A 144,179-nucleotide genomic window follows, 5' to 3' on the forward strand; every position below is an offset into this window, starting at 1 on the left:
TCAGTGGTGGGGAATGTGGGAACAAGATGAGTATAGGAGAGCTGTACTTGACCATGGGATCCTATCTACTCAGACCCCTGACATTTGGCTAATCATATGCCTTACAGAGTTAATGAGCATAATTTAACAACCCGTCCTATTTAATGAATAAATGTCCTAGAAGAATTACTGAGAATAAAATTAAGGAAAGAAGTTCCCCAATTCCTTAAATATAACTTATGAAGCTTATGGGATAAGGCTGTTATATTGAACAGTAAAGGAAGTCTATAGCTTTAATGTGAGTTTTTCACATAATTTTACCATATCCCCAAGAGATGATATAATTGGTGAGTATGAGTGAAAAAATCTTGAGAAATAATGGACTAAAAGGTTACATGATGAAGATGGTTTTCCACAAAAGCAGATGAATTTTTTTCTGAAAAAAGGCAAAATAGGGCAATTTCCCATAGCAAGAAATTAGGGGAAAATAGGCTGCTGAAAGGCAAATCATAATAATCCATTATTCATGTAAATTTATATAGTTTAAGCAGAATATTGGTGAAAAAGTTATTAGATACTTGGGCAATCATCAACATTTATTTTGACAGCTTCAGCACCTATGTTGTTTCTATTCTTGATCACTTTTAAGTTTACTTTAGGGGAAATGATGGTTTAAAAGAATTTTCTATTGCCCCTTTTGAATTGTGGACAGGAGTTGGTAGGAGTGGCAGGATAAGGGAGGCAGAAGGGGCAGCATCTTTGTGTTACTGTAAAGCTTCCAATGTTACAAGGAGGATTATATTTTTGATTATATTCATCTATTTTCTAGACTGACAGTTATTTATATCTGCAATTAGGAATTCAAAAATCCTCTAAAATGACTGACTTTATTTTTCTGATAAAAAATTGAGGGAGGATTCTGCAGGTTGCAGCTTTAATTAAATAGTCCTATCCTTGTATTTGAAGGTCCCAGGAATACTCACTGAAACTGCTAGATAATCTGAAGGTGATTCTAATACCATATGCTCACATATGTAGTCCTTATAATTTGTCTAGAGTCCCTACAGTGTGCTCCTGAATCTGCATGATGAAATGGGTCATAAAAGTGGATCCTATTTCCCCATAAGAGCAATGTCATAATTGGGGCAGGAGCTATCACCAAGGACTCAGAAGTAAATAGATTATAGATGTGAACAAAATGTGCAATGAAGGCAAAATTATAGCTATATACTAACTTAAATAGTTAAATATATTCCATGTTCTTAGAAAAATGAGTATTCTTATATTGTGCACTTTTCTTATCGAAGTATTATAATAAAATTTATTTAACATAGAAAATGAAATACTACTGAAGCATATGACTTAAATTTTAAGCCTTTATCATTTTTAAATACTCCGTAGATCATTGAAAATTAGCCAAAAGGCTCTGGTCCAACTGATTCATTTTATAGGCAAGAAAAATGAGAGCCCAGAGAAGGTAAATTGTCAGGACTGGACTGTAAGACTACTAACTCTTAGGACAAGACCTCTCCACCTCACCTGGCAGCCAAACAGCTAGTGGTGTGTTTACTGGTCTTCATAACACAGAAAAGAACTGTTGGGAAATTACTTCAATAACTCAGGTCATCTTTAAAAACTATATGAGAAAGCTTGAAAATATACCATTAAAAAAAATCAGTTTCTCCATGGTAAACAGATTAAAATCATGGCTATGTTTCAAAAACTGTCTGTAATTCTTCATTCTTTCCACTAGACAGTAAACTTCTGTATGGAAAAACTGCCCAATGAATTAAGCAAAAGCAGAGAAAACTGAGCTATAGATCTAAATTAAAACAAAGATAGTGAATGTAACAAAATGGATAATTCTTAAGGATTTTATCTTTTATTATTTTTAAGGGTTTTCTTGTTGGGGGGGTGGTAATTAGATTTACTTATTTATTTAATGGAGGTGCTGGGAATTGAACCCAGGACCTTGTGCATGCTAGGCATGCACTCTACTCCTGAGCTATATCCTCCATCCCAATAACTCTTCAAAACACAATATTAAGTAAAAAAAAAAAAAAAAAAAAAAGCAAATTGTAGAAGGCTATATACAGTATGGTGCTATTTTTATGAAAGGTTAAAACATTCATTTATATATATTTCATTTAGGAATATATATATATATACACACACACACACATACACACACATACATACATATATGTTGTCAAAATATAAAAACATACATGGGATGATAAACACCAAATTCACGGTTGTGGTTACTTATAGGGAAGGATGATGGGGAGTAGGGTTGGGAGACATGGTACAAGGGATTTCATTTGTATCTGAAATGTTTTAATTGTTTAAAAAAAAACTCTAGGTAAAGAGATCAGGCAAATAAAGGGAAGTGTTGAAATTTGATTTGGCTGAGTAATGGATACCTGGAAGTTCATTATATGATTCTTTACAGTTTTCTATATTTGGGAAACATCTCATTATTAAAAGAAAAAGAAAAAAATGATGGGCTCAAGTTTCAGCAAGAGGGGATTGCATATTTGCACAAATACATTAGACATTTAGGAATATTTAAATAAAGTTTTATCTGAGTCTTAGATGAAGACTATTACAAATTTAGCCCCATTCAAGACTTATGTAATTCAGTATAAACTGGCATTCCATGGGGTCTAGCCACTGCAAAGTCTGATTCAAAAAAAACAAAAGTCCAATCCCAGAAGCCTTGGGAGATAATGAAGCTTCTGGGGTAGAAGCGGCTGCTGCCATTTAGCTCCCACATTCTAGAAATATTTTTGGTTTTGACAGGAGAGATAGTACAACTGATGTATATGCTAGTCAGAAAAGGGCTTTGACCCTGACCGGGCTTGTAGAGTTTTGTGTGGATTTATCTTCTTCTGGTAGGACCATAGATGAGATTCACCCTTTCTCCCTGACTGGCAATCAGATTCTCTACTTCTCTCTCTTTATACACAGAACTCTGAATTCCATGATACTAATTCCCAAACCTCGGATCCAAGATCCCACCTCACTTCTTCCACATCCATTTGACTTTATTTTAAAAGTATGTATTCTCTAAATCATGGATGTATTTTTTCCTGATAAGACATGAACTTGACGTTTAAATTCTACTTCCTCAGGGTTCTGTCCTCTGCTCTGAGTTCTGTTTTTAGTTACTCTATTTATAGTTTAGAATCAAAAACAGGTTCTTTCTCTAATTTCACTGTTGTTTGAATTCAAACGTTTTTCATCTGATTCCACCATTCGTTAGTTTCCACAAGGACATAAGCAAATTAGTTATACAGCTAATCTATTAAAAAACAGTGATTACTGGCTCAAGTATTTAATTGTATTTACATCTACGAGCCCCTCAACCTTTGAACCATGTATGTTAGATTTCTGGAACTTCTTTCCTCGGATGGAGTGATTCAGGACTAAAGTAGAATTTTTAAAACAATGACTGTCATTCAGAAATTATACACTCAACCTAGCAAATGAAAAGGGATAGCAAAAATGAAAAAGATAAAAATAGGAAGAGGAGATTGCAAAAGGAACTAAGAACACAGAAGAAAGTGATAGGTTTGGGGTAGAAAAATAGACTAAAAGAAAGCAGGATGAAGAAAAAGTTGATCATAAATGCACAAAATACAAATGTAATGGCATCTAGAAATATACATTCAGTCAAATTTACACTGTGATCAGTCTCAAGATGTAGATCTGTGGCCCCAGGGAGACTTAGCCGTAGAGATTAACTATCCAGAGGACAATTCTACATCTTTACGGGTTATTTTTGTCTTTTTCTTCTGTTCACCAGCCCTTACCAAAACACAAAGGCATCTCTTAGAGGTAGGCATTACCAGCAATGCAGCTTTCTACTTTCCAAAAGGAGAACATATAATATTCCCGTCTAGTGGTAATTTCTTGTTTTCCCTCAAGTTATTTTATTATAAGACTCTGAACATGATTCCTATCAAAATAGACAAGATATCACAAATAAAGAATTTTGGGTTCTAATTAAAAAATTGGAATAGGAAATGATGAGATGTTAAGGAAAAAAAATACAGCTTTCCCCTCCTCTCCATGGCAAGTCAAATGCCCAGTTATCAAAAAACACAAGAAAATATTGCATACATGAGCAGAACTGTTGCTAAATAAAATGTCCAGAATGTAAATGCTGCATCAGTTCCCAATTAAGCATTCTGTAAATAAAGCCTTGCTCTTCATCTCCTGTTTTCATTGGAAACTTCCATCATCAGAGATAGTGAATGGAGTGAAATGGTGGGGCCACCCAGTGGCCAATGTGGTTAACTGCAGCGATAGTGCATTTCATGCTGCGTTTCATCTGTTTCCTGTTTTACAAATGAGTATATTTCCTCTCGAAAATATAAAACTAAGTACGTCTCAGAAGAAATTTAACAGTTAATAGTAAAGATGAAATTCATAACTTGAATATTACTCCTAAATTAGGCCTTTGTTTAAAAGTTGAAGAATCTGTGAGCAAGCAACTTTTAAAAATAGAAAAGTATCATCCAGTCCTGCCCGAATTAGTTTTTTTCATTATAGTTTTTAAAAACATCGAAGTAGGTTTCTTTTTTTCAGTACCAACTTTGATTTCAGAAGAGATTCTTTATAGAGATTAAAACTTAAAACATGAAATTACCTTAAAACTTGAAAATGTCTGCCTCCAGCCTAATTGTCAATAAAGAAAATACATTAATATTTCAAAATATGAGGGCTTATGAAGGTAACTGGTTGTCCTTGTAAAATGCATATTTTATTTAAAAAATTAAAAAGGTCAAACTGAGAATAATGTCAAAAAGTCTTTCTGCTGATTCAAAGGATAAGTGAGGTTTTTTTAAAAATTAAAAATAACCTTTTTTTCTAATCAAAATAGTAAAACAAATTCATTTAGAAAAATTAGAAAATATAGATAAGCGAAAAGAAATAAAACCTTTACCACAATTCCACTATTAATATTTTGGTTTATATATGTCCAGAGATTGTTCTTTATATATGGATTATGTAATGTTTAAGTAAAAAGGGATTTTACTGAACATAGGTTTTACAATCTGCTTTTCACCTTGTGTCATAAACAACTACTATCTCAGTATATATTTATCTATATATCATTTTTAAAAAGCTGTATATTATTCCAATGTATGGCTATGTTATGCATTATTTAACCAAATCCTTACTAACAGATTATTAGTTCTCATTTTTTACTATTACATACAATTATCTAGAATCATTCCTTTTTAAATTTGAGAACTATCTAAAGTGAATAATCCAGTAGATATTTTTTACAACAGTTTTACAATTGTGAAATATAGCATAACATACAGAAAAGTATATTCAACTTACATATATACTTTAACAGTTATAAACAATAGTGTATCCACCACCATCCAAGTCCAGAAACAGAACATTACTGGCCCCCAGAATACATCCCTATTGCTTCCCAGTTACAGTCCTCTTTAAAGATTTTGACATGCATTATCAAATTGTCCACCCCTTCTTTACCACCCTGGCCCCAGATGTCCATCTGAGAGAAGGATCATGAAGTAACTGCAGTCTGTTGGTTCATGGACTCAATAATAAGATATCAAATTGCACTAAAATTGTACCTTTGATTTCTAGACAGTACTTGAAAATATAATTCAGTTCTGAATTTCACTTGACAGTGATTAATATTTCACTCAGTAGTAGGCATTCTGGCCTACACTGACCTGTAAGGGAAGCCCCACTTGCTCAAGTAGGAGTCCAACACAAGTGAGACACCATTTAGATCTCATTAGTACAGGAATGGGCTGTTTTCTCATTTTTTTGCCCTTTTCTTTGGGTTGATCATCTCAGCGTCAGACTGACCCAGCACTGGCCTTTTATGTGGGTTTAAGAGTTAAGGGGCCCAAGAGCCAAAGGCAGTACAGCTTATGCTTATTGATATGGGACTTAGATCTACAAACTATCTGTATGAATACACAACTGACCCTTGAACAAGGTGGCGGCTAGGGGTGCCACCCCTCACACGAGTGGAAAATCCAGGTATCACTTTATCGCTGGTCCTCAGCATCTGTAGTCCCTCATCCTTAGATTCAACCAACCAGGGATCAGGAATTGTTTATCACTGTAGGGCACATTTACTGAAAAAAATCATGTAGTGAGTGCACCTGTGTAGTCCAAACCCATGTTGTTCAGGGATCAACTGTATATAGATAATGATGTATGTGTATGTGTGTATATTTATGTCATACACTTAGAACTCATTTCTATTCATCAGCCTGTATATATCAATTAAAAAGAAAGTTAGTTTTTTTTTTCTATAGAAAAAGAATCATCTGATTGGCTTGACAGTAAGGACTGGCTTTGGTAATTAAAGTAAATAACAGATATGTGCCATGAAGTAAGTGAGTGAAATCTGTAGCTCTGAGATTTTCATGAAAACATATTTTAAGCATATGATAATGGCAAAGGTGAACTGAAATTAATAAATTTAAAATTTCCCTTTCTAAGTCTAGTGAATTAAACATGTTGTTTCCAAGTTAAAAAAAAACAGGTATAATTAATAATCATTTGGTATCTTGGTATAGGCTTGGGAACCCTGGACATTAAGAAAGTGAATGACACTAACAACTGGGCAGCTAAAAGTGATTTAAAAATTCTATTTGAAAATGCCACTATTTGTAAAATGACAGGAATAATATCCTTTTGTAACTATTTAAACAGGATGAAAAACTTTAGATGTCAACTTAAAAATGCAGGAGGGGGTTCACAGTTTAAAAACATTATTTTGGAAGTATAAGGACAAACATTTTTGAAGACCACTAGTTTAGTCCTAAGATCAACCTGGAGCCAAGTGAAGAAGAAGTTTCTATGTGATTTGACCTTCCAGATCAGAAGGGGATACCTTCCTTCTTCCTTCTCCTCCTCCTCCCTCTTCCCTCTGTTCTCTTCCTCCTCCCTTTTCTCTCCTTTCCTCCTTCTCCATCATCATCATCATCATCATCATCATCATCATCATCATCATCATCATCATCCAACTCTCACTCTATACCAGGCACTGAACTAAGCAGTTTGCATGTTGTTAACTCTTTTAATCCTCACAGCACCCCGTGAGGCAGAAATTACTATCCTCATTTTATAGTCCAGGTACTAAGGCTCCCAGGCAATACATGATAGAGCCACATTTGAGCACAGGTTTACCTGACTCCACAGCCTCAACTCTTGACCACCTCTCTCTACTTTGACAATTAGCGAGGTCTAGACAAAGTCTTATGATGATAAAGAGCATGCATTGGCTAGCCTTGACTTCTGCATGTGTTTCCTCTGGGAATCTAGCTGAGTGGAAGGGATTCAAGTTCAAGATCTGGGGTCCCAATCATCTCTTATATCCTTGTCCCTAAAGACATTACTAGCAATCTAAAGGGGGGCAAAGTGAATTCCTAGTAGAAGGGGAGTATTTGAATATGCACAGATGTCCCCCTTCCTCTGCAAATTCTACCTTTCTTAGTCCAGTATAATTGTCCTCGATTAAAAACTAATCAACTCCAGGGAAGGCAATAATTTGAATCCAAGGGCTTAATTTGATTTTTTTGATCCTTTTCAACTCCTGTTAACTGAAAGTAGGTTTTGATAAGAAATAGATTAGAGAGAACATTAGGTCACTGGATTGTGGTGGTAGGCCTGGGGGAAAGGAGGAAAAGGATGTAGAAAAGGGGAGATAAGACAGCAAGAAAGTAAAACTTCTTACTTTACAATCTTAAATAGGGTCAAGTCTACATTTACATTTATAAATGTGAAGAAGTTTACAAACAATATAGGAAATGCATATAATGGATATGCTGTTTTTGTCTGCCAGCAGCCCCTCTAAGCCCCTCATCTCTTTCCAAGTCTGTGGTTTTAATAGGGTTGTCAATCATGGTGGCTTGCCCTCCAACCCCCTTACCCGTCAGGGTCAGCCAAGATGGGCAATCAGAGTACTGTGTCTTCATGGACAAAATGATTGATCCAGGGTAGGCATCAGAGCCAAGCGAAGGTAATCAGAATCCTTCACTGAGATCTGATGCATGGAAGCCATAAGTCTTAAAGATGAGGGTTTGAGCTCTCCAGTGGCCATTTTTCCTACTATGGAGAAAGTCCACCGAAGAATGATACCAATGGTATCAGTGGGAAATAAATGAAGAATGGGAAAGAGAACCTTGAACCCAGCCATATCTTTTTTTTGCGAGGGGGAGTAATTAGGTTTGTTATTTATTTTTTTGAGGTACTGGGGATTGAACCTGGGACCTCATGCATGCAAAGCATGCGTTCTACCACTTGAGCTATACCCTCCCCACCAGCCATGCCTTTTTGATAGCTTATTATCATTTTCAACAAAATGAACTAAAATATATTTTCAGCATATTTTAAAATGGATGACCACACCTATTACATTAACAGCTGGACTAAAAGCAAGTTAAAATAAATAATGCCAAATTCTTATATATATATTTACATTTATTTTCAATTGATTTAAAAATATAATGGCCAGTATATACCAAGAGTTCATTCACAGACATAGAAAAGAAACTTACGGTTACCAAAAGGGTAAGGTTGGGGGAAGGGTCAAATTAGGAATTTGGGATTAACATATATGAAATAGATAACCAACAAGGGTCAACTGTATAGCACAGGGAACTATATTCAATATCTTATAATAACCTATAATGGAAAAGAATCTGGAAAAGAATAGATTCATATACATATATGTATAACTGAATCATTTTGCTGTACATCTGAAACTAACACAACACTGTAAATCAACTACACTTAAATTAAAAAAAAACAGGTTCTATTAAAAAAAAAAGAGTTCATATCCTTTGACTTAGTAATCATTCTCCTGGGGATATATTTCAAGCATAAGGGCTAAGAATCCAAAGATATTTATAGAAGCATTACTTTTAAAAAGAAAAACTGTGAATTTGCTTATCTAACACCTGAGAAATGATTAAAGAAAAATTATGGCTTGTTGATATAGTATTTTATTTTGAAACTTCAGCACTGATAAATATGACTATGTAGAAATAAAAATAATCAAATAGAAATAAAAAGAATTTACAAAAACTTTTAAGTGAAAAAAGGAATTTCTAAAACTGCATGTGCATACTATCATTACAATTTTATAAACCTACACATATATGAATTTCATTATAAATGTGCATACATATATAATGAAAATCAGAAGACATTCTAAAAAATAATGACAGTTGCTAACTTAGGATGGTGAGGTTATACAAATTAGACTAGAATTTCTAATAAAGTTAAAAATAAGTATTAAATAATAGATCATAGCTGATAAAAAAATCCTGAGAAATAGCAATAAAAATTGTTGATAATTAAAATAAAAAAATTATTGATAATAAGTCAAAATAAGACCATACATCCAAAATGCAGGTTTCTAAAGGAATTTTGAAAAAAAAAAAACAAAAAACCTGGAGAATCAATACAATAATGATGGGGAGCAAAGAAGACCATCTATCATGTGAATCTGAGAAAAAGTACCAATTTAGGTCTAGCTTTCTTTTCCTTAAGATTATTTACTGTCAGAGGCACCTTGACATCCTCATAAATGCAGGTGGCTTACAGGAGAGTGCCTCAAATATTTCCTTTCCTCAAGTGTTACTAAGATGCAATTTGGGGTGAGAGTGAATAAAAATGGTTATGTTAACAAAGAATGACTTTCATAGACACAAAATAAAAAGCTACAAGTATATAATAATTACAGGAGATTCTAGTCATATGTGCAATTAAAAATTCTGAGTTTGGCATAGGAGTTAGCAGGGAAATGCCTATACTATGGCCAATCATTAAATGACAGAGGAAAGTATGTAAGAGATAAGAATCAGGTACAATGCTGAAATTCCTGTGGTTGTTTTTCTGGGTAGATAACAGGCAAGTTTAAAGTTAATCGGTGATGCTGCTTTTAGCTCCCTGAGATTCCTAGCAGATGTCTGAAGAGTGACCTGCCCCCATCACTTCTGAACTTTGTCCCTGTGATGATTCTGTGATCCTTTTGCTGACTTCATGGTATATCTCAACTTGGCCCAGATTCAATCCTGTAGTTCTCCCAGACACTCTACTGCCTACTACTGCAAACATGAAAGAAAGCATAGATGGTTACACAAAAATCTGACAGGTAAGAAACCTAGAAGTGATGTTAAATAGAAACAAATAGGAAATACCATAAAGTTTATGGGCTTTTTTTTTTAATCAACAGCTTTATCAATTATTAACTGAGTGATCTTGGACAAATTGTTTAACTTCTCTCATTTCCCTTCTCTGTAAAATGAGTATTATTGTTTAGTCAATAACATTCACTGTTGTCATGAAAAAGGGATTGTGTTGGGCAATAGTGATTAACAATTTTGTTTAAGGCACAATGTCTTAAACAAAAGGGAGCTCACAGACTCATCAAGAGGTTATTATCACATAGTAAATGCAATAGATTTCACATGGAAGCATAGAGAAAACATCTAGGGATGAGGAAGGGTAAGTCTGAAAGTCAGAGTTCAGGTTTATCTTGAAGGGATTCAAAGAGATCACAGTAGAAAAGCACATTAAAAAAAAAAAGCAAAAACAAAAAAAAAAAAAGGAAAGGAAAAGCACCTAGCACGCTCCACATTCATAACAGGCATGCTGCTAGTGTTAAATTGCTATGTCTTCATTCCAGACTGATCTTAGTTACAAATTCTCGCAACAGAACTAAGTATTTTGCACTGGGCAACATCAAAGTTGTGAGACATAAATTCCTTCAGGGAGATAAAACCCTGCATTCTTTAAGAGTAAGTGTCACAAAGACTATACTCAAGAATCTGTCCTGTTACTCTCTCAAGCCTGGAATTAAACTTTTTTTTTTTTAAATGGAGGTACAAGAGAATTGAACCTAGGACCCTGTGTACGCTAAGCATGCACTCTGCCACTAAGCTATACTACCCCCGAACAAATTTTCTTAGTCAAAGTTAGCTTGCCATTTCAAAGGCTCAACCTAGTTTACAAACCCTAGGGCAGCATGAGGAGTAATATACAAAGAAGAAACTAAGAAGGGAAAAATGTGAAGAGATTTTTCTCAAGAACTTTGGCCTTTTCTCTTGACCAGTTATGAAACTATTTAACCACTGTTACGCATGCTTTAGGAAATATTTTTCAAGATAAAAAGTACAAAATCTTTGGGGTGCAAAATGCTTAGAATGGATGAAATGAGTTTCTAGTGTACAGTATTTGAAATAATTGACTTAGCTATCATTCTCTTTCCTTACCCATGTCAGTTAAATCAATGATCCTGCTGATACCAGATCCGACCTCAGAATCTTAACACAATTAATTAAGAAGCCACTACCAACATAAAGAAATTGCTGTAATTACCAGAAGTGAAATGGGAGGGCTGGTGGAGAGTGTGATGAAAAAGAATGAGGTTGTCCTAAAGAATGGCACTGTGAAAAACAGGCCTTAATAGGGGGAGGTAGGCAAGCATGCCTGGTAGTGTGGGGCCCATCTTATCTCCGGTGGCCTAGCTGGGCCTCCCCCTAGTGGCTCAGTCTCAACTGGGTTTGAGGAAAGGTAGTGGATGGGGTTGTAATGAACATAATTCAGGGGAAACATGAGGAAAAGTTGGAAAAGGCTGAAGAAAGGAAGAATCAAATTACCATTTGCTTTTTGCATATTGTCCCTGGTCCACTTCGAAACAGCAGATCCCATACTTTTTTTTCACTTTTCTGCTTTTGGCTGAGACATAAACTGGCTGGGCGGGAGGGCGTGGGGCACTTCTCTTACTCTATTTTGTCTTTTTTTTTTTAATTGAGTATAGTCGATTTACAATGTTGTGTTAGTTTCTGGTGTACAGCATAGTGATTCAATTATACATGTATATATTCTTTTTCATTATAGGCTATTATAAGATATTGAATACAGTTCTTTGTGCTATACAGTAGGACCTTGTTGTTTATCTGTTTTATATATAGACCTACAAATTCTGAACTCTCAATTTATCCCTTTCCATCCTCTCTCCCCCTTGGTAACCATAAGTTTGTTTTCTATATCTGTGAGTCTGTTTCTGTTTTGTAGATAAGTTCATTTGTGTCATTTTTTTAAGATTCCACATATAAGTGATAGTATATGGTATTTTTCTTCCTCTTTCTTGCTTATTTAGTATAAGAATTTCCATGTTCATCCATGTTGCTGCAGATGGCATTATTTCATTCTTTTTTATGGCTGTGCAGTATTTTACACACACACACACACACACACACACAAATATACACATATACCACAACTTCTTTATCCAGTCATCTGTCAGTGGACATTTTTGTTGTTTCCACGTCTTAGCTATTTTATACAGTGCTACTGTGAACTCTGGGGTGCATGTATTTTTTTGAATTAAGTTTCCTCTGGATATATGCCCAGGAGTAGGATTGCTGGATCATATGTTAAGTCTATTGTTCGTTTTTTAGGGAATCTCCATACTGTTTTCCATAATATTGGCTGCACCAAACTACGTTCCCACCAACAGTGTACAAGGGTTCCCTTTTCTCCACACCCTCTCCAGCATTTATCGTTTGTGGACTTTTTAATGATGGCCATTCTGACTGGTGTGAGGTGATACCTCATTGTAGTTTTGATTTGCAATTCTCTGATAATTAGCAATATTGAGCATTTTTTCATGTGTCTCTTGGCCATTTGTATGTCTTCACTGGAGAAATGTTTGTTTAGATCCTTTGCCCATTTTTGGATTGGATTGTTTGTTTTTCTGTTGTTGAGTTATATGAGCTACTTGTATATTCTGGCTCTTGTCAGTCACATTGTTTGTAAATATTTTCTCCCATTCTGTAGGTTGTCCTTTTGTTTTGTTTATAGTTTCCTTTGCTGTGCAAAAGCTTGTAAGTTTATTTAGGTTCCATTTATTTATTTTTGTTTTTATTTCTATTGCCTTGGTAGACTGACCTAGAACATTGTTATGGTTTATATCAGAGAATGATCTTTCTATAGTATAGGAGGTTTATGGTGTCTTGCCTTATGTTTAAGTCTTTAAGCCACTTTGAGTTTATTTTTGTATATGGTGTGAGGGAGTATTCTAATTTCACTGATTTACATGCAACTGTCCAGCTTTCCCACCACCACTTGCCAAAGAGACTGTCTTCTCTCCTTTGTATAGTCTTGCCTCCTTTGTCAAAAATTAATTGACTATAGGTGTGTGGGTTTATTTTCTGGGCTCTCTAATCTGTTCCATTGATTCATATGGCTGCTATTGTGCCAATATGATGCTGTTTTGATTACTGTAGCTCTGTCGTATTGTCTGAAGTTGGAGAGGGCTATTTCTCCAGCTTCATTTTCTTCAGTATTGCTTTGGCAATTCTGGACCTTTTGTGATTTCATATATATTTTAGGATTATTTGTTCTAGTTCTGTGAAAAATGTCCTGTGTAATTTGATAGGGATTGCCTTAAATCTGTAGATTGCTTTGAGTAGTTCTTCCGATTCAAGAGCAGAGGATTTTTCCATTTCCTTAAATCACCTTTGATTTCCTTAATCAGTGTTTTATAGTTCTCTGTGTATAAGTCTTTCACCTCCTTGGTCAGATTTATTCCTAAGTATTTTATTTTAATCTGATGCAATTTTAAAAGGTTTTTTTTTTTGTAACTCTCCTGTTCTGATATTCCATTGTTAGTGTAAAGAAATGCCACAGATTTCTGTATGTTAATCTTGTATCCTGCTACCTTGCTGAATTCGTTTATCAGGTCTAGTAGTTTTTGTGTGGAGTCTTTTGTCTTCTAGTCACTTGTGGGCTTGTTTTATTTTTTTCCTACTAAGTTGTAAACTCCTTAAAGGCAAGTACATCTTACTATTCTTTGTATCCTCTACGATAGTGAGCAGCAGACATATTATTATTGTAAATTTTGAACAATAAATATTTTTGCAGTTGAGCTAGTAATTGACATGCCTCTTTGCATATAGTGATGTCTGATTCAAAGCATATACTGCATCCTTATAAAACAGATTCCCATCCATTCAAGGTGCTGTCTCTCAACTGGCACTATAATTAGGGAGTTCATCTCAGTGGCAGCGTCCCCTTGAACTATACCTGGTCCACAAATGAGAGCAACACTGAGGGGTGCTCCCCTCACTAACATATTTCTCAATGCCTTAGTGAAGTGAGTGTCTTCTGGGCCTTCTCATGGAATGTTGGAGGGGACGGGTGGGCATGAAGGTAACCTATGATACAGTTTAACATACCCACCTCCCTAGGCTCTTGAATTTCTTTATATACATGATGTAGAGAGCTCTGGTATCTCAGCTTTTATTAAATGCAGGCCATGGTTGAGTCCAGGTTTCAGTCAACCAATCAATAAATTTTGAGAGCCTCATGAACTAACATATTAACCTGGAATCTCTAGTAAGTGCACTTGTATCAATCGATTTGGTTCAATCTAGTGTTATATATTTCACTCTCTGCAGTCTAGCGCTCTTGGAATATACTCCCTATTTCTGCTGATATAGATTAGTAAAGTCTTGCAATTATTTTGGTGTGTAAACCGTTTCTTCCTGGGTCATTGTGTTTATCTGTCCCGTTGGAGCATGCTGAGATTTAACCCTAGTTAGAGGCCTAGGGACAATAGGTGTTGGCTATGGTGTGTCTTGAAGAGAATAAACATTTCTTTTTAAGGCATCTATCCCAGATGAGGTTAACAGTTTTTAAGCAAAGGAAGGGTAGTCTCCAGAGGGCAAACTATTTTCTTTAACAGAGGATGCTTAAGAGTGACTTGTAGTTTCAAGATGGTCAGCTCTGTCTGTGTTCAAGCAGATGGCCTCATTCCAATTTTCAGGATCCCATTCTTTCCCATTCAATGCCTTAACTGTCATGTGAAAATTTTAATGGGACTGTGTATACAACTATTGTTATAATTCAGCAATCCTTAAAATAAAATTTTGTGCATGATTTTCGACAATATTACCCTTGTGTCCTTAAGAACTAGAAGATTCTTTTATAGTTATTATGGAAGCTTTCTGGTCTTAGACTGTAACATGAGCTGAGAGTTGAAAGACACGAGCCTGTCATTTTCCTTCTGTAAGTATTAAAGTATACTCAGAAGACTCTGTCGCATTACCATTGTCCTTACAGACATTTTAACTGCCAGTATGGTCAAGTGCAGCAACCAGTTGGGTAATCCCTTGCTTCAGTTGACATGTCATCACAGTCAACCACAGTTTGATTACTTATAATGCCTTCATCTCATTTCTCAATGGGAAGGAGCTCAGCCAAAGGGAGTGACAAAGCAATTTTCAAATTCTTTGTGTGTTTATCTCCTGGAAGCCCTACTGATACCAATTCTGTATCAGTCAAGGTCCAGTGAAGAGATGGAAATCAAGCAATATCTTGAACATGCAAGGTTAAACATACAGAATTACTACTTAACAAGGAATAGGAATGATAAGGAGATAGCTAGTAGGGAAACTAAGAGAATTCTAAGAAATACAGGAAAATTATATACAGGGATCATCTATGCCCTTAGGGCTGAGACATACCCTCCTTGAAGGAAGTCTGGTCACTGTTGCTTATTTGATGTCAGAGAAGTTCCCTGAGGGTGCAAAGCGGCCTAAGGGGTGTGTAGGAAGCTGTTCATGAACAGTGTTGTACTGGTGGTACTCCACGTGAAGCCATATGAGGGGGTTCCAAGGAAAGGTGCTCGTAAGTGTTGCCTGCAAAGTTGCCTGAGAGGGTTCTTGGAGGAGTTTTCATGGGAATTGCTACACACTGCTGGCCACCCAGCACTGATGGAACTGGGAACTACAGAAGCCACATGAGCTGTAAGAGCCTGCCTAAAGAAGCACACTACACTACACAGGAGAGAAGTCTCTTCTTTCTTTGCCTTTTACTTTTACTTTTGTTTAATATCATGACAGCTGGAAAAGGAGAAATATTTACATGATTATTTTTTCTATCATCACAAAGCAGACAATGAACAGTGTTTTTGGACTCTTGAGGCAGTAACTTGATAATTGGTTCAATAACCCATTTCCTCCAACTGGAAAAACCTTATGATGAAGACTGGATTTTATCGAAAGGCATTACAAATGGCCCTTTCAGGAAGCTGATAAAAACCCTGGACTCTCCCTCTAGATAAATGCACATGTGTACGTATGTACACCGTCCTATAGATAATTCAGGGTATATCTGTGGACCCAGATTAAGAACCCCTGGGTTAAGCCAGTGACTAATCTCCATGTTCAATTTAGTGATCATTCTTAACTTTATTTGAATGGAGAGTTAACAAATTTAGTATTCCCAAACTCAGCTAAACTATATTTGCTTTTAGCAAAAAATAAATATTTATTAACATTTGAGAAACATAGCTAATAGAATTAGATAGTTCTAATTTTGGAGGGAGGAAACTGGTGAGAGATCTCAGGGAAGAGAGAGGCTAAATAACAGAGAAGACCAAGCAGCTGTGAAACAACTGTAAGATTATTCCTGGGATCTGGACTCGGAGAGTTGCATATAGAAGGAACGGGGTCTCTACTACGACCTGCTATGCTCTGATAAGGTACATCATCATAACTGGACTCCAATATGACAGGAGGCCCTTACCTCCAGGTATTCACACTTGTACACACTCTCCTCCCACAGTGATTCAGGGCTGGTCTTTGTGATCAGATAGAGCATCGGACATGACAGTGTATGATTTCAGAAACTAGCTCATGAAAGGCATTGCTGTTTCAGCCTTGGTCTCTTGGATCCCTCATTTTGGAGGAATCCAGCTGTCCAGCTTTGAGGACACTCAAAAGCAGTCCTGTGGAGAGACCCACATGAGGAGGAACTGAGACTTCACACCCACAACCAGTCCAAATTGCCAGCCTTATAAGTGAGCTACCCATGGAAACATTTCCTCCAGTCCCCATCAAGCCTTCAGATAACTGAATGTCAGCTGAAATCTTGACTGCAATTTCATGAGAGAACAAAATCAGAACCACCAATGAAGATGCTCCCAAAATTCTGATCCACAGTCTGGGGGGTAATTTGTTTTGCAGCACAAGATAACTTAATACATGCATTTAGGTCAAAATTCTCCAAAGGGTGAAAAATACAGGGGACGTGTCCCTTCCTCCATTCCTCTGATCACCTAAAGGAGGTCAGTGAGATGCTATTTGCTACAATTTTCTCCAAGCATTATCATAAATAAGTCAATGGATAGAATCATCAGAGAAATTACAGACTTCTGTCTTAGCCAAATGGTCACTCTAAGAACTGACTAGACATATAGTTTCTGAAAAGCAGGGAATCCAACTGCTAAACCAGCTTATGAAGCTTATGAAGATTTATATTAATACAGAAATTAACAGAAATACAGATGTGGCCTTAGGAAGACTATTCTAGGGAAATCACGTATCTAAATGCTCAGTATGGTTACCATAATTGATGAGGGATATGTAAACTAGTGTGTCCAAAGGTGAGTCTGTATTTTGAGTGATCTTGAAACTACTTTTAAGGATGGTTGAAGGATCTGGGGCTGTTTAGTCTAGAGAAGTAGAGAGGAATTAATGGTTAACTATTTGAAGGGCTGGCATGTGGAGTAAGAGTAAACATATTTTGGATTAATCAGGATAAAAGTGGCCTAAAGACAAATTATAGCAATGCAGATTTTAATTTACTTGTAATAATAATAGGTCATGCTGTAGTGAGAACTATGGTGCCTCCTCTCTCCCTAGAAGGGTTTAAGCCAAAGTTGGCTGACTGCCCTTCAGAGACAGAATGAATGATTCTGGAAATACTTGGAAAGCTGACCTAGACGACCTCTAAGATGTTCCTGAAAGCCTTTTCATCCTGAATGTGCCTTGTTATGAATGAATATCTTTAAATAAGAAAGTTCAGTGTAGTGGAAAGAATGTGCATTACAGAGAAATCAGAATTTGATTTGGAAGCCACTAGCGGTGTGACTTTGGGCAAGATACTTAGTCTTTCTGAGTTTCATTGTCCTTATTATCTCTCAGGGCTGTTCTAAGAATTCATTAGATGGTACATCACTTAAATCACCCATTTGGCATCTAATGCATGTGTGATTTTCTTCCTTCCATTTTCCACAAAATGGTTTATAATCAAACATCTGGGACCAATTAAGATTTTGAAAGTCCAGTGTTGAAATGAGCTAATTTTCCTAAGCTTCAAGTGCAGGATTTCACTTGTTCTTAAAAAATAATCTTGATTGAGATTTGATTAGATGCCTTGTGACGCAGCATCTTAAAAAAAAAGACAAGTTTAATGTAAGCAGAAATAGAAGGAATCAGAAGCCAGATGGCCAATATCATCTCTGAAATTTGCAACTGCAAGATCATCGCTTGACTAAAGTCTTTCCTCCCAAGAGAGTTATCACAAAACAAAAACAAAAAACCAAAACACTGAAAACTATATTATTCAAAACAATAAAGTGTTTTACATTCCTGGAAGGCATCTGAAATTTTAGTAAGGAAAGTTCAGTAATAAGCACTCAAGTATTTTCTTTAGAATTTTAGAAGAAACTGGAATCTTTCAGAATGAGTCAATATAAGCTTTTCTAGCTGTCCTCCTTCCCAAATGAAAGAACAGGAAATGAATAAACATCCCACAACTACTGGAAGTCAATTTTTATTATTTACAAATAATTTCCTCTAAATGTTTTACTTTGTTACCAAAGAAAACTACTCCATGGGCAGAAATCACACTGAATTACTGAACTAGCTACTAAGATTATGTGTACTGAATAGTCAATACTGTTACAGTAGATTTGGTCTTAAGAATCACAAATCCTTCATTATCCATCAGCATCCTACTCTTAAGCATTCTCATGAGGGCTGTCTTTAACTAGCAAATGGTAACAGATATGTAGTTGTTCTCTCAGTTTTCTTATCTGCAACATGTACAAGGATTTAAATAGGCAGCTCAATGCTCATAGCAGCTTCTAAGTAAGTGCTATCTTGCATTCCCTCCATGCTATTTTTCCTACCCCCAATTCCAAGTTAAGCACTACCAATATTTTGGGGAACCACCCTGCCACACATTGCTCTATACACACATACACATAATTTAACAAAAATAGGATCACATTTACATACTGTTTCTATTGTGGCCAAGTTCAACAGCATCAAAATCATTTCTAGGTACTTAATTCAGGTGGCTATAAAGCAAAAAAAAAAAAAAAAAGAAAAGAAAAGAAAAGAAAAATCATGTCAGATGCTATATCATCTTTATACTCATACATTTCAATCTCTTGAATATTTGTTACATTTTAAAATGTTTTTGGCCATGTTAGTGAACCTTTGATGAATTCTAAATAGTACCTATCACAGTGAAATGCATATGTTGTCTTAACAATTGTTAACGTATACCTCATTAATAATGTACATTTCAGAGTGCCAAGTAAGATGACCACATTTCGCTAAAGGATTCCTGGAAGTCTGAGTCACAAGCATAAGTGACAAAAGCTGCAGGGTTGGCTGGTGGTGGTTGCGGTGGCTGGGGAGACTTTCCTGCTTAAACAGGAAGTGGACATTAAAGAATTCTTAGAGCAGACAGCTTAGGTCTTATACGGTGGCATGATTATGCTATAAAGGATCCAGCCCCTTTCAACTGTTCTGCTCTGCCATCCCTGTAACATAGGCCTTTGTTCTCCTGTTTGTTGCTTCAGGACTGAGGTGTGGTTGCTGCACCTCTGGCATCACATTCCTTCAGGAAGAAAGACAGGTGGAGGACAAGGATGAGCTCTGATCTGCAGAGCATGTCCATCTGAAGCTTTCCTAGAAGCACCATAAAAACTTCAACTTTCGTCTTACAGGCTAGAACTGGGTCAAAAGGCTGCCGCTACATGTAAGGGAATCTGATAAAAGTATTTGCGGCTGGAATTACGGTTCCATTAGGATGACTAGACACTAGGTAGAAAATGACCAAGGTCTGCTACAGAAACCTAAGTCATAGCAAGCTGTACTTACTCCATGACAAGAAATAAAGGGACTTTACTCTTATTTCAGAAAAGCACTGAGATGGTATGGCTAAGATATGACAAGTGCCCTACCACAAAGAGATGGAGGAAGGGTGGAAGGGATCTGGCTGCATTAGGTGTTGAGAGGAAGACTTTCCCTTTTGTCACTAACCTTTACTAACCCTTCTGAAGCTGAAAAAGGAAGAGACCACTTGTCAAAAGCCCTCTACATTATCTGCTTCCATTCACCTATAAGTGGAAGCCTGGAACTGCGAAAATGCACATCTAACAGACTCTTCACTTACTGCACTGATTCTAAAACCCGTGCAGAAAATGGACAGTAAGTCAGCTTTGGGCGGTAGACAGAACCTTTGCGTTCCCATATCTAAGACATAAAACAGAAAAATAATACGGCCATCCCTCTTCATCTCCCACTGTACTGAACACTCAGTAGGTGCTTAATAAACACTCGTCAACTTTTGAGAATACGAAGAGGAAAGAGATGGAAATTAACACTTGAGAGACCGCCGTACACCAGAACTGGACCAGATGGCTTACCTACAGAGCTCATTTACTCATCAGCCCGCAGTTAGGTAGGCATTACCGCCCCCATTTAGAGAAGTACACTGAGGCTCAGGAAGGTTAGCCAGGGCCACACGGAAAGCAGAGGTAGACTTCAGGTTTAACCGAAAGCCTTCTCTTTAAGCAGTGTGCCCCACGGTCTTTCCTCCGCCAGAGCTCCTGATACCGTGCTTTGCAGTCGACACAAATTCTGAGCAGAAGTTTGATTCAGCATCAGGAAGAACACTAACTTCAGCAGGCACAACTCTTAGGATGGAGCAACACTTCGCGAGTCTTCAGGGTGTGGTCAAAGCAGGACACGCTAGCGCCAGCTGCGCTAGTGGTGAGGCCTGGGTGCCGCTGGGGAGGCGGGGCCGAGCGAACGGTCAGGCCTGGCGGGCTCGGACGCACCAGTGTGGCTTCGGGGCGACCCGGAACTCGGCCCGGGGTGTCTTACGCCAGGCTGGGCGCGGCGGGCGGCGGCCGCGGCGGGACCGGGCGGGCCGCACTCCGAGGCCGGCCGCGCGTGACGCACTTCCGCCCTGCGTTTTCCGGCTTAAAGGGGACTTGGACCATCTTCACAACAACAACAAAACCAGCGCGCTCGCGGCCGGCGCCTCGACTCTAGTCCCCGCCCTCCGCCACCTGCCGCCGCCTCTGCCGCGCCCGGCCGTGCGCCGCGCTGCCCTGCCCTGCCCCAGGGGTCAGGCGGAGAGCGGACCGCGCCCTTCGGCCAACTTCTCTCGCTGCCACCGCGGCGCCTCGCGAGACCCGGGGCCGGGTCGTGGCCGCCGCTGAGCAGCAGGAAGGGAGCGGCCGCCGCGGAGGACGCCTGGCCGGACTGTGTGATCGGCGGCCCTACCCGGGCGCGAAGGGCGGCGGTGGCGGGCCTCGCGGCCATCTCTCAGGTAGCCCTACCTGTCGCGGCTGGCCTCCCTGATCGGTCCGTCCCTTTCTCCAGCCCGCGTGGCGGAGCCGTCGCGTAGGGCCCTTGTTGCGTTTCAGCTTGGGGGTCGCGACGGGAGAGGGGGCAGTGACTCGGACTGTCGCACCCTCACCCCTCCCTCCCTTTTCACCGCTTTCTCTCTCTCCTCTCGCCTCCCTCTGCAGTCCGGAGCCCGGCGGAGCCCGGACCTGGCGGGGAAAACTGCATCCACGGCCGTGCCCCCAGACCCCGGCGCCGCGTCCGCCACTGTCCATCATCCTTGGTACCGGCAATGGCCTTTGTATCGCCCGATGCGCTTGTGACTGACTTGAACACGGAATATTAAGAACCCAGTCGCTTCCGTCCCCATCTCAGCCGCGCCGCCAATAACCACCTCGGCTCATTTGGGCTTAACTGCTGGTCCTCTTGACTCTGTTCGACTTTGGGGGCACCATGGACCAAAGTGGGATGGAGATTCCTGTGACCCTCATCATTAAAGCACCGAATCAGAAATACAGTGACCAGACTATTAGCTGCTTCTTGAACTGGACCGTGGGGAAACTAAAAACGCATCTGTCTAACGTGTACCCTAGCAAACCAGTAAGTGTCTGAAAGCTGGGCGCAGCTGCTCTGGCCAGCAGCTTTTCGTGCCATGTACTCCCTTACTTTCTGCTCACCCCCTCCCCTCTTCAATCAAATAGGTCTCTTTTTGACTGCGAAGTATTTTGATTGCAAAGTATTTTTCCTTCCGAGGTTATGTGTCTCTTGAGTGTCTGAACCATCATTAATATCTTCCTGATGAGCTTCAGTTAATTAGTGAAAGTATGTACAGAAGTATCAGGGGACATAGGAATTGGCAGGCGTACAATAGGACCATTTTCCTTGGACTCAAAGTCATCAACCGAAAATGAGAATGACAGATGCATCTTAAAAAAAAAAAAAGTCTTTAGAGAAGCACTGCAACCCATATTAAGGCTTTCATTGCTTGTTAGTCTAAAATTCTTTTTTACTTTCAACACCCGGCCCAGAAATTTGCTCACTATTAAAGAGCTAGTTTTTTCTTGGAAATAAATGTGACCCCTATAAAAGTTGTACTTTCCACACTAATAAGTATTTTAAGAAGCAAAACTTCACGTTTCAAATTCACTTTCTTCTGCTCCTCCCTCTTTTCATTTTTCTCCTGTAGAGGACACAGAAATTTTCTAAACTTAGAAGAGAACAGTCCTTTGATACCCACTCCCCCCGCCCCCCATTTGGTGCATCTTTTATTCCTTTCATATAGCCATTTGTAAATCAGTGTGGCAGTGTTTTCCATTCTGAATCATATCTGGAGATTGCGAAGATAATAAATAAAATACAGACAGACAGTAGCTCCATTTGTCCCCAAAGTTAGATTTGAAAGTTATCAACATAGTTGATAATTAAGAAGTCTTGGAGTAATTTAGAAAAGTATATTGCAATGTAGAGTGTATGAAAGTGAGGCTTTCACATTCTTGTGTAAAAATTTCATTCCTGAATAAGTAGTTTCAGTGATTACTAAGCTTTTTTTTTTTTTAAATTAATGAAGAGGCTCAGATTTTTAGGGTGGGAAACATTTTTGGCATCAGGCAAATTTAAGCCAGCAGCAAGGATGTGTTGGAAAGCAACTATGCTTTATAGGTTTTAGTTAATACTTGTTTTACGCACATAAGTGAGGAAGGCACTTGATCTATATTAAGATATTAATAAGTTAGAAGTGTTTCAATGTTACAATATTAAGTTTAGTTAGGTGTTTAGGCTTCTAGAATAACTATAGAAATAGGGTGGTTATTGCAAAAACAGGAGGTTTAGAAAAACAATTGTTTGTGGGCATTAGCTGTGTTTGTCAGTACTTATTATACAAATATTTTTAGTAGGAGAAATAAAAACCCTGAAGTTTTTAAGTACTTGGAACAAAACAGTTGGAACTCTCATTTATTCAAATCTTTTCTTGAAGTTAATATTTACACAGCGGTAGTAACTTGTTTTTAAAAATTTCTGCTTTACAAAAGGTTTCCTATTGCATGTGATTTGTTGTATGTTTTTGAAGTGGAAAATAGCTTTTCAGGATAGTCAGCATTGAAACTCATAGATTTCCATAATACTGTTTGTAACAGAGCCATAACTAAGTACATTATTCCTAAGTATACCACTCTTAAATACATTTATTATTGAGTATATATCTAAATATATATGCTTAAGTATATACTTATGTGAGGATCTTTATATTATACAATTAAACCAAAAGGAATTTGGTTTACACTATGATAGAACAAGAGTTACCATTTTTATGAAACTTTCTTTTTAAAAAAAATACCTAAGAGAGGAGTGTGAAATTCATTTGTTTTACCTGCACCTGGGAGAAACCTGTTTTTGACAGGAGTTCTGCCCTCCTAGCACTAATCTCCAGTGGAGGGCTGGCTATCAGTGCGGACCACTGGAGATTAGTTAGCTGCTGGAGGACAGATCAGTTGCAAACTTCTCCATACCCCGCCCTCCTAACCCATCTGCTTCTAGTACACCCGAGGCACTTTTGGAAGCTATAACCAAATAATAAGCAGCCTGTTAATTACATAACCTTGTGGCAAACCTGACTTTTTTTCTCCTGAGCAAATTTACTCCCAAGTGAATTGTAATAGTTGAGATTTATTTCTGTTAATGAGACTGTGGGTAATGTATTCATTTTCACAGAACTTTGCTGAAAACTTTGTAAGGTTATTAGATTCAACAGACTTACATTCTAACTTATTTATCACATAGAATTAATTTGAAGTATTCCAGTTGCTGAACAGACCAGTTGTTTAATGATATTCTGAAGCCATAGGTAGTTCTCAGCATAGGAATTGGTGTCCTTAAAGTTTACTTTGTAAGGGTGTTATTTGGAATAGAGAAGTTTTACATTATAAGCAATATTATAGTATTGGTTTAATATAAACAAAGTTTAGATTCTTATGACCACCTACAATGACTACTTAACATTGATTCAGTTTTTAAGTGTTTCAAGTGCTGTTTGGTGTTTAACAGAGATAATTTCTTATGCCTGATTCCTTATGCATCTGCCTGGTGAAGGTGGGTGGACATGGAAGCAGAGAAGGGTTAGTGCCTTGTAGAAGCAGGTGACCCCCAATAGGAAGCAGAAAAGTTGGTAGCTCTGGTCATCACTGCTCTAATTGGGTCTGTTGGGCCAGGGGAGGTAGAGGGCCTTCATCCCCGTGGGCACTGGCTTCTAGGAAGATAAATGAGAGCTGCTAGAGGGAGAAGAATGGAGATTTGAAGTTGTACTTTTAGGATCTCTACAAGGATAGGTCCCTACATGCTTTAACAAAATTCTGGTTAAACTCTGCAATAGTGTGTAAAATCTTAAGATTTTTCGTTTTATGGTCGGATATTGACTTTATTTAATCACAGGTAATCTCCATCCACATGGATATTTTCAATTCAACTTCCCCTCCCTCAGTTACCCCACAACAAACATATCCATCTTTCCAAAACACATTTTCTTGGGCTTCATTTATATGTTTAATTAGGATTTTATTGACCTGACATTTTTGAAGGTCTATGTGTATACTAAGCAAAAAGGTGATGATAAGAGTCCTTTGCTCTTATGAAGCTCAAGTCTAGTGGGGCATACAGACATGTAAGTAAATAACTACAATATTATGTGGCTAATGTTATACAAGAGGGATGTACTGAGTGCTGCAGGAGCACAAGAAGGGAGCTGTCCTTTGGAGTTGGGGGTAAGGGAATGTGTACCTGTTTTAAGAAAAGATTCACAGGGGCTTTTTTTTTTTTAAATACAGTTTCAAGTAGATGGTAGTTTCTTTTCTTCTTTTTAACTGTTCTTTCAGAGCTAATGTTGCACTGATGATTCTAAATGCTTTATATTGTTACAATGCTTAGTACTTTACATATAGTACTATGTAAAAAAGAGTACAGATCTATAATGGGCCACAGAGGGGAAGGTGTTTTCCAGTTAGGAAACAAGGCAGTTGCCGTATTTATGCAGAAGTTTACAAAGTCATTATTAAAAACCTCAGATGTGAAATTGAGCTCTGGTGGACTTCTGTTTAACTTTGAATGGTATTGATAATTGGCTTAGTACTTGGTTTAAGAACTGGGAAGTGCACCAGTTCATGTTGATAGTGTATACAGGTAACTGAATCATATTCTAATATGACATTTGTCATCACTTCATGACTTTAGGATTTCAGTTCCTAAAATTGGCCTGTAGTGTGAAATAATCATTCTCAAATTTAGATAATTGTTACTACTGGGTGAAGATACCTGTCAAGAAGGCCATTTGAGTAGTTTCAGACTTTGAGATAGTTTAACTTATTTACTAGATGTGTAAATATTCAAAATGGTGAACTTAAAATGTTATCCAGTAGAATGGACTATCCTACAGAAAACTTAAAAATAAAAAATAAAATAAAAAATAAGAATGTCTAAATCCAGATAGGCACCTTTTTCGTTATCTTATTTCTTACTATTTGTTCTCATAAACAGTAACTAACATGGACCTGACTCACCTTGAATTCAGTTTTGAAGGCAAACCTTTCTGGGACTTAGATGCCTTTGCTCCCCTTTTTCCAGTCTTGAGGTCAAAATGCCTGTCGAACATGTCCCTCATTTCTGGGTAGATTTCCTCTGTCTTGGCGCGTTTTCAAATTGTGCCTTTGCTCTGAGGTTCTGTTAAAATTAAAGAAACAAGAATAGAATCAGTTGTATAGATTCTATACTGAGAATATAACATTCCATAGTCAAATTGCCTGCAGTTCAGTTGGAAGTCTTACCTTCATTGTCAGTGGAAGTAGCTTGTATAAAAATAATTTGAGGTTTATGTCTGTCTCATTTTTGTAATTACCTATTACCTTATATAGGCAAGTCATTTAAAAAAATAATAAAATATTGGCGATATTCCCCAGGTTGTACAATATATTCTTGTAGCTTATTTTATACCTAATAGTTTGTACCTCTTAATCTCCTACCTCTATATTGCCCCTCCCCTTCTTCCCTCTCCCCACTGGTTACCACTAGGTTGTTCTCTGTATCTGTGAGTCTACTTCTTTTTTGTTACATTCACTAGTTTGTTGTATTTTTTAGATTACACATATAAGTGATATCGCACAGTATTTGTCTTTCTCTGCCTTACTTATTTTACTTAGTATAATTAGGCAGGTCATTTTAAAAACTTGCTTTCTTAACCACCTCATAATGTTGATTTAAAGGGGCTATAATACACACACATAAATAATTTTTGTTTTATAAGACTTTTGTCTTACAAAATTTTAGTACATACGTTTAAGAAGGTTTCATGTCACCTAGCAAAATATTCAGATTTTTAAAATTTTAGAGCTCCTTTTAAAACATTAAATTGAGTTCAAAGGTTGATAGAAAGTTGAAAGTCTTGAATAAGTGCTGACTAAAATTTGTTTTATTTAACTCCTTTGTGGCCTGTTTATAGTGTCTTTTTTCGGAAAATAACAGTACTATGAAGGTAATGTTTTGTTTAATCACGCATCATGCTTTTTAAAAAATTTTTTTAAATGTTTAGTTTTTTTTTCAATAGTAGGCTTTATTTTTCAGAGCAGTTTCAGGTTCACAGCAGAATTGAGCAGAAAATTCAGAGAGTTTGCACATAGCCCTCCCCACCCACACATATAGTCTCCTACCCTCAACATCCATCATGCTTTTTAAAATAGGGTTTTTCTAGAACTTTTAAGTTTAAGTTTCTGTCCTTTATGTAATAAATATTGATTTGATGGTCTCACATGCTTTTATTTAACTATCGTATTTGGTGCTCTGATTTTAAATTGCCATTTACTAAGTGGTTGCTGTATATACTAGGCATTTTACTAAGCACTTTATATATTTATCACATTTGTTCCTCATAGACAGCTTATGCTGCAGGTTTTATTATTAACTCTATTTTCTAGATGAGGAGTCTGAGGATTGGTGATTTTTTTGCCCAAGATCAAAGAACTCTTAATAGAATTGGAATTTGAACCCAGGTTGGTCTTAACCATGTGATGGTTATATATAAGATGAAGAAAGGCATTTAGGGACTTGGCCGTCTCAGTTATATACTTGCAAATTGAAAAGAAGTAAGTGAACTGTAAAAAGAAGATGTTTATGTTAGATGGTCATCTAAAGGCTACAGATGAATGAGTAGCATAGTCTTACTACTGTTCTAATGCATATCAGCTTAGCATGTGGTTATTTTTGTTTTGATAAATTATAGGGAAGGCATAGGAACATTTAAGACTTTAAATACATTGCATTCCCCTTTCTTTTCACAAGCCTGCTTATTTGCATGAACCATAGCAGTTATGTATTTTGGCATCTCTGTTGTGTGTATACCTGATTTGTGAATGGCTATGAGTAGAAATCTAAGTAGGGAATGTCCCTTTGCAGTTCTAGAGAAAATTATTCTTCAAGCTCTGTAAGCTGATTTTGTTTACTGTTGTTGCAAGACGGTAAGAGGTAGAGGTAGTTTGGGTAAGCTATGCTTCCATTTACAGTGTTTCTGAATTTCCTGGGGCTTTAGATTGGGTGAGTTTAGTGGGAGTGGGAGGGAAATTTGTTCCAGTACAAATTCACAGAATTCATTTCCCACAGAAACGATATTTTGTGCACCTTCTGGGAGCCAGCTCTTTAAAGCTGTTTGACACTTGTGACTGAACTATATGTAAGTATTGAAATATTAATAGTTACTACTTTCAAAGAAATTGGGCTGTAGTTCTTTGAACTAACATGTAAGTTTGATGATTGCTTTTACTGAGCTATTTGATTATGTTGCAGTTGGATATACTAAGGACATGATTTTTTAAGCCATATGTAATTATGAGACCCATTTAGTCTTTTTACATACAAAATTTAATCTTTTGATTTTCTAGAAATATAAAAGTGTTGGCTTTTTAAACTCATCTGTTCGACTCTTGTGAATATTTTAAGTGCATTAGGGATCCATAGTATTTTATCAGTTTTTGATATCTAGTTAAACATTAAAAAATCAGACATTTTAGGTAATAATATATGTAAACTTTTTAGAAAAAAAATATCGTTCCCCAGTTTAGGATTTGTTTTTCATATTATACTAGCAGGGGAGCTTTCTGCATCTTGGTTTTTAGCAATCTCTGCTAAGTGGGTAGCAGAGTTTTGGGGCCAGCTGGTTAAGCAGCTGTTTACTGGGAGTGGTATAGCTCTGTCTCTGGAATACTGAGAGTGCCAACAGGATGTTTCTTATTTGGTAATTTAGCTGCCTCTGCTCTGCCATGTGTCACCAGGCTTCCTCTAGGGTGGATCAGTGGATGCAGTGCAAGTAGTATACCTAATAGGATTTGCTGACTATTGGATGTAGGGTGTGAGCAACAGGAAGAATGGTGGTAGTGTCAACAGAGATGGTCAAGTATATTTATGTATTAATCTGTGTAGCCAATATCTTAACAGAAATTTTTAACTGACAATTTAATTAGTACTTTATTTTAGATATACAATCCTGAGTCTTCTGAATTCTTATATTTAAAGGGTGCCACATAATTTTTTTTTTGAGAGAAAAATGAACTTTTATTGTGTCAAGCCACTGAGATCTTGGGGTTTGTTATAGCTGCTAGCAATACTTACTCTAACTAATACAGAAATGGATTTTTAATCAAATTAATAGATACTGTAATTAGAAGGTCTCAATAAGTAAAATTGCATTACTTTTACAAGTTTAACTGAATTTGAATTGAAATTTCAAAATCTGTTCTTTTCCTAATACTGTAGCTTATAATCCAAACTAATTGAAAATTAAGTCAGTTGGTTATTGTGTTGTTTGTTATCATGTCTAACTACTGGTTTCCCAGATATTTAAATTAAATTTATTGATATATAAATTGAAGAGGCAATTTTTTTAGTGGCATAGAAAAATTTTCAAATCTTCTTGCTTAACATATGTACATGAGAACTTCTTTTTCTCTGTTTTCAACCACAGTAAAATTAAAGAATTCTTTTTTCTTTTACTTCTGATTATCTGAAGGCATTTGAATATTCAATTTAAAGCAGCAATTTTTTTTATTGAGACATTCACATACTACAGAATTATTCAAACACTAATAAAATTTGCCATTTAATGTGTGTAACTCAGTAGTTTTTAATAGTTCACAGAGTTGTGCAATCATCAGCACTGTAATTCCAGAACATTTTCATGACCCCAAAAAGAAACCCCATACTCACTAGCAGTCACTCCATTTTCTGTTCCCCCAATCCTTGGTAACTACCAGTCTACTTTCTGTCTCTATGGATTTGCCTATTCTAGAAATTCCACGTAAATGGAACTGTAGTATATATGGCCTTTTGTGCCTGGCTCCTTTCACTTAGCATGTTTATAAGGTTCATTCATGTTATAACATATATCAGTTCTCCACTACTTTTTATGGCTAAGTAATATTCCATTGTATGTATATATCATATTTTGCTTATCTATTCATTAATTGATAGGCATTTGAGTTGTTTCAGCTTTTTGGCTATTATGAATAATGCTGCTATGAACAGTCCCTTACAGGTTTTTGTGTGGACATGTCAGGTCTCTTTGGTACATACTTAGGAATGGAATTGGGTATACACTGAGTCATAGGGTAACTTTCTGAGGGACTGGCAAACTTTTCCAGAGGCTGTTCCATTTTACACTCCCACCAGCAATGTCTGAAGGTTCTACTTTCTTCACATCTCTATCCACACTTGTTTTTGCTTCATGTATTTTCATGGGGTACCATGTAATTTTGTTATATTCTGGTTTTTGGAAATTAATGTTCCCTTGCTGTAGAAAGATAAAAGTTTATTTTAAATTGATTATTAATTTTGAGAAAAGTTAATACTAATTCTAATACATGATTCCTCCTTCATAGTAGTCTGCTAATATCAGTACCATTTGCAGAGATGAACCAGATGAATTTAGTACTAGCAAGTGCTTTAAATTAGTATTTTGATTCATAGACTAAATATTTCATTTCCATTCTTAATGATTACATGTAAAAACTGATATAACAAACTCCACATAAGTTCTGTCTTCCAAATCTGTGTAAACCCTTTTGGACTCATAGCACTTCATTTAACAAACTGGCATTTAGCATGTGCTCTGCAGGACACAGTGCTAGGCTCTGGGAATAAAGGGATGAGCTAAACGGACATGGACCCTCCTTTGTTTTTGGCACTCATATTCCACTTAGGGAAATAAACATGTGCACATAATTACAGATTGTGATTTGTGTTATGAAAGAAACAGGTTATGTGAAACGGAATACTCTACTAAATTTGTGAATCAGGTAAGACCTCTTTGAGGGGGTCATTTTAAAGCTAAGACCTAAAAGATGATTAAGAGCCAGCCCTGCAAGAGCTGGGAGAGAATGTTGCAGGTAGGGTGTCTGAATTGGGGAAGAGTTTGGCATATTCGGGGATCTAAGTGGATGCCAGTTTGGCTAGTGAATGAGAAAGAAATATGATCAGAGGAGGTTGGAAAGAGAGACAGAAACCAGATCCGCTGGGACCATCTGGTTATGGTAAAGAATTAGAATTAAATACAGAGTCGTAGGAATCCATTAGAGAGTGACAGAATTGATTCACATTTTTAAAAGATCACTCTATTTTCTGACTGTAGAACAGAGTGTAAAGACCAGTTAAGAAGCTGTTGCAGAAGTTCAGGCAAGACATGATGGTTTAGGTTAAGGTAATGGCAATGGAAATGGAAAGAAATGGACTGATCTAAGAGAGACTTTTGGAGATAGGGTCCAGAGGATTTGCTGATGGTTAGAAATGTTAGACAAGGTGAGAGGAAGGAAAACTGATGATAATGTCCAGATTTTTGACTTAAACAACTGGTGCCAAGTTGTTATGGATTAGGGAACAAGTAAAAGGAAAGATTTGGGGAATTGGGAATTGAGAACCATTGTAGATGTTCTGACTTTGAGTTGCCTATTGAGATACCTGAAGATAATCAAATGTCTAAATGTTGGGTATATGGGTCTGGGCCTGAAAAGGAGAGAGAGGCCTTGGATAGAGAAGCAAATTTGCAACTCACCTGAAGAACTTTAATTTTTAGAATTGGATGGAAAATTTAGCAAAGGACCCTGGAGGGACAATGACCAGTGATATGAAAGAAATGTATACATGCCTCTTAATGGGTTTTCTAAACCTTGATTGCTCTTTTACAGGTACAAATAGTGAAAGCTGTGGTCTTGTCTTCTTGCAAATGTCAGACTTTTAGCTGAGTGCTGTTGGTCATGCTGTTTCCTCATCCTGCTGAGGGACTTGCTTAGCTTTCGCCCAGCCTTTCTGTTCAGTGGGTATAGGCTTTAAAAAAGTAGGACGTGGGGATAAGGGGTTACCAGTCTCTGGGCTTCAACTAATGCTAGTTTAGTCAGCTGTATTTTGGGTTAAATAGATTATGTGCCATTAGGTTTAAAAGTTTAATGATTATTTATGTTTCTCAAACTGGGTCTCATAGTTTAGGACTAGGAATTCTCAAAATCTTTAATTTTGGTTTGTATTTTGATATACAAATTATCATTATAGACAATCTGGATGATTACTTTATAGCTGACTCTCATGAGATTTCAGTACCTGTGTTTTTAACTAAGTGATCATCTTAAGTGTGTTTAATTTGTGTGGCGAAGTTTTTCAAGCATGGGTTTCCAGAGTTTGTGAAGTTTCTGACAGTGATCCATATTATTTCTGTGAAAAAATTGCTTTAAACCTATCTAGTAAATAATTATGACAGTAAACTATCTAAATTGGATTGCCATTGTACTTATTTTATATATACAGATATAAAATATATATACAGATATATATATATCTGTATATATATGTTGATAGTCCAGAATACTGAGTATTCTAGCATATTTTTGTCTTATCTTGTTTAGAAGTGATACTTGTGATAAAGTACATGATTAATTCCATTACTGTTACAGTTTAATACTATGATGGAGATTACCCATGCAGAAAGAAGATCATTATAGATTTCTTACATTTTGAAGCAGAGGTTGGTAAATACCTCTTTCACCCTGCCACTCAATACATCCTTTCATTAAAAATCTGAAGGAAAGTAACTTATGTTTTGGACATAGGCTCCTTTTTACCAATATCAAAATATTTTTTTCTCTGTGTAGAGAAGTAAAATTAATTAAAAGCTTCCCTTTTGTTATTTATAAATGTCATTTTAAACTCATTCTTGAAGGTGGTTCAAATATGGATTAGGGCTTGCTTTTTTAGTCATTAAAAGTGATAGTTATTGCAGGTTTAACCAACCCAGGGTCCTAATCACATTCTTATGCATAATGAACATACACAGCCTGCTCTTAGTCATACAAATTTTCAGTACTTTCATGTAATTTCTCATTAGATCCTCATGAAACTGCGTGATGTCAGAGGAGTAGGTATAGAAATTAATATCAGATGCTCATTGAATGTTTACTATACGTTCTGCTCTGTTCTTAGAGGTTAGTTAGTGGGCTCGTGTACAAGTTTCTTTCTTTCTTTCTTTCTTTCTTTCTTTCTTTCTTTCTTTCTTTCTTTCTTTCTTTCTTTCTTTTTAACATTTTTTATTGATTTATAATCATTTTACAATGTTGTGTCAAATTTCAGTGTAGAGCACAATTTTTCAGTTATACATGAACATATATATAATTCATTGTCACATCTTTTTCTCTGTGAGCTACCATAAGATCTTGTATATATTTCCCTGTGCTATACAGTATATTGTGTACAAGTTTCTTAACATTTCTTCACCTACCTCTGTCATATTCTTCTGTAAGTCCAACTTCTCCACACAAGATTCTACCATTAGCTAATCAAGGACATTGTTCTTGAAATTCTCTGCTTTTCTCTCCTGCATTCTCAGTTTTTTCCTTTCTACTAGATTATTCCTGTTGGCACACAAACATGTTATTTCTCTCTTCTTAAAAAAACAAAAACAAAAAACAGTAAAACAAGCAAGACCTTCTTTTGAGTCTACTCTTCTAGCTATTGCTGTATTTCTTTCCTTGTCTTTATAAATTGTGGATATTCACTATCTCAAGCTGTACTCCTCTCCTTTTCTCTTGAATCCGTTCCAGTTAAGTTTCTGCCCTACTGCTTCACCAAGATTGCTTTTATCAAGATCACCAGGGATTTCCATATTACAGGATATGGTAGGAAAATGCAGAAATAAATAGTATGAATGAAGGACACTACGAGTAATAACAAAAGCCTGGAAACATTCAAATATCCATGTTATAAATTTTAATATTTCTGTGTTAATAATTGTTGGAGCCAGCTTTTTGGGGATCCTTAAAAGATGGTACCTGAGAGTTCATTTTATTCTCTTCACTTTGTGTATGTTTGAAAAGTAAAAAAAAAAAAAAAAAGAGAGAAAAGACTGATGTTTTCATACAGAATGATATGACATAGAAGAATATGTTACAATTTTGGACTGGTGAAAAAATGATAGTTTATGATGGCTGTAGTATTTACCAAGGAAACTTCTTTGGGTTCCAGCTGAAGTAGTAAATGCATTATGGAAACTTATAAAGCAATACATAATTCATTTTGTCCAGGGGTTAAAGTAATCATCATCTACTTAGCATTTAACTTATGTTATATAATTTACTATTTGTGCCCCACTCAGTACTTATCTGTATTGATAGACGTTTCAAAACTTGTGATATGTATCTTTTTAAAAAACTCCTGTGTTGTATTTGGTTGTTTATATATAGGAATTTGTATATGCACATTTTGGGACTGGTACACTCAAAAATTCTTCCAGGAGAAGCTAGATTATGCCTAAAAGCTAAGTATCTTGGAAGGACAATTATTCCTTTCCCTTGATCTTTGATATCTAAGGATCCCTGAACCACAGATCTTACTCAGTATGACAGTTTCTATCATGATTATTTTTAATCTAAGACACTTTTTTAGTAGTGATGTTGCATATATAGCCTGTTTGAAAATTGTTAAAGTTATTACTTGGATTTTACAACTTAATAATTGTTGCTATAATTAATATTTAATTGTTCTAATAGAATTCAAGGAACATTTGCCTGTTTCTCAGTTAAATGAAATAGGAGGTCTTATGGGGACTTGACATAAATGCTTTAATTTTAAATACTTTAATGCTAGTAGTGTGAGTACTTAGCAGGTTTGTTAAAGGAACAAAATATGGAGATGGCAACTGAATCTCCATGCACTTCAGTTGATTCTTAGTCTTGTGTTCTTAAAAAGTGTATGAATGTGAGAATGGCAAGAATAATAAAAACTAGAATAGTTACCTAAAGCTGTAACTAAATCCAAATGGCTCTTGGATTACAATCAATACATTGTCTTGCATGATGTTAATAAAGAAGAAAATAAATATTATATATACTTTTAGATTAAAAATACTGACAAAACAATGCAAAAAAAAAAACCTCCACCAGTAACCTTGAAATTTTATCCCACTGTTGACTGTTAATAGAAAGCCAGCCACCTTCTCATTTATAATCTTGAAAGTTTTTAATGGCAGTTACACATACATTGCATTAAGGCTGAAAAGACAAACTTCCAATTCACCTTTTCTTCCCTGTTTTAAAAATAATTTGATAATTATCTGTATTTTATTGTATCTACAATATATATGCTACCATTTGCTGAACTCTTAGTGTCTTAAGTGGAATTTGGAAAAACAGAATTCTTAAATTGTCAATTTTCTGCTTATCTCTGACTAAAGGGAGTTTTGCTTTATCCATATTTAGGCATCTTATTCCCAATCTTCAATTTGTATAATTAGAAAAAGTTGAATTCTTTTCTTTGTCCCATTTCTTAGTTGACGAAGGATCAGAGATTGGTGTATTCGGGCAGACTGCTTCCCGATCATCTGCAGCTGAAAGACATTCTCAGAAAAGTAAGCTTTTCTACCACTATTTGATACCAAATACTTGGAATACGAGAGGAGCTATGGTCTGAAGTTTTACCGATATCCAACCAGTTTAGTTTTTAGATACTTAAAATCAGCCTTTTTGGGTAGCGTAATAGGTGATCCTGATTAGGTTATAGTTTTGTATATCCATCTGATAGCTAAATCTGAAATAGGATTATATATTTGTGTTCAAGGATTTGTTGTGTAAGAAAGTATTACTGACTTATTAGTAGTGCAGAAGTACGGTGTTCAAGTGGTGGTGAAGGATTTTCACTGGTAACAGTCTCCTCTGTTAAATCCCCTTTTGACCAAACAGCATGACATTTTAATACAAGTTACTTGGGTTAGGAGTTTAATTTCAGGACAGGAAATAGAAAGAAGCCCAATTGGTCCATCAGTTAGCAAACCTTGCATACTAGTACTCAGAGTTAAAATATATTTCAGTTTAGTTTTTTGACAGCTTGAATGCTAGTTATTTTAATGGCAGCTTTTAGCTGATATTTATTTGTGGAATTTATACTTTTAGAACTTTTCTGCATTTGAGATTCTTTTTGCTTGTGAATGTAGCAGAACTGAATATATGTCTTATGTTTTGCTTTAGATCTTTTACTTAATTCTTAATGCTTTCTGGATATCCCTAATCTGATTTAGAAGATCTGTATCTTCTCTTATATGTTTATGATCACTGTGGGAAACTTGAAAAAAATCTTACACTGATATATTATTTCTGTTTAGATAGTTGACATTTTACCTTTGCCAGTGTGACTTCTTGCTGTCATTTTCATTTTAATCCTATGGTTTCAAATTGCCAAAGTGGTTTAATAACATCTCTCTCTTTCTCTCTCTCTCAGAAGTAGTGGGATTTGCACCAGATTTCCACCCCCTCCCTGTTTCTTTTCTTAATTGACTTTATTTTTTAGAGTAGTTTCAGGTTCATAGCAAAATTAAGCAGAAAGTGTAAAGAGAAACCTCTTGCCTCTACATGTGAACAACTATCCCCACTAACAACATTCCACATCAGAGTGTTGTTGTAGTTACAACTGATGCCTACATTGACATCATTATTACCCCAAACTCATAGTTTACATTGGAGTTCACTCTTGGTGTTATGTATTCTGTGGGTTTTAACAAATGTATAATGACATGTATCCACCATTGGAGTATCATACAGAGTATTTCACTACCCCCAAAACCCTCTGTGCTCCACCTGTTCATTTTTTCTGTTTTTATGCTTAAAAACCTTTCTGCTATATGCTCTTTGAAATACAGATTTATTATTTTAACCCAAGGATAGCTAGAGTCTGCATATACATACCTTTAAAAAGGCTTTTGTTGTTAGAAATGGTTTCCAACCAGAAGACTTAAAATAAGAGTGCTTCAGTCAAAGGACTGTTGTGCCCCTTGTGAAACATTCTGAACAGTATGTTTACATTTTGAACAGATCTTTGAACTGTATAACTCCTTACTTTTTCTTAGTTAAAAGCTGCCATTAGCTGTTAACTTACAAAATATTTTACAGAAATATTTCCCAAAGGTGAATATATACTATGAGCTAGTTGTGGTTAATGTGACCTTTGAAACTAGGTTTGTAAAGATAAACATCTTACACTTGGATGCTTTTTAATGTTCTGTGTTCCAAAGTCAAGGGGACATTGTAAATCAGGCCTGCTTTCTACCTACCTTGCTAGTCATGCCTCATGTCGTGCTATCTCTGGGTATGCCTTTCCCTGGCATCCTAATTTGTTCTTCTTAATTTTATACAAAAGGCTGTTTTATGTATTTCTCTAATTGTGCTCTAATGTGCTAGTCTGTTCTTTCAACAATATCATGAGCCTCTTTAGGGGAGGGGCTTACTCCTACCTTTTCTTGGATTCACAATCCTAGGTTTATGATAGATGATGAATTCTTAGTTTCTAGGAGCTTTGTTTCTCTTTCTCACAACGGGGCATCTTTCTTCCTGCCCCCTTTTCTTGATCATTTTCTGATTTTTTTTCTTTTCTGTATTTTTTAAAAGTTGTTGAGCTATCTTTTGTTCTTCTCTGCCCCTCTTTATTCTCTTTCCTTTCTCCATTTTATTTACTTGCATTATGCCTGGCTATAAATATACTCATGAAATTGCTAAGCCAAAATTCCAATTCTAGTCATTACTAGAATATTTTCCTTCAGTTATAGATTTATAGACGCACATTTGGAATATTTACAGAATATAGTTCAAATAGATACTTTATGTCTGTGTGTGTTAGAGATAAAACCAGTTTAAGCTTCAGTGTGACTATTGCAGTTCTTATATTAATGTGCTAGTGTTTTTTTATTGAAATAATAGATTTCATTGACCCAACTTTACAGCACTGTTTGCTTTAAGACTGCTTGGTATACAGAATAATCATTTTTTTATATAGCAATTCCTGAGTATTGAGACCATTTTCTAAGCATGGAGAAAATTACTGAATTCAAAAGTTCCCCAATTTACTTGCAAATGACAACATTATTATAAAATGGCTATGCTAGAAAGGAACTTAAGTTCTGAGTTAAGTATTTCTGCTTAGCTACTGACTTTTTTGAGCTGTGTTTTTTCCAGTATTACCCTTTAAATGTAATCTTCTTTAATTTTAGCAAGATGAGTATCATATGGTTCATCTAGTATGTACTTCTCGGACTCCTCCCAGTTCTCCAAAATCCAGCACCAGTAGAGAAAGTCATGAAGCATTGGCATCCAGCAGCAATTCTGTGAGTTGTTTTGGGAGGAGTAAATGTTGAAGTTTTCTGATTATCCTTTTTGCCTCTAAAAACTAAGTGGAAAATAGAACAATTAGAGATTGTGGATTGTGAGACTGTGTTTTGAACAGCTCAAGTTAAGCATTTAAACTTCAGTTTTAAAGATCCAGTACCCAGTGTTATCCCTTGAAGCCTGTTCCCCAGGAGATATAATTTACTGTGTGGTAGGTCGGTATTAGATCCAGTCTTCAGGGATTTAATTACTGAAATACCCAGAAAACAGAATTATGATATGGTTATATAATATAAGCCTGAGGGCCGAAACTTCGGAAGTATTTAGGGTATTTGATGTAGTACATTTAGTCAATGTAGATTACATTATTTAAACTTTGCTAAATCGTCTTGAAGGAAATTGCTTGTTCAAGAATTTTATCTTTTAAAATGACTGGATTTGAGGATACATTCCAACTGCAGGAGGAAAAAGTACTTAATCTGCTCAGTTCTTTCAGACTTGAGTATTCATTTCTCCCTCCTTATTTTTCCTCCTGCCTAAAACTGTTTTGGAAATTTAAAAAAATAGTTGAACTCTTCAACTTAGACATTTTCTACAAGTTTTAAAGACACTGTCCTAGATTCTTTTATATTAAATTATTTTTGGTTTCTCATAAAAGTTTTATCTGACACTTTTGGAGGTGAGAGAAAAGGATTGAATGAGAGGAAGCTTGCTTAAAACTTCTTGGGCAGGGAACGTTTGTACTGCTAAGTGTACTTTCCTTCTTGTCAAGAATCTAGCCAAACCTTTAAGGAGGGGGATGAGTGGCAGGGGTGATAATTAGTTGAAAGATCTTTCAGTAGACAGATACTAGTTGACTGCTTCTTTAAGAAACTAGATCCTCTAGTTGCTATATTTAATGAGTATGGTCTCAGTGGTAAGTATTTTCTCATAACAGCCATGGGACTTTAGCTTACATTAAACTGAAATATGTTTTGTCAATAAACGTGAGAGTCTTTCTGTGTTTCCTACCTTGCTTCAAGAAGGGCTAAAACACTGGCATTGGTATAGAGTTCCATATATAGTTGTTGGACACAGTTGTGTTGCTCCAATTATTGTTGACAAAGAATCTTCTCACTTTTCTAGGTTCATCAGCCATGATTTCATGTCATTAGTTACATATTCAGTTTTTCCGAGGTGTGTAATAAAAATCTAAAAAGTATCAAAGAAAATTAAGTTGAATTCCTCTTAATTTTTCATGGCTGAGAAATTTCAATGGGATTTGAAAATGTCTTAAAAATCTTTTCATGAAAGAATTATCTAATAAAGTCAGAAATAATTAGTTCTAGAGAAATTAGGCTGTCCTGCTAAATGAGTAGGCTTCTATTCTATTGCTTTTTAAATGAACACCATATTTTGATGATCTATTTAATAAGAAATGTCAAAAAAGAGGCCTTTCCCGGTTTATGTGCCTAAGCAGCAGACTCCCGGGTAAGATAATGGTATCTATTTGGTGTAGAATAATATCTTAAAGCTTTCATTAGTTTTCCAAAAGACCAGTGTCCTTGGACCTTTTCACATGGGAAGACTAAGGAAGATAGACATACAAAAAGACATGCTGTCAATAGGAAGGCAGTACAGGTAAATGCAACTTTAACAAACTTGAAAGAATGTTAACATTATATCATACCTAGCTTTTTAAAGTGGGTAGTTTATATAAAACGTAACTGTGTTTTACATTTACAGAAAACTCTTGACAGACTATTTTCAAACAGCAACAAATTGGGGTTATATTATTTGAGGTTATTGAATCTCTGACTGACATCATGGGAGCATGAGAATTTTTAAATCCTATTTGGTATCTTGTTCATTTTGTAAAAAAACTATTCAGTGGGTTTTTTTAAATTTATAAACTAATAGAATTTTAGAACTGAAAGGAATCTTGAAAATCTAGTTCAATCTCATTTTTAGTAGGAAAGCTGAGACTTAATGGTTAAGTGAATTTTAAGGTTATGTTTCTTGTTAATGTCAGAGTTAACACCAATTTCTAGCATGTTCTTCAGTATTTTAAAGCAATATGTTACTAATAGCATATTATATGGTAGCTGGCATGTAGTAACTTTTTAAGTGACAGTAATTAGTACCATTTATTGAATACTTCCTATGTGTTAAGCATCATGAAAAGAGCTTTGCATGCATTAATTTAATTTTCACAATTTTGTATTCTTTTTTTGGTATATAATAACTACTCAGCCTTTTCTAGTTGAGACATGGACTGTTACGTAAGTAAGGGATTTTGATTTTCTAAACTCTTTAGTCTCATCAGAATTAAAATATCTATCTATTATGCTGGGCACAGAATTCAAATCAGTACATTTGTAAAATTCACTCTTTGCAGAGGGATTTCATAAATACATTTTTCGCAATGTATCTATAATCTAGTGATTGTAATGAATTAAGTCTCCTTGAAAAAATAATTACATTTTTGTTTGTAGAATTCAGATCAGTCAGGATCATCCACTCCATCAGCCAGTCAAGAAACCTTGTCTTTAGCTACCAGTTCTTCCTCAGAAGGATTGAGGCAACGTGCCCTTCCACAAGCACAAACCGACCCAGCACAGAGTCAGCAGTTCCCATATGTAATGCAAGGGTGAGTGAAACCGCGGTAGCTGTGGGCCTTTTCAAAATCTGTGACTCCAGACTTCATGGTAGCCCCCTTCACTAATCAAAGTACATTTGAAATTTACTCATATATCTGATTTATATGTTAGGGGTGCGAATTAGAGGATTAGGTAGAGCAGTGCTTTTGAAAACTGGTTATACATTAGAATTGTCTAGTGCATTGCTTTTCAGTCTTTAATGTTTGTGCTAATCACCTGGGTCTCTTGTTAGGATGTAAGTTCTGCCTCAGTAGGTCTGAAGGGGCCTGAGATTCTGTATTTCCAGAGAGCTCCCCAGTGATGCTGATGCTTTTGATGCTTAGACCATGCTTTGAATAGCAAGGATCTAGGTAACTAACTTTTTTTTAACTCAGTCTCACTGTAGATCTACTCAAATTAGTCTTCTGGGGAGCAGATGGGTGAGTGAGGGTGTTCTTGGAAAAGTATAGGGCCCTGTAATCTGTTTTTCAAAAGTTCCACAGGTGTTTATGATCGGCCAGGCTTGGTAACAATTGAGGTAGAGTAAGACTGTGATATATTATGAAGATATGCTAACCACTGCATCTTATACAGAGTCCTTGTGAGAAGAGTTTACTCAAGCTTGCTATGGCTACCTTATATTTAGCAACTATAGCAGGCCTCGTGGGTTAGCCAGTTCCGGGGGAAGTGCAACCAACAGCCACAGCACATCTTTCAGACAGCTCAGAGAGTAAGATCTTGGAGAATATAGTTTAGACCTGGGTTATGTCTGAAACCAGAGTACTTTGCTAGGGTACTGTTGTTACTTTTGAAGTAAAGAAAACGTGAATAATAGGTAGAGATAGTTGTTTTGTGTTGCGTAGCATGCTGTGGGACTGTAGTGTGTGGCAGTGCTCCAGGTCCGTGGTGAGGCTGGAAATAAGGAAACGGCTAGGGAGTAAGTAAGTGATATAACCATGGGATAGCCACTGACTGTTATGCCAAACAGGATATAATAAACATACAGGCACTTCTTACTTAGAGTTTCGTTTGTTTGTCTTGGGAGGGTAATTAGGTTTGCTTATTTATTTTTAGAGGAGGTACTGGGGATTGAACCCAGGACCTTGTGTATGCTAAGCATGTGCTCTACCACTTGAGCTATATCCTCCCTGCTAGAATTTTAAACTTAATTCAATTCTTAATGTAAGAAATGAAGCTGAGTATATAGCAAAATATTAAAAAAATCTCATTTGTATTTCTTGAATGTGAAGCATTTCTTCAAAAATAAATGTTTAGATGAGGTTGATTATAGACTTTGTAAAGCATCCTATGAAACTATTTTTGCTTTCAGAAAATGATTATTATAAACCAAAACTTAGTTATTTGTAAAAAGCAGTGTTCTAGGGTGTTTACATTATAGAATAGTAACTTAAAATACTTCCTATCTTATGACAGTGATTCATTTCCTATCTTTTTTGCAGAGTAAGACAGTTCAGTTCTTCTCAATTTATAGAGTGATTTTACTTACTTGGTGGTAGTGGTGGAAAGTGAGAATGTTATGGATATAATAAACCCTGAAGAATATATAATAACATGTTAATAGTTGTTATCTCTGGACAATAAGATTTTTAACTCTTTCTCATACTTACAGTGAATATATTTTGTAATAGACAAAACAAAGTGATAAAGTTGCTGGTCTTCAGAATAAGATAATAGATATCTTGGGAAAAGATGAATAATTTCTCTAAACTAGGCTGTTGAAGAAATCAACAAACTTCAGAGGCAAAGTCATTTAGCTCTTAGAAGTATATAAAACTGATTAGAAAAAACTGAACTAGTGTTTATTTTGCTAAAAGTAAGTATTAAAATGATGAGCAATAAAATCATTAGAGATTTGAGCTTCACTTAGGGAATCTATTATTAAATGTGTAGTGTTTAGTTTTAAATAAGGAGGGCAGTATAGCTTAGTGGATATACAGATTCAGGATCCAGCCTGACTTGGTTTGAATCCTGGTCCTATCCACTACTAGCTTGGGCAAGTCTCTCCCCTACTTTGCTTCAGTTTGCTCATGATCTGGAGATAACAGTACTTATCATAGACGATTTCTGTGTGGATTAAAAATTCATGTATGTGAAGTATTGAGTGATGTGCTAGCAGTTATCTGTAAATTCATTCATACTTAGAAATGAATGTTGTACATTCATTCAGCAAACAGATGTATAGGCACGTGTGTGTCTGATACACTGAAACATTGGAATGAATGAATGCCAGTGCTCAATGCTGAAAAATAAATCTTTATATTTGGAAAGAGCACTTTGTGACTTACAAAGCAATTTAAGTGAAAGTTCAATAAATAGGTTATTCAGTTCAACAATGAACATAATTTAACTCAACCTCATAGTTGTAATTTTTTACTAAGGAAGACTTTACATCTATCTTTAAGTAAATTTTATTTAACATAGCTGTAGCCTTAAATGTGCAAGAGCAGTAATTTAGTGACCTTGAAGAATTCACCCACAAAATACAATCTCAGCACTGCTTTTTCAGACTTCAGTACAGCTTATGGTTAACTATTCATATGTGTTTTCCACCATGTAGGTTAGTACTCTCAATCTTTAGTTAGCTTGTTAAAATTGCTAAATTCTGCTCCCTACTCCCTGAGTTCTTGAGCCACTAGGTTTGGAGTAGTGCTCAGCAATCTGCCAACTTAATAATATTCTGGGAATCTCACTTTGAGTAACCATAATGCAAGGGATTATTTGCCTATCTAGCTCTTAAAGAAACATGAAAAGACCAAACAGTACACATACCTCACCACTTTGTCCATTTATAATGTCACATTTATAAATCCCGACTGACTGTCTTGGACTCAGTGTGCTGTGCTGTCACATTTACTTAACTCCAAAAATTGCTCACTGGTTTATAGAATACCACTGTTTTGTACATTCAATTTTTTCTTTTGAAATAGTAACAGCCTTATTTTATAATTAATAAAACTGGAAACCTGCTCATTATACCCTTCTATATTAATCTGATTTTTTAAAGTAAAAATTGCTTTTAACCCACCACTGAGAAACAACTTTTGTACTTATTTTATTAGTTTTATAGTTAAAATAATATTAATTATTTGTTATTTATTATTTTATTATTTAATAATATTACTCATTATATTATTTTTTAATTATCATTAGTTTTATAGTTAAAATAGTAATTTTTATATTTTCCTTCCAAACCCTTTTTCTAAGTATACTTTATAAGTAGAAATATCATATAATTTTATTTTATAAGACTTTTAAAAAAACATACTGTAGCCTGGACATCTTTCCAGATCAAATATAAATCTACAACATTTAAAGTCTGTACTAGGAATAAGTTTAACCAAGGAGGTGAAAGACCCATGCACTGAAAACTGCAAGACAATAATGAAAGAAACTGAAGACACAAATAAATGGAAAGATACTCCATGCTCATGAATTAGAGTTAATATTGTTAAAATGTCCATACTACTCAAAACAATCTATAGATTCAGTCAATTCCCATCAAATTCCAATGGTATTTCTCACAGAAATAAAACAATCCTAAAATAAGTGTGGAACCACAAAAGACCCCAAATAGCCAAAGCAATCCTGAGAAAGAAGAACAAAGCTAGAGGTATTGTACTCTCTGATTTCAATCTATACTACAAAATAATAGTAATTAAAACAATATGGTACTGGCATAAAAACAGACACATAGATCAATGGAACAGAATAAAGAACCCAGAAATAAAGTTATGCATATATATGGGCAATTAATTTATGAAAAAGGAGGCAAGAATGTACAATGGGGAAAGGACAGTCTCCTCAATAAATGGTGTTGGGAAAACTGGACAGCCACATGCAAATGAATAAAACTACACTACTATCTCACACCATATACAAAAATTGATTCAAAATGAATTAGACTTCAATGTAAGACTTGAAACCATAAAACTCCTATAAGATAATAGGTGATAAGCCCCTTGACATTGGACTTGCTGATGATTTTTTAGATTTGACAACAAAAGCAAAAACAAACAAATGGAGTTACATCAAACTAAAAAGCTGCACAGCAAAGGAAATCATCAATAAAATGAAAAGGCAACCTACTGAATGGGAGAAAATATTTCCAAATCATGTATCTGATAAGGGGTTAATATCCAAAATATATAAAAAACTGATACAATAGCAAACAAACAAACAAACAAAACCCCAAAAATAATTCAATTAAAAATAAGCAGAGGATCTGAATATTTTTCCAAGAAGACATATGGATACCAGTGGGTACATGAAAAGATGCTCAGCATCACTTATTATCAGGGAAATGCAAGTCAAAATCACAATGAGATATCACCTCACACCTGTCAGATGGCTTTTATTAAAAAGACAACAAATAACAAGCATTGGTTGGGACTGTGAAGAAAAGGGAACCCTTGTGTACTGTTGTTGGGAATGTAAATTCCAGCCATGTTGGAAAGCAGTATGGAGTTTCCTCAAAAAATTAAAAACAGAACTACATATGATCCAGCAAATCTACTTCTGGGTATTCATCTGAAGAAAATAAAAACACTTAATTTGAAGAGATATATGTACCCACATGTTCATTCCAGCATCATTTATAGTAGCCTTGATAAGGAAACAACCTAAGTGTCCATAGATGGATAAGTAGATAAAGAAATTGTCGTAGATATGTACAATGGAATACTATTCAGCCATAAAAAAGCTGTACCAGTTTATTCTCCCAATAACAGTTGTTGTTAAAGAGCCCTTTACAGATATGTATTTGCCAGTGTGGTAAGTTGGAATGTCCTTGTTTTAATTTGAGACACAATAGAGAGACATTCTTTTTTATTTTGTTTTGTGAAATGCTTATATGTTGGCATGTTGGTATTTTAAAAAATTCATTTGTGATAGTTCTTTATCTAAAAGGATATCAATAATTAGTACTTATTGAGCAATTAGCACAAGCTAGGCATTGTATTGAGCACTTGCACATGCTTTATTTCACTGAACTTTATGCCAACTCTGTAGTCTAGGTACTATTCTCTCCCATCATATGACTGAGGAGAAGGAGGTGAAAAGATTATGTAGCTTGCCTAAGTTCACAGAAGTAGTCAGTAGCAGAACTAGAATTCAAATTCTTACCTGACTTGAAAGTATGTTTTTAACAGTCTTGGTGAAGTGACTCTATTTCGTCTGTCATTTGTTTCAGTATATTTTCCTAGGTTACCATTTGTATTTTGACTTCATTTATAATGGTGGTTCTCTCCCCTCTACTCTCCTGTTTAAAATTTTTCTCTAGTCAAATCTGTTGGTCAGATTTTAAGTATTGGTGACTGGGTAAGCAAATTTGTCTGCATGAGGACCTTGTGGCTTTATTCAGGAAAAAGTTTACTTTAGAATTTACTGTAGTTGGGCACTGAAGACAGGAAAATGAATTATGTAGTTGCCCTGGATGGAAATAGGTCACATAGGCAAATAAATTGCCATCTGCTGATGTGCTATCTTGGTCTTGAAAAAAGTTCTGTGGGAGCCTGGAGGAGGCAGTGACTGTCTCTGGAGGAGTAGGGAGGGCTTGATAGGTGGTAACATGGTCTTAAGGGCAGGTTCAGCAGGGAGAACAAAGCAAGTGTGCAGTCTTGAAACGGCATACTCTGGAAGCAAAGTGGAGAATCTGTGCAGTTGCTGCATCATTGCACAGAGTGGTGGGGGAAAGAATTTTTTCCTAATTGTTGACGTTTCCAATTCCTTTCATCTCCTCTCTTTTATAATTCTTAACTTTAAAAAGCATACTAATGAATGTTTTTGGTATAGTTTTCAAGTATAGATTTGTGAATAACAGTCTTTCAAGTTCTTGGTTTTTGCCATAATCTCTACTATACTGTACTGTTTCCCTGTGTTCCTATAACATTCCCTTGCCCCTTTTCTCTGTGTTTAGTTTTTATCCTATAGCCACCCGAAAAGGAAAAAGAAGCTGTCAGAACTTGTGCCATCAGATGATTTTCTCCTGCATGTATATATCAGCAACCTCCTCATTGTGACTTTCCTAATCTGGTTAGGTCATCCTCTTACTTTGTTTTCCTTGCATAAAGAATATGACATATTGTATGGAGACAGACATATTATATTCCAGATAGTTCTGTTTCCTGTTTCTGTTTTATTTGGTTCTTTGCAAAAAATTTTTAAAAATTATTTTGAATTATAAAAGCAATATATGCATATTATAGAGTTTGGGGGAAAAAACAGCAAAGGGAGGGAGAAAATTACCCATCCAATTATCTAAAGACAACTGTTTGTTAACATTTAGTATTTCCTTCCAGTATCCTTTTCTTTGCAAATGGTTTTCTTTAATTTAGTTGTAATTTTTACCATATCAACATTACATGTTTCCATTTAATGTTGAAAAATTAAGTGAAGTTTGCAAGTTACTAGATTAAATAGTTGCTTATAATGAGTACTTTATTTCAGTGTTTTGTTGGTTTTCATATGAAGTTGTTCAACACATATGTATTGTGCTAAAAACTGGAATATCATAATGGATAAAGCCCATTTCCTGTTCTTAGGAGCAGAGTCTGGTCAGAGAGACAGGAGAGTAAATAAGCAATTTCTTTTCTTAGTTATTTTCTGAGAGGTAATATATATGAATGGTACCATTTTTAAAATGAAGAAGGTATACAAGAGTTTCATTCTTGTGTCTCCTGGCTACCCAGTTGCCTTCCTCAGAAGCAACTGTTATAGCTATTTGTGCTTACACAAGTGTGTGTGTGAACTGAACACAAATTAGTGTACTTTGTATTCACACTAGCCTACATTTGCTTTTTCACTAGATATGTTAACATCGTCCCACAATAATGCATAGGAGCCCTCCCATTCTTTTATCAAATGCACAATATTCCATTGTATAGACTACTAAAATTTAATGAATAAGCCCACTGTTTAACCTGTCTATCTATCTTGGGTTTTTTTTAATTTTTAAAGATTTTATTATTCTTTCAAAATATTCACAAAGTACAGGAAATATTATAAGGAACCACCTTTTACCTAACACCCAGCTTCAGCAACTATTAATAGACTGATTCTTCAACCAGTCCCCCTTCCTTCTCCCTTTTTTCTTGGGCTGGAATATTTTTAAAGTAAAACCTAGATATCATATCAGTTCATCGGAATACTTCACTGTGTATGTAACAGATATGACAAATATGGACTATAAGAATCACAATACCATTAGAGCACTCAACGAAATTAAAAATTCTTTAATCATTTAATACCTAATTTGTGTTCCATTTTCCCTGATTGTCTCAAATATCTTTTTCATGGTGGTTTTGATTGGATCAGTATTCAACGAGATTGACATACTGCATTTGGTTGATGTTTCTTAAAGCTCTTCTAATATAATCCCTATCCCTCCCATTTTTTACTTTATGCCTTTTCTGCTCTATGTAATTTCACACAGTAGTCTAGATGTGGCTCTCTATATTCTCATGGCATCAGTTAGTATTTTCCTTTATTTCCATAGATTGCCCGTAAACTGGTAGCTAAATCTAGGGCCTGATTAAATTCAGTTAAATTCAACTTTTAAAAATTTATTTTTATTTATTTTTTAACTGTAGCTTATGTAAAAATATGAATTTTATTAAATCACTTTTATAAAACATTTTGACACTTGGCTGACAAATAACCATGTAACTCCCGAAGTTTAGAATCTTAACATCAGAGAAGTTTGTTTCTTACTCATGTAGTAGTCTGATTCTAGTGTTTATTATTCCTATGTAGATAATTTTTCTCCATCAGGTGATTCATGGACCCAGGGTTTTTCCACTTTATGTCTTTTCACCTCATAAGGTCTTGGCGTTCATCTATATATACTTGGCATATGGGGAGAAAAAACATAGAGAAACACACCTACTTTGTAAATACCTTGGCCTAGAAGTGATATATTCCATTGTTACTCACATTCCATGAGCAAGAAGTAGTCACATAGCTCAAGGAGTTACAAGAGGAGCTAGGAAATGTAGTCCCTAACTGGGCAGTCACTTCCTAGCAAAAGTTCAATACTACAGAAGGAAAGCACAAATTCTGGTAAACACATCATTATATATCCCTCCCTAGCAATGATAATAACAATAATTTTTTAATATTTGCTTACTTTGTGCCAGACATTGTTTGATGTGATATGATATATATATATGCAGTATATATATAACAACCATATGCGGTAGGAAATGTTCTCATACCTATATAAGGAGACAGGCACAGAGGATACTCCAGAATATATTTTACATAAGATTTTCTTATGATAGAAACTGACCCTTACTCTGATTTTTAATAAGAAATAGGAAGTTGTATTTACATACAATACTAAAATATGTTTATATAAATATAAATCAAAGAATAAAAATTGTGCTAAAAATTTAAAAACATTGCATATATCATGCAGTAACACCTCATGCTTCTTTTACAACCAATCCTATTAAAAGATTTTCATACATGAAATTATTTCATGATTAGTAAACGTTTTCAAATGCTGTTTTTAACTGATAAATACTAGAAATTTGATTGCTATATCATATTTTTTTTTATCATGTAAAGAGATAAGGACCAAAGATAATGAAAAGTCAATTTTCTCTATGTGCTAGTAGTACTCCTGATTTGGATAATTTTAACCTAAAGACTCTGTTAATTTCCATCACTCTGCTTTAGTTTTGAGCAAACCAGGAAAGGGTTTATCATCTACTTGACTGAGTAGCCTGCTTATGCCATTAAAAAAACCATTATTTTGGAATAACTGAAAATTTGCAAAAGTGCTGAAGTTATTTTTTATAATATACTGGTTAGAGGACAGTTAAGAGAATACACACATACAATAAACATGAAACCATTATTTTTCTTTTCCATTTCTGCACACTGTCTTTTTGAACAACCTATCCGATTAAGCCCTACAGCTATAGGTTGTGCTCTCTATAGAATGTGGCCAAATGCAAACCTGATTCCACACACTATAAAAGTACAAACACTGTAAATAGTAATGTTTAATTTTTTTTGACTGACAAGATCACTTACAGAATGATAGGTGACAATGTTTGAAAATGGAAAAGAGAAATACTGATTTCATGTTTTTAGTATGTATGTGTTCTCATAAGTGTCCTTCTTCCTTCCTCCCCTCCCCTCCCCTCCCCCTTCCCTTTTCTTTTTTCTTTTAAGGAATTCTTTGTAGGTGGTGCTGTGTCCTTGCATCACTTCAGGAGGCACCTAAAGTTTGGCTGTCTTACCTCTAGTCATGTTAAAACTGATCAGTGGGTTTAGGTGTTACCAGCCTGATCCTCCATATTATAAAGTTCTTGGTCAGCCTTTTAGTAGTCATTGATAATCTTTGACCAGATCCATGATTTCATTAATTGTTACAAAAGGATAATTTCCTAGTTCTGTCATTCCTCTTCTTTCTCTCATCATTTTGTTATCCTAATATACAAATCCATTCAAGAAAGGCCTGATAAATGCTGGGTTCTTTATCAGTTTTCAGGGTAGTAAGTTGTTTTGCTAGTAACCATGAAAGGTGATGAATGAGGTTTTTTTGTTTTTGTTTTTGTTTTAAAGTGTCAGTGTGAACTAAAAACTTTAATATGTTTGTGTTTGGTCTCCAGAATATCTGCTGAATGATGTACTGATTCGTCTTGAAACTCTTAGATACTCTTAATTCATCTTTGGCCCGTGGGAGTCTGTTGCATTTTCTGCTGTGTCCTTTTGACATGGTTTTCATAATTTTGGATAATGTTCTAGATTCATGCTTGACAAGACGTCCCAGGCTCATCTTGAGGTTCCCAGGGAACCCTGATGAAAAATAGTATTTATAGTTTAAAATTGTTATGGTTCTTTTCTGTCTTTAGGATTTATCTTACTACAGTTAAAATACTGTTTTGAAGCCAGTAGAATAATTCTTCTCTGTGTGTTACACTATCAGACTTGATACATGAGTTCATTTTTTCTGTTTCTTTGAATTTTTTTATGTCTTATTATTTTTTCTTTTTAATTTAGCTTTTTTCTTAATTGTGTAAATACTTTTAAGGTTCCAGTCTCAAATCTATAAAACAAGATACATATTCAGAGAGCCCTGCTTTCATTTTATTCCCTTTTCCTGATCTCCTTCCCCATAATAGGTAACTACTTTTATTATTTTTTAGTTTTGGTTTATTTTTCCACTAATTCATTGTGAAAATTTAGGAAAGTGTGTATATACACATGCATACACTATATATATGTATGTATGTACACACATACATATATCTATACATACACATACATATAAATATATCCTCTCATTCTAACATTAAAGATAGTGTATTATAAATATTCTTCAATACCTTGCTTTTTAACAGAATATCCAGGAGATCACTCTGCAGGATTGTATGGAGATGATCTTTCCTTTTTATAGACACATACCAATTCACTGACTGCATAAACTATGACAGTCTCCTATTGATGAATATTTGAGTTATTTCCAGTCTTTACTGTTACAAGTAGTGTTATGATGAATAGATTTGTGCATACATCATATCAAATTTTTGCCATTTATATTTAGGATAGATTCTAGTAGTAGAAGTCAGTCAAAGTAGATAGATCAGAGAAATGCCTTCATAGGAGTGGAATTAAACTCAGGCAATTTCAACATGGTGATAAGTGCTATGATAAGGTTTTCACTCTGTTTTGAATCATGAGCTGTTGTCCCAGTTTTCATTTTCTCTCTTGTTATTAGGGGAAAGGAGGCAGGGAGTGGGAGTAGGTTGAGTATGCGATTCCTAAGCAGGATGAGTATGTACAAAGACTTAAAGGGCGAGATGTGAAAATTTTTTTCTGTTTATTCCTTTAAGCTAATTTTCAGAAGCAGAACTGCTTGGGCAGTTGGGTATAAGTGAATTTTTTTAAGTATTTAATTTTATGAAATTGTTTTTTAAAGCCTTATTCCAGTTTATCCTCTTAGCAATCAAAGAGTTGGGTTTTAGTTGTACCCCTTGCCAACACTAGATATTGACAGATTAAAAGAATCCCTATTTTTATCTTACTTGCATTTATTTGGTGTCCTAATGATTATTTCCATTTCTATGAGTTCTTTATGTAGAAAAACTACTATTTATTGCAAACTTTTTTTTTAAAGCTCTGTCTCTAAATTTTATGTCATCAAATATGTTGCCTTTTTGTGCTTTCTTCTACTGCTTATAAATTAGGAAAGTCTTCCTCCCTCCAAAGGTTTGGTAAATAATCAATTCTAGTTGCTTCTGGATTTACTTTGGTTTACCTCTTAATACTTAATTTTAGTCGACTTGAAGCTCATTTGCATATGGAATAAGGTGAAGCTTTAAACTCCCTTCCTCCAGTCACTAATTTTGTCATCCCTTTTACTAGCTCCAAATAATAATTCTCTATTGTGTTACTTAGTGATGCATCCTCTATATTTTGTTTTACTTGAGGAAGGTTGAAAATAAGTATTTTTCTTTTCAGTAAGATTTACTATATTTTGTTAATAGATAACTTACAGTTCAGAAATAAAAATTTAGGGAGATGCTTTCAACTTGTAGAGCATTAAAAGACACTTCTTTATCACTCTGTTGCAGTAATATAGACAACCAGCTTCCTGGGCAAGCAGTTCCGGCTGGATTCCCAGTGTACCCCGCTTTCAGCCCACTGCAGATGCTGTGGTGGCAGCAGATGTATGCTCATCAGTATTATATGCAATAGTAAGTCGTTTTGAATTCTTTACTCACTGTGTTGTTTGCTTTATTTTCTTTTTCATCCTAAGTAAGTTGATTTGGGATTTCATTTACTGATATATTTTATTGGTTTTTAGAAATTATTTTAAATGGTTTGGCTAAAGGAAAAAGGGTTCGCAGCCCGTTCACATCAACTAAACCTATTCTCTGCTTCTCCCTCTCTCCTCTAATTGTATTTAGTAGTATTCAGGTATTTTCTTTAATAGAACATTTTATCCATTTAAGAGGAGAAAACTTAGGAAAGTTTCACTGGAAGGCAGCAGATCTACATGAAGATAGGCCATTAAATGAAAAAGGGAATAGAGAGTTGTATGTCAGGGAGGTTCATGTTGAACCTCAATTGTAGCTAATATGCTTTCTGGACTGTCAGTATTTGAGTAAGTCTTGCTTCTGGTCAGCATGGAACAATCTTAGCAGTGAATACAGTTTCTTAGCTTGCTTTCTTCTGAACTTCCAATGCATTCATTTAACATTTCTAGCTTCTCTTTAATGTTCTCCTCTCCTTGTTTCTGTGATTCTGTTGTCCTCGTCATTCCTTTTATCTTTCTGATCATTATTTTGTGTCCTTTGATAGCCTGTTTTTTCCCTGTTTCTAAATTGTAACATTCCTTGCTCAGTTAGACAGGTATTTGTATACTTACCATGTGCCTTATGATACTCAGCCTGGCAGGGAAGACAAGATAGGGCCAGTCCTCTTGGATTTCCTTCTTCCATGGCCTTAGTTGTTAGTGCTCAGTCATTACTCCCAGTTCTTCATTTCCTGTGCTTCACCTCGTATCTCCACTTAATTATTGGTGATTTCCAGTGAGAAATTTGCCTCTCCCCAAAATTTGGTATGTCCAAAATTTGACTCCACCATCCTCTTAAGTGCCTTCTCCTTGACTTCTTTGTCAGAGGTACTGTCTCTTCTTAGTCATCCTCCAAGCTCTTAACCTTAATCAGCTTTGATTCTGGCTTCTGTTATCCCTGAACCCAGCAACTTACCAAGATGAGTTAATATGTTGTTTCTAGCTTCTGTCCTTCTCTTCGTCTTACTTCCAATATTGTGCCCAGATCTTTTCTCATATTAGACCCACTTTACTGCAGTCGCTTTCTCCTTTTAGGCTCTTTGCTATATTCCATTGTACTAGTGCCATGTTAACTTGCTTAACACATAATTCAGCCCATCATCTCCAGCCCCGTAAATATCTGATGGCTGTCTTGCCTACAGTGTGAAGTCTGTACCCTCATCGTTTTTCTAGACCTTACCCCATAAAGCTAACCTGCTTTGTGAACTTCATATCCTAATGCTCTCCTGTATAACCCCTTGGCTCCAGGCAGGTTCTTTGTACCTTACCTGTTGCCATGAGTCATCTGAGTGACTGCTTTATGCTTAATACTCTACTAGATGCTTTATACCCCTTGTCTTGGTTATAACCTTGCAAGAGCTGTATAAGTAGGTTGCTACTAAATCATATAATCTTATGTACATCATTTAACTTTAGAGCCTCAAGTTCTTACCTTTAATGAAATAACTCACTGATGAATTAGAACATCCATGAGATAGAAAGTGTTTTGGAAATAAAAGAGGCTTCTTTGGACACAAGGTTTTAGCATACTAGCCTAAATAGGCTTTTGTAGCCTGGGAAACTTCTATTTTATTTTTGCTATCTTGATTTTAAAACTTTATATAGAAAAATTTCAGCACATAAAAGAATAATAAAAAGAGTTCCTGTGTTCTCATTACCCAGCTTTTCAACATTTATCAATTCATGATAGTCTAGTTCTATAACTTCCCCCCTTTGCTGAATAATTTAAAGCAAATTTCAGACATATTATCATTTTGCTGGGAGTCTTTTACAGGACAATTTATTCTTTCAAGCAATTAAATTATAAGCAAACTTCAGGACCACAATTCTTCTTAAGTTGACAAGGACCTATACCAGTGTTCCTCAGATGAAGTTCCCAAAGTCAAGATTGGGGTTGAGAGATTGTTATTTGGGATCTAGTTAATATTTTAACATACTAATACAAATCATTTATCACTGACAGTGGACACACATGGTAATGATTAATGTGTATTTTTAGACAAATCTGTCAAAACATGGGCCTGAGGGAGAGGTGGTGGGTATTTATCCCTGTAGAATAGCAGAAGAGGCCACTAGTGAAAAGTTTTGGGAAAAGAGCTGGTCATTACCTTATGAATTAGTGAAAGAGAGAAAAGATAGTGATTAACATGGCTGTTGTTATCTCTTCCACCTCTCCCCACTGTCTTAGACTACCAGGCTAGAACATCCTTTCCTGAGCTACTCCAACCATCAAGGTTTGTTCCACTTTTCCACTGGGATTTATGCTTACCTAGGAAATACGGTGCAGGAGTTGTGATATTCCATATTAGGTTTATGAAAAATACATATAGCTCCCCAGGAAGTTTTGAAAAATATAATATGGTATAGTTTTTTTTTCTTTTTAATATTTATTTTGGTGAATATTTCAGTCAAGCTGCAGTTTCAGCTCAGGCCACATCAAATGCCAACCCAGCCCAGCCTGCTGCTTCACAGCCTCTAAATTTGGCACATGTTCCTGGAGAAGAACCCCCACCAGCTCCAAACCTAGTGGCCCAAGAAAATCGACCCATGAATGAGAATGTTCAAATGAATGCACAGGGAGGTCCAGTGCTAAATGAAGAAGACTTCAATCGAGACTGGCTAGACTGGATGTACACGTTCTCGCGAGCTGCAATTCTCCTTAGCATTGTATACTTCTATTCTTCTTTTAGTCGGTTTATCATGGTAATGGGAGCCATGCTACTGGTTTACTTGTGAGTGATGTTCATTAACTTTTTGTGGTTTAATTACTTTCTAAAACTGTTCTCAGAGTCTGGCATATGGTAGTCTATTGTGAATGCTGAGTGAAGGAATATGAATGTTGGGCTCCAGATATCTGACATCAGAAGCAAAGCAGGTTATGTTTAATAAGAATGTTTATCAGAATTGTCTAGAAGCAAATTTTTTCCTTTACTGTCCTTTATAGAAATTGTTTGTTCAGTTAGGCATGCTCTATCAATTATTTAGAACTTGAGTGTATGATGTAGTCTTGCAAATGGATATTCTTTTAAATTATAGTTATCAATAGTAAGTCCTATAGGTATAGGTCAGATTATTTTTCATACGTAGACTAACTTTCCCTTGTCTCCCTTTCCCCCAAGAGGCAAACAAATATCTAGTTGAATTTCATTTTGAAAAATATCAAAAAATGATTTTATGACTCATGATAGGTCTTTTTTTTCTAAATTCTTTTCTTGGGGGTGGGAAGGAGAGGTAATTGGGTTTATTTATTTATTGATGGAGGTTCTGAGAATTAAACCCAAGACCTTGAGCATGCTAGGCGCGGCACTCTACCACTGAGCTGTACCTTCTCCTCTCCTGATAGGTCTTGATATCTAGCACAGAGCCAGTTAAGCTCATGATAGACTTTCAGACTTAAATTGGTTCCTGTTTTGCTGTCACTGCTTTGAAAAGGGTAGTTCTTGGCCTGAAAGTAGGAGATTTGATCTTTTCATTTATCATAGTTCTAATCATTTTTCTCTTGTAGGACACTAATGTTTTATAAAAATAAAAATAGTTGTGACTTATTTTCTTTTCTCTTTGTTTTACTGAACAGACACCAAGCTGGGTGGTTTCCTTTTAGACAAGAAGGAGGTCAGCAACAGGCTCCCAACAATAATGCTGACGTTAACAATGATGTGCAAAACGCAAACAACCTCGAACTTGAAGAAATGGTATGCTGATGAAGTTTTTGTATACTTTAAACATAGATGTTTCCTCAGCACTGTATGAGGTCAACATAATACAAGAATCTTGGGGTGTTCCACAGTATTTATGGAATGGCCCATGAAGAAAAGTTAACATGTAAATGTGTGGTTTCATCCACAAGTACTAAGAAAATAATACTGAGTCAGTAATGTATCAGAATTAAGTGGGAAGAAGTAATATTATACTTCCTAAAAGTAGCCTAGAAAGAAAATGATGCACACAGTGGAATTTATTATATTAAACTGGCATTTATCCCTTTGAACTTGAATAAGGAGGAATTTATCAGTTTTGGACTTAACAAAGACTTCTAATGACCAGATAGTACCACTTCCTTACTATATGCTCGTATTTCTTCTCTGGGAAGAACTTAACTCTTTCTGTCATGAGTTAATGTTAGCTGTTCAGATCACTTAGGAGTATGTTTCTTGTTTTGTTTGAAAGGAGCGTCTTATGGATGATGGGCTTGAAGATGAGAGTGGAGAAGATGCAGGAGAAGATGGCAGTGCAATTCAAAGGCCTGGATTAATGGCGTCAGCTTGGTCTTTTATCACGACATTCTTTACTTCACTAATACCAGAGGGGCCTCCCCAGGTTGCCAATTAGACCTGAAAAACTGTGCCAGCTGCAAAGGAGGTTCTGAATTTAGGAAAGTGTTTTAAATAACAGTGCAATTGCAAAAAATTTTATTACTTTCTTTTCATCATCATGTACAGAGGTGTTTTTTTCTTTAAGCTTCTCATGCATATGAATATTTTAAGCACAAATGGACTACTAAATGTGTGATTTTTTTTTTTTAGGATCCTAACAGAATATAACGTAACAATATTGGTCTTCCAGGTTTTATTAATTTCAATTATGTATATTATACCAAGACAGACCTATTTGTGTGTCTTACTTCTTTAAAGAGCTGCTTCACATGTAAATGTCTATAGCTAATAGCCCAGCCCTTCAGTGTATAATTTGAATAAATATATCTATTTTCTGTGAATTATCCTGAAAGTTTTAAACAGAATGACCTCATAGTTTTTAATAAGAAATATTATTTACCTAAAATGTGCTAGTAGCATCTTGCCCAGCCATAAAGCAATAAACTTCTCAATAATCTTAATTTTGACATTTGAATAAATAATGGAAACTTTCTATTTTAAGGGCATGTATCCCATCAATTGGAATTAGTACCTTAAAAAAAAAAGGCAGCTCTTCAATGGAATTAATAGTGATATAAAATGTTTGATATAGGCAGTACTTTTATAAAATGAGATATGCTGGAAATTGCTCCCTGTAATTTTTTAAAATAAAAGGTCAATTATGATAAATTATCTTATGGGATATTTATTCAAATTCTTCAATAATGTACCCATTTCATGGAAATATCTATATAAGTTTCAGTAGTTGTTGGGTTGCTGAAGTCTTTAAGGTCATTTTCACCTCTGTCCATTCCAGATGAATATCTTCTAGTTCTCAGGTAGTCTGAAACCTCATTAGTTTATTTAGAAATCCCTGTGAAAGTCAATTCAGTACTTCATAAGAAAGAGTAAGTATCTTATCAGGTAGTTAACTAAAATTGAATAAATGAGGATAGGAGAACTGACCATGGAAGAACTTTGTCTCACCTAGAATGTATTATAATGTTATATATGGTACTGGTACAGTAATATATGATTAGATAAGAGAACAAAACAGAAGATTAAAAAGAAATCCATGAATTATTCTAAAATTGTTATAATGATAAAGGTGACATCTCAAGGGGTAACTGGTTAACCCTTAGAAAAGTATACGTTTCTGTTTATAGATATCAGCCAAGACATCATGATTGAATAACAGCAGTTCAACCATGAAAATACTGATAGAAAATATAGATAAATACTTACACAATACTGGGGTAAGGAAATACCTCTACGACAGAATCCCTAAAAAGGCTGACTTTCCAATTTCAGCTGGAATTCTAATTCCATTCTTTTTGTTTGGAACACAGCTCCTTCCTCCTTTGCCTTGTTACTTACTAATTATCAGACCTCAGCTCACGGCCTTTGCACTTAACACCATTGTCTCTTCTACAAAACATGAGGGCTATGAGGTTGGGAAATGAATTTATACTCATTAGTATATCCTCCATCCTAGAAGAGTGCCCAGTAGTTAGATCAGTATTGAATGAATGATTGAAAATGTGCACACCCTTTGAAGCAGAAAAAGTTTGGAAGGGTATCATGCATGTGACATTTAGCTAAGATATTCACTGCATTGTTTATAATAGGAAAGTAGGACTGACAGATATTCGACAAGGTGAGCTATGGTACATCTGTACACTACTTGGGTCTGTGATTAGGAATGGCTTGTTTCAGTGCTGATGCAATCATTGTATCCAGATGGAGGGTCTGGATTTTAACCTGGGAGCTAAGTAAATAAACCATCAAAGCTAGAAAAAATGTTCCATACACCAGATCCTAAAAGAGACTGGGTAGGTAGAGTAAGAATGCAGGAATAATTATGAGATTGATCAGTCTCTTTCTTTCTATTGGGAGTTGGAGAGGGAAGAATTGAAGCCATAGAATCAATAGAGGGGAGCATCATTGTGGGGGACACTCATCTGAAGGCAATGAGTAGGGCTCTGCCTCCTAACTGCAGTTTGTGGCCTAAGGAGAACAGTGCTGGTCAAAGACTCCCCTGTGAAGGACTGTGGCTAAGAGTTCTACGAATACTGGGATGTGTTACTCAATTTTACTTATTTTCCCTACATTGTTAATTCCCTCATGTTAGTCTTACTTTCTGTAAGTCTTTGTCAGAAACTACAGCCCAGAGTCAGCTGTGTTTTAGAAGATGAAAGGAGGAGCTGTGTCCACACTGGGGCCAGATGGTGCCTAGAGGACAGTAGTAAGTTGGAGATGGTTTCTACATGGCAAAAGAGCAGCACAGAGGCTCAGACATCGGTGTCTAGAGTAAATGGTGACTCGCAAAAACCAGGATGGGATATAAATACTTCCCAGGACCTCTCCCATGACTTACACACCACAATAAAAACTAGACTTTTCTACAGTCAAGCAGTATGGGTGAGAGCGTTGGATTTTGTTAGGTGGATAAAGGAAAGCGTGATCCTGAGGGCTGAAGAACTGGGGATATATTCACCATAGTTTGATGCTACCACCCATCATCAGTCTAACTAGTTTATCTGGCTCTGGCTCCATCATCACTATTGAAATACGGCTTTTCAAAATAGGGGAGAAAAGGCCATATCTGGAGCCTCATTAGTAAAGTTGTGGTGGCAATTTTGCTTCACTGAGAAAAGACTAAAGTGTGCTCATTTGTATATCAGCTTTCTGTAAGTCTGGCATAAACCAGACCCTAAGGCCTGTTGCATCTGGAATTGTGTTGCTGGATCTCCAAAACCACACCAGTCTCTGGAATGTGATGTTCTCAACTACTGATTTTTCCTGGGAGTCCCCATGTGGCTGGCTGGCTCACCCCAGGGCATCACACACTCTCACTGCAGTCTGGGAAGGTGAAAGAAACTGGCTGCATGGTGTGTACAAAGCATGTTTTTTGTATTTTATATCTTACACATAAATAGTATTTTGGATGTTATTTAAACATTTTAAAATATTTGTTTTTGAATTTTTTAAATGGTGGTAAAGATGTTTAACATGAAGTCCACCCTCAACATATTTTTAAGTGTATATAATATAGTAGCACTTAAAAACATTTGAACAAAACATTTAAAAACAGAGAGAAATAAATGATGATGCTTCATGAACATAAGTGTTGTGGAGCAATGCAAGCCTTTTATTAAAATACTATGGAATCTTTGAAATAAAGGTTTTTCTTACAAAGAGAGCCCAGAATAATGAGGGTTCCTGTTCTAATGGAGCTTTTCTACTGTCCAGGAGTCTTAGTGGAAAGCTCTTTCCAGCACGAGGCCTCGGCCCTTATAGGGGGAGGACAGCAAAAGAGCCGATTCCTTTTCCCAGAGCAAACTTTGGTGGTTACTGTCTTGCATTACACTTGGGGGATAAGCCCTGTAGAGCCCAATCTAGGGGGCCAGTTTCATGAGTATTCTTGCCAAAGCTTACTTCCTTGACTCTGCTGCTAAATTCTGACTCTTACTTCTATTGATATACTTTCCAAAATGAACATACTGATATCTGCATAAACTATTCCATGTGGCACAGTAAGCCATTCCACCCAGGTATTCCAAAGCCATAGGGAAGGTGGAAAAACTAAGATATGTATAGGGTCTTTAACAGTTACCACTCCTCACAGAGGGTGCATAGGAGAGAGGCTGCCATTCTGTGTTCATTTATATAATTAATAATAAAAACTACTGTCATGCTTTACAAATTGTTATTACTAACAGTCAAACATTTGCTATATTCCTGATTCTGTGCTGAGTACTATACCTGCATTTAATGATGTCTCAGTCTTTTTGTGGGGAGGAGGGTAGGTAATTACATGTATTCATTTATTTTTAATGGAGGTACTGGGGATTGAACCCAGGACTTCATGCATGCTAAGCATTCACTCTGCCGCTGAGCTATATCCTCCCCCTATACCTGTATTTAAGCACAAATCCTTATCCTACTCTGTTCCATTTGATGGATGCCCCCATTCCCTGTAGCGTGCTCTGCAGTTTACCTATTAAAGAACCTGCTACCTGGAAAAAAAATCCTTAAAACAACTCAAGGTAGTTGCTATTGTTACTTCCATTTTCCAGATGAGAAAACTAAGACTCAAAGAAGTTAAATAGCTCACTTAAAATCATATAGCTAGTAAATGACAGAATCAAGTCTATTTTACTTCAGAACTTGAATTCCTTAAAATTAACTATTCAAATAAAGTACATGGAGACTTCGTCTTCCAGCAATGGGTGCTTAGCTTGTTTTGCACCAACCCCTCTGCTGAGAAAACTAGAAAAGTCAGAATATAGATATCTATTAAGGCATAAGAGAGTTATCAAGAAAGCAAGGGCCAATATTCCACACAGGTGAGACCTACATTTGGTGCCACATTTTTAACCCTCAAAACACTTGCTAATTCAAGAGCAAGTGACTGAGGAGCTGAGCAAGGTTTCTGGTAGACTCACAGGAAACAAAAATTAGAGTTCTGGCTGTACCAAGAAGTGGTGTTCTTCAAACACCCCAGGCTTTCTACTGGAACCCAAAAGGGCTACCCCTTGAGTGAAGGTGAGTTGGAAATGGGTCTGTCCTCACAAGGACTGAAACCCAGCCCCAAATCACCTCAGTCCCTAACTGAATGAGGAAACTGGCCCCAAACCTAGTGGACAGACACAAGCAAAAATAAATCCTCTCTAAAGAAAGATAACATGCAATTTCTCAAATGTTCTCTATAATTTTTTCAAAGTCTGTTGATCAATAGAAAATAACTAGAAATACAGAGACATAAGATTTGACTAAAAAGGAGAAAGTGAAAGATAGACCCTCAGAAAATTCAGATATTTTGCATTATCTGACAGAGAACTTCTGATAACTATGGTTAAAATGTTCAAGGATTTTAATGACAAGATGGAAAAAGTTCAGCAAAGAACTAGGAATTATATAAAAAGAAAATTCTATAACCGAAAAATAATATAGCAGAAATTAAGGAATCAGTAGATAACTTGGTCAGAGTTTAAGAGAGAATTAGTGAACTGAAAGGTCAAAAAATACCCAGAATGATGCTGAGGGAGAATTGGGCAGACACAATATTTGAAGAGATAATGGCTAAGAATTTTCCAAAACTGATGAAAGATATTGAGCTATAGATGTAAGAAATACTATTTATTGGCTTCCAAGCAGGATAAATGGAAAGAAAATCACAACTAATTACTTTATAGTAAGACTACTGAAAAACAAATTTTAAAAGTAGCCAGAGGAAAATATAGATCACTTTTAAGGGAGCAACAATAAGTAAACCTAATAGGCAGTATTTTCAAAGAGTTTACAGAAAACAACAGCCAACATGGAAGACTACATGCAGCAAAAATACCCTTCAAAAGACATTATCAGGCAAATAAAAATAGAATTTGTCACCACTGGAAAGTACTAGAAGTACTAAAGGAAAATACTAATGGGTGTTTGGGCAAAAGGGACATTATTACAGATCACAGCTTGGAGATGCAGAAAGGAATTGAAAAGCAATGGAAAGGTAAATATGTGCATAAATCTAAAAGAATAGTGCCATAAAACAATACATTTATGCTTTATGGGGTCTTACATGTATAAAGAACTAAAATACATGACAAAAATAGCATATAAGTCTGATGGGAGGTAAATTAGGAATCGAGTATTCTGAGGTCCTTGAACTGTCTTAGAAATGGTGAAGGCACTAATTTATATCAGAAATGAACAAAGCAGGGTGCATGTGTCAATTTCTATGATATTTTCTGAAAAATAATAAAAGAATATAAAACTAACAAGATAATATGAATACGAAATTAAAAAAAAAATCCAAAGGCGGCAAGAAAGGAGAAAAAAAGAATAGAATAGATGGGGACAAATAGGGAAAAAAATTAAGAAGGTAGATTTAAATCCAAATGCATCAATATTTACATGAAGCACAAATGGACTAAATATTACAACGTGCATACAATATTGTCATCTTGGATAAGGTACAAAATCTAATTCTATGGGACTTAAAAACAGCATACCTTAAAAATAAAAATACAGAAAGGTTGAAAGTAAAAAGATAGAAAAAGACTTCTTATGCAAGTATTAACCAACAGGAAACTGGTGTATTTAGCATCCAAAGCAGACTCCTAAGGTAAAAAGCATTACTAGAGTAAGAGGGATCTTTCATAATGATAACTGTTCACTTTACCAGGATGTGCAGCTCACTGAGGCCTTTGAGCTGTTTATGAAGCTCAGAAAGGATGCCCAGGCACTGCTTCAGCTTAAGTGACGGACCAGGAAAGTAACTCAGTCAAGAGGCACCAGATTCAAAGTAAGTATTTGAAGACAGAATGTGTGTGTATGTGTGCGCATGTGTGCGTGTGTGTATGTGTGTGTGTGCATGTGTGTATGAAAACTTGAGGGATGGAGTAGTAGGATTCAAAAGGACAAGAAATGCAACATGTAACATTTTCTTTTGTAAGTCAAATACATGTTGGCTAGGCGCCTCCCCACCCCTGCTTTTTGGAAGATGATGACATCATTAGGAAATGTTATTAATAATTGATCACGCTTATCAAATGCTTACTGTTCTAAATGCTTTGCAGGTATTAATCCTCACAACAACCCTGGGAGGTAGGTATCTTTATTACCATTTCTATTTTACAGATGGAAAAACCAGCAACTAGCAGAGCTGGAATTCAAAACAAGGCAGCTGCCTCCCAGAGTCCCTGCTCTAAACAGTATGCAATATTGTCTTTGGATTTTACAGTCTGTTCAACTTTTTGGATATACATTATCGAACCTCATGACCCAGCCCTTCCATTTCGATGACTCTAGGTTGTCATGGAAATTGTGCACAAGGGGTTAGAGGGGATCATAAGAAGGAATACATGTTTATTGACGGGTCTACTATGAACCCCGGTATTCATCTAGGTATGTTAAAAGAAACTTACTTGTAGATATTATTAGCCCCATTTTAAATATGAGGAAAATGATGTTTAGGGACATTCAGAGACTTAACAAGTCACTCTGAGTAAAAACAGAGAAGAGATTCTCTCCTGGTCCATTTGACTCCATTGCCTCTTCCCAATACACAACATTGGCTTGTTACGCCACAAAATTAGAGTAAACTGATTAAATCTTGGTGTGTTGCTTCTTCAAGGTTGTCAGCCTCTGCTAAATTACTGATTGTATCTTCAAAGGCGTGACTAGTGAGGCAGGGATAATGCTGCACTTTAGTACTTTTAGCACTAGATGGTGGTATAACACCATACATCTCAAGTGCTATGGGCCCAGAAGAAGGTTATTTCAGAGTCGGGACACTGGCGGGCAGGATGCTACCTCACAGCAGCATGAGAAACTGTGGACAGAGGAACCCCTCACTAGTCCTTGGTGCTAAACTCTGGGAAGGTGGAGAGTGGGGCTGGGAAGGCAGCTGCAGGGCGTAGAATACTGACAGCCTAGGCTTTTCTCAGTCTTGGGCTGAGCTCCTGGCTGCACCAAGCCCTGGTGAGTGGACGTGGGCACACACTTACCCACAATGGGTCCCCTACCTCAGAAATTCCTGCTAGTGAGGTGAGGGGTCCAGGCATCTAGGAGCTTGGCACTGCAGTAATGTTCAGAAGACTGCAGATTTAAAAACTCAGTAATCCTGTTGGGAAACAGCCCGTCTGTGCTTAGCCACTTTCCTATCTGCCTCCTGCCCCTCCTGGGGACCTGCTTGACATTACAGAGTCAGCTGGGATTAGAACCCATATCAAGGCTCTTTCCTGACATGCTGGCAACTATCCGAAGAGCTTCCTTTAGTAAAACTGTTTGAGGGTCCTTTAAATTTTTGACAGCCTCTACTTTAGGACAAATTAGCAGAAAATTCACTGATAAGACCACAGTATTTGATAGTATGAGATAGTCATAAACTTGATGGGTTTGTTTTACTTTGACTCTTCAAAACTGTTCAGAGCATCAAAGACAAAGAAAGACTAAGGAACTGCTTCAGACTGAAGACATGGAAACTAAATGCAATGTGGGATCCTGGACCAGAAAAAGCACATCGGTGGGACAACTGGTGACATTTGAATATAGTCTGTAGATTAGTTAATAATGTTGCTTCAAGTTAATTTCTCGCTTTTGATCATTGGACTCTGTGGCTATTGAAAATGTTAACATTTTGGGAAGCTGGGTGAAAGGTGTACAAGAATTCTTTGAATTATTTTTGCAACTGTTTGTCAAGTCAAATTATTTCAAAATTGAAAGCTGAATAGAGGAAAATTTACGAAAACATTTCCTTAACATTATTACGGAACATTTCTAGTAGAAAAATATAGAGAATAAAAATAACCACTTGTATAGGTGACTCAAGGGTGCTGTGAGGGGCATCAGAGAATTAGATGGTTTCTGAAAGAGTTAAGCATTGTTAAAAAAAAAAAAAGCATTGTTGTCTCACTGTCTTTCTATGCCAAAAGTTGGCTCCTGATGCTTGAATAAGACCACTATTTTTCAGGCAAGGGTCCTTTAAATTTTTGACAGCCTCTTCTTTAGGACAAATTAGCAGAAAATTCACTGATGAGACCACAGTGTTTGATAACAAGATGGCACCTTTTGCCTTAAGCCTTACTTAGCAATTCTCTTGGGAGATATTTTTCTTCAATCCTTGTCTTTTATTACAGGGATTTAATCATTAGTGGCTAAAACTAAAACATATAGATTAAAATGGCCTCAACTGCTTAATGTTTCATTGACCTTTTTCTTTAACTTAAAAAAAATAAACTTTTAGAAGTTCAGATTTACAAAAAAATTAGAAAGTATGCAGAGTTCCCACACACCTGCACCTAGTCTCCCTTATTATTAACATCTTACATTAATATGGTACATCTGTTGTGATTAATGAACCAATATTGATATATTGTTATTAACTGAAGTTCATATTTTATTCAGACTTCCTTAGTCTTTACCTAATGTCCCTTTTCTGTTCTAGAATCCTCTCTAGGGTGTCACATGAAATTTAGTTGTCACGTCTACTTAAACCACTCTAGGCTGTGACCATTTCTCACTATTTTTGCAACTTTGTGGTGATCTTGACAGTTTTGAGGAGTACTGGTCAGGTATTTTATAGGATGTCTGTCATTTAGGATTTGTCAGATATTTTTCTTACGATCAGAATGGGATCCTGATTTTTTCTTTTAGGGAAGAGCACAGAGGTGAAAGTGACATTTTCTTCACATCATCTCAAGAGCACACACCATCAACATGAACTATCCATCACTCTTGGGCGTTGACCCTGACCACCCAGCTGAGGCGGCGTCTGTTAGATTTCTCCACTATAAAGTTCCTCTTACTTCCTCCCTTTCTACCTGGTTCTCTTTGGAAGGAAGTCACCACATGTAGTCCACATTTAAGGAGTAGGGAGTTTTGCTCTACCACTTTGAGGGCGGAGTATCTACATATATTATTTAGAATTTTTCTACGTGGGAGATTTGCCTCTTCTCTCCCATTTATTTTTTCAATCATTTATGTCAGTATAAACTCATGAATATCTATTTATTTTATATTATGGGTTTTAATCCAAAACTTCTTTATTTTATTGCTCAAATTGTTTCAGCCTTGGCCATTGGGAGCGCTTTCAGTTGGCAAGACTGGAATTTGAGAGGTGGGTTGTGCAGGATGTGGATGCGGAGGTATTTACAGAAAGTGGTAACCGAAATTGGTGCCACCTATGAGGTACCTAGTAAGTAATTTAAGAGACTATTATTTAATGTCAAAACCATCATAGATAATTATGTATTAAAATACAAAATTGCATGTGTAATTAAGTTGGGATAAAGACCTTAGAGAAAGTTAGGTTTTGTAGCAGGCTGTTTTGCACCTCAGATACTTAGGGAAACAATCACTTTGCTTCCCTTTCCTGCCTCCTCCTTCTATGTGCCCAGCAAATTGACTCCTTTTCTACAGTGCCCACAGAGGGACGTAGTCCACAGTGGGCATCCAGATGCAGAAAGATGCTCATTGCAGCATTATTAATAGTAGGAAAAAATGGGAGACAATATAAATGTCTATAAAGAACGTGGTTTGGTAAATGAGAGTGTATCCATTTGATGGGAGGTCATACTATCTTTTTAAATGACAGTTATAAAGACTATGTTGTAACCTCAAAAATGCATGTGGATTTTCTCAAAAAAAACTGACCTCTCCTGCACATCCTTTCTTAAGAAGCTGCTGGAGGATGTGTTTCCAGCAGAAAAAAACCCAGAGAACTGGAAAGACATTCAGGACTCCAGATACTGGAGTTAAGAGTTACAGACTTTATACTTACTATGTTTGAGGAACAACAACAGAAAAAGAGTAAACAAACAAAAAGGAGCCATGGGATACTGGAGTCAGTAGCAGAGAAAGGAGATCCAATATCAGAGACAGGTGAAAAGAATCCACAGGGTGATGATGGAGGAAATTCCCGGGATGGCAGCCATTTGCAGATAGAGAAGGCAACATGTTGAGAACTGTGAATTCCAAGATCCCTGATGCCTCAGGACCATCCTTGTGACCTTAGGACTAAAGGTCTGGGTGAGACTGGCCCCCATTCTTCTTTGCACTTGGCTTGTCCTGTCTACCTAGTATCAAAGTTCCTGTGCCCCCTCTTTGCCTTGATGCTTGGATTAGCTTTTAAATACTCCTGACAGCTGACAGAAGATCACTGTGAATGTAGGGGAAAAAACTAGAGAGCAGCCTCCTCCCTCTGAAATTTCTATTTATGATGGACATCCAGTACAAGGTCCAAGTTACAGTTCTGTCAAATGCTTTAAACTTGTTGATCCTTATGATGTCCAAGACTCATTATGATCTTGCCCATTGACATCCCCAGAAAGAGCTCTTGCAAATATTCAAGGAAGTCAAAGCCAGATTATGACTCAGATACTTTGTTATCTTATCTTCTTTCAGGAGCCTTTACAAAATAGTGTCAATATCATCTTTCTCTCAAACAGTCAGGTTTGTGCTTCCTTGTCAATTTTTTTTAAACTATAAAGAAAAGCAAGAGAGTGATGAATACAAAAGTCAGGAAGGGGTCATCTCTTGGGGAAGGGCACTGTGGCAGAGACTATGTGCAATGGACAGCGCTGTCTGGGTATAAAGGAAGACCACATCGGCCAACCTCCTTTATAGCAGAATTGAAGCCATGTGGTAGTTTTCACCAAAGAAAGCAGAGATGGGTCACTTCTTAAGAAAGGCAGTTAAAAGCAGATACGAGTTCTTCATGCCCTCTCTCTAATTTGCCATACTTGACTGGAAACAGAAAACCTCCAGGATGGTAGAATTACAAGATGGAAGCAACCTAAAGTCTTAAATTACTGCTGGATGGTCAAGGAGAGCTCCTTAGCCTGCATGGATGGTGATGTGAACAAGATGTAAGTGTGTGTGTGTATGTGTGTGTGCGTGTGTGTGTGTGTGTATTCATGTATTTTGAGCTAATGAAATTATGAGATCTGTCTATAGCTGCTACAGTATACCACTGGGGCTTCTAAGTTATTCCTATCTATTTCTTGAACTGGGTGATGGATACATGGGTGCTAATTTATTATTATTCCTTAAACTGCATATATTTTATATACTTTTGTGTATGTTTGATATATTTCATGATAAACACTTAGAGATACCCTCTTCTATACATTATGATCACCTTAAATTGAAGGTAATCGATCTTGTTAATTGAATAGGATATGCAGGAATATAAATTAGAGCAATGTTTTGGGAAAGTGTTTCACAATATATCTCAACAAACTAAATGTTATCCTTTGATTCAGTAGTTCCACTTCTAAGAGTTGAACCTATGGAAATAATACTAAATATTAGAAAAGTTGTATGCAGAAAGATGCTCATTGCAATATTATTAACAGTAGTGAAAAGTGGGTACAAAAGAGCATGGCTTATTAAAGTAGAATGAGTCTACTCAGTGGAGTGTCATGCAGCGTTTCAAAATGATGACTGAAAAGACTATGTTTAACTTCAAAATGCATATGATAGGCTATATTTAAAAAAAGAGAACACAACATTATTTCAGTGGGATGTGTATAGCTTGGTGAAAAAATTGTGAAACGAAAATCTCTGAGCAACACTTGCCAAGTTCATCCTATACCTAAGTGTTCTTTAGACCATTACTTTGAAAAAAGAACAATAATTTAGGCATAATCCAATGCATATAACTGAAGTTTAAGAGAAAAACAGAAAACATGTTTGAAGTTATAGATGAGATCTTTTTCTTCATCTAGATTAGTTTTAAAAATTCAAACACATATTTACTAAATCTGATTCACTTCAGAAATACAGTTGGAAGAATTAAACATACTTATGGGTGAGGATGGAGGAGAGAAGACTGAAAAGGCAGGGCTATGAGGGGAGAGGGACAAGGTTCATTTGGTCCACTGGCTGGAAATATAACAGACAGTAGAATTATTTGTCAAATGAATGGGAGATGACCCCTAAAATTTCTCCCATTGTGTCCTTATATGACCTTTCATTTTATCATCCAAAAAGAAATTAGAAGATGTTCTGTTGTTATAATGCTCCTTTTCCCCCAAGGCTTTCTAATCATCATGGCTTTCTCAGGAAGACAGAAGACTCATGGATAAAGAAGTCAGTTTCTAAGAAGGTGGCCAAACATAGCCTCCTTACTCTCCTCTTCTCCTCTCTTCCCCCTGAAAGAACAAACCACCCTTCCTTATCACTGGAAGTTCAGTTCTTCACTGTTGTTTACTTTCTCAATTAGGCTGCCATGTTTTAAAGTAGTAAGACATTTTACCACTTCTCAAAGGTCTTTAATTGCCTTACAACTATTTCGCTTTGGAGGGCTGCCAGGGTGATGGAATCTCAGATCACAGACACAGATAAGATGCACAAAGAAAGAAAGATACAAGAAGAAGGTAAAAATGTCCATAATGAACTCACGTATCTGGAGGAAACCTCTAATCTAATGAGAATGGATTTTGTTGAGAAGATTGTACATGAACAATTAATTATTCATGGCAGAGACATCATTAGGATTTCATTTTGCTTAAAGGCCTCTAAGTGACTTAGGCAATTGGGTTAAGCTGGAGAAGAATTTCAAGAGAGAGACAAGAGAAAGCTTTTCATTATATTGACTTTTTCTAATATTTTCATGATAGTTATTAGGACTTGGCACATTAATTACACTCCAACTAAAAACCTCCAATGGTTTGCCTCAGCAAGAGTTTCCACATGGGTGGATCATTGACCAGTATGGTCAGATGGAAGCTGATTGACAGAAATTTCTGAAAGGATTAAAAGATTTATTTCAGAATTTTATGATAATTCAATTTGGCTTTTTGGTTACTTTGGGAGTGTAAGGAGTCTCACTGAAATGACAACAGGATTTGTGCAACTTAAGACATTTGCACTCAACGATCACTTTTCTAGGGCCCTAGGGAAGGGGAGCACCTGTTAATTTGTAGTAAGTGTAAAGTAAGATACTTTAACAAAAACCCTAGAGATCTGGAGTATTATAGGCCTAGTGCCTGCTTATCTCAAAGGCAAACGTCAAAAATTGGGGCCAGGCTGAAATTTCAATGTGAGATTTAATCTAAACACAGAGATACAGGATAGATTTATAGAACTGAATATGGAATCGATTTCAGTGGGCACTGAAAAAATGTTAGCTGAATTAATTCAGGAGTTTTTGTCTATGTTTGTATCTTAAGCACCCAGGACAGTGGCTGGCACAAAGCAGGTGCTCAGTTAAGTATTAGTTATTGAGAAATTTTTAAGGTTTTAAATAAGAGCATATCTGTGTAGGGAACATCACACCAACTAGGGATTGCAGTTGGGGGCTGGTGTTGTTAAAAGGGAGAAGCTTTTCCCTGTTTGAGAAGTGAAGAGCCCTATGACACCTTTAGGATAGCAAAGTGTTAGAGTTAGCACCCTGAGCCTGGGGGTGGAGCGGTAGAGAGGAGAGAGCTGCAGGTGTGGTGTAGGAAGCCCTGGGGTAGAAGTTTTAGGTGAGTCCTGGTCCAGCGACCACAGCAGCAGTGGCCACCATATGCAAAGATCTGCACGTTGTAATAAACAAGAACTGCAACAAAAAAGTAAATTACAGACCATGGTAGAAGGTGATAAGTGCTACAGAAAACAAATTTTAAGATCAGGGTATGCCTAACATAATTTCATTTACAAAAATCTCCTTCACACATTTTCAGAAACCTATCTCATGGAAAAACAGGATATTCCCTTATCTTTACACATTCCCAGCAATGCATTTTTATAACCACTGCTTAACCGATCATGATATTAAGCCAACATTTAGACAGCTTTTATACAATGGTAGCTCTAATTTTTCAGCAGCGAAGAAGTTTTCCCAACAGCTCCCTTATTCTCATATCATAACTAACTCGATACGTATGTGTTTATCTCTCTGTAAGTCTGTGTTACGTGGTGTGGTGAGATGGCATGTTGTTTTCTTAGCTTGACACATACCACAGCCAGGATTCCAGGATATAGTTTACACATTTTACAGCTAAATGTTTAGGCCTTGAGAACAGGCCTTCCTCTCTTAAAAGTCAATACTTCGCTTTCAACACTATTTCCTTCATGTAGGGTGAGGAGAAGTCTCGCCCCTGAATTTGGCCCTGAGTGAAACACAAGCACTGGGATGAAGCAGAGGGCTGCGGCAGAAGGAAATGTTTCTTATGTTAGCTTAGCTTGTGGCCAAATGGAAAGAATTTGTTTTCATACCAATCAAATATGTTCACAGGTGTGGAAAGGGAGACTCGTGTTTGTGATCAAGTCTCAAGATGGTTCCACCCTGCCCTGATTTGTTTTAGCGTATTATAACTGTGGTTCTTGCCTCATAAGTCTGAAGAATTTTAGGATTCTGGTACCCAGTAATAGTTTACAATAAAAATGTGGGCTTTGTCTTCTTGATCTTTTTTTGGGAAAAATAGAATTTGCCAAGGTGCCTTTCTTTCTTCATCTCTATCCCATAAATCCTTCCCACTATCCACATTTTAGTATAAAGTTAGCTGTTAGGATTATTGTTAGACATGGGGCCAAAGTTTCATCTTCTAACCACTGAGATTCTTCAATTTGTGGGAGAAAATGAAAATAAAACAATGGCGTAGTTTAAATTTCTTCTCTGAGAAAAATGGTGTCACCAAATCTGTACCTTTAAGCCAGGCTGACCTGTTAAAACACCATGAAGGCCACCGGCAAATAGGCACTGTGGACACTTTAGCTCAATTGGCTCAACTTTTTGGTGCTAAATTCTAGTTCCATCCCTGTTATTCTTGGCTTCTGCCATTGGCCTGGTCTTACAGCATCAGCTCTACTTTTGCTGGATGGATTTTGCGTTTGAACTTTGTTTCCCCAGCTTTGACTCTTAGGTGGCCTAGGAACTCAAATTCTGCCCTATTCTTCTCCTGATTTCTTCAAGTAAATACAGCCTAGGCTTTGAGGATCAAATACCCACTTGGGTTTAGGTCAGGCCACCACAGTTGTTCTGAATATTTTGAATAGTAAAAGCAATGCTGATTCCCCACCGTCATGACTACATTCGTGATGAAGTTTCTCTGGAGCTGCTGGGAAGTCTTGTTCCTTATCTGCAGCCCGAGACCACAGTCTCAAGCCTTCTTTTGAAGTCTGAAGACTTACCAGTAGGTTGGAAGGCCCATCATTTGCTCAGGAGGGAGACCAAAATTTTCATATCCCCTGCGGTAGGCACAATAACAGCCCTACAAAAACGTTCACGTTGGAATCCCCAAGGACCTCTGACTATGCTACGTTACATGGCAAGAGGGAATTAAGGTTACAGAAAGAATGAAGCTGCTAATAAGATGCTTAAAATCGGGACATTATTCTGGATTATAGAGGTGGTCTTAATGCAATTATAAAGGTCCTTTAAAGTGGAAGAGGGAGGCAGAAGAGTAGGTCAGAATCAGAGAGATTTGAATATGATACGCTACTGGTTTGAAGAGGCTGTGAGCCAGGAAATGTAGAAATGTAGGTATCTGATGTGCAGGAGGCTCTAGAAACTAGAAAAGGCAAGGAAATGGATTCTTTCCTAGGGTCTCCAAAGGAACGCAGACAGCCCTGCCGACACCTTGATTTTATTCAGCCTAGAGTAAGATGCATTTCTGACCTCTCTCCTTCAGAACTGTAAGATAATAAATTTGCATTGTTTTAAGCCACTAGTTGGTGTAAATTATTACAGCAGCAATAGGGAACAAATACACCCCTCAACAACAGAAAAAGCCGCTTTCTATTCCATGATGAAGTTTTATAACCTAAAAAAGAAATCCATTCTTGAACATGTAAGATAAAACTCTACTTAAAATGCCTGGACTACTGGATATAAATACAGCTTTGGGCACACCCTTAATTAAATCCTCAACTAAGAAATTTACATATGAAAGTGCTTGCTTAAAGTATATGGACATTTCAGAGACTTTGGAGACAAATTTCCTGATAAAACACAGTTTCTCCAGAAGTGTACTGAGGGTCATTTCCGTGAGTTCTTGCCAATACTGTGAATTTATCTTTTTAAATCTTTGCCAATTGTTAGATGAAAACTTGATTTTCATGTATACGATAAATATTCATTGAGTAGTCATTTTCTGCCAAGCAATACATGGTGCAATGTGTTATTTTAATTTGAAAATATTTAGTTGTTTGTTGAGATAACATCTTTTCATAAACTCAGTATTACACATACATATATATTTCCTGTTTGTAGAGCTCACTCTGGCTGTTGTGAGACAAATGGAGAGTGGGAGGGGACTTGCGGCCAGAACTGTGAGGTCAAGAGATCCCTCCAGAGGCTATGGCAATAGGGCGAGAGAAAGCTGAGAAAGGCTGGGCTGGGCGTGCGCAGTGCAGGGGATGAGAAGTGGTCAGGTTTGGGTGTGCTGTTGGGGTAGAGCTCAGAGGACTTGCTGATGGACTGCAAAGGGTGCTGTGAGGAAAAGAGGGGAATCAGAGAGTTGTGTGAGATAAAAGCAACCATGTGAAAAAGTCTTCTGGCATATGTCTAGTGAGCAATAATTGTTATTTCTATTTGTAACGTCTTCTGTTTTCCCTGGACATTTGATCATTTTTGGATCAAATGACTCAGTGTAGTGCTTAGTGTTGATTAACATTGCCTATGGCCAGAGCTCCCCAAGAACGCATCTGTAGTGGGAAAAAACTTGCCTGTGTTAATTGCTACAACAAAGGAGATCACCCCAGGAAGCAGCTCAGGATTTAAACTTGTGTCAGGTGATTTTGTGGAGTGTTTAAAGAAGCAGAGTACTTTTCTGGATTGGATACTGTCAGGAAGTAAAATTAAATCTATGGATAACTCAATAATTTCTATCTAGGAGATGAGAGAGAAATGGAGTGGAACTAAGGGTGTAATTGGCAAAAAGGCAGTGGTCACTAACGTTAGCTGAACAAAGGAGATTTTTGATTACTTTCATGTTTTTCCTAGTATTCTTGTTTTTGTCTGTACTCAGACATCATTTCAGGGGAGTCTCACTTTTATCTCACTCTGTCATGATCACAGAGTGACCTCATCTGATGTTGGTGTTCTATGAAATTGTAGAATATCGGGGTCTTGCTGTTAGTGCCAGCTGATGGCTTTTAGAGGTTTTTTTTTTTTTTTTTCTTCCTAATTCTTTCTTTTGGTCAAGGTAAAGTCAGGCAACAGAACATTAATCTACGATGTTGAGATTTTCACCATCACTGAGATTGTGCTTGTCAGGAGATTGTCCAGAGAATATTATTTGTACTTGGACAAGTTAGTACTTCTTGCTCCTTTGACTGCAGGGTGCATTGTTGAATAATCTGACAGGACGATGGTTGTGCATTTTTGTCTCTGTACAGATGCCAGTCAAGTGGGATATAGGCAATTATGAAAGACAACATTAGTCTTTGTAATAAGCTGTCAAGTCAGGGGCCAGATGACTAAACGCATGCCAGGAAAACACATCCCCACACTCAGGTGGATCTCTCTAGAGATCCAGGTCATGCCCCTTTTTCAGTCTAACCACAGAACTCTTCCGTCTCTCTAATTGTACTTATGTTGGCAAAGTAAGGAGTGCTTACTAGAATATAAGTTCTCCCTTATCTAGTGAGCTTACTTAGTTTCTGGGGGCCTTCCAGGTAGAAATAGTGTGTACCTAAAAGTAATACTGTAAGGAGTGCAGATTCTAGTGAATAAAAGTCATTTTTTACAGAAGAAAAATTCTACTTCCAGTTTTACTCAATTTATATATTATTCATATACCAATTTCACTGAACGATTTATTAATGACCCTTCGTGACTGTATTTAAACATATACAGATGTAAAAATAATAAATATAGATATTTTAACTATAGCTTTAAAATGTAATTAACCTACTGATATATCTTTAAAAATATTTTTTCCATCATTCACACATATTTAAGTCATTATTTCATCACTGAGTGAAACAGCATGAAAGAACTTGATCTTTAAGTGATAATATATCTATTTCTGACACTATCAAATTAGAAAACATATTTCTTTAGTGGTTGGGAGTAAGCCAGAAGTCATTATAATTTTGCATTTATCATTGGAATACACTGATTTTGACAAGCAAACAATCAAGTCACATCCATCTAGGAAACTCACAGGCCCCAAGAGAGGTAGCCAAGGACCCTAAATGAGGGCCCGTATCTGGGTGACATGGCAACACAAAGAGGTGGGTGCAAAGCCTAATGCGAGTGTGGAAGCGGGCAGCACCGTGGAGGGCCCAGGTGCACGCCACCTGAGAGAGTCTCTGGGTGGAAATGTGTAGAGCTGGAGTGGGGAATAAATAAAGGAAAGGATTGGGTTGGGTTAAAAAAAGGCAAGTGTAATTATGGAGGGAACTTCTGGGGCCCACAGTGAGTTACATCTCCTGCCATTGCTGCTCAACTCATCATAGGCGGAAAATCATATCGAATTCTATCTTTCCTCCATTGCTCCATGGAGGAGATAGTGAATTAGCAGAAACGGGCTCACACTCCAGCACCCTAGGTGAGCTGACCTTGGACAGCTGCCACACTGAGGTCATATTAATTCTCACAGCAACCTTGCTAGTAGATACTAGTGTGATCTTGATGTTTCATAAGAGAAACCTGAAGGTTAGAGCAGTTAGTATCTTGCCCGCGTGCACAAACCTCATGAGTGAGCTAGCCAGCCACGAACACAGGTAGTCTGACTCTAGAGTCCACACTCATAACCCCCACACTACACGTCCCCTCTTGTTTCAGGTCTTCCCCCCAAATCACGTCCTTTTGCAGGTGTCCCACGTTAGTGGGGAATCAAGGTTGACACTAACTCAAAGGTTTTGACGCTGAACAACTGAGTGGATGGATGGTGGTGTTGTTTCCTAGGATGAGTAAGACGGGTAGTTCAGATCTAGGGAAGGGAGCGGTGAAGCAAGATTTCTGGGATGCTTATTAGACAGCCAAGTGGAGAGCTGAGTCAGCAGTTGGATTTATGAAACTAGAAAGAGAGGATAGAGACTTGCAAAATTTATTGTCCCCCTCTCAAAAGCTCTTTTCTACACTCCATCATGACTTTCCAAAGAGAGAGAGAGAGAGAATGGCAAAATGGTATAACATTAACATTATTGAATATAAGAGATAGGGATATGGGTGTTAATTGTATTCTTTTTACTTTTTGGTAATGTTTGAAATTTTTTGTAACAAAACATTAGCTGTGAATTCTCTTTTGAATCTGTCCTGCTTGCTGGTTTGGATTCCAGGCAGAACAGTTGGGGAGGCTCTGTGTTGTGCTGTGAGGTGCTGCCTGATGAAGCCATGGCTACAGGGGAGCTCTTTGGGCTGGGCTTCAGGGCCACGTTGGGCTGTGGCCCTCTGGGAAACTCCTTGGAGGATGTCCTCGGGAAGGTGAGCAGGCAGGTAACTGTGATACCTGGTGGCCCGGGGCCAGGCTCTGACTTCCTTCAACTCTTTGGAGTCAGTGACATGTGCAGCCATGGTCAGACTTTTCATAGATCTCTTACTTTTGTATGGAAATCATTCAGAAAATTTTATTCAGCTAAAAGCTGGCTTTATGTTAAGCAGGAAAGACAATTTTGTTGATACAAAATTTGCCCCATTGATTCGGGAAAAATGTAAATCCACTGACAACCTCAGCTCTGATAAAAAGGAGTTTGGGAAGCTGGAGTCCCCTGTAGGGTGCTCTGGCCTCTAGAATCAGCCATCAGAAGCCACATGTAGGGAAGTCATACAAAGTTGAAGAGGACCCACTGATCGGTGTAGGAAACCGTATGCCACACCTGAGGCCATATAGGTGGGCTGAGAGAGAGAAGGCAGTGTGGTACGAGTAGGGGACATACTTCCCCATGGAACACACTAGTGCCTTCAGGACCTGCTGGAGCTCCATCCAAACAGACTGTATCCATTTAATGATGGAGTGATGCAGCGCATTCTCGACTTTGTGGCTCAAAGGGATGGCACCTAGTGCATAAGAGGCAGCTCAGGATACACTGTGACAGTGATCCATGATCAACTGTTGTCTCTATAAAGGCCCAATAGAAACTGAAAAGCTGTTTCTCCAAAGGAGAGTAGTTATCTGCAGAGAATCCGTGGCTTTGTTCAAAAATCCTTAAGAGTCTGCACTGCAATGTACCTATTGAGGTCTGCCAGACATTCCACATTGAATCCCTATTTGCCACCAACACTTAAGCACCATCCATGCCATGGGCACCATGCCTGCATGGCAGCCTGAACCTGTGGCAGCGCCTCCTTTTGTTCTGGACCCCACTCAAAACTGGAAGCCTTTCAGATTGCTCGACAGGTTGTTGAAGTAACATCCTCAAATGAGGTATAAATTTGCCTCCCAAATCCAAGGAATCTCATAGGAATTGTGTTTTTCCTTAGTAGTAGAAGAGGCCAGCTGTAGCAACATGCCTTTCACTTTGGAAGGGATATGCCAACATACCCCAGACGGTTGGACCCGCTCAATTTTTCACTGAGGTAGAAAGGCCCAGATGTTTGGTGGGATTTATTTCCTACCTCTGGCATGCAAGTACGGTATCAATGGGTCTACAGTAGTCATTACTTCCACACATCAAATCCAGTCAACACAAATGTCATTAATGCAATGGACCAGAATGATACTCTGCAGAATGTAAATGGTGATCAAGATCTCTATGGACTAGGGCTGGACCATTAATGTATCTCTGAAACAGGACAGTGAAGGAAAACTACCAGCCTTTTCAGCTGAAAGCAAACTACATTTGATGGCCTTTAATAAGAGGTAAAGAGGAAAAAAAGCATTTGCTAGACCAGTAACAGCTTATCAGGTAGGTGGGAAGGGATTTGTTGACTTGCTGCAGCAATGACACTACATTTGGAATAGCAGCTGTGACTGGAGCCTCTACCTGATTAAGTTTATGATAACCCACTGTCATCCTGTCTACTGCACAGGCCAAATCAGCGAACTGAATGGGGATGAACGGGGATGAACGGGGATGAACAGGGATGAATAGGTAGGAATCACCACCTCTGCATCTTTCAAGTGCACTGTGGTGGTACTGACCTCTGCAATCCCTCCAGGACTGAGATATATATATATTATTTATTTATTTAAATTTGTGGTAGAGGTTTGTAGTTCCTTTTAAAATAAATTTACTTAAGTAGAAAAGGAAAAAAGAAGAGTAAACTTCCAAAAGAAAAATGACCAGTTCATTAATTTTGTGATAGTACAGGTGAAAACTATAGCCCAAATTTTGAATTTGGTATGCGAATTACTAAAGTTTCAGGATGCTCTTCTCAACTACATTGCTTTTCACTAGGCAAATCACTTCCTTTGAGAAAATGTGTTTTACCCATAGCCTCACTGAAGGAGGGCCAATAGAATATTAATTATCTGAGCATTCTTAAGCATAACTGAATCAGCTTCAATTTGCCTAGACAGATAGACATTTTAGTGGTTCCTGGCAAAATGTAATAAACTGAATATCTGTAGGCTTTAATGTAATCTCACACAGTCCTATTACATCCCAATTACTTTTTTGACCTTTTAAGGATAGTTCTTGACTTAAAAACACACACAATCTGCAGTTCTGAATGTCTTCTTTCTGTGCTATGCCAAGGAAATCAATAGATCAGAAAGAATGAATATCTTGTATGTCTTCCATTTGTAATAATGCTGTCCCAGGAAAGGCATAATGTGTGCTTCCCCAGCATAATAAATGTTTACTGAGCATTGTTTGTGAAAAGCTCCCTGTTTTTCATTCCCATGAGTTTCAGGACCTTAACAATATATTTTAGTCCCCTTAAATTAATAAACAAATCCAGGATCAATCCTATTGCTACATCAGAAAAGGTGAGAGAGTGGCTGGGTTAGCCATAGGTTTGACACTGGAAAGAAACTCCTCTTGAAAGTAGGTTTATAATGTATTTAGAGGTAAATGACAGTGTCAGATACACAGTCCAGGTCAAACTACCCAGAATTACACAGTTTCCATATAGAACAATCAGCATGAAGTCCAGTTGCCAAATGATTATGATATTAATAAATTAATGCACTCATTCAAAATTGAATAACCAAATTACCATTTATTGAATATCTATTACGTACTGAGTTCAAAGCTATACTTGGGGTAAACAGAGCTGCATATGACATGCTGACTGCCCTCTGGAGACTCCTAGTTTAATAAGAATGAAGGCTAGACTAAGTCTCAGTAAAATGAGATGGGGCAAAAACAGAGGAGAGTGTCAGGTATGGTGGCACAGAGGAGGCTGTGGTCTGCTCTACTTAGAAGAGTCAGGGGCACTTCATAGACGGGGAGGGAGATGAGTAGGGTCTTTACTGCTGAGGTGAAGGAAAGTCATCTCAAAGTGGAAACTAATTCCAAGAAGGAGGATTAATTCTACAGTTACTGAAGTGTGTTTAAAATCACTACTCTTCAGGATGATCATTTTTAAGTTTATTATGCTACATTCATTTGCAGCTCATAGAAAGCTCAATTAACAGTGCTCTGAAGAGGTAAAGGTTTATTTGTTTCAAGCAACAAGAAGTGTGATGTAGGCCAGCTAGGTCTGGTATGATAGTTCAGGGATACATTTGGAAATCAGGCTCTATTCATCTTTTCCTCCACTAGCACTAGTGTATAGCTCTTATCCTTCTATTTGTGCCTCATGGTCACATGCTGCAGCTTCCAGTTCATGTCCACATCACAAGCAGGAAGACAGAAGAGGGAATGAAAGGGTGAAGGGATATTACAGCTGAATCTATTCTTTTAAAAAAGCTTTTCTGGAATTTCCTCCTAGAGACTTCAACTAACATCACAAGCTTGAACTTGCTTACATGACCATCCCATCTTAGTGCAAGGGAGTTTGAGAATCAAGAATGTTAGCTTTCCAGCCCGTGACTCAGGAATCTAAGAGAGAAGGGGGCTGTGGATAGTTTGTGAATAGCTAATGTGCAAAGTTTAGCACAAAGGTCTTGCAGGGGAGATAGTTCTAAACCAAACTCATGTGATTTTAGCCCTAACATGAGTTCTAAAGGAGGTCTAACTAAACATCCAAAGGAGAAGAGCATCTACTCTAAGCTCTTCATTTTGTAGATGAGACAACTCAGTCCAGAGAGACTAAGGGACTTGCACAGGCTCACACAGGTAACTAGTGAGAGAGCTGAGTTAGAACTCAGGCCACCTGGTTTCCAGTCTTAGGACTTTTCTTATGTACACTGAAATGATGTGCTGAACTCTGAATAGAGTTTACACGCATCTTGATTCGAACTGTAATCACAAAATATTGAAAAATTCTCCAATTAGGATAATCAGAACAGAAAAACAATAGCTATAATAAATAAAAACTCCAGAAGGAACTAAAAACTTCAGACACATGAGCAAATATCAATAAAACAGTTCAATGTGTACTTAGTATCTTGGTATCTTACTTATCCCTAGAAAGGAGATGAAAGATGAAAGACAATGATTACACAGGACAAGAATAAAGTCATCTGTGTTTTGAGGAACAAAGATCTAAAACAAAGTTGGTTCTTCCAAGCAGAATTCAGAGAGCCTAGGAAGTGATCATCAAATCTTTCTCCTAATCTTTCTTCAGACTGTAGAAGCAAGATGATAGTCCTCCTCCAGAAAGCTATTTTTCAGTCCCGTGGAGCCTAATTCTGATGACAGCACTCCCGCTTATCACGGGATGTCTAAGGGTCTGTCAAATGGTAGTTCACAGAGGGGAGGATAATGAATGAGAAAAACATTCCACAAAGACATTTTTTTCCCTTTTGCAGTGAGAAAAGCCTGCTGTCAAATGATTGCCTCTTACCTAAAAGAAGGCCGCTGAACACCCACACTGCGATTTGAACCATAGAGAACACAGGTTTTTTTTACTAAAATGCATGTAAAGAATGATTTGGAAGGAAAATTATATGAGCATGTTGTAATGACTTGATCAGGATGCAAGTATGCCAAATACTAACTTCTACTTCCAAACATTTTGAGAATGAAACATAACAGATATACATGATTATACATTTCTACAACTTCTCTCCATCAATACACACTCATGTAAGTGGCTGCCCTGATAACCTCTGTCTGACGTTTGCTGTCTTTCTGTGGAAGTATGTTGGTGGCTGATTCTTAAATCTGTCCTCAGTGATTTTTCTCATTTTGTAATAGTGTTTTCAAGTAATATTTTAAATTTTTTTCAAATTATCTTAACGTCTGCTCTGAATCCTGCCATTTTAAACCCATATGGCAGTTAGTGGCCTCCTTAGACATACCACTAATCTGGTCTTAGCTGTGAAACATTTATGCTATAGCTAGACAAGCCTACAGTAAAAGGAGGGAAAGGAACACACTGATAAACTGCACTTTTATTTAGCCTCCAAATCTAATGGGTAATACTTTATTGAAATAATATGTTCTGCTTTAATTTTAGATCATGTTAAATGAAGAGACATTTGGATTTTTCAAGTTCTTTACTGCATAACACAGTGTAGCCCAGTAAATAAACTTTGGTATGCAAATATCTTCAATCTGAGTAGGTGTTTTTTTCTTAAAGTAGTTTAAAGATGTATAAAATTTATTTAGCTCCTAGATTCATAAAGATTTAGTAGTATAGTGTTAAGACAGTAGTTCCCAAACTTTGCTGCACCTGGGAATTGTTTACAAATTGTACAAACGCCTGACTTCCACCCCCGTGATTCTGATTTAACTATATGGGGTGCAACCTGGCTGGGGTTTTTATATGAAATAAGGTGTGAGAACTGTATTAAGGGGATTGCAGCCATCCCTCTACCCCCAAAATCCTTCAATATCTTATGGTGACGGGTCTGCTCTTGCCTAGGCTAAGGTGTACAGATGAGAATGTCTCAGTTAAAAATATCTCTAGCTGTGATATTTGAGAGAAAAGTGGTGTTTTGATTTTTAGATTATCTGGCTAATCCCTCTCTTTGTTAACCTACGAAGTAAGAGTTGACTATGTGAGTACAAGAAAAGTATTTACTAAAAGCTATCATAAAAGCCCAGATTAGCAGAATCTTACATATGCTCTCAAATTTTTGCAATATTTAAAAAGAATTATGGAGAGCAGTGAACATTGAAAGAAAAGGGGTTTTGGAGATGCTAGTGAAAAACATTTGTTAAAGTCACACAGAAGTGCAAAATAATTGCAGTTTTACTGAATCAGGTGGGTTGGTCCATTTAATAGAGATGGGGAAAACTTCAAAAGGAAGGCAATCTAAAGTCAAAAATAGAAATTGATATTTTGAAAAAGAGTAGCAAATTTTGAATATTGCCTGGGGGTTAATCACTCCAAATTATTTTAATATGTTCATTTAGCCATTACAAAGTGGCATGCCTTAATGCATACACAGCGGGATCACTTACTTGGCAATGAAAATGAAGTGCTAAGTCAGTTGTTCTCAGAACTGGCTGAACATTAGAATCACATGGGGAGTTCTGAAAAGTCCCTGGACCTCAGGCTGCACCCCAAATCAATCATGTCAGAATCTCTGGGATACGGGCCAGGCCCTGGCACTGGTGATTGCAATGTGCACCCATGGGTGAGAGCCCCTGTATTAAGTAAAGAGCACTGTAGATGTTGGATACAGTCCTCTCCTGTCATTAGAGAATAATAAATCACTGAGGTGTGTCTGCACAGTTACAGTGGAGGAATTTGGAGGATTTCCCAAAAGTTAGAACAAATGAGACTTTCTAAAGCATTTTGCTTCCTAGAGCACTTTTGTGAGAGGGGTTAATTATTAGAAATCTTGTTTTACAGAGGGTTCAAGAATCCTCAAGATTAGGGACTCTAAGATAGCCAAAACCTCTGACACCTGTGAGGTTTTTCTATCTGAGTATGATATGAGCAGGGAAGGACAGGGATGGAGTACATTTCTGCTTGTGCACTAACTGGGAATGATTGGTGGTGATTTTCTGGAGCATGGTGTGAGAGAGATCCTGGAGCCAAGTCAAGCTTTAGCAGAACGAGTACTAGGATTGCTTATGGTGTCTGTTACAGATGCAGAGGTGAGCTGTGGAAACATTAACGCTGCATTTTTCCTACCTCGGTATCAGAAAAAGAGCTGGAGTTGTAAAGTAAGAAAGGGATAAATGAGAATTCCAGTTCTGCCTCTGTGGTGATTTCAGAACATGTTGTAAATTCTTTGACATGCTTCCCCGAAAAAAGTGGAGTCTCTTTCTCCCTCCATTGAATGTGGGCTGGACTTAGTGATTTGCTACTAACAAACAGAATACGGTTGAAGTGATGCTATGGATAACCAAATGGATAACTTTCACTTCACTCTCTATATTTTGGGTTGTTCCCACTGGGGGATGACAGCCACCATGTCAAGAAGACACTCAATCAGCCGGTGGAGAAGACCACAAGGGGAGGAACTAAGGCTTCCTACCAACAACCAGCACCAGTCTGCCAGCCATGTATGTGAGCCCCCTTGGAAACAAATCCTCCAGTCTCAGTCAAGCCTCCCGATGATGGTAGTCCCAGATGACGACTAAAACTTGGTGAGAAATCCAGAGCCAGAAGTACCCATCCAAACCAGTTCCTAACTCTTGACCCACAAGGACTGTGGGAGACCAGAAATGTTTATCATTGTTTTAAGCTACTAAGTTTTAGGGGTAATTTATTATGCAGCAACCAATATGACTATTTAGTAGCTTTATTGTCTAAGCCATGGTTTCCTCATCTGTGAAATGGAGATAACAAATATCTCATAATGTTGTTTTGAAGATAAAGTGAGTTAATAGTAAAATCTATCATTTACTGTGTACATTTGAGGCTCTTGCACTGTATTAGCCTGTGAATTATTTCAGGGTGCAAAAACCCAAAGCCTTTGGAATGCAGGCTGAGCCACACAAGCAATCCTTAAGCATTGTGAAAGGAAGGTATTTCCAGTGATATCTGTGTTCTTCTTGTAGTGTATAGTCTGTTTCTACCAATGTGGTATTTCTTAATATCTTAGAAGGAGAGAATTGAGACCCAGGCATTAGATTTAAAGGTTATATTTCACCTGTATAGAAATCCCTGAATTGTGAGAGTTCAGAGGCAGGAGTAGTTGAGCGTTTGGAGAAGGCTGATCACCCATCATTATGAGAATAAGGAATCACTCCATGACTGGGGATGTAGGGAACTGCCTTGTCTACAGCTTTGAGGTTTTGCTGTCAGGAAGACCTGGCTTCAAATACCAGCCTTCCCCTTACTGTCTATGTTGTTTTGATCGAATTACTCAACCTCTCTGAGCTTCAAGTATTTTATCTATGAAATGTGAATAATAATACCTACTTTGTAAGACTGTTGAGGGATGTATCAAATTTAAGTATGAGAAAGTACCTAGTACAATCTTGGAACTTAATAGGTGGTCAATACAAGTAATTATTTTTTTCTCTTGGTCCTCAGGTACAGGCCAGTCCATAGAACATTTCTACCAGGTAGGTATTATTATCATCCCTATTTTATAACTGATGAAACTGAGGCCAGAAGCATCCACTCAAGGTCACATGGCTGATTAATGGGGTGGTTATATTATGAACTCAGGCAACACTGCCCTTAAATAAAACACGTATTATCTTTCCACCTCATTATTCCTTCCATGGAGCAAATATATATGTGTATGTGACTTATGTTTTTCTATTGGAAGAAGATAAGATCTAAATAAATAGGCAAAGAGTAGTTTTAAAAATATATGGGAAATATTTTCTCATATTTGTAGTTTCTGGGTGGTTTTGGTTTCTCACCATGTTTTTGATTTACTCATGTAGAATTTTCTCTTTCCTCTTTAGATCTCTAGCTCTTTACTTTGTTTTGGCCATTAGGAATTTCTGAGGGAATCTGCTTTGAAATTAGACCAGTGCATGAAAACTTGGGAACCAGTTCACAGCAGTTAGAGGAAATTAGTATAAAAGGAAATGCGTATCTGGGCTGAATTCCATGCGTACCTCTCCATACCCTGAGCTAAGAGCTGCAGACAAAAGTCTAGGGTGAGCTGTCTGGTTGATGAGTTCAGTGAGGTTACAGCTTGGCCACATGCTTGTACTTCTGTGAAACAGATTTTTCTCCTAGACTTTTCTTTCTGCAGATAAGGGACAAGGTCACAAGTGACTTTTGTTCAGATTTCTAACTTCTCTAACAGACGAGCCCAGATTTCTTGTGCTGATGGCTTACTGGTTAGGGGAAGTCTGTTCTTCAAACTGAGGGTCTTGGTGAACAGAGACAGAGGTATTATCTTGGCATGCTAGCTGGCCACTCAGGTGGGTCTCCTCTCACATGGGGGTCATTTTTGAACTCTTTAACAATATTTAACATTTTCTTTCAGATCCTTTCCAACTCTCCCCTTCCATTCAAGCCTAAACTGGACCCTGCATCTCTAATGCTGGGTTGCAATACAAGTCCCAGCAATGAAAATTGGGAGAAGGGTCAGTGAACAGGAGTGTGACCACGAGTAGGAGGAACCCTGTCACTTTTTCAGTTATAGGACTGGAGGCCAGTAAGATGGTACTGTTGCTGAAGGGACCCAGCTTCCTCCCAGGGGCTCTAGTCTGTCACCAAGGCTGGACCCTGGCTCAAGTGCACCACCTCTGGTACTTGGCTGATTTGCTCTAATATCTACATCCTCCACTTTTTGGCAGCATCACATGTGCAGATTGAATCTAGCAACTGAGTCCTAAATGAATCCAGGAGAGCAGGGACATTTATGTCAACCTCTAAAGTCATTGCTCATTATTATCCCAGGGTGAGATGGAAAAGTCAACAGCATTATTTTGTTGTCTTAAGGAACTAATTTTCTAATCAGCCAAGGGAAAAGTAGTTGTGTCCAAACAGATGAAGAGGCACTGGCATGACAGTATGTCTATTCTTTGGTCACTGACAATGAAGGGGGATCTTAAATAAGTCAGCCAAGCACAGTGACTTGGAAAGAGCATCGGGGTTGGAAATGGGCAAGCTGGCTTTCGACCCCGGTTCTGTTACTTGCCATCCACGTGTCTACAACAGACCAGTTAACCTCTCCGAGCTTCTCATCCCTCATCTATAATAAAAGAGGGTGATGGTCATTCCTTCCCAGCTGCAGTGAGTAGTCAGGAGAGGATCATGCACATGCCCAGCTCTGTCTGATACACGGTTGGGGCTCAAATGTGAGTTCCTGTCCCTACACCTAATCTGAATTTGTATTTCTTCTTTCCAGACCCCATGTCAGCATGTATTTAGAAAACAAAATCATTTGCTTGACTCTCCAAAAAATATTTACTCTTTCTAAACTCGAGGAGGTTAGCCATGGAGAGTGTTTAGCTGAAGTCAGGGAATTAAGTGTGCAATCCTCATTCCTACTCAGAGGGGCTCTGGAATAGCTCTTCTCCTCAGATAACTTCTGGGTCAAATCAAAACACAGCAGCTCCACTGTGCTCCTGGGAACCTGCTATTTCTGGAATGAACGAAGTGGAAAGAAGGATGGGTTCTGTTTCCGCAGGGCCAAAGCTCTTTTCCCTTTGTCTCTCAGCCATGCCTTGGGGGTGTTGTCAGCCAAGGCCTGCACCCTCCCAAGACTGGGCCCTTGGGTGTCGCCGGGCCTCTTCAGGCTCCCACAGAAGGTAGTGGCAAGGCTAGAAGTCACTTTACTCTTTCCCCTTTTGTGTGTTTTAGGACCACAATGATGGCAGTAACATGAATTATAATCCCTTACATTTAACATTATCTTTTAATTTCCAAAATATCTCAGCCTGCACCATCTCATGATCATCTCACCAAATTCTTGAAATTTTCAGAGGCAGGAAAGTATTAGCTCCATTTTACAGGTAAGGGAACAGAGTCAGAGCAGTTAAGAGATTTGCCTTAAATAAGGTTCCATGGCAGGTGATTCTCCTGGTACTCTTGGCATGTCCTGAGCCGAGCACAGTGGGTAAGGGCAGAGCTGGGGATCTGGCAGAACCCTACAGAACTATGTTCCAGCCCAGCCTCACCACTTGTTGGTCATGTGACTATCAGGTTGGCTGACTTTTCTAAGGAATCAGAAGTAATGATGGCACCTGTTTCTTTTGGATGCCCCTGAGGAAGACATTACCTTTACTCCTTTGGGACGTCTCTGAGGAAGTTTTACCATCCTGAAATGTCTTTGGGGAGGGAGACATTCTCTACTCTTACGTGCACTCACTCTCTCCAGCTTCCAAGGCCTGTTTGCTGTTCAGTCAGCTCTGAACAGAGCTTGTCAATGCCTTAGCTCAGAAGACCTGGACTGTGCAGAAATGCCAAGACATCTAGAGAAAATTGTCTCCCAACAGTGGCAAATCCTAATCCATGCTGACAAACGACTTCATAGTCATTGTTTATGCTGTTTGAGGATCAGTCACACATTTGGCTGTAGAAATGTTCATATGTCTAATCAGCGGGTATTGCCCTGGCTTCTGTGGGGTGTGTTATGTTACACACTGTGTGCACCATTTTGCCTCTCCAGCATTCAAAGAAAAATTTAGAACACACCTGGCTGCAAAGATTTCAGATAAGAGATTGTTGCCCTATATAAGAGTTAATTTTAATATTTTCTTTCTGTGCCCGAATATGTCTTCTTGTGTGAACCCTGTTTTGTGGACTATTGCTCTAGAGGAGTACCATTCCAAGTATGCCTTACCTGCTGCTGGTGCATGATGGGGTTAAATGTAAATCAATTTTTTCACTGTATCAGCTCACTTATTGCCTAACCACACCTGATTTAATAAAGGAATCAGCAGGTTGCTTTTTGTTGTGGAGAATGTGCCTTATCTTACTGAGGATACACTTTGAGAAGTATTGGTCTAGAGCATGGGCCCCTCTAGGATAGGAACCTTATTTTAACAATCACTGCATCCTAGTCCTAACCCAGTGCCTGAAACATGATAAACACTGAACACTCTCTTCTCCACATGTGCTGTGTGGTTTCCTGCCCCATGACTGACTCTCCCCAGCTTCTGCCTGCCTTCTGAGCCCTGCTCCCTCTCTCCCACTCCATCCCCCTTGCCCTCTCTTCACAGACAGTTCAAGCATCCCCTCTTCTGAGAGCCCCTCTAGAGTCTTCTCTGCCAGAGAAACTGCTCCTGTTCTGAACCTCTACAGCAGCATGTTCACAGTTGACTTCTTAGAGGCATGCTGCTGCTTTTTCAGTTATTTTGTTTCGTGGTTCCTGTCCTCTGCCAGCTGTACATTCCTGAGGCAGAGACCTGGTTCTACTCAGTGTGCTCAACCTGCCCCCTTTCTTAAGATGTGTGCTTAAGAAATATTTATTCCATGAACAAATTTAAGGCAATACAATCACTGCTAAATTCTCAGTGGTAATCTATTGCCAGGACACACATGTCTAATGTGAGATATTTCAGAAATGACATTGTCTAAATTTACATCAATATGAAACTTCCATGTACACAGAGACCATTTCCAAATGCTGCTCTAGTTGGCTTGACTTTGATGCACACTAAGCTGTGCAAGTTATAACAAGTTAAGCACCGAATTCTATGCTTGGTACAGGGGAAGTACTTGATAAATATTGCTGTTATCGTTTTTACTGATGTTAATATTACCAGAATATACTTTTGTGTGTCTTCCCTGGGACTGAGAAATGTCATTCTTTGTTGAGTGAGTCTATACTGGCGGTAAGCCCTAGAGTAGCCAGTCAGCTGGCAAGAATTTGCTCATCTGTCAGCCTGGCCATCTTCTAAAATACCCTCAGGCTGAGTCATGGTGTATGATGCTAATCCTTTCCAAGATCTAACAGCTGGTGGTGGGCTCACATGGCTGGTGATACAGTGAGCATGAGGAGTGTATACTGTGTTGCTGGCCCCACACATGGCCATGGGGAAAACCTTCTGTAGCTCTGTGGGGCAAATGAAGAAAAGATGGAACTGAATTGCAGGTACAAGTGTCACAGTCACTGACGATTTGCCTCTGGGTGTTTCACTGGGTGTTCACTCCCGGAGCCGCTGAGCAGTTGGATCTTTGGCAGAGCCATAATCTCCTGGGCAAGTAGGAGTTTGTTCCCACCAGGTGCCCTTTCTTCAGGACTTCCTCTCTTTCTCTACAGAACCTACCCCCAGGCATTCAGTAAGCCTTTGGAACGTGCCCCCAGGGAAGTACACATCATCAGGAATTTATACTTCAGGGTGAAGAGGATTCTGAGTGGCCCCTTCCTAAAGTGCAGTGATTCTCATTATTCACAGTAGTTACATCCTGTAAAGTTGCCACAAATACTGAATTAGTGAATATGGAATCATTGCTCCTAGAGGAAATGAGGTGGGGGTGGGGCAGCTCCTGTAAGCCTCTCATCATAACATTTTCATCAACTGCTCAATACATAAAACTTTGTTTTATGAGTGTTTCTTTTTAAAGACATCCTTATTTAATATATTTTTCTTGCAAGTAATTAAATACAGAGTTTCTTTATAACAAAACAATATTTCAATTGCAGTAATTCCTTTGGCTTTTAGCCTCACAGCAGTGTTGCCCCTATGCTTCTTTAAAATTGGTTATCATCTCCTGGATCCACAAGTTTCACTGCTTTTTCATCCTTTCCATAGCTCCATCATATACTGTAGGCATCACTTTAATCTCTGTTAACTAGACACAACTGTGTGAAACTCCAATTCAGAAGTCATCCACGAGAGAAAGCTGAGCTGGCTAGACTCAATCTTTTGGTAAGGAAGGTGGCAAAGCACTTTCAGTGTGTATGTGGTGTCCTTGCTGCATTGTGGTTTTTGCACATTGTTCCAACTGCCTAGCACCTAAAACTGACTCTCTGACCCCTCTGAAAATTCTGTGAACTGCTTGATAGCCTTGAATAAAATTCATTTCCTGCTTAAACTAGATAAAGTTGATTCAGTGGTTGCAACTAAGAACCTGCATCATAGTGTTTAGCAGCATCCTTGGGCCTCTATATACTAGGTGCCAGTCACCCCACCTGCAAATTGTGATGATAAAAAAATGTCTCCAGACATTGCTAAGTGTTCCCCAGGGCACAACTGTTGAGAACCAGTTCAGCCTAATCACATCTGGCAAAATTTCCTAGTGAGAAGGACTGGTAGATAATTCCAGAAGCATAATGTCATTAGACTTGTACAGTATTTGAATGTGCAAATGTATGTAGTTATGCTTAAGTTAACCTACAATAACATAGGTACATAGATGATAAGCACATGGATAGACAGTTCATAGGTAACAGATGAGTATAGAGATAAATGTGTATGTAGTTCATTGCATAGTGTGTATTTGAGGTTTCTTAAGTTAAAAAACTTCTTTAGAGGAAAGATCTGAACTAGCAGGCAAATTATACATCAGGTCTCATCATCTTTGGCCCTGTCTGGGCACTAAATACTGAGAATTTGCACCTTCAGTGCCTTCACATGGACTAGTTACATTTACTTGACTCATGATTTGTAAAATGGTACCCAAACAAGGATCAGCTCTTTGGTACCCAAACAGGGATCAGACATTTAGTGTCCAGTGGTTCCTGGGCATATTTCTTCAAGAAATACAGTTACCTGATTCTCATCAGGAACATTGTGATTTTTTAAATTTGAAATGGGTAGAAGAGGCCAGCAGTTTAAGTCTCCCTTTAAGCATGAACTCTCAATTAACTCATGCTGTATCTCTGGAAAACTCAGTTACAACTAATAAATGTATCAGGCTGCTGCTTCAGGGTTACATATTTCCCCTCTAGATTTTTGTTTTGACATACTCAGATAAAGGGTTGCATGGAAGGAGAGATTTATTGGTTTGCATTGACTGTCCCTCCTTCCTTATCATCTCACTTTACTGAACTGGAGCTGGCCAACCACAGCGGCTTCCACTGTGGAAAGAGCTTGACCTTTCCAGCATTCTGCTACTGCTTCTTTTCATATTCAGGCTTGAACTGAACTCAACATTTTCCAGAAACCAAACCAGGATCTTTGGGCAACTTTATCCCATGATGGCAGGAATTCATTTCCTCATGGCTATTTAATTGCCATTGTGCTACCTCAGTTTTCCTAAGATCATTATGCTGAGGGAGGCCAAAGACACAACAATTTGGAGAAACCACAGACTGAAGTGAGTGCACAGCAGGTAGGTAAATTGTGACCATGAAAATCAAGCACATGGAATTAAGTATATGGTAAGAGCTCAATAGTTGCTAGTCTTCTTACTTCCCCTACCCTGCCCTTTGACACCCCTCTCAAACTGAACTTCTGGTATGACCCCCAGAGTTTTTCCCTGAATTCACAGACCCATGATGCTTTTGGTCATATATCATGTAATCAGTCCAATTCGGAAACAAGTTACCCAAAGCACCTGTGCTGAATTTTGTCAAATGCTTTTTCTGCATCAATTGAGAGGATCATATAATTTTTACACTTCATCCTATTAATGTGGGTTTTCACATTTATTGATTTGCATATGTTGAGACATCCTTGCATTCTAGGGATGGATCCTACTTGATTACGAAGTATGATTCTTTAAATGTGCTATTGAATTTGGTTTGCTAGAATTTTGTTTAGAATTTATATATATATAATCATCATGGATATTAGCCTATAGTTTTTTTTTTGTTGCTGTAGTGTCCTTGTCTGGCTTTGGTGTCAGGGTAATGCTGGACTCTTCAAATGAGACCAGGGAAGGCAGCTGGCTTCTTCAGTTTCTTGCAGGAGCTAAACAGGGGCCAGTGCCTGCTGCTTTGCCTACCTTAGGAACTGTTCTTTTGGAATGGACAGGACCTGATCTGAGCACTTTCAAGTAGAACCTTATATGATTTAGGAAGACCATCTAGGTCCCTCAGTAGCTTTCTGGTATAGTTAAATCCATGGAGGCAAAGCCCTCATCCTGCCCCTTTCAGCAAGAGGTCCATCCTTCAGCTGCCATATTTGGAGGTACTTTGCTATGTTCTATAGTCTCCTCTTGAAGTATGTGTGTGTATGAAGGGAGCTGGAAAATCAGTCCTATCATGTTCTCTCCCCTCCTATATCCCTTCTAGGCCAATGGAAAAACTGGGGGCCCCAATTATCTACAACAATTTGGCTACACAGGAAGCCGGGGCATTGGGCAAAGATTGGTGACACGCTCACTAACCCATTTCTTCTTTCTAGAGACCTAGCCAAACAATATTGCCAGCTCCCTTGCATCTAGGTGGGGCTATGTGATTAGTTCTCACTAATGGAATGTGAACAAAGGTGTTCTATCAACTTGGGCAAAGTAGTTATTGGTGGGTGTGGCTTCCCCATGGTCTTTCTTACCTGCTATATAACTAAGTGTGGAAGAGCCAATGAAGAAGCCTGAGTTGGCTGGAGGAGTCATTTTTGAGTAGAGTGACCAACTCATCCTGGTTTGCTTGGGGCTTTTCTGGTTTTAGTACATAGTGTTCCTGTCCTGTGAAACGCTTGAGTGCTAAGAAAACTAGAATAGCTAGCCACCCTGCTCTTGGATGATATTAACCACTGGACTTAGGAGGAGGAAAAACAGACTCCTATTGTGCTTATCCTCTGATAATTTGGGGTTATTTATTCCCAGATTAGCCTATCTTGACTAATACAGGCAATTTTTATGCTCCTCCCCTTTACAGTATCACTTTGCTCTCTCTGGGATTTTCCTCAATGACCTGGTGGTCCTTTCTCTTGCCTTGACTTTCCTCACAAAATACCAATAAAGTTTGGGATTGATTTTAATTATTTGTTTTCTGGACTGGGTTTACTCATATGAAAAGTTTTGCAGAGCTTAAATCACTTGATGGATTAGCTATCAATTGCTTCATAACAAATAACTCCAAAATTTGGTCAGCTTAAAACAGCACATTTATCATCTCATGGTTTATGCAGATCAGGAATCTGGGCATGGCTTACCTGGGTCCTCCAGCTGCAAGTCTCTCACAAAGTTGCAAACAAGGTGTCCCTAGGGCTGTAGTCCTCTCAAGGACATACTAGGGCAGGATGCTCTTCCCAGATCACTCACATGGTTGCTGGTGGGATTTGATTCATTATGGGATGTTGGACTGAGGACCTCAGTTTGTCCCTGGTTGTTGGCTGGAGGCCATGCTTAGCTCCTTCATCTATAAACCTGTTCAAAGAAGGAATGGGCTGGTCAGCAAGGAGGCAGTGGACTTGAGGAGGGGATGAACTTGACACCGGGGAAGAATAGCACGAGGCCAGATTGGCTCCAGCACATGGGCAAGGTGGTTGCAGGTGCTATGGAATGAGGTCGGAGACAGAGGTAGAATACAGATCCAGACTTGTAGCAGCAAAGACTTTGACTTTAATTCATCTGAAGGATTTGAGCAGGGACATTTGACTGACTTGAAGAGATCAACCTGGTTTGTGACAGTTATTAAGTGGAGTTAAGAAGTGGACTTTTCTGTTTTATACCTTGGTCTCTTGAGCTTAGTTTGTGTGTGTTGCTTGAGAGGATGAGCTTCCTAGTGCTCTGAAAAAGCAACTGATTTCTGAACCCATGTCAGGACTGGGACTGTGGTTCATCCCCTGACTTAGTGGATGTCACCTGTGAGACCTCTTGAGATCATTTGGAACCTACCCCCACAGGTATATATGACCTGCCTTAGCATTTGAAAATTTTTCATGGGCGAACTCTAACTGCTTCTCCTTGGGTTTCCCTGCCACAAGTCCGTTGTCCAGTCTGGGTGCCCTGTATGATTCCTCAGAGCTTCCATCAGTTACTCTCAGTATCTTTCACCTAAAATATTGCTAATAAGAGTAGCTGGTACATAAGCAGACCCTGCCAGTCAGAGAGTGTGGTATGTCCTCTGCTTGTCTCTCAAAGGTGGAGCTGTGAACCCATATGTGCACTTAAAAATTTATTTGTCTTTGGGATTAGCAGATACAAACTACTTATATATAAAATAGATACACAAAGCCCTACTGTACAGCACAGAGAACTATGTTCAATTGCTTGTAATAACCCATAATGAAAAAGAATATGAAAAAGAGTATATATATATAACAGAATCACTATGCTGCACACCAGAAACTAACACAACATTGTGAATCAATTATACAGCAATAAAAATTAAAAATAACAAAAATAAACATTTATTTGTTTAACTTCTTATGATTGGTAATTTTATGTGTCCACTTGCCTGAGCCATTGTGTCCAGCTCTGTAGTCAAACATCATTCTGGACGTTTCTGTTAGGGTGTTTTGAGATGAAATTTTTTTTTTTTTTACTTTTTACTTTTTTTTTTTTTTACATTTTTATTGATTCATAATCATTTTACAGTGTTGTGTCAAATTCCTTTTTTTTTTTTTGAGATGAAATTAACATTTAAATTTGCGGACTTTGAGAAGAGCAGATTGCCCTCCTTAATGTGGGTGAGCTGCATCCAATCAGGTGAAGCCATGAATAGAACAAAAGACTGGTCTCCTCCAAGCAAAAGGGAATTCTGCCAGTAGACGATCTTGGGACTGGAACTGAAGCACTGGCTCTTCCTGGGTCCCCAGCTTGTTGGCCCACCCTATAGATTTTCAACTTGCCTATCTCCATAATTGTGTGAGCCAATTTCTTAAAATAAATCTCTTTCCATATATATACACACATTCTATCGGTTCCGTTTCTCTGGAGAGCCCTAGTACACTTCTTGAGTAGATGCCGTCTACCTTAAGTAAGAGGCCTGTAGAGCATTTCCCAAGAGAGAGCACAGAATAGGTATGGCATTTGTCAAGCACTTGCTCGCTGACAGGCACTGTTCCAGTCCTGAGAGGGACATGAAGCTGAATGTGACCCATTCTGTTCCCCGAGGCTGACATCCTTGCAGGAAGCTCTTATCCTATGGCAGAAGGTGCACTTAGCTTTAATGGTCCAGTATTGGGCCGAAGCACATGGGCTCTGCCACCAGGACCACCTGGCTGTGAATCCCTGCTCTGCCACTTCCTGATCATCGACACTCAATTTCTCAGAGTCTGTTTCTTCCTCTGCTATATAGCATTAATAGTGCCCACTTAATGATGAGGTTGCTGAAAATATTAAAAGACCTAAGGTATGTAAAGTATTTGGCAAATAGTATGTACTCAACAGATACTCATGTAATTATAAAAACCTTATTATACACTTTGAATGGCTTCAGCAAATCTGAAATATTCAGTCTGCTCACCTGTAAAATGATCATAATGATAATTTTTAAAAGCTATTTTCACTATATTAAATTTCATACTAGTAGAGCAGATGGTAAAAATACTGGTTTTTCTGCTATATATTTTGATGTTCTCTGTCCACTGAAAATGGTGTCTGATATACACAACAATAAACGTATGTTTTTATGGTTAACTTTACCTCCATGATCACTTGTGCAATATTCTCTTCCCCGTTCATTAAGTACATGAATATCGAGTGGCTACTATATGCCAGGAACTCTAGGCATAGAGGTGCTCTAGGTGCGTAATTTATAATGTTCTCTGCAACTTCTAGTGTGTGGGAATTATCGCCCTCTTTTTTACTTTATTTTTTATGACAATAGAAAAGGAGTTTATTAGGGTACACTGTTACAGACAACAGCTGGCCACACAGGCAACAGGTGCCTGTGTGCACACCATATCACACCCTATTTAGAGGCTAGAAAATTTTGGCTTAGCTGAACACAGAGCACCTCAGAGATAAAGGACACCATCCTTGTCTTCACAGTCACTGACTTGTTAAAAATCACCTGAGAGAATCTTTGTTTGAACCCAAAGTGGTGGCATTTAGGGGACCTAATGGCACTGTCCTTCCTGCAGACACTAATGAGACTGTGCCTTAATGCAGCGGGAGCCCTTCCTGTTCTCAGCAGTTAAGAGCTTCCTTGCCGCCCGATGGCTCTCCTTTAAGGCAAGATAAGCACTGCAATGAAAGTAATGGAGTTAGCTAATTTACGGCAGGCTTCTTGGCTAAAATAGCTATTTAATTTCCTGCTCTTGGAACTAGATCTACTTAGGGGAGATAATGGCTCCGCATAGCCTATCAGAGTATACTCAGAGTTATCTGAATGCCCCAAATGAGGCTGTAGCAAATTTTCAACCAGACACTGGCTTGCAAGGCCTTGAGAAATTCAGTCTTGGTAGAACTTGGCATTCTTCCTGCCAGAGATATTTTTAATAATTTGGCTGTAGGATAAAACCCTTACTTATGAGCACATAAAAGATCTCTAGCTCAAAAGTATCTGTGTGTTCACCCTTCCCAAATATAATCACAAATGGAAAGAGAAACTGTAAAATGTTTTCAGTTGAAAATTTCACTCCAGAGGGCCTAATTCCTCTAGATGTGGTAGTTGACACCTCCAGGTTGTCCACTGACAGCTGTTACTTCTCTAAGGATCTGATGCTCTTTTAAGCTGAAGCCCACAAGCCATGGGGTTTGTGCTTGTTGGTGGAGTAGCCCATCACCGGGTTTACAGAGTCAAACCTTCATCGTGAGTGAGCGCTCACCATCTCCCTTGCACTCCGCCCTCTAAAGCAAACACTGTCTTTGTCTGTCCTATCTACGAGCTTTGTTAGGGCCAGGAGAGGTAAAACTGGAGAGATGCTGGTCACTTGTGTCTGACACGGCCAGAATATATTTGCCAAAGAGAAGAAGGAATAGACATTGAAGGTAAGGGAGAGTGAAAGGCAGGAGATGGAAGCTGTAGTTTTTTAACCTAATCTCAGACATGACATCCTATTACTTTTGCTGTAAGCTGCTCATTAGAAGAGAGTAACAAAGTCCAGCCTATACTCGAGGGGACAGGATTACACAGGGGTATGAATACCTGCAGATGGAGATCAATGTGGCCCAACTCAGAAGGCTGTCTGCCATGTTTGGTGCTCCTAGTGATGTCTGGGTTCTGCAGATTTTCCTGAGCACTTGATGAGGAACCGATTCTCACTGGGATGTGAGCTCCCATGAAACGAAGCCTGGCTTTAGTTCCTCTGAACAGTTTTGAATTGTTAGTGTCATCTCTTCAATTTTTGAGATGCAGTCTCTATCACTGGGATTGCTTCCTACAATTTTCACAAATTGAAGCAAGGACGAGAACCAACATTTATGAAGGCAGACTAGAGTAATGTAGCACACAGGTCCACTACAGCCCCTGGGTGTACCACAGCACGTAGGTGTGCTACAGCAGACAGTTATACTCCAGCGTGTAGGCATTCTATACACTTTCTCTCTTTTAATGCTTGTGACACCTCTATGAGGCAACTATCACCAGCCCCATTTTCCAGATGAGGCTCTGAGGTAGAGCATCTTGCTTAACGTCATTCAATTAAGAAGTGGCAGGGCTAGGATTCTGTCTCAAGCCTGTCCTTCTCAAAACCTGTCCTCCTGCCACCTCCCTAAGCAGCAACAGTTTTGATCTCAGGAAATTCTACCCGACATGGAGCAGTAGATAAAAATCTCCTACCAGATCCTACACATTTTCTGAACTCCAAGCAAAAACGCAAACATTTCTGCTGTTCCTAGACAATGAACCGGCTTTCTGCTCCAACATAGGGCTGAAACTATAAACAAGTAGGAAATGTGGGAAACAATTACTTGCCACTTGGCAGTGCAGTTGACTGGGGTTGGGCGGCTGAGCTTTGGAATTCGACAGACCTGAGGCGTTCAAATGCCGACTCTGCCTCTTTTCATCTGGGCGATCACAGCGAGCTGCCTAATCTCTCTGACACTGTTTCCCTAACTGTCAAATGGAATCAGTGAAGATGAGATGGTCTTAATGTATATAACACTCAGAGCTCAGGATACAGAAAGGCCTGAATACCTTCTGAATATCACCCCCCGCCCCAGTGTTCTATATCTCATTCAGTTAATGTGTTTATTTTTGTCAGGTTCTTCTGAGCAAAACCAATGTCCTAGGCACATCAGTGTACAAGCCAATGGAAGTTAATTCTTGGTGCATGTCAAGACTCACACTGTAAATTTATTTTGTGCAAAGTGAAGCCCATCCAGCTGCCTCAAGGAAACTGTTGCCCAGCGCTGTTTCTCCACCTGTTTCTATAGGAAACCCCAAAGAGAGGCAGTGCTTTCTGCTGGAGAGACTTCCACAGGCCTCTTGGGAACACAGCTGCAGTCTCAGACAAATGTTCACTCCCAATTAAACAATCCAATAGTTCACTCCTCTTCCCTAGGGTGGGAAGGAGTGGCCAAGAGTCAGTTAGTTATGTCCCTCACATGGAAACCTAAAGCAGGAGGGAAGGAGGCTGCTTTCCCAGCCAAACACCACGTGTTTGCCATCCTTGTACTTGGCTGTGCTATAATGCATCATTCCCTCTCTTCTCTTACCATGCTCTACAGCAGCCAGACGTGGGAGCATTAATGACACTCCAGGAGGAAGGCAGAAGTGCTTACACACCTGGATTATGTGCAAGAACCCAGAGTCAAATCTCTGGTTAAAATGTCTTTCACACTGTTCTACTGGCTTAAGTAAGGTCCTTGCCCTGCCCTGCCTGTATCATCTTGTCTTTTGGTTCACCACATGGGGACAATGTCTAACTCTTGTTGTAGAATGTTCATATTTTATCCTCTTCCCAGCTGACATGGAGGATCAATGTGATTTCAAACTTCATCTGTTCTTTTGATGCTGGACCTAGAGACAGGACTCAAGAGTCAAGATACTCAGCACGTGACAGGTAGATGCTGAGTGCTGACAAGGAGAAGAAACAGACATAGCCAAGGTAACGTGAAGGTCACTGTGGCTGGCAAATGTCTCCCGTTTCTCTTCATAGTGTTTTCCCTATCCCTGTCATAGGATGTGGATTATTAAAGTGTTGGGAAGACGCTAAAAATCAGAGTGGATCATGATATGTTGTGATGGAAGAAGAGCTTCCTCTTTTTTTAATTAAAAAAAATTTAAAGCCTTGTTTAGAATGTCTGGGAGCTTGGGCTTCACATATTTTGACTTAGTTTTCCTGGGGTCTAGCCAAAAATAAGGCATTAATAAAATTTCCTATGATTTGGTGAGTTTCCGATGATTTTGTGACTCTTGGTCTTATTTCACATTACTTGAGGAACCCCAAAGGACCATGCCTCCTTACTAATGCTAACAGCATCTCCGTTTTTGATGGCTGGCTACTTGTGATCTGTGTGGTCTTCCATGCATGAAGTTCCATTTACCATTGTGAAATCTGATGCTTCTCCCATCACTCACATCCTATGTTGGACCAGAGACTTCTCTGGCTAAAGAAGCATGATTCACAAGCTCTTCTCCAGAAACTGCTCTGTTTGTCTATAACTTGATCACTGTCTTGTTCTCTGTTCTTTCTCTGTCATTTTCATTGGTTCTTCTTGTTCTGTCTAGGCCTTAACATTTTGTTCCTTAGTAGCTAATGGCAACTGCTTTCTCTTTTCATTCACTTTCTCCCTGGGCCCAAAAGCTCATTCAATCTCAAGGTTTTAACCACTATAACATGATGATGTTTACCAGTCTGTGTCTCCAGGTAGAACTTTCTCCACAAAAATTTTTCCTTGAATGTCTCAAAGACTCCTCAAATTCAACCTGGCTAAGGCTAAATTAACTCCTTACCCTAGCCCACCAAACCCCTCTCCTGATTTTCCCAAGTTCTTGGAGACATCGCCATCTCCCAGGTTCCAAAGTCAGGCTCCCCCCCACCACATCTGTCCTTGATTCTCCCCTCATTCTCATCCCACATCCAATCACTCAAATATCCTAAAGATTCTCCCTCCTAAGTATGTATTTCATGTGTCCCCTCCCATCTCACCTTTCAGTTACAGCCTGAGACTGGACCCTTATCTCTTCTAACCTGGGCCATTGTTTTCATTCACTTTCTGGCCTCCTTGCCTCCACTGTGATGCCCTCCATTAGCCACAGAATGGTCTCTATAAAATGAAAACCTGACCATGGCACTTTTCTTTCTACACAGCTGTTGCAATATAATCCAACTCCTTGTCATGATCAACGAAGCTCACCGTGCTCTGGCTCCTGACTCCCTGCCCCTCTCACCCCTCTCCCATGAGGTCCCTCACCCTCTTCACTAGCACATCTCATACATCATGTGATTTCACATGTAACAACCTTTATACCTGCTGCTCTTTCTCCCAGAAATGCCCTTTACTTCCTACTTCCATTTGGCAAATGCCTGATCATTATTAAAAACTCAGCTGGGATGTCACCAGGTGAAACCTTCCCTGAACTGTTCCCCAAAGTCAATTACTGACCCCTCAGTGCCATGCCACATCTGATAAGCACTTTTATACAAACTTATATGGCATTGTACTGTCCTACTGATGTATTTAGCTCCCTCCCAAAACTGTGAAAGCAATTATCACAGTGTCTTATAAGAGGTAAATGCCCGATAAAAGTTTGTTGATATTGATTTAAAGTGCATGTCTTCTTATGTTTCCCTACAGGGCCTTTCACATATAAAATAATAGACTTTGAAAGTTCTCCTCCTTTTTACATGTATACAGGCTTTCTCATATGAAAAAGGCAAAGAATATTTGTAACAATGACTCATTACATTATTTGAAATAAAAACATCCAAGTAGATCTTTTGAAAGGTGAACTTCCAACAGAATTCACAAAAGGAAAGCATGGTAAAATTTGCTGTCATATGTCGGGTTACATGAAATCCAGTTATCAGTGATGTGTCTGCTCCAAAGTCTTCAGTCTGAGGCTTCGAATGAAGCCCTGGAGGGAAGCCCAGAGCTGCGAGTCCTGCCTAGTACATTTCAGACTCTTGGCAAATCTTTATTAAATGAATGAAACTCTGGGTTTTAGCTTCCTCCAGAGTGAAGGGAGGGATAAGACCATACTGCACCCAAGCCTTCTTTCTGCTCCTGTGTTTTATGATTCTGATTTAATTACAGACACAGAGCAACTCAGAAGGAATGATACAACTGCTTGTCATCAGAGAGATGGCTCTATCCATGAATAGACATTCTCTAATGGGGTTTCTTTTAAAGATCTTTATCATTATTATTTTTGCTTACAAAAGTAATGCATGCTCATTAGATACCCTTAGTAGTTTGGCATATAATCTTTCAGATGATTTCCTATGCATATACAGGCATACCTCGTTTATTGTGTGTTATTGTGTTATTCAAAGATACTGCATATTTTAAAATTGAAACTTTGTGGAAACCATGTGTTGCCAGATGACAGGGCTTTTTAGCAATATTTTAAAAAATTAAGGTATATACGCTAGACACAATGCTGTTGCACAATTAATAGACTACAGTATATTGTAAACATAACTTTTATATGCACACACAAAAATTCTGTGACTGGCTTTACTGCCATACTCACTTTATTGTGGTGCTCTGTAACTGAACCTGCAATATCTCCAAGGTATGTCTGTACCTGTACATAATTAGTATCAACTATTTTTTGACATCTGACTTTTTAAAGAAATATCAAAATATCATGAACATTTTTCAAAGATAATTTTCTTTATGGAAATGGGCTGTGAAATTCTTTAGTGGTTGATGTCAGCGGTTTCTGTTAAAAATAGAAATAATACTCTTCTCTTTCTACCGCACAATTGATCAGAAAGCTGAGGGAAGTGGAGTCCTTAGCTAACCTGGAATTTTGTTTAAAACACAAACTCCCATCTCACACTCCATACAATTCCTAGAAATCTGGCAGTTCTGTTCACTTTTAGGCTCTGGAATGCCTTCACTGGCACCTTCCGACCTCTGCCATTGAGCAGACTGGGCTTTGGGCACTTACGGGAAATGACGTGAGTGGGTGACAGGGAGCCCATGTCCCTAAGACTCAAGTGTCATCTTCATCGTCCTAGTCCTGCTGTTCCTCCCCAATATCGCACCTCCCTGGCTTTGAGACTGTAGCTCTTCCAGGGGCAGCCCAGCTAAGTAAGCCTGAATCCCTCCTCCTCTCTGCACCCCCACCCAACCCCCCAGGTCTCACTTTGGAGGCTGCTTAATATGCAGCCAGCATCCACTCAACATAATGTGCCTTTACCTGCCAATGTGCTTTGAGGGATATTGTTAGCATTAAATTTGCCATTTACATTTTCATGTCTGACATAATTGAGGAATGAATGCTCTTATGAAAATTAAACTTGTGGTTCTCCAGGGCTGCTGTAACCCTGTTAAAATGTAATGTGATTTTTGATGCTTCTTCTTGAGGTTTTTATTAAATAGAATATCAGGATGACTAATTCCCCGGGCCTAAATGCAGGCTGGGAAGCAGCATTATTGATAGGGCCGCGTCCAAATGGTTCTCCGTGCTCAGCCTCTAATGGCCTAATAATGCATTATACTTGAATCAGAAATACTTTGAGTTGTAGTGCTTATTGCCATTATTGAAAACACCTGGATGCTCCATTCATCAAGGTTACATCCAAAGGGGCCCATTTGTTTATTGGGCTGTCAGTAAACATCTCTATTTGGTCTGGGTTCAGCTACACTTGGCCACACTGGAGAGAGAGCTCAGATCCAGCCTGCCTGGGAAATCTCTTGTGGTTTCTCCTGATTAGTTTTCTCGTTAAGAAAAAAGCAGGCTAATGAAAAGCTGGGAGTGACTTGATAAAGAACACATTTTACCTCACATCGTCTGCCCGGTGGTAGCAGCGACCAGGGAGGCGGGCTCCCGCGGGGGCTCCTGGCGGCTCCTTCTCTCAGCAGCTGCCAACATGGCCGCCGCGCCGCCGGTCCTCTCGCGGGTGCCAAGGCCCTCCGGCTCGGACGCCCTCTGGGCGTGCAGGCCTGGGCCCTCGCGCCCTGGCAGGGGCAAATCTTCCCCGTCTGCCGCCTCTTACCAGAGCGAAATCAAATTCCTCTCTTTTGGTGTCCAGAGAGTGACATTTCCCTTTCACAGACCGAACGCACGCCGCCGGCTCTCTCAGCGGAACGTGGCAGCAATATTGTGACTAAACCGGAAGTGCTTCAGGATGCGGGTTTTTTTTTTTTTCAAAGCTAGTGTTTCAAAAAAAAAAAATTATAAAATGCAACAAACATCCCCACTGCCAAGAACAAATATATTTATGACTTTTTGCTCATGACTTAATGACTTTCGGGGAAGTAAACGGATGTCACAGTGTGTAACCCTACTCTGGTCAAGGTCAAAACTCCACTGGCTCCCCAGAGTCCTCTCCCAGTGCCGCGCCCAGATCCCTTCTGCTGCTGAGGTACCTGCCTCCCAGCCTCTTCTCCCAACTCATAGAGTCGGCCTTGAGATTTGAGTCTGTAGCCCCACCATCCTGCACTAGCCACCAGATCCATCCAACTTTCCCTTTCAGAAACGTGTTTGAACAGGCTCCCAGCCTTTGCTTTCCAGTCCTGACTAGAATGCATTGAAGGAAGGAGGGGACAGATAGTGCACATAACACAGTGGATGTAGAGAAAATCTACCCAGTAAGAAAAGCCTGAGACTGAAACTGGAAAGCTTCCCCCGACCCCCGACCCCCACAGTCGCCCTGCTCTACTGCGGTGCTGGTGTTGGTATCCATACAAGTTCTTGGTTGGTTTGTGATTCTGATCATAGTGCAAATGTTTCCACACCCCTAAAACTGTATTTTCTGTCTCATGAAACAAAGCAGGGAAGGATGAATTTTCATGTTAAAAATTACAGATTCAGGGAGTATTCCATTATTGCTACCTCAACAGTGGAACAAAATCTGTCAAAGAAGGTTGTGTATTGGTCTTCAAAAAGCGTGCACCCCTCAGCATTTACTGCCACTATGGGGACTGCTCCATGTTCTTTTCCAGCTTCCCTCACTGTGGGGGTCAAAGGTGGCCTGGGCTTTAAGTCTTGGAGGATGTTGGGCAGTCCGGGCTGTGCCTCAGGTAGCCTGGGCTGTGGGCACACTTGAGGGAAAGAATGCTCTGCTCAGAGAGACAATCTGGTGGCTTATGTCACAGGCGTGTGAGCTGATGGCAAGTGACCTCTATTAGCAATGTTTGGTTTTGAAGTCCCTGGGGCAAAGAGGGGAGCTGGATAGGAAAATTTATTCTCTCCTGCAAGTAGGAATTACCTAAAAGCACCATTCTTTTCCCTGAAGCCTTCAGAAGCTCCCCTGTGTTCCCAGTTCTGCCACTGGGGGAAGCATCTGGCTGGGGTGAGGCAAAGGCCTTCATACCTGATGCTTTGAACCTTCTTCGTGCTTTTGTAAAAAATTTATAAACAGAAATCTCAATTAAATAGAGTTTGGAAACCAGCAGGGGGAGCTCTGATACCCTGCCTCATCCCTGACCCTGTTAGGAAGAAGAAAGATTCCTTTCCTGGCAAGGACTCAGCCAATAAAAAGTGATGGACTCTGTTTATTATAGCCCTCCCCACTTCTTTTCCCCCTGTAAGAGTTCTCCTTCCTTAGCTGGACAAGGGCTTGCACATGGCTCACCATGGTTGTGGACCCCAAATTGTAATTCTCTGCTGATCTCAATAAACCTGTCTTTGGTGGGAAAATATCTGGGCCATAAAGTGCTCAACAAATGCAGACTCTTATTTAATCACCATCTTATTTAACTGCATCATCAGCCAGGGGCAGGGACCTTAGTCTAGTTCTCTGCTGTTATTCCTAGACTTGGCAGAGCATCTGGTGCTCAGGAAATATGTGTTGAATGAGTGAATGTATTTTTGCTGGCTGGTAGAGAATGGGAGGAAGTTTATTGTAATATGTTTTCTCTGAAAGGAATGAACTGCCACTAACTGCCCCATCTATCCTCCATTCAGCCACTATCAATTATTTTAAAGAATCAGAGGATCTGCCAAGTATCTTCCTGTTCTCAGTCCTGCCCTAGGAGCTATGATGTTCTGGAGCTGGAGGCTGGGAGGGGCACAGAGGGGGTTGTAGCTTTGATGGCAGGTGAATTCAGCTTGAGACCCAGCTCTGCTCATTGTTACCTGAGGCTCTGGCAATGTAACTTGAAGATGGGAGCCTCAGTTTTCCATCTTAAAATGAAGTCAAGCCTTATCCAGGTCTTGTAAGACTTCAAAATCCATCCTGTGTGGATGCTCAACAGAGGCTGTTGCCTTCTCCTGCACAGATGATTAAACTGAAGCCTAGAAACCTAAGGGAGGTGACTAAAGACACAGTATTTCCTCCAAAGTGTGGGCTTTTAAGGTATTAAGCAAAATAATTGTAAACAGTCTTATTATGCATCTGAATGATATGGAGACCTGTTAAAATACAGATTGCTGCCCAGCCCCAGAGTTTCTGATTCAGGAGGTCTGGGTTGAGTCTCAAGAATTTGCATTTCTAACAAGCTTCCTGCTATTAGCTGCTGCTGCTGGTGCTGGTGGTCTTGGGACTACATTTTGAAAATCACTAATATAAAAACTGAGATACCAGGAACATGGGCACCCAGAAAGCCTGAAGGAGAACAACAAAATTTTAAAAATAGAGTATCTTACATTATAGAAAATAGTATGGAGATTCCTTAAAAAACTAAAAATAGAGTTACTATATGATCCAGTAATCCCCCTCCTGGGCATATATCTGGAGAAAACTCTAATCTAAAAAGATAAGTGCACCCTAATATTCATAGCAACACTATTTACAATAGCCAAGACATGGAAACAAACCAAATGTCCATCAACGATGACTGGATAAAGAAGATACAATATATGTATATATATATATATATATAATGGAATACTACTCAGCCATAAAATAGAACGGAATAATGACATTTGCAGCAACATGGGTGGACCTAGAGATTATCATATTAAATTAAGTAATCCAGAAAGAGAAAGAAAAATATCATATGATATCACTTATATGTGGAATCTAAAAAAAAAAAAAACGACACAAATGAACTTACTTACAAAACGGAAACAGACTCACAGACACAGAAAGCAAACTTACGGTTACCAGGGGGAAAAGTGGGTAGGGAGCGATAAATGGGGAGTTTGGGATTTACAGATACTAACGACTATATATAAAGTAAATAAACAACAAGGTCCTACTATACAGCATAGGGAACTATATTCAATATCTTGTAATAGCCTATAGTGAAAAATAATATGAAAAAGAATATATATGTATAAATGAATCACGATGCTGTACACCAGAAACTAACACAATGTTGTAAATTTTACTTCAATTAAGAAATTTTTAAAAATAGAGTATCTTAAGTTTTCAGGATGCACATTTCTAAAGCCACATCTAAAAGAACAGAATACAGCAAATGCTTTGTAAAAGAAAATACAAGTTTACGATATGGAGAGCTGACAAGATTGACTGGAAATAAATCCATCCTCAAACAAATCCACTTATTTAGGAAATAAATGAGGACGAGCCTATGAAATGGATTGACTGTAAGAAATTGTAATCATTCATCTGGTTTCTAGCTTTTGACGGCGAGCATTGGGATTCCGGGGGAGAGGAAGCCATCTCTGCCTAATGGTCCCAGCTCCAGTGAAGACAGAAAAGATGTGGCTTCCTCCTCCGTTTTCCCCTCATCCTGGCCTCGTCAGAATTACAGCTTCTTGAGGTCAGAGCTGCCAAAGACAGTTTTTCTTCAAAATACCTGAAACTCATAGAAGGTGTGCCTTCTTGGGGAAGTCTCTCTGACTATAATTGTTTGCTGTGTGTGAGACACCTAGTGTGACATTTGATTAACCCACCTGGGTAGATGTCACCCTGGCCACACTAGTCACATTGGGAGACTGATGAGGATATAGATGTCTGAGTTCTGTCTCTACTCAGAGCCTCTAAGGGAGATTTTTTCTTTGTTTTTGTTTTTAAGTTCTGCAGGGGATTTCGATGTGGGTTCAGGGCAGAGAATCCCTGCCAGCAGTCCTAGTTATGACAGCTCCTTTGATTTGTCCAGCTGTGCCCTTGCCTCCTATTCTGCATTTCCCCCTGATATTTTTTCAGAGTCTGGTACAGAGGTTCAGCTGATGGTTTTCTGACAGTCTCTCCTTGACCAAACTTCCATCAGGCTCCTCTGAGCCTTCCTCCCAAATAGGCCTTGAGTTTTGGGCTTCCATGTGTGTCTGCATTACCCAATTTTAGCAAGAATCCTATTAACTTGGTTGAGCCAGAACCTCCCCCTCAACTCAATATCTGACCTGGTCCTCATCCTCTGCTATGCCCAGGTGATGACTGACCACCTGGTCTGCCTTCAGCAAGAATCCTGTTAGGTCAGGTTAGTCAGAATCCCTCTCATACCCCTGATATTTCCTCTTAGTAATTTTCCATCCACTGACCCCTCACCTGGCTCCTTAAATCCCCACTTTTTCTTTGGTGCAGCCACTGTGGAAAACAGTATGGAGATTCTTCAAAAGACTAGGAATAGACTCACCATATGACCCAGGAATCCCGCTCCTGGGCATATATCCAGAAGGAACCCTACTTCAAAAAGACACCTGCACCCCAATGTTCATAGCAGCACTATTTACAATAGCCAAGACATGGAAACAGCCTAAATGTCCATCAACAGATGACTGGATAAAGAAGATGTGGTGTATTTATACAATGGAACACTAGTCAGCCACAAAAAATGACAACATAACGCCATTTGCAGCAACATGGATGTTCCTGGAGAATGTCATTCTAAGTGAAGTAAGCCAGAAAGAGAAAGAAAAACAACATATGAGGTTGCTCATATGTGGAATCTAAAAAAAAAAAGAAGAATATAAATACAAAACAGAAACAGACTCATAGACATAAAACACAAACTTATGGTTGCCAAAGGGGGAGGGGGGTGGGAAGGGACAGACTGGGAGTTCAAAATCTGTAGATACTGACAAGCATATGCAGAATAGATAAACAAGATTATACTGTATAGCACAGGGAAATATATACAAGATCTTGTGGTAGCTCACAGCAAAAAAAAAAGTGACAATGAATATATGTATGTTCATGTATAACTGAAAAATTGTGCTCTACACTGGAATTTGACACAACATTGTAAAGTGACTATAACTCAATAAAAAAAGTTAAAAAAATCCCTACTTTTTCTTGTTATGTTCAGAGTTGAGCACAATCTCTTTCTCCTACTGCAAAACCCCACTGCAGTAGTTCCTATACCTATCTCGAAGGTCTCAAATAAAGTCTTCCTTACTGTTTTAACAAGTGTCATGAGTAGTGTTTTCTTTAACATTACTCAGCTGAGAGGCCTCTCTGGCATCTAGATTGTTTCTACCCTTTAACGATTGTGAATAGAGCTACTATGAACTTTTATGCACAAGTTTTGGCTTGAACATGTGTTTTAAGTTCCTTTAGATGTATACCTAGGAGTGGAAATTGCAGAATCATATGGTAATTTTATGTTACCTTTTTGAGAAACTGCCAAACTGTTTCCCACAGTGGCTGCACCCTTCTTCATTCCCACCAACAGGGCATGAGGTTTCCCATTTCTCCACATCCTCACCAACCCTTCTTATTGTCTATATATTTGATCATGGCCACCCTAGTGGGTGTAAAGTGGTTTTTGTTTGCATTTCCCTAATGACAAATGACATTGAGCATATCCCTCAGTTCTTAATGTGTCAACTTTGTGGGTTTTCTTCCTTCCAGGACCTGCTTTGGGATCCATAGGGAAGGGAGGGCCTTGTACCACAAGGAAACAGACATTAAAGCATGAAAAGGAATTTAAATACACTTTTTAAAGAACACTGTGAGCCACAGAAAAGATGGCAGAATAGATATCTGAATAGAGATTCAGACATCTACTCAAAAAGAGAGTCACAGTAGTGGCTTAGAAGGACAAAGAGAATGATGAGATGGAGGATCTCTTTTGGGTTGAGATTGTAACTTTTAGGACATTGAACACAAGTTCCATTGGTCCTGGACTTGTTGACCCCGTTTAGAATCTCTTGGAGACCTTGGGAATCCTTTAGAGGTGAGGAGCCACTCTGTAGGCTCAAGGTCAGATCCTGCTTTGGCAAGTGGGCAAGACTTTCAAGCTCCTCATGCTGGACCAGAGACCAGAATTTGCCTGGGAATGTCATAAGACTTCTAACCTCAGTGTATTTTCTTTTTAAGTCACTTCCCAGGACAGTATTACAAATGCTGTTAAAGTGGATGTGTGAGGCTTGCCTGTCGGTGAAGCAGATACTCCCAGGAGGGCTGGGATGGGATATGTTGTCCAAGGTGATATTTCTAATCCAGTGACCTGTGTGCTGTCTAGAAGGAGGTGGCAAAATCTTTGCCAAATACTCAGAGGTAAAAGTTCCTCACAGATAGTGGAAGTGGGGGGTGGGGGTAAGTTTAGTGGGGGAGCAAATTGGTGTCTCTCTGGATTGGAGGCAAGAGGCACCCACTGAAATTTTCTACCCTGCTTTCCTCCCATTCTCCCTCCTTTTCTTTCCATTGCCACATTTAGATATGTTCTGAAGAATAGATTTTTGGAGGTTAAAAAAAAGCATTAGGAATGAAGCAAATCTAATTGGCTTTTTAAATGGATCTTGTAGACCAGCAGGGTAGACTCCAAGCAGAGGGTTTTTTTTTTGTTTTTTGTTTTTTTGAACATAGTTCAAAAACACCTGGACAAGGTCCTGTGAAAGAGGTCATTAACATATTATTTTTACTTTTTTGAGGAATAATACATTCACATGGTTCAAATTTCAAAAATTCTAAGTAGAACACTGAGCTGTCTCCTTCCTTCTCTGTCAGTCTCCTTAGTTCTTGCTCTTCTAACCAAGTTACCACTGCTGTTCATGTCTGGTGTATCTTTCCAACATTGTTTTTAAAATGCACAGACAAGCCAATACAGAGAGCATTTCCCTTCTGTTTTATGAGTGGTTGAGGGTTATTACTCTGTGTTCTGCGCTTTGCTTTTTCAAGCTCAACAGTATAATCTCTTCAGAGCTCAGGAGCAGTTTCTGTCTTACTTATCCTTGTTGTTGAAATATCACCAATACCTGATACTTCTGGCTCTTTCTGGCTGCCTTCTTGTCAGATCTGATTAGACTGTCTTAACTTTTATCCAATAATGTGGCTGAGGACTCGCTCTCATGAGAAGCCGAAGTGTCACGGCCACTTGCCATTTGCTGTGCTTGCATTACTATTATTATCTGCAATCTGCCAACTCTTGGCAGGAGTCTTTTAGATGGTGGTTGTTGTCACCATTACTATAGCAACTGGAGGGTATAAGATAAAAATCCAACATGGAGCTTGCTGCCCTGTCGGGGAGACAGACACTGGTCAAATTAGAACATGTGCCATTAGAGTGCCCAAAGAACCTCTAATGGGGAGACTTGGCCAGACAAGGAGGTTGGTGAAGGCTTCCCCAAGGAGCAAGATGTGACTCAGTGGAGAGGAGGGTAAAGCATTCAGTGAGAGGGCACAGTGTGTATGATGACCCTGTGGAGGCAGAACCACAGGCTGAGAGAAGGCTGGTGAAGCTGGAGAGAGAAGCACAAGGGGGTGTGGTGTGAGGGAGGAGCTGGGAGGTGAGCAAGGCCAGACTAGGCAGGGTCTGTAGATGACTTTGGTTTTTATCCTAACAGCAATGGAAAGCCACCCAAAGGTTTAGATGGCAGGTTTTATTTTGTGTGAATATTATGACAAGGTGCTGTGGGAGAACAGGGGCAGGGATGGTGACTGTGTCTCGTGTGGGGTGAACAGGGAAAATGTCTTGGAGGAGCTGGCTTTGCAGACTAAGTGAAGCGCTGAGCCCTGGGGAGAGAGCCCTCTGGTCTCTCCAGCGTGAACACTGTATCAGCAGCAAAGCCTGGTTTTCCTGCCTGGGTTCAAGCTATCTGCTTCCATAGAAGGAGAGATGTGCTGACCCACTGGGAATCACAGTTTACTTTCCCAAGGAAAGGGTGACTGCAGATGACCACTTCTAAGACAAGTCTTCCGAGCCTGTTTTCTGAGGTTCCTCACTATGGATGAGGGCCACAGGGCACGCAGCAAGGACCTTCCTCCTCCCAGACCACCTGCTCAACTATGAGCTGGGCCATTAGCAATTGTCCTCAGTGACAGCTAAAGTCCAAAGTCTGTGGATGATTCACTTGCTTAATAAATGGGCACACAGGCAAAGATACCTGTACAGTAACTGTTCCCTTACATGTTTCCCCTTCATCTTCCCAGAATAAGACATAAAGAGGGTGAAATTAGGATTTCCAGGGTCTGTGCATAATTGGCAGACTTTTAGATTTGCTGAGTCCACAGGGAGCAATCTTACTGCTGAAACGTTATTTGTGTCGATTGCAAATTACAGTTTGTGAGTTCTGATATTGTCGGAAGTTTTACTTTCTTTTAAATTCTATTTCTTTAAAAATATAACCTGTGGATAAATGTTTAGTAAGGGAGAAGGTAAGCACAGCTGGTGAGCAAGGGAGGGAGCGTGGTGTCAGTGTGACAGCACTTATCTTGCATGTGAAGGTGGCTGTCTTGTGTGTGGCAGCCCATGCAAGTTGAGAAACAAGTTGCTCCGGATGGACCCTAGGACTGGTGACTGGGAGAATGAGTTTTGAGTCCACTTCTGCCCTACCCTTGGACAAATCTCTGAGCTCTAGGGTTCCAAGACTCCTCAGTGAAAGTTGGTGACTGTAGACACAAGCTTTGGTAAAATGGCTGGTAAAATGTTACCAACTCTAGGTGGCGCCAGTGCCTAGCGGATCCGCAGTTGGACACAGGCATCACACAGGCAAGAAGTGCCAGGGCTGAGTCTGTATCGCAAAGCAGCAGCCCTTAGCGGGAAAATGATGAGGAGAGCAGCAGTGGACTCAGCCTACTGTCTGCTTTGACACCCCCCATCCCCTCATCCCCCCTACGCGCTTCCCACACACTCCTCACACCCTCCACCTCCCATACCCCGGTATGCCCTGACACTCCTCAACATGCCCCCACAAGCCTTCCTCCCTCCCAGGTCCCCACACCCCCTACATGCCCCTCGCACACTTCTGACAACATTCTCCCCCACCCCCACCCCCCTTCCTGCTGCCCTGTCACTGGCCCAGAGCCAGCTGGACAATCCTGAAAACAGCCCTCCCTCACCCCAGACCTCTTGTTTCTTCAGGTTTCGGGTTGTGTCTGTGGGCTTCTCCGGTTTTCCTATGTGGCTCAGCTCCAGAAGGTGGGTGGCCCTAGGCCATGACTCTGGGCTTCTGAGTATCCTCTTGACCCAGGGCCCTCAGCTCATCCTGTAGTTCCCAAGAGTCATGTGCCCTTTATCCCCATGCCTGTGACCTTGCGCAGGCTGGCTAGTCTCCCAGGCCTCATCTGGGGTATTAATACATGTACCTTGCTGTGAGGACTTATTGATGTGACGTGTGAAAGAGCCCTTCTCAGTGCCTGGCTCAGAGATCAATGAATATCACCCACTCACTCATTCATTCATTCAATTCATGCCAGAATAGGAGCTCTCTCCTCTCTCCCAGGGTGTGGGAAGGTGCCACCCCTTCGGATCAGCTTTCGGGCCCTGGAAGGTTGATGCCTCGCTGGAGAGAGGGTCTCTGCCTTTTCTCCATAACTTGGGTTTCACGGAGGATGTGGCTGTGGGCTTAGTTGCTGAGAGTCGTGTTTGGCTGGGCAATACGGCGGCTTTCTGGCCCTGGATGTGACTTTTCGTCCATTTCAGTTGTGGGTTTGGGCCATGCAGCCTTTGAAGGGCAGTGTCTTCTTGGTGAGAAGGTTGTTCTGTTTTCCACCCCCCGCCACAAGCATACAGTCAGTACTGTGGCAGGTCGGGGGGCTGGCCAGAGTTCCCAGTTGCTGCAGCCTGACTTCCAGAGTGTGTTCAATGGGACAAGGCTCATCCTCAGAGCTGCAAATAATACCAGAAATTCATCTTGACCTTCTGGTTGAATTTGTTATCTGTAGCGGAACATGGATTTGGACACATAAAACCAAGCTGCTGCTGGGTGTCTTGGGGCAGAGATGGGAGGACAGCCCCTGACTGGTGGGATCGTCATCTTTGGCTTGGCTGCCAGGGCTGTGGTCACAGTGGGTGTCGCTCGCAGAGATGGAATGCTCAGCTCCGTATCTGGGGCTTTTTAACCTTTACACTGGAGTGCCCCTTGAGGTCCCAGAAGGGAGATCCACCATTCAAGACCTTGGCTGGTAGGGTCCTGTATAGAAGCTAATCAAGCCGACCTGCTCCCTTTCTTCTCTTTTCCTTGCTGTCCAATGACATCAGGCCCTGTAGAATAATTTTTTCCCCTGGAGAGTGTCTGGGAAGATCTGTATGTGAGGTCACAAGGGAACCCCCACAGGTCTGATGGAGAGCATCCTGGGTCTTCACCCCATTACCAAGACCCCTGGGTGGGTCTTACGCATACTAAATTCTGAGAGGCACAGATTTAAAAGAGCATTCTTCTCTCTAACCCTTTTGCTAAATAAGAAATTTCAAACATACGGTAGAGCTGAAAGCATTCCCCGTGGACACCCCAAAGCAGTTCTTTGGTCACAGCCCCCCCTCCACAGGGGACAGTGTTCTGAGGAGCCTCTCTGGAGGAGGTGCATGTGCTGCTTCTCCATGGTGCCTATTGTCTGTCCCACTTCAGGGGCTGTGGGCTCTGTGGACCGTGTGTATATCAGGACAACTCCTGTATGTCCACGTTTTTATTTTCCGTGCAACACAGTTCCATCACTGCAGGTGATGGGTGGCTCTCCTCTCTGCAGTTTTAGTCCTCTGATGAGCCTGTTTTTCATCTTTGAATCTTCAGCTCTCTGACAATGTCTGGTACAGTGTAGGTACTCAAAATACATTTCTTGAACAGACTCTTCCCTCATCATGAAGAACATGGCAAGAGTAATTGATTCAAGGCGCAGAGAGGTTAATCGGGTCACCCGATAACAGTTAATATAAATTTGGTGAGCTGGAGAGAAACGAAAACTGACTAAGTCAATTCAGTTTTGTCTTCCTGGAAAGCTGTCTGTGTCTTCATTTTCTAAGGGCAAGTGGCAGGCAGCTGACCCGCTGGCTGGGGCAATCTCCATCGTACATCTGAGTGGTCGCCTCGTGCGTTGAAATTAGGTTTGCAGGGGAAGACAATGCCTTTCTTTTTCAGAGCTGGTCTCACATCTGTATTTGATGGGAGCCATATTAGGGAAGAGTGGAGACTTAAGAATCTTGTGAAGGACACTTCTCCACAATCCACCTCTTTCTGTTCCTCATTCTGTCCCTCATTCTGTCCCGCACAGGGGAGATGAAGGCACCGCAGGTGTTCTGAGATCACAGTGGTTCCCCTCTGCCCCTGGCCATGAAGGCACCCTCCGCTTGGTGAAACCCTCTCATCCTCTAAAGCCCACTGCAGGTGTCACCTTCTCTGAAAATCATCCTCCAGTCCTCGCTCCCCTAAGCCCAGTCTGTCACTTTCTCCACTTTTCCTCCCAACCTTTCCAGTCTGTGGGGAAGCCCTTGCTGCCTATGCTCCATTTTCTAGGAGCTTCTGGAAGGCAGGGAGGATGGTTTTTCTCTCTCAGAGTTTGGAAAAAAGCAAATGTGTTCCTGCCACCAGTCCATTTCCTTAAGTGTCCTGACTCTCCCTTCTGGCCTGAGTCCTGGGCCCCTGGGAACCCTCAAGAGGTTGCTTGCTGGGAGGCCTCCCGTCCCGCAGACAGCATCTCAGTGCTCATCTTTCCCATCCTCAAGTCCACTGCCCAGGCTCAGCATTTCCTTGAGGTTTTGCTCATTTCATGCAAACTAGTTCACAAAAATGTAAGGACTCTGAGTCCAGATCCATTGCAAGCAATTTCTGACTGAGACACAGCCTGTGGTACCCAGCTTACGGACAGACACTGCCCTCTCAACACACGGAGCTCCCAGGCCAACCACCAACCCTGTCTCCACATCACAGCTTCGGTGTGGCTGAATCATGTGGACATATATTTTTTGACATGGGTATCAGTCTCCTCTGTTTACTAAATACATATCTTTCTATAAATTATAGGCATGCATTTTCTCTACATAATACGCTCTAGGGTAGATAAAGAGAATCATGAATCTGCCAAACAGACCTGCACAAGCCGAAAGTACACTGAGAACAGGAAGGTGTGACCAGCTTGCTCGGTGTTGTGGGTACAGCCACATAATAGGCAGAAAGATGCTTCACTACGGGGCTGCGAGTTGGGGAATTGGCCAGACACTCAGAGAGCTGACTTGGCATTCAAAAAATTATTTTTGTTTCATTGAGATATAATTGACATATAACATTATATTAGTTTCAGGTGTACAACATATTTTTTTCCCCATGTGGTTAACTTTGAAGATCTACTCTTTCCAACTTTCCAATATACAATATTATGAACTATTGTCATCATGCTGTAGGTTACATCCCCAGGACGTACTTATAACTGGAAGTTTGTACCTTTTGACCAACTTTATTCAACTCCTCCATCCCAATTTCCTGCCTCTCTGGTAACCACAAATCTGATCTCTTTTTTCTATGAGGTTTTTTGGGTTTTTTTTTTTTTTTTTTTTTAGATCCTACAGATGAGCGAGATCCTACAGTATTTGCCTTTCTCTGTCTGATGTATTTCACTTAGCATGATGCCTTCAGGGTCCATCCATGTTGCTGCAAATGGTAGGATTTCTTTCTTTCTTTTTTTTATGGCTGAATAACATTCTACTGTATGTGTATGCATATGCCCACGAGGACCAGAAACAGGGTGTAGAGTAGAGGGGCTTGTGACACCCCTCTTGGCCTGCTGATTCTCCCCGCCAGTTGATGCTGCCACACACCACCCAGATCCCCCGTCAGACTGAGGGACCGATTCCCCAGCTGCCAGGGGCTGCCCTTAAGCTGAAGAGAGCCACCCAGCCCAAAGCTGTGCTCCTTTCTGGGGGCAGCCACAGCCAGTGATTGGTCCATGAGGAGAATAAGGCCTGGCTGCCTTTACCACATCCAAAGGGCCCTGCAGCCTCCGAGCTCCTCCTTGGGTCAGCTGAGACCGCCGTTGAGCCTGCCTGGTAGCGCCGCTCCTCCCTCTGCCCAGTTCTGCACCCTTTTCTCTCCTTTCCAGGTAGTACTGACCGCAAGAAAAAACATGTGAAATGTCCTGATTTAAAAAAAAAAAAATCAGCGTGTGGGCCAAAACCAAAAACAAAACCTCTGCAAGTCACTTTCGATCTGTAGGGGTTTAGTTTGGAAATTCCACACCCAACGCCACATGGACAGGGCCGACTGTGGGGCAGCATGAGCCCGGCGGACAGTGGGCGAGGAACACACAGCTGCCCTGTCCCGCTGAGATTCCCGTACAGGCCCAGGGGAGGGAGCGGGCAGGGGGTTAGAAACCCCCAGAGAGACTGATGCTCAGTGTTCAGCCAAGACAGTGGGAAAGGGGTGAGAGTCAGAAATCAAGGGAAGTGGTAGGATAATGAGAGCACTATTCTTCTTCACCTGAGTTTGTGGTTCAAAATTCCTACCATGTAGATTCATGATACCAGGAGATATCGAAAGGCTGAAAGCTGTTTCAGTTATGGAGAGTTCCACTCCAATAGGGCTAAGTCACTATCTATAAAAGATCAGAGCTTATCAAATCTTCTTCCGTTAGATTTAATTGCACTAATGCCACTATTCAATTCTGCCAAAGGTATGTCTCAGATTTTTTTTTCTAATAACACAAAGAGCTCAAGTCTGGATGAGTTTAAAATAATAACCCTGGAAGAGAATCTGATTGAATGTGGCCCTGTGTGGCACCAAGATCTAGGAATGAGAACTTGAAGTTCATGTTGATGGCATTAAAAAAAATGGAAACAAATGGTTTCTTCCTCCACTGCAATTCATCACAGCATCTAGATATTTTTGTAAATAATTAAAAATCAACCTTAGTCCAACCTTCTGGCTTCAGACCCCCAAGAAAGGCTGCTTTTGAAAGTCTGTGGCATGTTCATCTCAAATGACAGGTTTGTGTCAGGTTGATGTGTACACGTGGGTCTCATTGTTTCTGTGTTTTCCACCGAAGGGGATGTGGAGTAAGGGTGATGCCATGGGTCCATTCAAGAGTCCCAGTTATGAACTAGGTAGGTTTTAATTCATCTTTGTGCTCTAGTATCCAGCACAGTGCTCAGCACAGGAAGGGTCCTCATGAACAGAACCCCCTTGGCCACTGAGACTTGGACTCCAGCTTAGAGTCCTCCTTGATTTCCTCTTTCTAACTTGTCCCCCACATCCTTCCACTCAGTGATTCCACCTGATGGGTTCCTTGGTTCTTCTTCCCCAGGCCTGCTGTTCTGGTTGAAGATCATCTCATTCCACACCTGGATTTCTCCATAACACTCATCTTGCTGCAGGTTATGCCCCAACATGCGCATGGCTGCCAGCAGAATCTTTCCAGAACACCAAACAGATCTCGTTACTTTCATTCTTAAGAATCACAGAGGACACTTCATTATTGTCAGGCTGAAGTCCAAACTTCTCAGCAAAGCACTCAGTGTTTTCTGCGCCCAGCTTCACCTCCTGCCACTCACCACCTGCTCCTCCCCACCCTCACGTTCCGGGTCACCCTGGACTCCTGGCTGGAGCTGGGAACAGGACCCGTCCTCTGAGATTGTAAGGAGCCTGGGCTCTGCAGTCAGACAGACCAGGTGGTCAGTTCTGCTATTTACCAGCTGGGGCAACCCAAGCAGGTTAATTCTCTTCTTTAAACCTCCCCATCTCCTTGCCAGTAAACCAGAATTGACACTCATGCCAGTCCCCACATCAGTACCACTCTCTCCAGTTCTACCTGCTATCTAGGTTTGCTGTGTGGAAAAAATGAGACTGTGATGAAACTTTAGCAAAGAGCCAGCAAATGGGGTTGATGAACGTTGGCTGGACAGAGAGATCTGGAAGGGGGGATGGGCCATAAGAGGCTCACAGTGACTGCCCTGGGTAGCGGGACTCTGGGGGACATTTTTACTTTCTTCATCATATCTTATGTTAGAATATGTTAGGATTTCCTACAACACGAGGCCTTATCAAGACCCAGCTGGAAATGATTTCCTCTCGAGAGCCCCCCTAACTCGCCTGGACGGACTGAGCCTCCCGCACCTTATAGTTCTGTCAGCACTTTGCACCCACCTGTGATCTAGGCGGCACGGCTGGCAATGGTTCGTTTGCCGGCCTGCCTTCCACACCGAATCCGTGTTTCTGTGGGTTTCCGTTTCCCCAGGACTCTGCCCAACACGTGGCATCGAGTGTGTGGCGGGTTGTCAATGCTGGCTCCTTTGACTTGAATGGAGGGCTCCCTCACTAAGAATCACCAGGCACTGCACCCCCAGGCTTTGGTATTCTTCTGTTTAATGTTTATAACATTTTATATATGTATAACATATATACATATTTTCAAGACATACATATTCTTCCACGAATCCACTGAAAGTCAAGCAGTTGGTTGCTGCGATGACGTGGGAGGGTAGGTCAGCAGTAAAGAACGCACAGGCAGCTGTGCCTCTTGCAGGCCTGGGGAAGCGGCCTCTCTCTCCCTGGCAGCTCCCGGCTCCTGGGGCACTCTCGTGTCCAAGCAGCTGAGTAAGGCCTCTCTGTGTTCTTAAACAGGCAGGGCTGCTCGCTTGGACCTCGGCTTGTCAGGACACCTGCTTCTTCCATAGCTCCAGCTGTCTCCCTGCTTCCAGAGAAGAGCTCCCCAGAGCTCAACTCCCGAAGGGCTCATGACCAGCCTGGTGCGCTCACTGGAGAGCAGAGTTCTGGCCTGTGCGTGAGGAGGCCAGGGAAACCCAGGGCCCCTTGTTTCAGGTCAAGATGTGCTGATTCTTTCCAAGCAGGACATACTTTGGTTTTAATCCTTACTCTAGGTGGACATTTTAAAATTATATCTATCTATCTATCTATCCATTTCCTTTGGGAAAAAGGGTATATGTAGAATATAGTGAATGAAATTTAACCCTTTTAAAATTTCACTTTGGGTTATATTAAGGTTCAGTGAAATTTCTGAAATAAAAATTCTATACACATATGTATTGCTTGAATACGTATCAAGGTATAACATGGTAAAGCACATTTAATTCAATCAAGGTGTATCAGACTAATTTAATTACTATAAATTTGATTAGGGTATACCAGAGTAAAGTGTGTCAAACACACCGATCTTAGTGTACAGCTGGATAACGTTAACATAAATAATCACTTGTGTAACTACCACCCAGGTGGAGATACAGGACATCCCAGAATTCCAGAAGTTTTCCCCACGACCCTTCCCAGTCTATGTTCCCAGCGTCGAGGTAACCACTAATGTGATTTCCACGTACAAAGGGTGTGAGATATTTAGACTTGAATATTCTTTTCTCCAGAAAGTCTCTTGTCTTCTGCAATTTTCTTGTTTTATAGCCAAAATCACATCTTGTGGGTTTTATGGCTTTTGTCATTAAGAACCATGTTACTTTTTCACAACTGCAGGAGTAAGTGGTATTTTGAGTTTTGGGATTTGAGTATTCTTTTCGGATTTCATTTGATTTTATCTGAGTTATTATTGATCCAGTCTCTTGGGAATGCTGGCATTCAAGACTATTTTGTAGATTATTTAGCTAGCTATTATAAAAATAATATAAGAAAGCTCCTCTTTTCCACAGAAGGTTTTATTATTAAAACTTATTTAATTTATTTATTCCTTAAAGGACAAAGAAACTTATAGAGAAAAATAAAAAACATAATAGCAGAAACAAAAAAAAATAGATGTAAAAGAAGAAAGAAAAACAAGGCAAAAAGTGATCCAGGAGCATTCAAAATGATAAGCATCTGCAGAGGGTGTGGAGAAAAAGGAACCCTCCTAACACTGTTGGTGGCAATGCAAATTGGTGCAGCCACTATGGAAAACAGAATTGAGGTTCCCATAAATAGAGTTGCCATATGATCCAGCTCCTGGGCATACACCTGGAGAAAACTATAATTCAAAAAGATACATGCACCCTAATGTTCATAGCAGCACTATTTACAACAGCCAAGACATAGGAACAACCTAAATGTCCATTGGCAGATGACTAGATATAGAAGTTGTGGTATATTTATATAATGGAATACTACTCAGCCATAAAAATGAAATAACACCATTTGCAGCAACATAGATAGACCTAGAGATTATTGTATTAAGTGATGTAAGTCAGACAGAGAAAGACAAAAGCAAATAATATCACTTACATGTGGAATCTAAAATATGACACAAAAGAACTTATTTACAAAATAGAAACAGACTCACAGACATAGAAAACAAACTTATGGTTACCAAAGTGGAAAGGGGGTAGGGGAGGGATAAATTAGGAGTTTGGGATTAGCAGATACAAACTACTATATATAAAATAGATAAAAACAAGGTCCTATTGTACAGCACAGAGAACTATAGTCAATATCTTGTAATAAATCATAATGGAAAAAATAAGAAGAATATATTTATCTATAACTGAATTGCTTTGCTGTACATCAGAAACTAACACAACATTGTAAATCAACTATACTTCAACAAAAAATACAAAATGATAAGCATCATTTTGGGGTTCTTAATATTTGAATTTTCAGATTATAAAGCTTTCATTAGCTTATCTAATTATGAACTATCAATCATCAAGATAATTGAAGCTTGTCTTAATGGACAGATTGCTTAGATAGTATGTTCCTACAGAAATAGACCAAAGTTTCTCCATAAAGATTTTCAGATGGAAAGTGTTCATAAGGGCACTAACATCAATGAATGGTTGGAAAAGACAAATTAACATGTACTTTAGGCACAACTATCCTACCTAGCAAAATGCAAATGGCCTCTCTTTATTTCTTGTTGGAAAATTCCACTTTAAATGTGGAAACATCTCTTAATTAGAATCTCTCAAAGGATGATCTTTGAGATTGTTCCTACTTGGAAATGTTGCTCCCACTTCTGTGGGTTGGTGGAAGTACCACAATGACAAGGGGCCACGTCTGTTGTCCTCACCAGGCTATCCACTGCATCTACCATAATGTCTGGGATATAACAGGCTTGTAGGAAACACTGTTGGATGTTGGGTGAAGGAATGACTCTCACTCCTTGCACACAAGAGGAGCTCAGAATGATCTGTCCCAGCACATGACTCTCCTCCCTCGCCTGCCCTGAGAGGTCTGATAAGAACTTTCCCATCAGCCTGAACACATCTGTGCCCATCTGTTACTAAGTGCATTAACATGCTTCTTTTGCTTTTATCACAAAATGTGGTCCATCAGGCTTTTTTTTTGGGAAAAGGGCTATTTTTCAAAATACTAAAGACAAATCTAGGAAATCACTGTGAAGCTTTAGTTGCTATAATGAGGAGCCCTCAAATGTTTTGTGTGGAATGTTCTGTAAACTGATTGGAACATCTCGTTGTCAGGGTGAAAACAATCTCACAGTTACATTGCAGTTGATACGGAGTGACTGAAAATGGGTCCACTTTTGTGCATACTTTAATGAACATTCAACCCTGCAGAGGAAACATCTGCATGAAATCCCCTCTGTTCCAACACACATTTTGTCATAACATAAATTGTTGGCCAAGATCACATCTCTATACTCACCCCCATCAAACAAAAATAAAAGGTCCACTTGTGAAAACCCTGCTCTCGTGAAAATTCCATTTGAAGCAAAGAGAGGATAGAACCATTTCCGCTAGGCACTGTGTTGCATCCTCCAGTCCCTATGTTCATGGGCTCCTAGCTGCTCTCCTAGTGCAGTAACACAAGTCTCCTCTAGGTGGCTCTGCCTCCCTATTATCCACTTCTACCCGGAAGTGGCCCCAAATCTCTAAGCGCTAGTCCTTGTTCTATTAGAGCTTGGGCCAGCAGCTCTGAAATGTATATCCAAACCTCACTAGCCTGAGTGTTAGTGGATGCTACACACACCGAAGAGAAAGCCATTACACATTTAAATGAGGGGACATTGGGAAAGTCCACTGATGGGTTAGCCCTGGTCTAGTCTTAGCAGAGCTGCAGCCATCACTTCAGGCTGGTGATGGGAATAAACTAGAGTCAGGTTAAGTGTCTGGCCAGGACTTCCCAGCATGTACTTTTTAAAAGACATTTATTTGGCAAGATTCTCAGTGGAAAAACAAGGCACTGTAGTTAAATAAATTTGGGTAAGGCTGTATACTGTTCTCTTTGGAATATCATAAAGCGTATTAGTGTTTTAAAAGCTCTGAAACGATCTGCAGGGAAAAAAATCTGTTTAGCTTTGTTTAACTCAGGCTTCTTAAAAGAACTACTAGTATCAAGTAGAGCTGTGTTCTGTGGAAGGCATTCCTGGAGGTGACTGACATCTACAATATTTCTGAGGGTGAGGGCAAGAAGCTGGGGCCTCTGCACTTTTCTTGGGTGGCAGGAGGGTGCAGCAGAGGCTCTCACCTTTGGCAACTATACCAAATGACCAGTATCACAGGAGGGGATGCGTGTGTGGACTACCCAGTACATATTAAGGAAACTGCCCAATCTTCCAATTGGGAAAGGAAAAATCCCATTTATTGAGTGCTTTATCTGTGCCAGGTGCTGGGTTAGATTCTTTTTATGCAACGAATATATTCTTCATGGCACTTTCTGAGTAGATGGAATCGCCACTTCACAGGAGAGAAGACCCAAGAGCAGGGCGGCAGAGTCACCTGCGTGAGTTTGCATGTTAGTGAGTGGGAGAGACGAGACTGAAACTGGCTAGCCTTGAATGCCCCTACTTTGTATTTTGTTTTGTTTTTAAGACACTATACCAGGGAGTTATTGAGAGCATTTTAGTAAGGAGGTAACTTGGGTTGATTTAACTTCAACAGCCCATTAGGATGTAGAAGAAAGAGTGGACATAACATAGGAGACCCAAGTAAAAATCCCAGTGTTACCACTTCCTGGCTGGGTGGCCCTGGCCAAGTTATTTAACCTCTTTGAACTCCAATGACCTCTTCCCTAAAATAAGAACTATTTGTGGAGAATTAAATTAGAACTAGGAGTATGGACTAAGTACATGTGTACCTAGCTCCAAAATGTCTGTGTAGTCCCGTGGGCCAGCCCTTGCCGTCCCCACCAGCTACAGGCAAGCGGTGGCTGCTCACATTCTGTCTGGGGCTCTGAAGGGCCAGCTGTGGGGCAACACAACTCAGGTTGTCTCTTCTGCACCTCCCTAGGGTGTCGGAGTGTTGGATGTTAGCCAGGACCAGGTCAGAGAATAGACCCGAAGCAAAGTCCCAGTTATCAGAAGTCAGAGCTAAATTTAGGATGCAACTGTGAAAATGAATAGTTAACAGGCTCTCTGAAGTCGGGAGGTGAGTAATTATCTGGCAGTTTTGATTAATGCAGACAGGCCATGCCGATAATTTGTCCGGTTCTCAGCCAAATAGCCCCTCTCTCCCCCCAGTATTTTTCTTCTCTGAACATCTTGGTTCTTACCCCTGGGATCCTTTTCATTTATGTTTACCCTTAGTTGTATGGGATTTTCTTTTGTGGGAATTATTGAATATTCGCTTTGACTTGCTCTTCCCTTAGACCAAAGATTGCAAACTGGTGAGCTTGGGATGCTCTTCAGCCCTCAGAACATTCTACTTGGCCTACACAGGTTAAAAAAAGTTAAGCTTTCATTAGAAAATTTAGGGATTTCACACAAAGATTTCGATTTCTCTACTGTATGATCCAGTAATTACACTTCCGGGTACATATCCAAAGAAAATGAAAACACTAACTCGAAAAGATACAATTACCCCAATGTTCATAGCAGCATTATTTACAATTGCCAAAATATGGAAGCAACCTAAATGTCCATCAATAGATGAATGGATAAAGAAGATGTGGTATGTATGTGTGTGTGTATGTATATCTGTGTGTGTATACACACACACACACACATATTATGAAATACTACTCAGACATAAAAAGAATGAAATTTTGCCATTTGCAACAACATGGATGGAACTGGAGGGCATTTTACTTAGTGAAACAAGTCACAGAATGACAAATACTGTATATTATCACTTATATGTGGACTCTAAAAAAGTAAACAAATGAATAATAGCAAAACAGAAACAGACACAGATCTAGAAAACAAACTGGTAGAAGGAGGAGCAAGACAGGGGTAGGGGATTAAGAGGTACAAACTATTATGCATAAAATAATTAAGCTACAGGGATATATTGTATAGCACAGGGAATGTAGCCAATATTTTAAAATAATTTTAAATGGAGTATAATCTGTAAAAGTACTGAATCACTATGTTATACAACTGAAACTAATACAATATTGTAAATCAACTATACTTAAGTAAAAAATTTTAGATTTGTGATTCATCTTAAAAAAATAGGAAGACGGAGCCACACAGGGCCTGGGCTCCCCCAGGACCACATAGGTAGCTGCTGCCTCTTCTCAGGGTCTCTAGTTTCTTCCCGTCCCACCAAGCCCACCCCAAAGTTCCTGTGCCAGCTGGAAATTGTTAGTAATGCAAAATCTCAGGCCCCACCCAAGACCTACTAATACAGAATCTCCTAGAAATTTGTATTTTAACAAGCCCTCCATGTGACTCTGATCCAGGCCCAAGTTTGAGAACCACGTGTATAGAGAGATCCCTGAATGAGACTCAGCAGTCATGGTTTTTGCTTCAGCTTTGGTTTTAGACTTTAGTTAAAATTCGGTCTCATTCATTCATTCATTCATTCGGCCAGGCATCCGATGCACAGATGAACAGAGCACTTACATGTAACAAGCACCGTGCTAGCTGCTGCTGAGACAGGGCTGCCCCAGACAGACGGTATCTTGCTCTCACAGAGCACACAGTCCTGTGTGGGATTGAGACAGAGACTGCAGTTTTGTCATCTGCGCCTATCACTGGGCTGGATCAGCGGTTTTCAAGCTGAGTTCTGGCCTCAAGCTCTATGGGGGAGGGGGTAGAGAAGGAGGCTAAGGGATGGGCTCAATCCCGCCTTTGGATTAATCTGAGAATCTCTACTTTGATCTCTTTTATATTTTAAAGTCCCAAAAAGACTGAACTGGTGGGAGGTGGGGAAGGCTCTGCTGTTTAAACAGTTTGAAAGCTACTAGACTCGGCAATCGTTTAGGTACCTTCAGGTCTAACATGCTAAGAAACACATTGGAGCACTAGAAAACATATTCTTTTAGGTGATCGGTGGAGAGAAGCATCCTAAAAAAGTCCATCCTACATCACACCCATTAGGATGGCTAATATAAGAAAACAACACAAAAATGTAAGTGTTGGTGAGGATGCACAGAAATAGGAACTCTTGTGCATTGCTGGTGTGAATGCAAAATGGTGCAGCCACTGTAGAAAATAGTATAATGATTCCTCAAAAAATTAAACATAGAATTACTGTCTGATCCAGCAATTCAACTTGTGGGTGATACTCAAAAGAATTGAAAGCAGAGACTCAAACAGATATTTGTACACCAATGTTGTTAGCAGCATTACAGTAACCAAAAGGTGGAAGCAACCCAAATGTTCACTGATGGAGGAATGGGTAAACGATATATACATACAATGATATATTATTCAGCCTTAAGAGGGTAGGAAGCTCTGACACAAGCTGTAGTATATTTGAACCTGGAGGACAATATGTGAAATAAGCCAGTTACAAAAGGAAAGATATTGTATGATTCCACTTATGTGAGGTGCCCAGAGTACCTCAGATTCATAGAGACAGAAAACAGAAGAGAGGCTGCCAGGAACTAGGGGAGGGCAGAATGGGGAGTTAGTGTTTACGGGGCACAAAGTTTGGGAAGATGAGAAAGTTCTGGAGATGGATGGTGGTGATAATTGCACAACATTGTGAATGTTCTCAATGCCACTGACTTGTGCACTTAAAAATGGTTAAGATGGTACATTTATGTGATTTTTTCCATAATAAAAAGAAATCCATCTGACCAGTTGCCTATAAACATTCCCCCCTTCACTGTCTCCTCCTTTTACTGTCTCCATTCAAGCTATTTGTTGTTGTTGTTGCTATTTTGAATAATTTACCACTGGGAAAGTCGATGCAAATGAAATAATCTCACTCACTGGGAGGATGCGACAAAATACTCCAGGCAGTGGCTGAGAACTGTAGCTGGTGTGGGTCACTGGAAAAGGTCGATGTCAGTGCCCAAGTTGGTCCTGCTGAACTTGAGCGGAGAATGGATTTGATCTAGAAGACAAAACACCAAAGAAAACAATTGTGAATACTCCCCAAAGATGGAGACAACTGTAATCTTCTAGAGCCTCAGATATCTTCTCATACAAGGTGGGGAGAATTGATTGTTTCACGGCTCAGTAATCTCAGCCACACGTTGGTTTGAATCCTTCAGCCCTGTGGTCCTCATGCTCTGGTGTGCACCAAGCTTATCTGGAGCGCTTTGCTAAAGACCTCTGGGCCCTACCCCTAGTTTCTGACTTAGTAGGTCCTAAGTGGGGTCTAAGAATCTAATTCTGGGTGATGCTATTGTCAGTGTGGGACCACACTTTGAGAACCACTGCTATAGGAAGCTTAGTTTTCAGCTGAGAAGGAATGAAACATAGATGGGAGGGAAAAGCCGATAAGGAGGGTGACAGATGTGTACAGTGCAACATAAGGGAGGGTGAGGAAGGATGGAGTATTAACTTGCATTCCAATGTCATTTCCTGCACCATTGCTGTGGTTTGGGGGCAAGTAACTTAATTTTGTCATGTTAAAATGCAGAACTTATGTGAGGATTTTGTGTGTGGAACTCCTGGCACCATGCTCACTTAAAGGTGTCTACCATTCTGTTATGTTATCCTGGTGGGGAGCTTTGGGGACATCAGGAGCATATTAGGGCCCAAGAGCAGGGGCAACCCAGAAGGGGAAAGAAGCATTGGGAGGGGCCAGGGAGAGGGGAGCAAAAACCAAATTGACAGTTTTCTATGGGCCTGGCATTGTTCCAAGCTCAATAAGTTTTGAAGCCCCAGAAAAGCTGGCAATTGGACACTTAAAGATGTCCACGTAACCACAAACGAGTCCCACTTGCTCTAAATCATCTTTAACGCTTCCGCTGGCCAGAGCGCACCATGAGTCATTCACAAGTGTGCTGAAATCTGGAGACTTCCCTCAAGGCCCAGAGGTACAACCTCTCAGATCCAAGACACTCTCAGCTGATCGAACATGATGGGAGCTGAGTTACAGTACGTCACCCGGTCCCCTATTATTCACCCAGCCACCATCTCCTCAATCACCACTGGTCAGTGTCATTGTCATGAATTAGTACTTCTCACTGGCTTGGATATCAAGGGGCAAGTCCAAGGTCCCTTCACTGGTCTGGTTTCCAAAGGAAAGCTAAACCCCAGCCTCAGGCCTGTACTGACACAGAGTCTGGCGAAATACACTGTCATCAGGGCTACACAACAGGCTTCCGGGTGGATTTGAGAGCCACCTGGCTGACAGGGTTTTATTCTGCTCCACTGCCATGGCGGCGAGGGGACGTGCTGATGGATCACGATGACACTGATGAGTGGCCTGGCCGTGCACATGTCACCAGCAGGTTCTCAAAAGAAGAAACACTCATGTGTATTAGATCCCTGTCATTGTATAAAGACTCATTTATTTTTTTAGCATTTTCTCTAAGGTAAAAATATGGATGGTAACAGCAATAATACAACAGTATCCAGCCATTTAGATTGTGCAGTGATGAAGCCAAGGTTGACTTTACTGGGGAAAGGCGAAGAACAGCTCCGCTGCTGGGTGCAGCCCCAGCCCCTTCCTGTGCTTATTAACCTGCCTGCAGCACAGAACCCAGGGAAACTGGCCCTGGGGGAGGCAGTGCTGAGGAGGCTCACTTCGGAGTCTGTGGGGGAAACTTCTAGGTTCAGTGTTTGTGATGGGGCCACTGCTGCAATGTGTGCTTGCAGAAAGCTGAGACGGGTTTCAGAGGTTTGGGAAACACTTTTCTGCCGCCTGCCATGTCCCAGACTGTGTTGTACGAGAAAGCAGCTCCGTAAGATGTTTCCAGAAGCACCACACAAAAGTGATTTGAAAAGTGTGGGAAACATTTCCCTCTAGACCTGCCCCATTTGTGGTCAGCAGACTTGCTGCACAAACTCAAGTCAGGAAAGAGAAACATTTCCAGGCTCCATTTTTAAAAAACAAAAAATTTATTTTAAATCAGGAAGCGCAAAATTGGCCACTGTTCTTAGGTGCTCGTTCATCGTCCCCTCCCCAAGGTGGGGACAGGAGCCCTTCATTCTTCTTCATGGGGTTGGTGACTATCTTGCTCCTTCAGTCTGTGTTGCTTCATATACCCAGCACTTGGAGTCCTGCAGAGGCCCTCCCCAGAGGCAGCCTCTGTTCAGGACTCGACCCAGGGACAGCTACCCAGCCTTGGCTGGAGGTGACCCAGGGGAAGAGGAAGAGCTGGCCAGTACGTGGCCAGGGAGACCTTTCTAGGACATGATATAAGCAAGGGAATCAATCTCACTCAGTTTAGTTTCTTGCTCTTGAAGTTTCACCTGGGAATATATCACAAAGCCAGATGATCATCACGTGCTTATCTCTCTGTTATACTGCAAATTCCTTGAGAGACTTGCCTTGCACCTGGTACACACATTACGTATGTTTTATGCTTACTTGAAAATAATGTATATTCTCTAAATGTTGGGCATAGTTAATATACATCCAAGTTGTTCATTAAAATGTTCAAATCTTCTATTTCCCTTCTGATTTTTTTGTCTGCTTGTTCTACTTGTTTCTGCAACAACTGTCCTAAAATCTTTTACTATGATAGTGGATTTGACATTTCCTTTCTGTAATTGTCAATGGTTGCTTTGTATGAACTGAGACTATGTCATGACAACCATACAGTTTAGGATCATTACATCTTTCCAGCAGAACTGTTCATCGTTATGTAATGGCCACTTTTATCCCAGATGTTGGCTTTTGTCTATAGGTGCCGTTGACTTCATTATGCAACGCACCTGCTTTCCCAGATGCATCATCTCCTACAGGGTTGGCAGCATCTGGGTCTGCTCATCCATGCTTTGTGAAACTCCACTCTCCCTTGGCCACTGATGTTACATTCTCTTGGTTTTCATTTTAAACTTGTTTATTAAAAAATATGGACACCGATAATGAAAATACCAAATGCTATCATTTAAAACTAGGCCAATTTTTTTCTGTTTCCTTTGAAAATTACTTCACTGAATAAAATACCACCCTCTCACTATTCTTCATCTGCCAACTCCTGCTCAACTTTTAATTCTCAATGCAGGCATCACCTCCTCCAGGAAGCCATCCATGAATACTCTCCCCACACTCAGCACAGTACACACGCTGGTTAGGAGGCTCTCCTGTGTCCTTTCTGGCCTTGTGTGCAGCCCATCATCTTGGACTCTTTACATTCTGAATGCCATCTAGTCACCTGTCTTGTGAATATGCCACATCAACTTCTCTGTTCCATCATACTTCTGGTCTAGCATGAAGCTAGTATTCTATAAACACAGTTGAACTCAACAGAGAGCTTCACTTTGGGTACTTCTCAAATTTCAGTCCAATTTTCTCCTGAGTGTCCCTCCCACAAACACCTCATACCTCCTTGGCTTCAACTCTAGACTGACACTTCTTATATCTGGGCCTTGAATCCTGCCCTCCCTCTGAGCACTACAGCACATCTCAGAAGCTCTGACAAACAATCTCACTGTCTGGTCAGCAATCAAACACACAGTCTCAAACCACACACATCCTCATCCCCCACCAACCTCTTTCTTCTCCTAGTGTCTTGATTTTTTCCCCTGAGGCCCTCTGTGTTTGAAGACATTTATCCTCTGCTTTATTTTAGCAATCCCCTTATTCTAACTCGTGCCCAACCATGTACTAAGCTCTGTTGATTTCCCCTTTTAACTCTTATTTTTGTCTGTCCCTACTTCTCAGCTCTTACAGCCATGACTCTGCTCCAGACAATCATCCTTCGTGCCTGGAATATGCACCACGCAGACCTGAACCCCTCTCTCCAGGCTGCTTTCATGGCCCTCTTTCCTAACTGCATCCCCTTCTCACTTCTCAGCCTCTTTTTCGCTTCTCCCCAGTGTTGCTTTTGGCCCAGTCAGACTGGTTTTCCTGCCAACCAGAACCCTCTTTCCCTCCTCTGGGTTTCTTTCCTCTACTTGGACTCCCTTGTCACATCTCTGCATCACGGTGAATTAAACTGTTTGATGGATGTGGGCACTGACCAATCATAATGGACACCAACCCGCCAGGATCGGGCATAGACCAATCAGAAGAGATGCCAGCCATGCACAGTGGACGCTGCTCAGTATCAGCTCTGCCGCCTCCTTGACCGATTAAGAGGGACCCCGGCCAACCTTATCAGTGACATGGATCCACCCTGGCTGCTTGGGCTTCATGTTCTCTCTCCTCGTCTGAGTCACACTCCTCACATGTAACTGGAGGGAAGTCTATGCTGTTTGTTAGACTTTTGTGTGAACTTTTCTTTATTTCTTCAAATAGACTATGAGATCCTTGGGGGCAGAGACCACACTCGACATCAGTGAGTCTCAAAGTGTGGTACCTGAAACAGCAGGATCACCTGGGAACTTAGAAATGCAAATTCTCAGGCCCTACCCCAGACATACTGGATCAGAAACTCTGGGAGTGGGGCCCAGTAATCTTGTTTTAACAATCACCCTCCAGGTGATTCTGAGGCACACTCAAGTGTAGGAATCACCTTGTTACACAATGTGGGGTGACTGAGTCAAAGTCTTGATGGTAGCTCTCAATAAAGACTCATCATGCTAGTTAAATGTTTGTCCCGCCTTTGCATCCTGCATAGTGCATGGCGTTAATTATGTGTAGCACCGACACTTGGATTTGGGTTCAACAAACATTTAGTAATCACTTGGTATGTGACAGATTTGGGACTAGGAACATTTATGCTGCTGATGACTGAAAACAATATTTATGGGATGTGTAATTTGAGCTCTGTTCTAGAGAAGGATTTAAACAAAATACTATTATTCATTGAATGACATTTTAATATCTGAAATTAGGATGCATTTTATAACCGATAGCATGTCATAATTTAATGATGTGTCTTATAATTAATAATGTTTTAGATGCAATAAAATTCAGTAGAAAATGTATGGTCCTTTCCATTTTGGATAAAACTGTGTGTGTGCATGTGTGTCTGTGTATATGTGTGTGTTTATTCACTACCCTCTTGTATTTACTTGTAACAAACATAATTGTTTAACACTGAAATCTGGGTTCACAGGGGCAAAAACGTTGCAAAATATTCTGGGCCTTTACGATCCACCTTGGACATACAAGAGGCACTTTTAGAAGAGGACAAAGAGTAACTATTTACATTCTCCATTTCCCAAAAGGATAACACAGATCCTCCTTGACTTCATCGTCTACTCCTCAGGAATTTCAAAATATACAAGGAAAAATGTGAAGTTGGATTCACCTTTCCAAACAGTGGCCTGAATCTCACCATGCTTAGTCAATACTTAGAAAAATAACAAGTTTATTTAGCTAGGATTTAAAATAACAGCTCTGATGATTTGTTATACATTTACCACTTTATTTCTCTTTCGAGGTGAGCACATAATTCTGCGTAGTGTGTTTGTAAAAGCAGGAAGAAGAAAGGACCCATTTGAAGCTGGGCTACCCCCGCTGCACACCAGGCCCCCACAGAGAAAGAAGGGCATGACTTTCTGAGAGGTAGTCTTAGTGTTGGCAAACATGTTCTTAGACAGAGAACATTTAAACCTTCCAGCGTTTTCTGACCAAGGCTAGAAAAGATGGTAAATAGGGTTTATTCTGAAATGGCTTTTTGGGTTGGAATGCATAACTCCAAACACATCAATCCCTGCTGTTAAGACCATCAATCAGTTGTTCCCTTGCCTGCTGATTTACATACAAACCCTAGCATTTGGGACTCTGCACAGTGAGAGCCTCACCTTCTATTTCACTATTTTTATACCTCCCCTTCACTGACCCTATTTTTCAACCAAGCTTGGCAAGCCGGGACCTCTTGGCTATGCCCTACCCTTTCCTGCCTCTATGGTTTGGAAGGAAATTCCAAATCTCCTGCTTTGAAAATTCTATCTATCCTTCAATGACCTTATCTCAAGTATCACTTTTCTCATGGAGCCTTCCCTGTTTGCTCCAGCGACCTAATCTGTCTATCCTTTGATCCTCTCTAACATTTTTTTTTTTGCCTGATATTTATATTTTACCACTTTCTTATTAAACTGCCCATATTAGTGCAGTGCATCTTGCTGCTCATATTAGAACTGCCTGGAGCCCATTCCAAACCTATTGAACCAAGATCTGCAGGATGAGAGTCAGGAATATGTGTGTTTTATAAGCTTTTTAGTGTTTTCACTAATGCCCATTATGAGGATTGCTGCTGTGGTAAAAAGAGTTCCCCCACTTTTTTTGTAAGTTATAGAATGTTTCATACATATTCAAAAACAGAATGGATGAAAGCATGTATCTTCATGAGCCTACCACTCAAGCTTAACAATGATGAAAACAAGGCTAATCCTACTGCTTCACCTACACTTTCCCCCACTTTCTCTACTCCCCTTGGATTATTCTGAGAAAATACCAGTTATTATATCATTTCATCTATAAATGTTTCTTAATGCAATCTAAAAATAAGGACCATTTTATTTTAAATCATAATCACAATAGCATTACCATTCCTGAAAAATCCCTAATTCCTTGGTGTGGCAGGCAAAATAATGCCACCACCACCACCACTGCTCCCTACCCCCAGGACCCCCAAAATGTCCACAGCCTAATCCCAGGAAACTGAATACATAGCAAAAGGGATAAGGTCATTCTGAACTGAAGAACTCCTCAAAGTTTAGACTTTCCCATTAACAAGCCCATGGTGTAGTTGAACACATTCCTCTATCCCCTGTATTTCCCCACAAGCTGATGGTGGAGTTAGTGGCTTAGTCAGGTTCAGGCCTGATTTTTTGACAACAGGTGGTATGTACACCTTCCTGCTGTATCACGTTGGGATCCAATGTATAATTCCCCCTCAGGTTTTTTACCTAATGAATTTCTCAGTCATTGATAATTATTAGTACAACTATTTCTTCATAAGCGGTTGCAGAGTGGTGATACTCTAAATTTATCATTCCTCTTTTGTTTATTAGCTGGAATCTTCTGAAACACACCAACTCTTTAGGGAATCCAAGGTACAGTTCATGCAGGAAGGTCAGGAGAGCTGCTCGATTGTGAAAAGGCTCTGAAGACCAGAATGGGTTCTAATCCTGCATCTGCTCTGTAGTGGCAGTAGCTTGCCTTGAGCAAAGTACTGCCCCTCTCTGAGCCCCAGGTTCACTAATATAAAATGGAGACAGCATTGTAGCTTTATTACAAAAATTCAATAAATGAACTTATGTAAAAGCACTGTGCCTGCTACAGAGGAGTACTCATCAAATATCTGCAATTACAGTCAAGTCCTCCTGCGACAGCCCCAGAATTGGGTACTTGTGTGAATTTCTGAAAACACAGCTTCAGCTTGCTATCTGGAGCCTGCCCTGGAAAACTACATCTGCCTCCTTTAGGGAGTGGGAGTGGGGATTGCTCCTGGTGTGTTTGCAACTCTAAGGCTGTCCTTCCTCCCTGGGCTCCTCAAGGCCCTTTCATGGCCCCTCGGAGCTGCAGCTGTGACTGCAAACTGGCTCAGGGGCAGCCCCATGGCTTCCTGTTGATGTTTCCCCAGGGCTTGCAGTTCATGGCTGAATTTATGTTTTACTGCAAACATTTTCAGCAGGGAGCATGGGGAGCAGTACAGGTGGCAGGGTTAGGAGAGGGTGGCCTGATTATCCTCCCAACCCGGCCATTAGCTGTTTGTGTGGCAAGCCACTGGAGCATGGCCGGCCCCAAACCAAGGCGGGCGGGGGAATCTCTGAGGCCCCTTCTGGACAGAACCCGTCCTCATCGGAGTGCTACAAGCTCAGCAAGCAGGGCGGGGAGGGTTTCGCCCGCCTCGGTGATGTTCTCCAACCTCAGGCCTCCCCAACAAGAGTCGTCCTCCCTCCAGCCTGCCTGGGCTGAGTGACCGTCTCTCTAACTGGCTGTGACCCCCTCAGGCCTGTTCTGCATAATCAGAATAAATTGGAGGCTAAAATATTTGTCTGGGCAATTCCGATCAAAAACGCCCCTTGCTTTGATCTTTCAGTCAAAACAAGGTATTCTCCCTGAATTCTGATGACATTAACCTTGAGCAGTTGTTCTGCTGGGAAGGCAGGCTTCTCAGGGCTCATTAAGGCCCTTTCTCAGCCGCTCAGCCCTGACCAGGCTCAGGGCTTTGTGTTTTGCCTTCGTTTAATGTAAATAGTTATTGGCAAGTGTGGAGTTTGACCTGGAAATTCAGTCTTCAGTGGTGCCAACTGCTACCTGCTCTTTGCCTGCACATTCAGGAACTGGGTTTAGCACCCCCACAAGGGACAGCAGAAGTGTGGGGTGCCAAAGGGATGGGTAGGCACCTGAGTGGTAACACTCTTTGGGAGAGATTATGGGGATCCAGCAAACCTTTCCATTTTGCTGCAAAGATAATTGGTCCAGGAGCTTCAGCAGTCAGTTCTATTAGGTAAATGACTGGTCTCCACAGATTTGTGCTAACCTTGAGAAGTCTACTTTCCTTCCCACCCTTTCTCTCTGACTAAGTGGGAAATCCTTCAAAACTGTGATGGTAAAACTAGGGGCATGGGCATAGGCTAAGTAACCTTTCCTGCTTCTATCACAGGGCAGTGAAAGAGGATTGAAAACGAATAAACTGACTTTTATTATGAATGTTATTTTTTAGACAACCTCATTAGTTGTCTCAGGATAGTTGGAGAGGATATCTACCGTATTTTGTCAACCAAGAATCCTTTCCTCTGTACTGGCTGCATGGTCCTGTAATGCATGGAGCTGCCATTGACTGCAACCACCTCCACCCACCCTTCTTCTAGCCATGAGGGTGGGCACATGACTCAGCAGGCCAGCTGTAGCTATCCCACCCTGTGGGCCCATGATTGGTCCTGAGATGGGTGCTGACCCCATCCAAGCCTATCAGAGCCCTCTGGTGGGTTTCTGAGGCTCTCAGTTTCCTTGGGCTGCTGAGATGATTTGATGTAAGCTGGAGTTATCTGCGGCCATGCTCTTTTCCCCATTGCTGTACGAGAGATCAGTACTGAAAGAGAGGCTGAACCAAAATATGGAAATGTGTCACTGAGGCTAGCTTTATCAGTGAGCTCCCCAGTTATATTTGTTACATGAGCTGCATTTGCTGGGTTTATATCACTTGCAAATACATGAGTTTTGGCCCAGACAGGGATTACAAGTCCAGACCTGGATTCAAATTCCAGTCTGCCACTCACTTACTAGCTGTGTGAACTTGGGCAACTTGCTTAACTTCTTTGAACCTGTTTCCTTATCTGTAAATGGGGAAAATGAGATCTACCTCACAGGATTATTATACTGACTGAATGTGATAATATATATTTAATGTTCAGTTCAGCAACTGGCAAATGGTAGGCACTCAAGAAATATTTACTAAGTACATAAAATAATATTTGTTGAATTAATTTAAGGAATGCTTTAATTCTTAGATCAACTTTTGTTCTCAAAGCAGGTCACAGGTACTGTTGGAGCTATGTAGTAGTGAGCCAGGGGCACCAGCAGTCACAGAATAAACACACAGTTCTTCTTAGATCATCAATCAATTAATTCAATATATCTCTACATTAAAAGAAAATGAATATATTATGGAATAAAATACAAACATCAAACACCTGTTTTAGATAAAAGACAAGAATTCAGAAAAACTCCTTGCGTGTTGAATGGACACTACCCTTTTCCATTAAGTGTGCTCTGATGGTACGGTTTCCAGCGCAACACACTGAAGAGGAGCAGCACGGACCTGGGTGCTGGAGGTGGTGGCCCTAGCACGCCTCTGTGGCTCACGGTGCCTCTGTGAGGCCTGGGCAAGGCATTTTAACCTCTCTGATGCTTTCTTTCTCTTCCAAAAATGAGTTTGCTTGTCCTTGGGTTTTCCTTAAGAGTCTAACATCCCATTTTTGCCATGTGAGTTAATGAATGCCTTGTCAAATACAAATGTTAAAAGGGTGGACTGAATGGATTGATTTATTAGGTACAGGGTTTATCTAGTTTAATTTCAGGTCCAACTCTATGATTCTACTTTGAACCTTAACCACATATAGTGCAATAATTTATGATTGGCATAAACATTTTCTAGAAGTGTGATACACCTAGGTTTTTATAGTAGTAGTTGACAAGTATTCATTCAACACTGATTTTAGTACAAATTAAATATATCATAATACTATATCATAAAATCAATAATCAAATAGTGATTTTAATAAATATGGATCATATAGGTGTATGGCAATATGTTTAAAGCCAAAAGAAAGCTGGCTGGGTATAAACCCAAGCAAGCAAGGCAGCACTCTGGGCATTTGTGGGGAAAAGATATTTGTGGGGAAAAGATGAGGGTTTTCTTAAACACACAGGTCAACATAGAACTTTGCTTTGCCAGTCAGAAGGAGAGAAGAAGGCTGTGATAGAGACATTTAATGTTTGCCAAATATCCCTGGTTCCTGGGCCTGGCTTCGGTGAGAGTCTCTGTGAGGTCTTCCCTCCACCCTCTCCAGCAGGAGGAGAGATCCTTTTGGGAGTGATGGAGAGAAGATGGGTACCAGGCTGAGGCGTGTTTGTAGGATGAATGGGAGGGCCAGCCTTACGGAAGTCCCAGAGCACCAGCCCCGTGCGGGACACTCAGGGAGAGCAGCTTGGGAGGAGCGCGAGGCTTCACCCCATCATCATTTAAGAGTGTGTGAGATGGACTTAGAACGCATCCAAGATGATTTTTCATTATGAAGACTGTCTTTGGCGTCTTAGAAAATGGTTTAGTCCAGTATGGAACATGATTTTTCTTTTCTCCTAATTAATTTATTTTCTGCCAAAGAAATTGACCGTGTCCCTTTAAGCAGCACCAACCCCATAGTAAAATGCCCCTGGAGGGAAACATGGGATCAATTTTTTTAGCTGGGACAGTGCAGCCTGGCTGTAGGACTTAAGGCTTTTAATTTGCTTATACATAGAGTGGCTTGAGCTCTATACATCACCAAATCAATGCAAACCAGTTTACTTGAAGCTGGTTCAATTTTAAAAGAATTTCATTAACCAGCAATAAAAGGCCTGGTTTAATATAATTACTATAGGATCCCAAGCTCATCAGGAAGGATTCCTTTTCTATAATGATCTTAACATTTATATTATGGCATTTTCTAAGGAAAAAAAAGGAAACAGAAAGTATACTAGAAGAAGATACTGAAAATAATACTTTTATTCTCATGAAATTCAGTTTTGGAACTATCACTAAATCAGCATTTTTCCCCCCAAATGGCAAGGACCTCAGGGGGGAAACATATTTATGTAAACATTCATGATTAGATGTCTATAGGCACATACCCCTAGACACATGTTCGATGCATTATCTAATCCACACAGAACTATAACCACTCAAAGGCGAAAGAGACCTTACTGGCATTTAATACAATCGCTTAATTTTACAGAAGAAGAAACTGAAGCTCAGAGACCATAAAAGCTGATCAAATGTCAGCCATCTGGTTAGCAGCGATGAGGGCCTGAAGTCAGGTCTTTGCTCTCTTCGCTGGGGTCCAAACCTGGAAGCCCTTGCCCATCTCACAGCAGGTGGGGAGAGGCATGGTGGAAAATCACCTGCCTGGAAGTACTTTCAATAAAAAAGAAGGAAATTCTGTAACTTGCAACATGGATGAACTGTGAAGACATTCTACTAAGTGAAATTAACCAATCACAGAAGGACAAATACTGCATGATTCTGTTTATAGGGAGGTATCTAAAGTGGTCAAATTCATAGAATCAAAGAGAGGACCAGTGGTTGCCAGGGGCTGGGAGGGAGGGGGAAACCTGGAGTTGCTTATCAACTGGCATAAAGTTTCACTTAAGCAACATAAATAAGCTCTAGACATTTGCTTGCAACACTGTACCTAGAGTGAACAATAATACTGTATTATACACTTAAAATTTTGTTAAGAGGACAAATCTCATGTTGTGTCCTTACTACAATAAAGGAACACTAGAAATAAATTGTAAAGGACCACTTGGAAGTAAGGCATTTATATTTTTACAAAGAGAAGCTGGCCATCACCTTTGGTGACTTGGAAAAAGGTTTAGTCTAGCACAGAATGTGTTTTTTCCTTTCTCCTAATTAATTAATTTTCTGCCAAAGAAATTGAATGCATCCCTTTAAACAGCACAATTTCCAAAGCAAGGTGCCCTTGGAGGGAAGTGTTAAGGGGGGAACTTCTACTCCATCTCACTAAGATTTCACCCATGTGCCCACCCCCTGTACTAACTCTATCTTCTCCTGGAAGAGTGTTAAATCTTATTTATCTGAGACCTGAATTCCTTCTGGGCCCTGGGTGACTACCGGTGGGGTTGGTGAGCTTTAAGATTGACATCCTGCACCATGCTCCACGTCCCAGGTCTTTCTCCCACATGTTAAGCCCACCTGCATCCCTGGGGTGGGCCCAGCCACTTCTAGTCTTCCTCCTCTGCTGACAATTTAACTTGCTGGGTAAGGCAGCCTGGGGTCCACTCTGCAGTTCATTTGCCTTAGGGTCAGAGAACAGAAAATGAGAACCCAAGGAAGGACCTTGAGTCTGAACTCAAGTTTTAATTTGACTTTCACCAAAGAGCCTACATTAGGGGCTGTCAAGATGTGGCTCAGGTACTTACAGAGCAGTTCTTTTGTTTTCCATCTAGTTGGAAACTCAGAGAGGAGGAGGAATAAGAGGCAGGGCAAGATCTAACAATTCCTAGGTTTTCTGACCTTAATCTCAGTCCACAATCCCTTATCCAAATGCTGAGGGCCAGGAGTGTTAGAGAATTCAGAATTCTTCTCTGGTCACTAGGCTAGGAATTAGGTCCTAACATCCGGTCAGGGTTGAGAAATCAGTTTTATTGGGATGATGTAGAGTTTACAAGGTTATAGACTTGCTCCTTTCAAATAATTCAGTACAGAACTAGATGCTGGAAACCTGGCCACTGAAGGGCTGATGAGATTGGGTTGGGTGGCCTCCCAGGACAGCCTGCACCACCTGCTAACATCACCTTTGCCATGCTATAGAGTAATGGTTACAACCACTAGCTTGGAAATTCCAATAGTTTTAATTCCTGTTCACTGTTTAATGAAGTTGAGGCTTTTAGGAGAGTCATCCAATAGTCTAATGCAAGGTTCCTACCATAAAGATTGTGTTATCTAGTTGAGTATGAGCTCAGCCATTGTTACTGTTCAGTCACCCCACTAGGGTGTGAATTGGGTCCTTCTGAATTATCTCCAAATGTTAGTAGTTGTGTTTTACTGTTCCCCCAGAAAGAAAGGAGGTCTGCAGTGTGCACAGCACAACAGGACTGAGGCAGCAACATGCCCATTTTACAAATGAGGAAAATGAAGCTTTAAAGAGCTACCTGTCCTGTCCCAGGTTGACTCCCAGCCTCTGGCAGAGATCAAGGCAGCATTCCACCTGCTGCTTATAATTTGTGAGCAGAAGAAAGACCTAATAGGACTTCTTTACCAGAAAGGCCAGTTAGGCCAGCAAAAGCAGATTTGGGGCTTCAGTGGTAGAACTCATTTTTCTTGAATTCTACCAGATACTTCTGGCCATGGTAACGTTCTGCTCTGGCAAGGGCTGCTTAAATTCTTCAGGTAAGAATGACTTTTCCTCAATGCCACCAAAAGCCATGGAAGGGACTGGCTTCTCTCTTCTGCATGAGACCATTGGAATGGTCTCAGGATGCCAGCAGCATTCCAAAATGCCGGGGGAAAGATGCCGATGGTGGGGAGGTCAGCCTTGAGTCGTGGTAGAAGGCTCAGAAAACAGGGTCTGATTTAGAGCAGATGTGAGAGGCTGCGAGGGGCTGTCTGTCCTCAGCTCATTCAGCCCTTTTGTTGTGTCTGCCTCTGTTTGCTCCCTCAGCCCCCAGTGGCCTAGGCTAGCACCACTCTATCTTTAGTTCACATTTCACCTTTCTGTCTGCGAGGTGCTTTTTCCAGCGAAGGAAAACACACTGCAGACACCAGCCTAAGCGCTGACCTCCCACCTCCGCAAGACCCTGTGACCTTGGCCAGGGGAGAGGCTTCCACTTGGGGCTAGTGGGGCTCCTTCTGGGGGTCTCAGAGGAAGGCTCTTATGGTCCGTGAATTTGTCAAGGCTGCTTAGTGGGACTGGTTGCCACGAGACCCCAGGACACTATCCTGGCTGCAAAGGAACATACAGGGCGAGGGAGGGGCCCCTGGATAGGGTGAGTGACAGCCCAGACGTGGTGGAGGAAGGCAGCCCGACGTTCTCCTGCCTCTTTTCCAGGATCTGTACGGGGCCTTGAAAGTGCGGCTCCCCCTGCCATCTTCTTCATGCTTGATGATGTTCTCAGTCAGGAGAGGGGAAGGAAACATATGCACTAAATTTCAACTATTTACTGTTACTGTTGGCAACAATATTTATATGCTAATTAGGGAAACTGAAAATATAGAAACATAGAAGGAAGAAAAAGAATTCAACCCATTTGCTACCACATAGAGACAATCACTGTTAACATATTAGTGTACTTATTTCTAATCCTTTTGAGTCATATATACTTTTTACAGTTAGAATCAGGTGGTAAATACAAAACTGCACATAGTTGTTAAAAGCCTGTTTTTTTTTTTTCTGGTTATAAAGGTAAGTACATATTGTGTATACAGTTTAGAAAATGTATGAAAAGGAAAAAAAAAAAGGATTTCCAATATCTTACCACCCACGAATAATCACTGTTAATTTATTGGCATCTGTCCTGACAGCCTTTTTTCTATGCATTTTTAAATATAATCAAGATCATATTGCCTATTTGATTTTCAAGCTTACTCAATAAAAGAGATCCACAGATTCTAGAAGGAAGATGATATGAAGAGGAACTTGATGACAGATACCTGCTCTTGATCTTTACCCATTAGAAAGCCCAATAATTCAGTTAATTAAACAAACAACTTTTAAAGATTCAAAATGACTTCAGTTCTTGGGCTATAAGCATCGATCATCTATCATGCCACACAAAGCTGCTTTTAAGCATTTACTTTAACAGCTTTCCTGACAAAGTGTTCCAATAGTGTAAAATGTTTCAGTGTTGTTAGCAAGTGATGGAACAGAATGGCACCCACAGTTATTGAAAACAATGTTTCCTCTTGAATAAAGCGAAGGATGTGGTGTCAGAAACACAATTCCTGTTTAAGAAAAGAAGGTGAACCTTTAGCAGGGCCAAGTTGATGCTAGCTTTTAGAATTTGCCTACAACGCATAATCCAAATGGCTGCCCAAGTCTGGTGTCCAAACTGAGTAAAGGAAAATCATTAAGTTGTTAATTCAATTAGTCTCTTTGTTAGTGTATGATTTGATTCATTTTTTTCAGTAGGGATACATGGATGCTATGTAACTGAAATGCCTGTGGGTTGCCTTCTTATATGAAAGACAGCTGGTCTGGGTTTTGCATTCTCGAGTCACCGCTTTTCCCGCCTCAGAATTTTGCAGGGAAATTTCATATTCTAGCTTTCAGGATTGCAGAGCTGCCTGAGGCCAGCCTGATTTTTGTTCCTTTGCATGTAACAGATGTTTGTAGGAACTTTTCCCTATTTTTCTTTATTATTAAAATTAATATACTTTTCCATAAATGAGTAGATGTATTCCTATTTCGATTGATTTTTAGATTAGAATATGGCAACCCTTTCATTCTGATTAACTGAGCTCCCTATTCTTCCCAGGGAGTCTTTAAACTTTTTATTTTAATAAAAATGTTGTTGTAATCTTTGTCTACCTCAAAGACACCTAGGGTGTTGATTATCCATTTTCTGTCCTCCATATGTCTCATCCCTTTTTACAGTTTCATCTCTTTGCCATGGTTCTCTACATTCTGAGGGAGTTTCTCAGGCTGGCCCTTCACATGTGGGTTCTCTTTTTCTGCAGTGTCAGTTCTGCTCTCTGCTGCCGACAATGAGGATTTTAATCTGTCATTGCATTGTTGGTTTCTACCCTTTTCTCTATTACCTTTCTCAACTTCTTTTTAGTTCTCATCTTGTTGTCTTTTTATCTCAGCCTATCTTTTCCTAATTTATTTTTCTATTTCATACAGATGGATATTATTTTCCTAGGTCCAATTGTGGAGATCAAGTAGTCACTGACAAATTTCCTCTTGTTCATATAGTAGATTCTTTTTCGAGATACGGTATTCCTCTTAGTGTTCAATATAATGTTTCCTTTTCCTTGGTTTCAGATATTTTTTAATGGTTTCCCATAATGATCTATTTTTAAATGTACTCACCCTTAATCACAGGGAAATCTAGCCAAACTAACTGTTTCATATCAAACATGTGGCATGTAGTTTCCTTGAGTTGGGTATCTGTTCCTTTGGGTGACGGTGGCATCTCTTTACCTCATTTACATCCAGTGGGTAGCTGAATGTGCACACATACAGTTCAAATTTCAGCATCTTGATTCATGGGGTCTCAGCCACCATCAATCTTAGTTTCACCTTCTCCCATATCCCCAGATGATTCAGGAGAAATTGAGATTTGAGGTCAGTATGATTATCCCTCCTTAATAGACTATATATTAGTCTATTATATATAGACTTAGGAAAAGATAAGATGTAGAAAGGAGTACCTAGCTTTTGGACCTGTAGCAAAATTACAAATGAGATATCTCACAATCTAAACAATATATGCCCCAAAATATCCAAACCAATCTTTCAATAATTAAGTAGTTTTACAGAAAAATAAGATGTTTTCACTGTCTAGAAATACACAAAAAAAGGAAGAAATTAACTGTGGGCTAAGTAACATAACTATTACAGATGGTGAGATAGGAATTCCTTTTAATCTAGATTTAACAGAGCCCTTTAGTCCTTTAAGGAAAATGAAATTAGTGTAATGGAAAAAAAAAATTAGAGTTCAAAGTCAGATCTATTGTGCAGATATCTGCCTTTCTAGTTCTCAGTCACATGACAAATACTTTTTAAAGATGGTGATATGATGTTGATCAGAGTTTACAGCCAAAGATTTGAGGGCTATGTACATAGTTTATAGTAGAAACTCTGTATGTTTTCTCTTAGCCACACAGCTTAGCACCAAGGGATGGGCTGTGTTTCAAATGCTAGAAGATTCTGAGCTAAGCCCTATAAACTGTCCTGCGTGGGAAAATCTAGGGACAGCCAAGCAGGCAGGAAGACTCAGCTAATGTGAGTAATGCACCCTGGGGCTTCTCCTCCCTAGGAGCAGGTCTCCTTGGAAGGCCCAGATCCCCTGCAGTCAGTAGTAGCAACACACTCAGACCCCCAAAGTCTGTGATGCAAGCAATCTGACATCTGTACCCAGACGCCAAGTGGGTAGGGGGCCATGGTTTTGACACTAACCCTGCAGTGCTGGGAGCCTGGACTCCCAACGTGAAGTGCTAATGCAGCGTGGCAGGGAGCCAGAGGTACCCACAGATGTGCTCATCTTTTATCTGGGGGTTGTACCCTGAAAGCTGCTGACTGCCCTGGGGGAAGATGTATGAGATCAAGTTAAGAAAATGCTTATTTGGACTTCAGGGGGTGGGCAGAAAATTAGATCTAAACAGTCAAAGTGACTATAATATAAATTTAAATTTTCAAGGTTTTGTGTTCATTTTGCAGATTTTTTTCCCTTGTCTCCAGGAGGGAGAAAATTGCACAGGTCAGTCTGCCTTCAAAATCATCTGTTTGAATCCTATCTCACTTGGCCATCTTCCTATTTAATGGGAGAAACCCCTCATCAAAGTACGGATAGTTTGGGGTTTCTGGAAGGCTGGTTTCCCCGTGTGGAAGAGTGCTGGCAGCGCTGTTCAGGGTTTAGATACTGGGTTCTGACAGTTGATTTCACTACAGGGTTATTGGAGCTTGGGAAGTGATAGACTTTATTTGACTCTAAGTTATTTAGAACTCATCACACTATGATAAAAGCTGGTATTAATATACTCCACCAGGTATATGCACTGATAATTTGTGATGCTACTTATAATGATTTAAAAAACAATGTCCTATTCAAAACTCATCACAAA

The 144,179-nt window shown here is 39.4% G+C and overlaps 1 protein-coding gene and 1 long non-coding RNA gene across 3 annotated transcripts; both read left to right on the top strand.

The window, feature by feature from the left end:
• The first annotated feature begins 21,761 nt into the window (after window positions 1–21,761).
• Window positions 21,762–57,571, top strand: HERPUD2 (HERPUD family member 2). Its single transcript, XM_006201888.3, has 8 exons — window positions 21,762–22,034; window positions 35,269–35,346; window positions 37,975–38,088; window positions 40,564–40,718; window positions 52,311–52,433; window positions 54,943–55,266; window positions 56,109–56,226; window positions 56,702–57,571. The coding sequence occupies exons 1-8, from the start codon at window positions 21,888–21,890 to the stop codon at window positions 56,861–56,863; spliced, it is 1,221 nt and encodes a 406-aa protein (XP_006201950.1). The 5' UTR covers window positions 21,762–21,887; the 3' UTR covers window positions 56,864–57,571.
• A 1,984-nt stretch (window positions 57,572–59,555) lies between these two features.
• On the top strand, window positions 59,556–81,872 carry LOC140697551 (uncharacterized). Of its 2 annotated transcripts, none has more exons than XR_012074700.1 (5): window positions 59,556–59,777; window positions 63,071–63,190; window positions 76,606–76,750; window positions 81,126–81,402; window positions 81,776–81,872. It is a non-coding gene; the product is annotated as an uncharacterized lncRNA (long non-coding RNA). The 2 variants fall into 2 exon arrangements; XR_012074699.1 differs by having other exon boundaries at window positions 81,126–81,214.
• The last annotated feature ends 62,307 nt before the right edge of the window (window positions 81,873–144,179 follow it).

Source organism: Vicugna pacos, chromosome 7 (genome assembly GCF_048564905.1).
Source record: "Vicugna pacos chromosome 7, VicPac4, whole genome shotgun sequence".
Taxonomy (NCBI): domain Eukaryota; kingdom Metazoa; phylum Chordata; class Mammalia; order Artiodactyla; family Camelidae; genus Vicugna; species Vicugna pacos.

Coding starts and splice junctions, on each gene's coding strand:
- HERPUD2 (XM_006201888.3), top strand. CDS start 21,888: ATGGACCAAAGTGGGATGGAGATTCCTGTGACCCTCATCATTAAAGCA. Junction 35,347..37,974: donor TGAAAGACATTCTCAGAAAA/GTAAGCTTTTCT, acceptor CTTTAATTTTAG/CAAGATGAGTATCATATGGT. Junction 55,267..56,108: donor GCCATGCTACTGGTTTACTT/GTGAGTGATGTT, acceptor TTTACTGAACAG/ACACCAAGCTGGGTGGTTTC.